At 43.3% G+C, this 133,074-nt stretch overlaps 2 protein-coding genes across 2 annotated transcripts in view; both read left to right on the top strand.

The window, feature by feature from the left end:
* Positions 1 to 13,742: 13,742 nt before the first annotated feature.
* On the top strand, positions 13,743 to 119,953 carry abca2 (ATP-binding cassette, sub-family A (ABC1), member 2). Its single transcript, XM_076890546.1, has 48 exons — positions 13,743 to 14,111; positions 29,693 to 29,786; positions 35,425 to 35,536; positions 35,997 to 36,160; positions 36,949 to 37,070; positions 38,543 to 38,656; positions 43,584 to 43,802; positions 61,070 to 61,440; positions 64,153 to 64,312; positions 65,463 to 65,591; positions 65,745 to 65,912; positions 67,952 to 68,048; positions 68,833 to 69,006; positions 70,396 to 70,498; positions 70,743 to 70,857; positions 73,474 to 73,664; positions 76,054 to 76,204; positions 76,334 to 76,538; positions 76,628 to 76,792; positions 77,276 to 77,456; positions 77,776 to 77,988; positions 78,276 to 78,472; positions 78,717 to 78,890; positions 79,576 to 79,769; positions 81,883 to 82,003; positions 82,107 to 82,397; positions 86,813 to 87,034; positions 88,359 to 88,461; positions 89,385 to 89,710; positions 91,565 to 91,778; positions 93,953 to 94,058; positions 94,139 to 94,250; positions 94,346 to 94,406; positions 96,101 to 96,275; positions 96,370 to 96,485; positions 97,037 to 97,184; positions 97,406 to 97,529; positions 97,822 to 97,954; positions 101,924 to 102,044; positions 102,187 to 102,365; positions 102,546 to 102,687; positions 111,367 to 111,501; positions 112,150 to 112,253; positions 112,356 to 112,448; positions 115,290 to 115,392; positions 117,360 to 117,497; positions 117,581 to 117,790; positions 118,549 to 119,953. The coding sequence occupies exons 1-48, from the start codon at positions 14,046 to 14,048 to the stop codon at positions 118,582 to 118,584; spliced, it is 7,392 nt and encodes a 2,463-aa protein (XP_076746661.1). The 5' UTR covers positions 13,743 to 14,045; the 3' UTR covers positions 118,585 to 119,953.
* A 7,592-nt stretch (positions 119,954 to 127,545) lies between these two features.
* Positions 127,546 to 133,074, top strand: part of hmgcra (3-hydroxy-3-methylglutaryl-CoA reductase a) — a 16,402-nt gene continuing 10,873 nt past the window's right edge. Inside the window, exons 1-12 of the mRNA XM_024800596.2 lie at positions 127,546 to 127,698; positions 127,997 to 128,170; positions 128,249 to 128,360; positions 128,440 to 128,527; positions 128,611 to 128,695; positions 128,777 to 128,882; positions 129,408 to 129,514; positions 129,600 to 129,716; positions 129,796 to 129,956; positions 130,229 to 130,482; positions 130,557 to 130,717; positions 132,054 to 132,248. Coding sequence (XP_024656364.2) covers positions 128,009 to 128,170; positions 128,249 to 128,360; positions 128,440 to 128,527; positions 128,611 to 128,695; positions 128,777 to 128,882; positions 129,408 to 129,514; positions 129,600 to 129,716; positions 129,796 to 129,956; positions 130,229 to 130,482; positions 130,557 to 130,717; positions 132,054 to 132,248 — 1,548 coding nt within the window. The 5' untranslated portion in view covers positions 127,546 to 127,698; positions 127,997 to 128,008. The remainder of the gene's footprint in view (positions 127,699 to 127,996; positions 128,171 to 128,248; positions 128,361 to 128,439; positions 128,528 to 128,610; positions 128,696 to 128,776; positions 128,883 to 129,407; positions 129,515 to 129,599; positions 129,717 to 129,795; positions 129,957 to 130,228; positions 130,483 to 130,556; positions 130,718 to 132,053; positions 132,249 to 133,074) is intronic.

The following is a 133,074-nucleotide window of genomic DNA, read 5'->3' as shown; positions in this document are numbered from 1 at the left end:
TCACCTGACTCTCAGTGTGGTGTGTTTACGCTCGCACTCAGCTGGTTTTAGAGTTACCACAGACATCTGCCACCAATACCACCCAGTTTTACACTCATTTAGTTATTTCTTAAATCACTCATGCATTCTGTTTTGCAGAACTAGCACAGCCACCAGTGGAGTCAAAAACATTTCCATTGCTGATTTTCGATTCGTAAACCACAAGCTGGTCTTCCTGTTCCTGTTCCCGTATCTCTGCAGAGAAAAGGGGCATTGGGTTACACCGCTCAATGAATGTGCCAACCACAATGTAACCGTTTCAGCCTTTTAGTGTGGCCTCCCATCAGTGCCTCTGCAGCCTCAGCTTTGACTTACACATTTAAAATTGTTTATGAAGTTGTAGTTATCAGAACCTGGTAGACTGTGCAAAAACTTCTCACAGAAGCCCAGTATTCCTGTTCAGTGATACTTTTGATCAGCTTAATTCTCTAACCCTTGCCTTGAAATGCTCGTTTTCTCTTGCTGTCACCCAAGATTCACCTTAATGCTCATATCTGCTCATGCTAAGTGATGCACAGTGTTGGGAGGTGTACATACCAAGCTCTAAATGTATTGTGTACTTTGAGTGCTGATGTGAGGCACTGTATAGGAGGCAAACAACAGGGTCCCACTGATATCATAAAGGTGTCTGAAAGCTGTATGAAACAATAACTGTTTGGATTAATTTTAGAGCTGTGCTAATAGTATAGAAGTTGTAATTCTACATTCATATTTTATTTCAAATACACTAAGGCACCAGTTGAAAAATAAACCAGTTGAAAAAAAAAAGTCAACCAGACACCATTTTTGCGACCCATTTTTCAAATCACCTTGGGAGAGGGTGAGGCATGTTTCTCATGCACATGGTAAAGACCAGAGAGTCATTAGTGAATTAGTGTGGCGGAGTGAATCAAGGGTATTGGGATGGTTTTTGAAGTTTCTTTTCAAGTTTTCTTGCTAAATTAAACAACAATGCAGACTGGTTTTGTTCTTTAGAGGAAAAATAACGGTTGCACAGGCATTCAAACGAGTCTCGCCTTGTTGTCTAATATATATATATATATATGTCTAAAATATATATGTCAAGGCCACTGAGGAAAGCAAAACTCAAAGACAAGGCTCCTAACTAAAAGTTTAACAGGAAAAACGCATGGTGCAAAGAGGAATAGTGATCCAGAGGTCCAGATAGGAAGGGAATCCACACATCTGGAATCCAAACAACACTCTCAAACTCAGGGCAACATCTCTGCACACCCAAGGAAGGAATCCAGAGGAATCTGTGCAGAGAAAAACACAGTAAGTTGTACTGTGAGTGCTCAGGTAGTATAGAAAAGCACTGTCTCGCTACAAGCAATTAAAGCACAAGAACTACAAACAGAGTATGTTGATATATTTTCTCTTTAACACATGTTAGAGTTAATTGGCTGAATGAGATGTGTTAAAAGTTTCACAGTCCTTTATTCACACATTGCCTTTTTCAGGCTGACACTGCCCACTAGCTCACAATGTTCCGCTCTGGGCTCCTTTCCTCTGCAGGTCCCACCATGTGACTCAAATAGGGGAGCCATGACCTGCAGATGATCCCCTCACACTTGCCCCTGAACCCACTACACCTTGCAGTTGAGCCATAAACCACACCCACCACACCTCTTATTTTGGAATTCATTTGAGAAAGAAACCAAAAGCAAATAGTAACTCACACACACACACACACACACACACACACACACACACACACACACACACACACACACACACACATATCAATATATAACCCCAACCCAAGAAAAAAGAAAAAGAACAATAAGCACATAAATAATCTAAACTTTTTAAAGAAAGAAAGGGTCAATGAACACAGGATTAACAAAAAAATGCGAGGGCAAGGAATAGGCTTACTTTATGAGATTATGTGGAGTTATAATAAACTAAAATACATCACTTGGACTAGAACTTGGAGCCACTGTGTTAAAGGGAGCACCGCTGGACTTCCAGAAGAAGATCAGGTGTCATCTTGCCAAACTTTATGAAAATGCTAAGACCTGCAGCTGATTAATAGAGAATCAGTCGTGTTCTACTGTGAGACCAAAGACAGCAAAGTGGGATGACTGTGTCAGGTGTTGAGAAAATATTTTGGAAATTGTGTCATGATAATGTTCCCAAAACTTGTAAGCAAGGAAATAGTGGTAAAGCATATGAGTGGTTGGAATGTAAAATCTGACATTTATTGCAGTGGTCAATGACACTGGTAAACCTTTTTTGATAGGTGAATGCTACTGAAAACCTTGACTTGTGCAAGAGTGAACTGAGTGCATATGAAGGCATTGAAAGACAAGAGCTGCCTTGTACCAGTCATGGCTGAGTCATGCAGATTTAACCTTAGATGTTGAGGAATAAATAACAGGAAGGAGTCTGCCGTGCACATTAGAAGCAAATGACTTTTGATGCACATCAGAGCAAAGGAGTTTTCTCCACATCTGCTTAGGGGCTATAGCAGGTAACATGGGAAACAGGGATCTTGCACCGTCTGTAATCTGAAAGTAACAGAAGAGGTAGGTGGGCAGTGGGGAGAACTTGAAGGATAAAACAGTGAAGTTGCAAAACACACCATCTTCATAAAGATCCTTAAAAGATTTCACACCAAACAGTAAAGGATGAGCCTAATTCCTAATGTTCATCTTCACAACATTGATTCTGCTTATTAGTGAGAGCGGGAGACTTGCCCATCTTTGGAAGTCCTGCTTCATTTTGGAAATAGCAGCCAAATAATTTGGAGAAAAGTGAGGGTAGCGTCATGGTAACGAATCCCCTAAATCTGACTGTTGTAACCTCAAGGCCTTAAACTGAATTTTTGGAGAGTTGATAGGATTGCTGGGGTTTAGTTGTTTGGATCAGGGACATATAGGAGTAGATAATCTGCACAAAGAGATTTAAATTTGGTGCCAGAAGGGAAATCCCAGCAAAAGAGAGGGATTTTTGCCAGTGGTACCACAGCAAAGCAAAAACTAATGGGGATAACCTTGTTTAGTGCCCCAGGAGTTTAAAAGATTAGTGTGTAGTTTGTAGACATGCAGGCCAGTGGGGGTGTGTATAGAAGACATACCTCATTGCCAGACCTGGCCCACATCTGGTTGACATACACTCTGTCATGACACCAGTCAGTCAGAAGTGCCAGCTTGATGCCGGATCCGGGCCAGACCTGTTTTCTATGAGCCTGGGCCACATAAACCAAACCATAATTGAGTCAAATATGGCATGCCAGCACATAGACAGTGGCATCAGTGCCAGCCCTGGCCCATATCTGGATGACATATGTCTTATCATGCCAGAAGTCAACCAGCAGTGACGGCTTGATACCAGATCCAGGCCAGACCTGCTTGCTATGTGGGAGTTGTGCATTGGTCGAGTAAATTAGATGAAGGACAGCTAACAATCCGCCGATCTAATGTGGCAATGTGAGTAAATAATCTTTTAAATTAAGCTTTTATTCAGATGGGCAAAGAAGGAAATGATCACCTCACAGAGATGGGCCTTTAATCATTCCCAGCACGGAGTATGAAAATGGCTTTTTCTCTGTTTGATTCATTGTGACAAAGGCATTTTGAAAATACAAGTTTGGTGAAGTTGTCATTGAGCAACAGCAGTGGATTGCAGCTCCATGGGGAGGGAACGAGGTTGTGGATGGGATGAGACTTGTGTGTGATATTCAGGAGCGCCAGGTCTGTCCAGCATCCTCCCCCCGCAATCTGATCCACCATCAGGTGGTGATCAGTTGCTCAACCCGCAGATTGAGACACAGGCATTTGAGCCTCTTAATGCGTGTTTTGTTTGGGTTTCCACCAGCGTGGAATTACCAAAAATAGAGAGAGCATAGCCTAATATATGAAACAGGAAAAGACCGCCGTGCAATCCATGTATTTCAACAAAGTAACTGTATTCTGAATGCCACCCTTTTAAACGCTAACTGTAACAGAATACAGTTACTCATATTTTGTATTTTTTTTCTTTTTGTGTGTCCTGTCTGGCACTGTAGCAATCAGAATTTTTGTCTGAAGGCCAAGAAAAATGCCCAACAGATTTGCTTTCCCAAGTGGGCCTTTTGCTATACTGGTCCACTTATTGTCATAGTTTATTTGATCTTTATTTGTTATTTTTATTCTAAGTTATTGTAATCAGGCCAGACTGGACTCGGGGACGGGAAAGAAAAACAAGAAGAAAAGTTCAGAAGAAAGTTAACAGAAGGAGAGGGGAAGAAAAAGGAGGAAAGAGATGGAGAGAAAAGACAATGAAAATCTGCTTTTTTTCCCTCTTTTTCTTTTCCTGGATCACCTGTTGAGAAAGAAAGAAAACAACCAGAAGAAGACTAGAGTAATAGAATAAACAGCATCACAATGATATATGTGAATATGACAGTAAATACTAAATATTAAACATTATTGTGCAGCACATAAGATCAACAGCACACAGTGTGCTTTGAGGTAGGAGCCAAAAAGGGTGTAGTTTGTGGGTGTGATCACCCGTGTGTACACCTGTGAGCATGGACGCGCTTGTTTTTAAGAGGTTCCTTCATGTAATGATCTGCTAGAGGGTGTGGGGGGGCCACAGCCCCGTCCTCCAGGGCATGAAGCAGGTATGGAGGAGATCAAAACTCCAGACATCCAGAGGCCCCCAGAACACAAGAGACCAAGGAAGACCAACAGAGGGGCAGCCGCGCCACTGTCCCAGAAAGAGCTGAGGAGAGTCCCAGATGAGGGCTCACTCAGCAGCCGCGGAGCAGAAGCCAGGGGGAGTTGCAGTGACGCCCCCGTGAGCTCCACCGGCAGCCAGCCGTGCCTGAGTGACCGAGCCCCAGGCCGAGAGGCCGGGGGCACCCCACCTCCGAAGTGGGTCCAGGCCACGATTTTTCTAAAACCTATAAACAATAAAAACAAAGACAGATTTAGCCACAGTATTACACCAAGGCCTACCAGAAGATCATATGTCCAGTGCAGATGTCACACAACCTATTGCCACTCGTGTGAGCGTAAGTCTCTAGTTTACAGTTAGCATGTCCTCCAGAACCTAATCCCGAGTTCAAACACAGGGCCAGGAGCCAGTAAGGGAGACAGTCATCCAGAGAGCATAGACTCAGACCTGGTCCAAGACCATTGCAGGACTGCAGCAACCACAAGAAACAACAAGAATTTCCCCGTTACAGCAACAAAGCAATCCATCTGTCACAGGCAGGAACAGTCTTTCATTCAAATGCAGCATTCAAGGTTTTTGTAAGAATGCCATCTTCAGCTGTAACAAATCCAGATCTTGGAAGCAGAAGAATTAGTGTAACCCAAATGTGACAGAGCCAAGAGATGATGGAAAATTGCTAATAGTGCTTGTGGCCTCTTTCAGCAGTCTTCAGTCTTCAGCTGTGAAACTGCAATAAACCAATAGAACTGTAGCAAAGCTGCAACTTCAAGTTCATTTTGCTGGCTGGTGCAAGAACATGTAGGTGTCGGCAGGGAACAGGTGAGAATGGAGGAAGATGAAACCCCAACCTGATGTCACCTACATTGCAGACTTTGTTTTTCACTCCAACATGTCCATGGGTGGTGAAAGACGGTTTGACTTTCAGTGACAGGATATAAAAAGAAGGGAATCTGCTTTGTGCAGATAAAGTGTTTCTCTGTTCTTTAAACTGTGAATGGAAAGTAGAAATAAACAGATACTGACTTGCAAACCAAGGTTATGCATTTTGCTGCCTGACAAACTCCCCTGCTGGCCTCTACCACTCATCCCTCCCCAGATTTCTGGAAACTCAAAGGTCAGCTTGCCATCCTGCTTTTTGCAACTGCTCAAAGTCAGACCTCTTGTTTCCTCCACTCTGACTCTCTCTGACACTCACCCAGAAACATCCTCCCATCTGGGACCTTGGATCTTAGCCGTGTCTAAGTAAGCAACCACTTCTGTCAGTTAATAGACTCACCTTGACTCTCTGTTGCAGTGGGCTCCACTCCTGTCTCGTCTGTCCAATAAAGCTTTGCACTTGTTGCCTATTGTGTCTGCTTTTGAGTCCCAACTTTGTGCTGGTCGTTCCAGCCTTGACAATTTTCACTTTTGTATAGCACTGAAACAGCTACTTCCCTGTCTGAAGTCACGACTGTACAGTGTCAAAGCTTTTACTTTGTTTTTAGAAGAAATTGTGGAACCTTGAGGTAACTGTTGTTATGATATGGTGCTGTATAAATAAAGCTGAATTGAGTCAGATAACTCCTATTTCAAACAGGGGTTTAATATCTGCACATACAAATGAGCTTATTTATTTTAAAGTCATGTTTTTACACTTTGAAGGACAGCATGTGGCAGTATGCACCGAGATCTGTAGCAACAGGGAGCCATTTCTGGGCTGTGTCTACTGTGCTATGAATCTCAGTGTTTAACACAAACTCATTCAGTGGCAATGCCCAGCATATAGGATTTTATTTCTCTATTTACACAATATCAACATTAATAACGATTCTGGAAACTCATGCTGACAAACTTAGTTGTGCTTAGCTTATAGCTAACTAGCTGTAACCCAAAGGTTGGCGGTCTAAGCTAGCATTACAGTCAGTGAAAATGTGTAACGAAGAAAAAATGAGCTTCACGTCACCAAATATAGTCCCTGTGTCATTTTACCTCATTTTAGTAAATTTAGTTTGAAGTGTAAACATACTTACCTCTGTTTTCCTTCTCTGTAGAAACTGCAGAAATAGTTTCCAGTCCATTTTTACTAAGAAATATGTTAATTACTCAATCTGGGCAGCCTTCCTGTACTCATTTGTTGCCCCTGGATGCCAAACACCTGGTGACTTTTTTCATTTAGAAATACTATATTTTTTTCTCTCCTCAGTACCAAGATGCACAGGTATACGAGTATCATGCAGCAAACCTATAAAGGCTTGGAGGTAAGCACCTAAATGACACCAATATATCAGGTATTGTTGTACCCCAGTTGCTTTGCACGCAACAAACACTTCACCTTGAAATAGAAAACCCAGACTTGAATATTAAAGTAGTAACACTTTTCATGATTTACAGGAACCCCAAATAACGTTTTCAGGGGGAGAAACGTTTCGTCACGGGCGGATCTAGAGGGGCGGCATGTGCAACCCCAAAATGAACTCTTGCCACCACTGGGGCCTTCCTAGGTTTGCATGTGAGAGTGTTGTTTATTAGGTATTAATAGTATTTACACTTTGAGGCCAGATACAGCTATCAGTGAATATATTGCATATTTATCCCCCCCAAGCACATTTTGGGGGGATATTCACCATGGGGATTTCAGATTACACACAGGTGGTCGGTTGTTACACTCTGGAAATGGAATGAAGGTGAGTGTTATTAACCCTCACGCTGCACCTCCAAATCACATGACTGATTTAAGCTAACACAGCAACAAGCTGCAGCCACTATTTCAGTGTGTTGAAAGCATACATCAGTTTTTACATTTTAATACCAGGCCACTAAATCTAGAGTTATGATTAAAGTATATATATAAGCCATCCTTTTTTCTGAACACTATTATCACGTTTAGTGTGAAATGGTTAGAAAAAAAAGGACTGCCATCTCTTTCCTATTGGTGGAAAAATGTACCGTATCGACCAATAACAAATAAAGGCAACACGTGGGATTTGGTTGTGTAGGAAGGTCGCCGGTTCGATCCCCCAGCTCTCTGTCCTGGTCGTTGTGTCCTTGGGCAAGACACTTTACCCTAGACAGAAGTGAGGCTGCCATATCGCACCATTGGCGCCTCTGGGGTACTGGTGGCCACTGGTGTTGGTCCTCTGGTGGCCACTGGTGTTGGCCAGAGGGGCCGATAGCACGATATGGCAGCCTCGCCTCTGTCAGTCTGCCCCAGGGCAGCTGTGGTTTGCCTCCACCAGTGTGTGAATGTGAGAGTGAATGAATAGTGGAATTGTAAAGCACTTTGGGTGCCTAGAAGAGTGCCATATAAATGCAATCCATTATTATTATCTTATTGTGACACCTGATTGTTCTCTCATTTTAGTTATAGTGTTATTTTTAAATAATAAATATAATAAATTCTCTGCTTAGGCTGCTGCCCCCACGACCCGGCCCCGGATAAAGTGGAAGAAGATGGATGGATGTTATTTTTAAGTGGTCGTACAAAAACACCCGCCAGATGCATTGGCTCCATTTTTAGACAAATAGTTGTTCATAACTTTATTGTTTACAAAACTGGTGTCAAATTTGTGTCACACATAGTTTTCAAAATGTACAATTTATATTTGCATTTCAAGTTATAAAAAATCACGCACGAAACATGTCTGTGGTTTTTACAGTAAGACAAATATAACTCCTGGTAGGATTTTATGTTTTTGTGTGATTTCAGATCTGTTGTGTTACTACAGTACGGCAGTGAAAAACTATCTGTAAATTCAGACACGTGAGGTTGTGCTGAAAAGAATGATACCAAGCAAGGCAAGGAAGAAAAATGAAATGAAACAATTTGAAGGTGAAATACAAATGTAAACTCAAATGGACGGTTATATTTCACTATACTTTGGACCTCAGAGGGTCCATCCATTCGCTTCTGCTTATCCTTTTCAGGGTCGCGGGGGGCGCTGGAGCCTATCCCAGCTGTCATAGGGCGAGAGGCAGGGTACACCCTGGACAGGTCGCCAGTCTGTCGCAGGGCTAACACACAGGGACAGACAACCATTCACACTCACATTCACTCGCACATTCACACCTAGTGACAATTTAGATTAATCAATTAACCTATCCCCACAAGCTGCATGTCTTTGGACGGTGACGGTCACCTCAGAGGGTGAAGACAACAAATCAGATTCAGTAAAAAAACTCGATGTTACAGTCCCTGGTAAAGCATTGCTTTAGATGGAGAGACTCTTGAGGGACGGCTGTTATGAGGAAACTTTACCAGCAGCACACATCGTTGTGTGCCTCATCTTTCGGTCTTTTACCCAGGCTGATCTGCCATTCTTTCTTCCTTGGTTAGGTTTAGGGATTAGAGATCTGATCTAGATTATGTTATTATGATTTGGACACATTGTCAGTTGTGGACCTTGGATTCATCGGGTGTTTCGGCCATTATCACTAGACACCCTCATCCAAGGAGGCCCTGCCAGCAGCAGTGGGGAGGAAAGACCTGCGAAATCTCTCCGTCCCACACCGTGGGTGCCGCAGTCTCCCACTGGAGGAGCTGCTCAGTGCTGTCACAGTCTGCTGCATGGGGTGGGAGATGTTGTCCATCAGGGATGACAGCTTAGCTGCCGTTCTCCTGTCACTCACCACCTCCACTGGGTCCAGAGGGCATCCTAGAACAGAGCTGGCCCTTCGGATCACCCTGTTCAGTCTCTTCCTGTCCCCAGCAGAGATGCTGCCGCCCCAGCAGACCACGCCATAAAAGATAGCAGAAGCCACAACAGAGTCATAGAATTTCTCCACTCCAAAGCCTTTGTAATAATGTTGTGATGCTGCACTGGGCTCACGGCCATGACAACATACACATATAGAGATTTTGACTTCTGAACAGTTTTCCAGCCCCTTGAAATAAGAAGTTTTTAACTTTTTAAAAACCTTTTCAGTCAATAAAAATGCAGATGTGTTTGAAGTCTTTTCAGTGCTACAAACACACAGATTTGGACAAACAGTGAGAAAGAAGTGTGCAGAAACTGAGCAACAGTTTCCCTCTGATTAAGTCTTCTTCTGGCCGAGCAAGCTGTCATGTCTGCGATTTGTTTCTATGACTTTGTCCTGAAGGGATTTTTTAAAAGACGCAGGATTTTTACTGGCTCGTTCCTTTTAATGGAGTCAAACTGTAAAAGGACTATTTTAATTGCAGTTAGTAAATAATTTCAAATTTAATGATTTTGGATATTAGTTTAATTGTGTTAATGTGGAAAGTGGACTAATACGTGTGTGTGTGTGTGTGTGTGTGTGTGTGTGTGTGTGTGTGTGTGTGTGTGTGTGTGTGTGTGTGTGTGTGTGTGTGTGTGTGTGAGAAACATCACTTTATAAAATTGACTTCAGTTTTCATTTTCATTTAAATAAATTCCATAAATCTGATTTTGGAATAAAAATGTAAAATAATGACAAAAACCAGTTACATGTTCCACATTTAAAGAACTACCTAAAGCGTAACTGCTGCATCTTCTTCTTCTTGTTCTTGTTCTTATTATTATTATTAGTATTATTATTATTGTTGCCTAAGAAGAAAGTAAAATTTTTTGTTTGGTTTTTTTTTGGTCCTGTTTGTGTGTGTTTGCGTCATCATTATGTCAGCGCACAATAGCTCAAAGCGTTTTGAGCAGAGGCGGAGCCAGACGTTTTTTAATTAAGCAGCAAGGCAGAACAAAATCAGGGCTGTATCAAGACACAGGGACTAAACCCCAATTCAACCAGACCCAGAACTGATCCGGAATTAAAACAGGACTACAACAGTTCAAAATCAGGACTACTTGGGACTTAACCAAGACAGAACCAGAATCAGAACTAGATGATAGCAGCACTAAAAATCATCATAGACCTGCACTACACTTATTTTTTAATTCTACCAAAGTCCAATATTTAGATTGAGAAAAGTTTATATAATTATTTAGTCTTGTTGTGCAAACAAGCTGCAGAACTTAATAAATATAGAGTTTGAAAAGTAACAAACCTAAAAAGAAACACTAGGTACGAGATACATGAGGACCTGTGATACGGTGATACTTCTGGTAAACAACCATGTGACTAACATGTGTGTCTCACCTGCTCTTGTTTCACCTCTCTCTGTGTGTTCCTCTCTCCCTCTTTGTGCTGACAATCATCAAATATACAGTTGAAACCGCATATTTATGTACTCTTCAGATAAAAACACTTTTTTAATTGTAACATCAAATTAGACTAAATGTTTATTTTTTTTAGGTTGATAAATATAAAAACACATTTGTTAACTTTAAGAGTAAAGAGAGAAACTATCTGTATTTCTTAATTGTAAATGGCACCAAATTGTATTCAAACTGAGCCACACTTATGGAGCTCCACAGTTCTCTTCCTGGTGTTTTGTTGACATCTCTTGATGTTCCCGTGTCACAGAAACAGGCTCTGTGTTTTGCCTTATATGCATCCACAGCTGTGCCACCAGTTTACTCACATGGACTCTACGAACCAATCAGAAGCTTCTTCAGCTCAGAATGGAATCGTCTGCAGTTTTCTTATTAATTAACATTAAACTTAGTGTACATGTACTCCTAAATTTGATGAAAGTGATAAAAAATAGAAGCTCTGTCTCTCTTTATTCTGACATTTAACTAATTCAAAAGATATTTCAATATTTATTTATTTTATACTGAACAACATACAAAGCATAATATATAAAATAACATCTACCTGAGTTTTTCTTTGAAAGAAGCTCCTTATGTCCATTGTTGTGTTCATCAGTACATAACTGAAACGCTTTGTTTAGCCGTGGAGGGAAACAACTGAAAATATGAAATAAACACATGTAAGCTGAGACTCTCTAAAGAAACAGCTTTGTTGTTGTTCGGCTTTTCATTTCGCCATTTGTTGATTCACTTGAAGAGCGAGTAACATAATATGGGTCAAGTGATCAGTTTGATATCAATCTTTCGTGATTCACCGTCATATTTACATTATTTGTACAGTAGGAATGATTTGCTTTGGTACCTGGTCAAACTTAAGCTCTCCTTAGTATGGCTGGTTCCGTTTCTCTAACAGCGCACTCGCAGGCAGCAGCTGCCCCGCCCCCTCGCTCAGTGCCTGAGCTCGGATCATACCAATATCAGGGGGGATTCACGCACAGTCGTAAATTCCCACAGTGTGCACTATGTGCTTCGAATATTGTGTGTAGTTTTTGCTTTATACAGTTGTCAGCCAGGCATCTAACTATGAAAAAATTACACTCCAAAAGACCCCGGGCTTCTGACAAAACAACCCGGGCTTAAGCCCAGTAAGCCACACCCCCCCCCCCACCCCCCCGCTCCGCCCCTGGTTTTGAGTTATTTTTGATAAAACTTTGAGGACATATAGAGATGGGTGATGTCAACCATCCACTAACATCTGGCTTATGTCCACAGAGGCCTTTAGGGTCTTTTACTTAGAAACAGATATGTTAGAAGTGTGTATGGATGTAGAAAGAACCGTGTCCTGTGTCAGGCTACTTAAAACTACATGTGTCATTGTTTGTATTGCCAACATACAGGAATATGTAGGGAATGATAAATTGGGATTTGAAATAGCACATAACTTTATTATAACTTTGTTATGTACGTTACAGTAACAGGTTATAATTGTTGAAATACATAACTATTTCACATGTTTACTTAATATTTAATAATAAACAATGAAATGAATGCTACACATGTTCTACAGGGTGGGCCATTTATATGGATACAGCGTAATAACATGGGAATGGTTGGTGATATTAAAGTCCTGTTTGTGGCACATTAGTATATGTGAGGGGGCAAACTCCTCAAGATGGGTGGTGACCATGGTGGCCATTTAGAAGTCGGCCATCTTGGATACTTTATTGTCATCTCTGCTACATACAGTCCAGGATATAGAGAGACGAGACGACGAGGCTCCAGTTACAGCAGTGCAAGTAACCAAACAATAAATATAAGAGTAAGAAAATAAATATAAACTTTAGGACTCGGGGTAAAGGATCAATAACAATTTAACATTTATAATTTACAGTTTGCTGATTTAAAGTCTCACACAAGCCGTCGAAAGGGGAGGGGCCGGCTGCTTCCAAATAGAGCACATTTCATTCATAATGATGTAAATCCAAGCCCATTATCTATTCATGATTTGAGTCCTGGGTTGTGGGAAATCCCAGAAATGCACCCTACACAAAGTGATTCTGTGAACTAAGGTGTCGGTCTGTTAGGTTAAGTTGTGGTGATCCTCGGGTTGGGGGATTTGTGTTCATACTGGAGTGCAAAATTAAAACCAATGGAAGACGGACAAGAAACGTTCAAAGCCATCAGCTGCTCAGTTTAGAAAAAAGAGAAAAGAAGAGGAGGAGAAACGAGCAAAAGATACAGGTAAGCAGATGTGTGATTGGATAATGGCAGGTCATCCTGAACCAATCAGAATCAGAACACTTTATTAATCCCTAAGAAAATAATGTGGGTAGAGTTGCTCCAAGAAGAAATGGTAAAAATAGCAACAGTAACAGACTAAACTCCAAGCAACACATTATGTTACAGGTTTTAATATCAATTAGTCATTGTCAGTTGTTGATTTCTCTCTCGAATTATGATGGCTGTTTGGTAGCTGTTTGCATACTATGCATACTCTCTCTCTCTTCATGTGTGTGTGTGTTTCTCTGGTGAAATTCAGTGTGGTTCCGACAACAGTTTTATGTTAATGTACAATCCTTAATGTGTTTTGTGTGTGTGTGTGTGTGTGTGTGTGTGTGGGTGGGTGGGTGGGGGGGGGGGGGGGGGGGGCGCCAGAGGGAGTGTTCGCCCGGGGCGCCAAACAGGCTAGGACCGCCACTGGTCAGAGGACAGATAAAAGGTTCGTCCAGTAAAGAGGATCTATTCACAACTTCTGTAGAGGGAAACAAGTGTAATCCTCACATTTTGACTTTTTAATCCAAATAGATTTTACTACTTTCTTTTCGTAATGTGGCTCTAATGCTCCACCGTCCAAATCTGAGTCAAGAGGCTTTTGTTTTGAAAGGTCTATCGGAAGTCTGTGGTTTGGAGCTTGCCAGGCTGCTCCCAAACTGCTTTCCTGTTCCAACTCCAGCAGTTGCATGATAAAGCAAGACTGTGAAGTGTTTACAGAGGATGACACTCAGTCCCGTCACGCATTTTGCCGCCGCTCTCGGATAAATGCTCATTTTTCCTTCCGCCTGCGCTAAAATAATAATAATAATATTGTTATTGGCTGAATCGGATCCAGGATGCCCAGAAACGGGATAGAAATCCCCTTGTTTTCTAAATCCAGCGTGACGTCACCGCCGTTATGCTGATTTGTTACATTTAGGACACCGTGAAGTAAAAGTGAGAAGGAAAATGGGATTCCTGCACCAACTCCATCTTCTGCTGTGGAAGAACATATCTCTGAAGAGGAGGGGGCCGGTAAGTGTGGCTGTGTTCTGCCCCGCTGCTGCATTGCCCACAGATGATATTTGGACTAATTCTACCTCCGCCCGCTTCGGTCTGCATATGTTCCCATCAGGCATTAGGATAATACCGCAGCGTGAGAGTGGCTGGGTGTTGCTGAGCAGGAACGTGTACTGTGCGTGTGTCCGTGCTGGCGAACAGGTTGCTTCGACATAAACAACTGTATGAATTGTGAGCAGGCCTATGCAGCGTCTGTGAGCCATGTTGGCGTGGCCTGATCACGATTATGATTGTGATCATATTCAACAGCTGTTGTAGTATTTTAGAAATATTACAACATGTTTGATGTCAGCCTGAGAACGTAGGCTGTAACATGTTGTCATTGCGGAGCTACTTCAGCACCACCCAATGAAACATAGATTTGATATGAACTTTTCTCACATTAAGATTTATGGCAACAGGAATATTGTGAAGCTTAATTTTGACTGCAGTGTTCAGGTAATTCATATATGCTGTGTGTGACATAATGGTGATGAAATCATTCTGCTCGAGCAGGGACAGGTATTTCAGCTTCTTGTTCGTGGAGTCAAACTCTGGAGTTGCTTTTGCAGTATGCTTTGGGTCGTTGATCATCACCAAATCACAACAGCAGTTCCCTGAAGTGCACTTGCACTCAGACAATCCCTTCTGAGTAAGTACTTGGCAATGAAAGACAAACTGGGACAGAACCAGGGTTAGGGAGGGCCCAGGACCGTACTCTACTCTTTATCAGTTATATCATGTATACACACCTGTAACCCAGTTCCACTGGCGGCCATACCTGTCCCTGTCATAATAACGCATCCATCGTGTTTGACAGATAATGGGGTTTGCTTTGGATAATAAGCTGTTCCATTATTTCTGGCCTTTTTGTCATCATTCAGGTACAAACTAATCTTGGCTCCATCGGTCCGAAGCTTTCCTGTGATAAATGTGCTGGTTATTACAAAGCTTTTCAACTTGAGCACTCAAACCACTTGGAGTACAACACTGTGTTATGAAACCTTCTGTATTTACATTTTTACACTTGATAATGATACTCCCACCTCCTTCAGAGTGTTCTTGACTAGGACAGTGTGTTTTGAAGGGGTTTACCATGGAAACATTTTTGCAGTTGTCCACTATATTTGTCTCACATGGTCTTTTTGGTGTTGCTGGAAGACACCAACAAAATGTAGCCGTGTCACTGATAGGTCTGAAGGGAAGCGGGCCTCGCCTGGCCACAGAACTGCTTGATCAGTCGGTAGTTTTCTTTTTCTTTCTCTTTAAACGTAGCCGAGGCACCACGCGGCAAAAACTCACAATCTTACGATTATATTTGGCTTATTTCTAGTCAAAATAATCTCATGACACTTAAAATTAAAATTCCAAACAGCACAAATTCTATTCAAAGCAAAAAATAAAGAACTACCAGGAAATGTTCAGAGTATGTTTTTTTTGAAAGAAGGAAGTTATAATTTAAGGGGTTTTTGTAACTTCAAAACAGGGAAGGTTTGTACTACAAGAAAAAGCTTTTGTGTTTCTGTGCATGGAGTGAAACTATGGAACAGTCTGAATATGGAATTAAAGCAACGTCCAAACATAAAACTGTTCAAAAATAGTTATAAAAATATGATCTTCTCGAACTATAAAGAAAAGGAAAATATTGAAATTAATTGAATGTCTCTATTTAAAAAACAAACAAACTCATGTGATATTATAGTATATAGTAAATCAGAAATCTGTTCACTATTTTTATTACAAATTATAAGTAAGGAAGCTGACTAAATATTAACTGATAATTTATGGTAAAGGGGTGGGATTAAATAAAGTGTTTACTTCCTCCCTTTCAACATGTAAATTAATCAGAATGGTTTTTTTTGTATGTATTTTTTTCTCTCTTATTTTCTTTTCTAAATGTACCTGTATATTGTTCACATGTTGAAATAAATTACCAATCAATCAATCAAAATAAGACACAATCAGCTACAGAGAAATTTCAGTAAGATATAGGAACTTGTTTTTATCTTGTATTAAGCGAAAAAAATCAGCCAATGGAATAAGTGAAAACTGTCCAGTTTCGAGATGCAGCTTTGTGTAGATGCACAATATAGAAGACATACATACATGTGACAGTAACGAAACCCAGGGCTCTGCTGTAATGTGGTGTCAGTCTGTGGTACCAGCAGCTAGCAGTGTGTCTGACCTAGATCTAGTAAACAGAAGTGGGCTGGCATGGTATCTATGAAGACCACGAATAGCTGAGGACTCGTAGAAAAAGATTTTAAATGAAGAGATAACACAAAAACGGAAACACAACAGGAAAGGGATAAACCATCTGCACAGGAGAAAGGAGAGGATACGAGAGAGAAAGACTTTAGAGATGGAGGGATGAAGAATGAAGCTCCTGACTGATAATAGAGCGAATCTGTAGAGGAGCGTTTTAAGGACCACCGAGGGCTTGCACCGGAGACGTGACATGACCTCGAAATCCTTGGGTTTCAAAGTTCGACTCGACTTCAGGGCATTTAGATGCAGTTTGAGCTTCTGATTGTTCTGCTCCACACATGGATGAAGTTACTGACGAGGTTCGGATCTCCTTCACCAACTGTGTGTAATTTACATGCTTACAGACGAGGCTGTGTTCCTTACACAGACACATCCACAAGGCCTGACCGTGTGGTATAGGAATATTAACAGATCTGCAGCGTGTGCTATGTAATACATGTTAAATACTCATACCTGATCAAAACTAAATATAAACCTGTCCTTAAATACTGAAAACCTGGTTTCACAGAGAGAGTGCAGCACTGAACTTTCCTGCATCCAGCTGTTTGTTGGTCTGATCAGATCAGATCTGATATCTAAATATCAATGGTCAATAACGGTGACGTGAGAACACATTCGGGTTCTGGTTGGACTAAAATGTGAGGAATTAATGGTGAATTTCTGTTTCAAGTTTTGTGCACAATGAAAGAAGTGTGTGATTTTTCAGTTTGTTTGCTGTTTTTTGGAGTTATCACAGTTAATTGTTAAAAGGACAGTTAACCTAAAAAATATCTAAATATCTCTTTTCTGACAAATATCGAGCTTGTTCCAAATGGGTTAAATGAAGACTTGGTTATTTTTAAATATTCACAGCAGGCTGTCCACGAGGTGTTTATGCTAAGACTATTAAAGCAGTTCTGATGCAAAATACTGGAGACAATGAAAGGCAGCTCAGAGCTTTGTCCACAGAGTGCCTGTTGTGAATGGACGCTGAGTTTCAGGAGCTTGATATGATCCGTTATGAAACGTACTGCAATCTGTTGGTGAAGAAGTGATGACAACAATTTGGTAGTTCTGGACCATCATCATCTTTTGCCTTTTGTGATGGTTTGTTTTTCCACAGAAATGCTAAGATGTTTCAGTCAGGTGACTTAAACCAAGAACTGGAGGATTTATTAGGGGTCAGTGAGAGTTGATTTTAGGCTGAAGGTAAAGACTTCAGTTTTAACTGTTCAAATATCAGAAATTCAAAGTCAAGCAAGGAAAAAATGCATGGAACCACATTTTGGGGGGGGGGGGTTTCTACAGTATGGAAGAAGTATACGTGGCAGTTATGTTTGTGGAGTGCATGGATGAAATAAAACTGTCAGCACTGAACCACCTGACTGCCTTTCCAAGTATGCCAGCCCTGTTTCACAGCCTGTTGAGGAAAACTGCCTGATCAGTTGTGTCAAACACTGAAGTCAAGTCATGTTACTTAAGTATTGATTAAAATCCTATTCATAATCCTAAGCTTCTTGTGAACTGTTTTTAATTGTCAGACTGAAATGAATCAGTACGTTTCTGTGTTCCATTAGCTCTATAAGCTGCCTGCTAATTATGTTTTAGGGGTAATTTGCAGATTGGGAGGTAGTTATGATAGAATATACAATCGATTTCCAATTAAATATTACAGAGGTGGCACTGACATTCACTGGAACATGGTTAACTAGATTTTTAATGTTGTTGAAGACAAGTTACAGGTTACGTTTCATAGTGGGAACCATTTGATGTTAGTTAGTCATTAAAAAAAAAACACAACTGTCTCATATAAAAGGAGGTAGAGCAGGTCATCTGCTGATCAGAAGAACATGTCTATGTAGGTTCTCAGTCATCCACATCATCGTAGTCTAAGGACCTTGGACATGAAAGCAACTGGACTTCTTTAAGGTTCTTGAAGACATTTCAGCTCTCCTCGGAGAAACATCTTCAGTTCTAAAACCAAACGGTGCAGAGTCCCAGGCATGTAAAGCCTAGTGGGAGTTTTACCTATTGATCATGTACCTCATCACATGAGCCAAGGTGTGAAAAAAGGGTGTGGGTTATTATGGGCCGAGGTTTCGGGTGCAACCACTGTGAGACCTTCCCTCACTCTATCATGTGATCACCTGATGATGTAGATGTGAGTGGATATTAAAGTGTGTGGGTAGTGATCTCAAAACTGCATTGTTGGTAGCAGACAGTTGTTGTTGGTTTAGAGTAGGGCTGCCACGATTAGCCGACTACTCACGATTACGTCGACTATCAAAATCGTCGACGACTAATTTAATAGTCGTCGCGTCGTTTGAAGCTTTGTAAGATCCCAAAAGACGCAGGAATAAGTAGTTTGGTTGAGATTAAAGTTATAGTTTTCACACAGCTGAATAAACGTCAAGCAGACAGCTGATCATCAGAAGTGTGAGATGCTCGAGAATATACTCCGGTGTCCTGTTATATTTTAGATAGCAAGGAGTTTATTAAACTTCACCGAAACAATCTGCAAATTTCATTAAAATTTAATAAACTATCATCTTGTCTTTATTTTTAGTTAGCACATACCTTAAACACTTCAAGCTGTAAGCTAATGATAGTTATATAAGAGCAGATGCTGCTGGTGCAATAAGCTGTACGTTTTACTCCAATGGATGATGATCTGATTAGTCAACTAATCGTAAAAATAATCGGTGACTAGTCGACTATCAAAATAATCGTTTATGGCAGCCCTAGTTTAGATGCAGATGAACAGCTGAGTCTTGTCCTGTCACGGGGCTCTTCTATGTTGTGCCATGAGTTCATGCAGTGGCTGTTTGGTTTCTCTGAGGTCTGAGTACTACTTGTTGCACTGCACAGCATACACTGTCTATATTAGGTTTGGGAGATTTGTTCTTGGGATAAACCAGTGTTTGTCTGAGGGTGTGGCTGGGTGACCAGGATGTCATGTATGAGCTTCTCTGATAAACCTGTTACATAAGGGATGACAGTGTTGTTCCTTTGCATGGTCCTAAATTACTCCCAGTTTGTTTTCCAGAGGGTGGTGGGAGTGAAAGAGGAGGTACTGGTCTGTGTGTGTGGGCTTCCGGTAAACTTCAGTGTTGAAGTTTCCAATGTTTACAGCACAGTCCACAAACAGGAAACTGTTATCTTTATGTCTTCCTGGTGAACTTTATGTTTCTATCCACTGAGTTGATATGAGCAGTGAAGAATTCCACTTTTTGAGTTTTTATTTTGACACAGGTGCCATCCATGTATCTGTACCAGTGGCTATATACTGTCCCTTTAGAAGAGCCAGGAGCCTTTCTTTCCTTTTTATTTATTTATTTATTTGCCTGTCCCGTTTGGCTCTTTTGCCATCAGAATTATTGTTTAAAGGCGAAGAAAGATGCCCAACGGATTTACTTTACCAAATGGACCATCCCAGCCTTGCTGTAATGGTCCATTTGATTCACCTTTTATTGTTTATTTTATTTTATTTTCACTTGCTAAATACAGGACAGATTTGACTGGGGAAAAGAAAAGGGAGAAAGAAAGAGGGAAAGAAAAACAGCGGGGAAGAGGGACGGGGATAAAGGGCAAAAAACAAAAACCAACAAAACAAACAGACAAAAAATCCATCTCACCTGGATCACCTGTTGAGAAAGAAAAAAGAGAAAACAAGCAGAAGAAAAAAAAGAGCAACATAATAAACAACATCACGATGATATATGGGAATATGACAGTAAATACTAAATATTAAACATTATTGTGCAGCACATAAGATCAACAGAACACAGTGTGCTTATGGTAGGAGCCAAAAAGGGTGTAGTTTGTGGGTGTGATCACCCGTGTGTACACCTGTGAGCATGGACGCGCTTGTTTTTAAGAGGTTCCTTCATGTAATGATCTGCTAGAGGGTGTGGGGGGGGGGGGCCACAGCCCCGTCCTCCAGGGCGTGAAGCAGGTATGGAGGAGATCAAGACTCCAGACATCCAGAGGCCCCCAGAACACAAGAGACCAAGGAAGACCCACAGAGGGGCAGCCGCGCCACTGTCCCAGAAAGAGCTGAGGAGAGTCCCAGATGAGGGCTCACTCAGCAGCCGCGGAGCAGAAGCCAGGGGGAGTTGCAGTGATGCGCCCGTGAGCTCCGCCGGCAGCCAGCCGTGCCTGAGTGACCGAGCCCCAGGCCGAGAGGCCGGGGGCACCCCGCCTCCGAAGTGGCCCGAGCGAGCCCCAGGCTCCAGGCCCCGATAAGCGGCCGCCAAGGAGTGAGCCGGTGTGTACCTGGACGCCCATCCCCGGACACAAAGAACCACCAACGCACCGATGTCTGAGGGAGTCCGCCACTGGCAGGGGAAGTGGTGGTAGGGGGAGATAGGCCTCCAAACCTTGGAGGGCCTGAGGTGTCCCCAGAGAGGTGGCGTCTGACACCCAACCTGACATATAGACACAGACATACAGGCACACACAGATACAAACATCCATTCCCACCCTCATGCTCTCATATGCACTCACTCCACACTCAACCAACGTGGAGACAGACATAAAGAGACGCTGTACACACAATCACACTCCCCAAGCGTACTCTAAGCCCCAGGTCTAGGTACCCTTGCCCCTGGAGGGGGAAACTGCACCCAGACCCAGGTAGTGTTACCCTGGGGTGGAGAGAAGCAGACCGCCCCGACTCGGCAGCAGCAGGGAGGCCCCACACTCCAGACCCCAGTCGGACGGCCAACTCCTCCTAGCCCCCCTGCTCCAGCAGGCCGCAGAGAAGACTCCAAACCTCCCTCCACCCGCTCATATGTAGTGTTGATGCATGTGTGTTCTAAGGTGCATTTATAATGGATTGCATTTATATAGCGCTTTTCAGGACCCCTCAAAGCGCTTTTACAATACCACTATTCATTCACTCTCACATTCACACACTGGTGGAGGCAGCTACAGTTGTAGCCACAGCTGCCCTGGGACAGACTGACAGAAGCAAGGCTGCCATATCGCGCCATCGGCCCCTCTGGCCAACACCAGTAGGCGGTAGGTGAAGTGTCTTGCCCAAGGACACAACGACCGAGACTGTCCGAGCCGGGGCTCGAACCGGCGACCTTCCGATTAAAGACGAACACACAACTCTTGAGCCACGATATTTAGAACCCAGTAGGGCATGGAGCTACCTGCCAGAGAGCAGCAGGTAAGCACATAGCCCCTCCTGCTAGCCCTCAATGTCTACGTGTATTTAAAATTGAGAGGTGGGCAACGACGCCAGGGGTGAGGTGTACACCCTGATGGTCTTTTGGATTCCGTCTAGCGTGCCCACCCCCAAGATCCTATATGTATGTGTAATGAGAGTGTGAGTAATGTGAATGTCTAAGTTGTGGGATAAAATTGAGGCAGAGGCAGCCAGAAGGGGACAGAGGGGGGGGGGTGCCTCCCCTGCACCCTGGTGACATACCTTTACCCCAAGGCCCTGCATGTGTGGGTGGTTGTGGTGGAGCGGGAAGAGGGAGGCAGCTGGAGATGGGGAGGGAAGGAAGGGAGGGGCAAGTGACCCCTCCCTGGGGCCAGCTTCCCCCGCTGACCCCAGTAGGCACCCCCATACTCTGCAACCCGCCAGGGAAAGGGGGTCCAGGCCCATCCGGACCGGGGCCCAGTACAGCAGCGCCCGCCAGGCCCCACAGAGCCCGGGACAGCCCAGCCGACCCCACCTCAGAGAAAACTGCACCCACCCCACCATCCACTCATCTTCCAGACTACATAATGGTAAATGGTAAATGGCCTGTATTTATATAGCGCTTTACTAGTCCCTAAGGACCCCAAAGCGCTTTACATATCCAGTCATCCACCCATTCACACACACAATCACACACTGATGATAAAGATAAGATAAGATAAGATAAGATAAGATAACCTTTATTAGTCCCACACGTGGGAAATTTGTTTTGTCACAGCTGGAAGTGGACAGTGCAAAAGTTATGACGCAAAAATTAGAATACAATAAGAATAAATACAGTACACAGCTGTACAGAATAGAATAAAATAATATACTATATACAGTAGAATAAAATAGAATAAAAATATACAATAAGATAAAAATAGAATACGAATGCTATATACAACTGAGTAAAAATACAGCTACATTGTAGCCACAGCCACCCTGGGGCGCACTGACAGAGGCTGCCGGACACTGGCGCCACCGGGCCCTCTGACCACCACCAGTAGGCAACGGGTGAAGTGTCTTGCCCAAGGACACAACGACCGAGACTGTCCGAGCCGGGGCTCGAATCGGCAACCTTCTGATTACAAGGCGAACGCCCAACTCTTGAGCCACGATCGCCCCACATAAGACAATAGACGCCCAGGCTGAGATCTTCCTCCACCTCTCCTGTAACTCCCCCTCCTGCAGAGTGAGTTCCTGAAGAGAGGAGAGCTCCTGCAAGATGTAACAACCTCCCCCACCAGTTGAAGAGCCCCCCAGGTGGCTCGATGCACCGGCGGCACCCTGTGCCAGGGCTGGGCCCCCATACACCCACCCGCCCATAACCCCGGCAACACACCAAACAGGACCCAAGCCCCCGAGGCCCGGCCAGGGCCCCAGCCCAGAGACGGAGCGCCCCCAGAACCTCACGCCTGTCCCGGACCCACCCAGGGGCAGCCAGGCTACCAGGTCAGTAACCCACGTCCGTCAGCACAGACCCTCCCCTAGCCCCGCTGCACGCAGCCGCAAGGAAACCGTCACCTAAGAGCCAACAGAGCCCTTAATAGTCCATGACTGCTACCCCGGGTTGACCCCTCCAAGGAAGAACCCCCCAACACCCTAAGCCTGTCCCTACCCCCACACCAATCACAACAGCGAAGGTGGGACTAAACTATGACCCCCCACCCCCACTAGGTGATGGAGCTGATCTCATCTTGAACATCTGATGACCTGTATAGTGCACTCTATGTAATATTTTGTATTGAATTAATTGAAGACTGGGATTTCTAATTAGATGAAAGGTTTTTAAGCAAATCTGAGACCAGAAGTTTAGGTCTAAGTTAACTGATAAATCCGCTTCCCATTTTGCAATAGGAAGTGATATTGATTCATCTGTTTTAGAAAGCATTCTGTATATTTTGGATAGTAATTTGGGGGTTTTAAGAGTAAGAAATTGAACCACACTTGGTGGTGTTTGTAGTTCAACTTGACCCGGTTTAAATTTCTTTTTTACTATGGATTTAATTTGTTGATATTCTAAAAATCTTTTCTTGTTGATCCCATATTGTGTAACTAGTCTGTCAAATGAAATAAATTCTGTTCCTTCTAATATATGTTCTAAATATTTGATTCCTTTATCACTCCAATCTGAAAAGTTTATCATATTATTGTTTTGTAATATGTCAGGGTTGTTCCAGATAGGTGTACGTTTGCATGGGATTAATGAAGACTCCGTCAAATTTAGAAACTCCCACCATGCTGTCAGAGAAGAGCTGATGTTGATGCTTTTAAAGCATTCATGTCGTTGGATGTTTGAGCTGATAAATGGTAGGTCTGAGATCTCTAGATTATTGCAAAGTGCTTGTTCTACATCTAGCCAAGGTTCATCTAAGAGGGTGTGTTTTAGCCATCGTGAGATAAACTGAAGCCTGTTGGCTAAGAAGTAGTGCTGAAAGTTAGGCAGTTCTAGTCCTCCTTTATCCTTGGTCTTTTGTAGTGTTTTTAAGCTTATACGTGGGGGTTTATTTTTCCAAAGGAATTTGGACATACATGAATCTAGAGATCTGAACCAATCTTGTGGCGGTTTAGTTGGGATCATTGAGAATAAATAATTTATTTTTGGTAAGACCATCATTTTTATAGCGGCAACCCTTCCCATGAGTGATATGGGTAGACATTTCCATCGAGCCAGATCGCCTTCTACTGTCTTTAAAAGTGGGATATGGTTTAATTTAGTCAGATCTGCAAGCTTGGGAGAAACATTAATACCTAAATATTTTATATTTCCCGATTGCAGTGGTGTAGAAGAGGAATTATGGAAGGAGCAATTAATCGGAAGGACTGTAGATTTTGACCAGTAATCTGATATTCTTGCAAAAGAGTTTATCAATTCAATCACCCCAGAGATATTGGTTTGTGAGTTTTGGAGAAAGAGTAACACATCATCCGCATAAAGGCTGATTTTATGTTCCACATTCTTGCATTTTATGCCCTTAATTACTGAATTCTGTCTAATTGCTGCTGCTAGTGGTTCAATAAAAATTGCAAACAGTGAAGGGGAGAGTGGGCATCCCTGCCTGGTGCCCCTCAGGAGACAGAAGCTGGAGGATGTCTGGTCATTTGTTCTGACACAAGCTGTTGGGGAATTATATAATATTTTTAACCAGTTAATGAAAGAGGATCCAAAACCAAATTTGTGTAAAGTTGCAAATAGAAATTTCCAGTTAACTCTGTCAAATGCTTTTTCTGCATCTAAAGAAAATATTGTAGTTTCTAGGTTTTTACTGTATGAGTAGTCCATCAAATTAAGTAATCTCCGTGTATTTGTTGATGAGTGCCTACCTTTTATGAAACCTGGGCCGCGAGAGTTGAGGCTCGGGTGTGAAATGTATGGTTTTCAGGGTTTGTAGCGTTATTTTGTTATCGTTTTTATCATTAACTCTGTTTTCCTGGGTCTTTTCACGTGTTTTATGAATAAATCTTCTTTTTTTCGATACCGGTACTAGTTTTATTTTGTTGTATTTATCCGCAACACTTTAAAGGCCGGTCCGTGAAAATATTGTCGGGCATAAACCGGTCCATGGTGCAAAAACGGTTGAGGACCGCTGCTCTAGGGCAAGATACTAACCCCAAGTTGCTCACTGATGCATCCATCAGAGTATGAATGTGTTTGAATGTTAGATAGAAAGCACTTAAGTATACAAAAAAGTGCCTTTGTGAATGAGGCATGTTGTCTAAAGTGCTTTGAGTGCTCTGGGAGAGTCGAAAAGTGCTGATTAATTGATGATGTTGACTATAAAAATTCATCGACGCATCATATACTTATACCAAAAATGTTGTTTTGTAACTGCAGTACACTACAGGTAATATTACAGTAAACCTTTTACACCTAACTTGTTAATCTGTGGGTTGGACTTTATCAATATTCAATTAAATAGTTTAAATGGCACTGAACACTACTCCACCTGAGAAACTATAATATACAGACATTAGTATAATTAGTTTTTGTCTAACTCTGTTTGTTCTGTTATATTAGTAGTAAGCACAGGCATTTATATGAGACTGTCCTGTATAAGCTCATGCACCTCTAAAAGTGCTGAAGTCGTGACAGAGAGCATCTTCAGCATGTTATCAGCAGCTGGGAACATCACCTCAAAGATAAGAGCACGCCTCACTCCAGGGCATGTCCACTGCAATCGTGAAGTCATGAACTGAATCATCTGTAAGCTTCGGAAAATTGTTTCTTAGGACTGGAAAATAAAATCTTTTTGATTCCATTTAAAGCTTTATTTGAACTTATGGACAGAACCCATTTTAGTTTCCTATTATGTTTTTGTTTGAATACTACTAGCACTTTAATTTGTATTATCTGATATTTTTATTTATTTCATTCTTAGTGTGGCGGTCCTATTGAGATGTTAAAAGTACATTTGATTATTTTTAAATTCATGTGTTTCCTGTTTTAATTTGCTGTGGGATGAGACAACAGGGTAATATTCACAGGTGGGCAGACGTGAGCAGATGATTCTTATTTTAGAATCAATCCTTTTACACTTCCCTTTTGAACAAGCATGTGGCAACAGTCGGAAAGGCAAACTTCCTTTTAACAGGACGAAACCTCCGGGTAGAACCAGGCTCAGGGAGGGGCAGCCATCTGCCACCACTGGTTGGAAACATAGTTGGTAAAAACGAAGTAATGCATCATGGGATGTGCCCAGCAACGTCTTGCGCTAAATAACTAAGAGAGAATTTAGGATCACCCGATCCAGCCCTAACTATATGCTTTAGCAAAAAGTAAAGTTTTAACTCTAATCAGAAAGCAGAGATAGTGTCTGTCTCCTGAATCCAAACTCGGAGATGGTTCCATAGAAGAGGGGCCTGTAGAGTGTGGGGTTAAATGCTTTGGTTTATCCTGCCTCTTGCTCAAACAGGATTAAAAGTGCAACCTTTATGACAACATCTTTTTTTGTAGGATGAATCGAACACTGCTCTGTTTCCTGTGCAGCCAAAAGTGCCGTAAAAGCACCGCATTGATTCTGATAGTACAGGGTGGGCCATTTATATGGGTACACTGTAATAACATGGGAATGGTTGGTGATACTAAAGTCCTGTTTGTGGCACATTAGTATATGTGAGGGGGCAAACTCCTCCAGATGGGCGGTGACCATGGTGGCCATTTAGAAGTCGGCCATCTTGGATACAACTTTTGTTTTTTCAATAGGAAGAGGGTCATGTGACACATCAAACTTATTGGTAATGTCACAAGAAAAACAATGGTGTGCTTGGTTTCAACGTAACTTTATTCTTTCATGAGTTATTTACAAGTTTCTGACCACTTATAAAATGTGTTCAATGTGCTGCCCATTGTGTTGGATTGTCAATGCAACCCTCTTCTCCCACTCTTCACACACTGATAGCAACACCGCAGGAGAAATGCCAGCACAGCCATCCAGTATCCGTAGTTTCAGGTGCTGCACATCTCGTATCTTCACACCATAGACAATTGCCTTCAGATGACCCCAAAGATAAAAGTCTAAGGGGGTCAGATCGGGAGACCTTGGGGGCCATTCAACTGGCCCACGATGACCAATCCACTTTCCAGGAAACTGTTCATCTAGGAATGCTCGGACCTGCACCCATAATGTGGTGGTGCACCATCTTGCTGGAAACACTCAGGGAACGTGCCAGCTTCAGTGCACAAAGAGGGAAACACATCAGCATGTAACAATTTCAAATATCCAGTGGCCTTGAGGTTTCCATTGATGAAGAATGGACCCACTATCGTTGTTCCCCATATACCACACCAAACCATCACTTTTGTTGTTCCAACAGTCTTGGAGGGATCCATCCAATGTGGGTTAGTGTCAGACCAATAGCGGTGGTTTTGTTTGTTAACACCATTCACATAAAAGTTTGTCTCACTGAACAAAATCTTCTGTGTGAACTGAGGGTCCTGTTCCAGTTTTTGTTTTGCCCATTCTGCAAATTCTGTGCGCTGATCTGGGTCATCCTCGTTGAGATGCTGCAGCAGCTGGAGTTTGTAAGGATGCCATTTGTGAGTAGCTAATATCCGCCGAAGGGATGTTCGACTAATGCCACTCTCCAGTGACATGCGGCGAGTGCTACGCTGTGGGCTCTTGCTGAACGAAGCTAGGACAGCCACTGATGTTTCTTCAATAGTCACAGTTTTCTTGCGTCCACATTTTGGCAAATCCAACACTGAACCAGTTTCATGAAACTTAGCAAGCAGTTTGCTAACTGTAGCATGGGAGATGGGTGGTCTCGTAGGGTGTCTTGCACTGAAATCTGCTGCAATGACCCGGTTACTGCGTTCACCAGATATCAGCACAATTTAGATCCGCTCCTCACGTGTTAACCTCTTCGACATGTCAATGGCTGTGAACAAAGAGAAACTTGTAAATAACTCATGAAAGAATAAAGTTACGTTGAAACCAAGCACACCATTGTTTTTCTTGTGACATTACCAATAAGTCTGATGTGTCACATGACCCTCTTCCTATTGAAAAAACAAAAGTTGTATCCAAGATGGCCGACTTCTAAATGGCCACCATGGTCACCGCCCATCTTGAGGAGTTTGCCCCCTCACATATACTAATGTGCCACAAACAGGACTTTAATATCACCAACCATTCCCATGTTATTACGGTGTATCCATATAAATGGCCCACACTGTACTATACTTGTTAGAACCAACAGTCACTTGTGAGGACACACAACCTGGTCCTCACAAATAAGATTTGAAGGCATTTTTAAAGCTCAAAATGTGGTTTCAGTGTCAGGGTTACAATTAGGTTATGGTTAGGTTTAGGGTAAGGGGTAGCCATTCATATTTAATGGTTAAGGTTGGGTTAAGGGGCAAGGGAAAGCATTATGTCAATGAAGGTCCTCACTAAGATAGCTGAACGGGGTTTCCTGTGTTTGTGTGTGTGTGTAGACTCAGACACTCTGAGAAAAAAACCTGTTGTTTTGTTCCCCAAGAAATGAAAAGTAATACAGTTTTAAAATCACATTAAAATCTCCTTATTTCTAGCTTTTTTTTTTCAAGTGTACCAAAGTTGAGATGTATGAGAGTGCTGCCAGATTAAATGGATTATCTATAACAGAACTTGATATGTGAGAAGAGACATTTTTGTTTATTGTAACCTGTGTCAGTGGACTCTTGTCTCTGTCTAAAGAGCCTCTTTGTCTGCACTAACCTTCACAAACAGAACGCACACGCAGCAGCTGGGTGTGTATCTGTGGGCATCCAAGACAGAAGCACAAAGACATCATGGTTCCAGTAGTTCTGTGTGGACAGTGTTACGAAAGAGGAGGCTGTCAGATTCAAGATGATTCATGATTCCTGGAAAGAATCGAGGCCTTCATTTGGCTTTGTTAGCACACACCTTTGTTTTAGATTTCATTAAATGAAATGCACTGCAGCTGCAAGGGGTCCATGTCCAGGTTAAATTCAGGAGTGTTGAAAGAGAAGATGACAAGAAGTTGCCCTAGATGCCAAAGAGCTTGATGAAATTGCCTTGAAAATTTCTGGAGTAATTTCTGAGAATTATTCTGGTGGTCAGAATGCACCCTGATCATCTCACATTTGTAAAGAAATGTGAGGTGATAAGCACGCAATCTACTGTGAACCTTTGTTTTAAACTATGGTACTTTTGTCAGCATCTTTTCATCTCATCTCCTCCTCTGATTGTGAGGCACATATCTTGCAATGGACTGTACAGCAGACGTGGCCTATCAGCCTGTCTCTGATGGTGTCTTTAATCTGTAACGTGCCCACAGAGCAAACTAAACTGCACTGCACAGCCTGCTTTAGAGTAACGGCCACATAAAAAGGGTTTGGCATTGCAATGAAGAGGAGCTGTGCAGGCTGGACATCTTTCTCATTCCCTCACCGATGTAAAAGATTGATATCTTAAAGTAAGCAAACTCTGTAAAGTCTATTGTGAAACATGATCTATGAACTGTGTGATGGGAACTGACAAGGAGAGTGTAATGGTAAAGACCCATGACTCAAGATCAGTGACCTGAAACTGGACTAGGTTTAGCCCAGATTTCATTGAAATGGAGTGAAAAAATAATCCTGTAAATTATCTTTCTTGTTCCGATTCAGTGGGTGCTGGCTTTTGAGATTTTCATCCCGCTCGTCCTTTTCTTCATCCTCCTGGGTCTGAGGCAGAAGAAGCCAGCAATTCCTGTCAAGGAAGGTAAGCAGAGTGTTTGAGAACCTAAAGACAGCAGTGGGAAAATTGTATTACCAGTAGACATGGGGGGTGGAAGCAATACATTTGACTGAAGTTGCTAATACCCAGGATTAAACGTCTACTGTATCTATCCTCAGAATCAACAACATTTCAGCACTCGTACTGCATCCTGCTGTTTACAGCAGTGATTGCAGCACAGGTATTCTTAGTGTCTCCATGATTTAGGTTAATCTAGTTTGTCAAAGCTACATAAACATTTCATATTCAAGTTCAGCATGTTTAGAGAATATTTTTATATATATTATCAATTATAATAATCAAAAAATGTTAACCTAAAGATACATAAAAATGACTAGACCAGCATAATAACTGTGTGAACAAAAAGTGCAGGTGTCTACCAGACAAAGCAAATCTCTGAAGCGTCCTGTCGGTTATTTCATTGGTTAATCGAGTAATTGGATAAGAAATGTTTTTGTTTTATTAATGAACATAAAATAAATATTTAAAAGAGAAAAAAACAGCTATTTCAAAATGAACTGCTTATTGGTTTCCAAATTAGAAACTGGTCATAAAGGACTGATTTTACAATTCACTCCGTATATATATATATATATATATACATATATATTAGGGATGCAACGATACCAATTTTTTCAAACCGATACTTGGATCTGAGTACTTGCCGATACAGAGTACAAAAACCGATACTTCTACCACACACACAGACAAATGCAATGAATTGGAAGAGAGGTTTTATTTTATTCTCTGCCGATAATAAATAATATCTTAATAAAAAAGACCACAAAAAAATTTCAAGTGAAAAATAAGCACTTCTGTTAAATTATTGCAGAGTCTCCACATTGTAATTTAACAAAATATCACTGAACTATTGGCACTGTCTCGAGCTTTCGGAATAATAAATAAACACTTCTGTTTGGAATAAAATAAATACAAATTAGGTTTGAGAATAAAATAAACTTTTAAATTATTGCAGAGTGTCCATATTGTAAACAAACAAACAAAATAACGAAAGTATTTGGCATTGACGAACGAACTCCCCATCTGCCCGTGGATCATCAGTCCACTGTGCCGTTAAATCAAGGACTGACATCGCGCACACGCTGCTTGTCTTTACCTCTTTAGAGAGTTTTGGCACCACTATCTCCCTGATGTGTGGGCAGCTGGGAATTTCATATCGCAGCTCGAGTGTGCTGAGAAGAATCCTATGTTTTCCACGGCCGGCATTGGCTGGTCATCCAGAGCGATAAAATGAGTCAGAGCCTCTGTTGTTTTAACTGCCCGTGGATTTTCTCTTGACATTTTTCATCGCTTTTCCAAAACCTGAGTTAAAGTTGGCTGTTCCGGTCCACACTGCTGACATTTTGTTTAGCCTAGCTACAGCAGCCTCCAGTTTCTCTTTTTTTATCTGGAGCTGCCAGTCTGACTCGTCTAACCCTGTGCCTGTTTAGCGCGGGATGTCCCCCTAGTGGCCAATCTAAAAAACTACAACAAAAATGACATGCCACCCTCTGATTAATGAAATAAGTTAGTATCGGTTCATGGTATCGGTTAACTTTTACAAGTATGAGTGCACACACATTTTACAGTATCGGCCCCGATACCAGTATCGGTGCATCCCTAATATATATTATACATATTTTTTTATGTGGGCGAAACTTGTTTTTACACGATGATGACTGAACACGGTCGTGCATGAAACACAGCACTGAGGATTTTGTATAATTGAGTTACTCTAATTACTCGATGAATCATTGCAGCCTTAGAATAAAGTATGCCAGTGCGGTGAATGCAGAGGGTTGCCAGTGAAGTGGCCAATACTGACTAGAATAAATGTGTTTCTATTTATGGCTTAAGTTTACCATAAAGGGGGTGGAGTTATGTGCACTGCCTTAATACTCCTCATTTTTGGTCAGTACTATTACCAGGAGGAACTTAAGTAAACTTGATATCATTATTCAGCTCCTGCTTCGTGGTGAGGCAGCAGCTGCTGCTCCTCACTGCCTTCAAAGGTAAAACATGCAACATCAAACTGCTTTTACTAAATAAAAAACGTTGGAAAGGAAGCTGCAGACCAGCCGACAGTAATACCTGCAGCATCATACCAGCAGCTAATTTAGTCTTATATGGACCCTTTATACTGTCCTCCCACTCGATCCACCAAAAGTATGAGATCAGCTTTTGCAACATTTCCTGTTTTTGTGTTCGTAGTTCATCTGCTAGTGATGTGTCTGCTCAGCTGTTAGCTGGTTTTTCATGTGTAACTGTTCCCTGTAGCCATCAGAGCACCCAGTTTATTTGATTTCTTTGTCTTTTATTCTTTTATTTTACATTTCTTTCTTTCTTTTTTCTGTCTTCCTTTCTTTCTTCTGCATGATGCATGTTCTCAACATTTTGGATGGACCAGTGTGTAAGTGTCATTGTGCATTTGTTTTATGCTAACAGATTATATAACATACACTCTGTATATTGGAAGGCCGAGCTCTTCCCGGGACCCGGATTGATTCTTTGGCTGTTGGAGATTTCTTTCACTTTGATTTAGATTGCTGTCAGATTTGTTTGAGTGATCATCTTAAACTGTCCCTTCTGTTATCTCTTAAGGTTGATTTTTGATACAAAGTCAAGAAACGAATTCATGGTTTAACTATAAATGGAGCATTTTAAATGCACCACAGAGAAAAAGACTGAACAGGCAGCCAAGTTTGATGCATCTTAAATGTAGTGATGTATAATCATGTCTCATAAAGGAAACAAATGATCAGGTGTACACACACACTGGTGTATATAGTTGTGGTTGCAGTTGGGCACACTACTCACAAAACCAAAGGATGTAGATTGAAAAAGCCAGTTTCATATTCCCTCTGAATCTGTACATTGGACACATTTACAGGCTACTCAAGACATTAGATGGTAAACAGTATTGTTGCCCAGTCAGGAGTCATCTTACTTTTTATCTCATGAGCTCCTGAATTATCTGGGTTGTAATTCAGTGCGTGCACTCAGGTAAAAAAGCTCCTCTGGCTCCTGTGAGTGTGCTCCGCTCAGGTCACCTCAGAACCAGCACTGTGATGCACACTGCTGGTTGGCGGACACAGAGAAGCACATCTGTATTGTTATCCAATGGAATTACGAGAAGTAATCTAATCCACGACAGCGCTAACAAATATTTCTGTAATTACTGTTGAATCTTTTCACCATGTTCAGTGTTTCTGACCAGGCTATGAAAACTTAATGAGCTGCTGTTTAGTGCATGCTAATTCTGTTTCCTACACCATGCTGTGCACCTAACACTCCCTCAGTAAATCTACCAGCCTGTGACCTGATCAGAGAGGACAGATGTCAGTGAGCTGAAGAATGAACTGAACTACTCTGTAGGGCACATTTTACTTATATTTTCACACTTCCATTATAGAAATGCACGATGGCATTATTCACTGTGGACTCGTCACTGAATAAATGATTCTATATATACTTGGTGACCTGTGACATGTAAAGACAATCTTTGCTGTTGCCTGGATCTCGTATTGACCCTGTGATCTCCACACAACCTGTGGACTGGCAGTTAAATGCAGTCATGAGTTTAAGGGGGACTCCATAGTTTCTCCACCTTTTGTTTCATTGATTTTTCATTTGAAAAGTGAACATCTGTAAAAGTCAGCTTTTTGTGTAGTTAAAATGTTCCCACTGCGTCAAAGGGACATCTTTTATGTCATTTTGGACATACGATTTTAGTGACGAGGTTGTTTTGTAGCTCCAGGTGACGTCGTTTTTTATACATCTATTACACTTCTAGTGTTGATGTCAGTAGGACCTCTGTGGACGGGCTTTTTATAGTCCAAATCTGGTGGCTGTGGACATTGTTTCAATGTCAAACTTAGACTTAAATTAGATGGAGTTTTTATAAAGCTTCCACCTGTATAGGCTCTGTAGTCCCATGTTTCCACAGGTAGAGGGCACTGTCCTGAAACAGTAAGCAAATGTACTGTTTATGAGAAACCTGCAGTCAGCTGAGCCTGAAGAAGTCACCTGGATGATGATGAAACATTTCTCCCTCTGAAGACGTCCAGATGAACAGAATCAACCTTTTCGGATGGATTTCAATGTTTTTAATATTTCACATTTTTTAAATAAATGGTCGTTTTAACCTAATTACAAACAAATAAGTTGAATAATTAAAATAAATAAACCAGTTAAGGAAAAACTGGAAAACTTAAAATAACAAACAAAACAAAAACCCCACATGTTGTGAATAATTTGAGTAACACAGAATAAATCGTGTTTGTTTATCTATCTTACGTCCGATGTTTAGTGGGTCAGGTTAATAAAACTATTCTGGAAAAACTATTTTTAGCCAAAACAATCATAATATGATGATGATAGTTTTTACTATAATCAGTCCGGTAGTTTATTTTAATGCTGCAGAGTGTATTTGGGCACACACAAGGAAAAGGATAAAGGGGTGGAGCAAGACATTGAACGATGCTTGTTCTTGGTCAGACTCAGTTTGTTACAAATGAAACCATATTTCACTGTGGGTTTGTCTTCAACCCACCATGATATTCTGTGAAGTGACTTAGTTTACATTTTTCTTTTTGACTTTTTGTGGCTATAAAGCATAGTGTTTCAGGGGATTTCCCTAAACGTAAACTTTTAAATACAATACAAATGAAACATTCAGCTTTAGACCTGCAGTGACACCAGGGTAAAACAACGAAGGCTAGAAGCTGGCAATAGACACCTTTCTTTATGAGGGCAGCAGGTGTAAGAGTATGCAATCCAGAGACTACGACAGCCGAAGGCAACCGTTAAAGAGAGAAGTTCAATTCAATATAATTCACTGTTATTTATATAGCACCAAATTGCAACAACAGTCACCTCAAGGTGCTTTATATTTCCAGGTAAAGACCTTCCGATAATAGAGAGAAACCCCAACAACCAGAAGAATCCCCACCCCTATGAGCTAGCACATTTTGGGGAAGGAAAAAAGAGGAAAAACTCCCTTTTAACAGGAAGAAACCTCAGACAGAACCAGGCTCAGGGAGGGGCGGCCGACCGCGACCGGTTGGGGTGAGAACAGGATAAAAGACATGCAGAGTGGTTATAAACATGTGGTAAGAAAGAGAAAGTGTAAGAATGGCATAGCTGGACAATACAGATATGAGAGTGAGCAGGAGGACAGTGGGAAGTGTTTCTGTGGGTAGGATGAATCCACACCCACAGGCAAGCTTCAGGAGCAGAGTAACCATGGAAACCTGGAGCAATTAGCAGGAACCAAATTTTCTTTTATCACCGGCTGTGAGATGGTCCAGCTAGCATTTATGGACAGAAGTGGGAAAATATCACAGACCATGACAACATGATGAAAGGCTTCATATTCAGCATTGACATGTGGGAGCCTCTTTGGCCATTAACTGCTGTGCTGCCTGACAGCTTTCCTCCTTTCTGACTCTAACACAATCTCTCCTTCTCCTTTTTCATACTCATTGTCCTGTTTGGTGTCTGATTTCCTTTACCAACCCTTCATATTTACTTCCTCTGTTTCCCTCGTCCCTCTCACTCTGTCTGTGGCTGTGTCTTTTTCTCCTTCTGTGGCACCTGTCCCATTTCCCCCCCTCATGTCCAGCCTTTTACAGCGCTGCACCACTCACCTCGGCTGGCATCATTCCCATCATGCAGTCGCTCTGCCCAGATGGACAGAGAGATGAATTTGGTTTCCTGCAATATAAGAACTCCACGTGAGTAGGGCTCTTCCGCAGTCTCTTGTTCATTTGTGTTTTGGCTGACTTGTGAGAAATACGTTCACTGCTTCTCGAGCGCACTCTAAGGTCAGTTCTTCTACATATGATGGTTCCAGTGCAAAGGCCTCTGACCCCCCCAAGCCCCTCACGTTTCCCAGCACTGAAACTAGGCCTTGCTGCAGCTGAAGAGGCTTGAATTGAACGCTCACTTTTGTGATCAATGTTGCTAGAATGTTACAACATTATAAATTTTTATTTATGTTAATAGTTATTTTAGATTTGAAAGATCATAAACGTAGCATATTTTCTGCTGAGGCAACATGTACAACACTGTTTTTATGTGCAGGCACTAAAAAGTCAACATATTACAGAACCCGTCATTAGCTGCAGCCTGTAGAGAGACTGTGTTCTTCTTCTTTTGAGGTGTGAGAATGTTTCATGTCTGAATCTGTTTCAGTGTGACCCAGCTGCTGGAGCGGATAAGTGAAGTGGTTGAACAGAATCAGCTCTTCACATCTGATAGACCTGGTTTAGGTCAAGAGCTGGAGACCCTGCAGCAGCACCTGGAGAGCCTCAGCTCCACCCCATTACCACATGACCACAACTTTAACAACAGCCAAGGTGTGACTTTTACACTTTAGACTTTAGAGCTGTTGTTGTCATTGTGCGCATTCTTGTACAGCGAAATTGGATAGCTGGACCGCAAAGGTGCAAAGTAAAGAAACCAATATACAACGAGGAATATATGTATACATATATGTGAGTAAACTATATAGAAACATTGAAACAGACACATTGTGGGGCTGTACACAAGCAGTTATATGATATAAATAAATAAGGGTGGAGGGGCTATGGTCATTTAGGGTGGGGATGGTAATTCCACTGAGACCAAAAATATAAATAAAAGGAAAGACTGAGATATTGATCATGGGATGGCAGCAACATAGTTGATCAATAGCAGCGTCACAGTGACTTCCAGCTGTACTAAATCCAGTTTGACTGTTGCTTTGTGGAAGTCTGTGCTTCACCATTTTGGAACAGTTCTTGTGTTTTGAATTTCCTTTTGAGAAAGAGGACAAAGTGTTAGCGAGTCGGTGCAAGATCCTGCATTGGGACAAGCCGCAGTGTGTTTTCTTCTTCCAGTGATGACCCTCAAAATGAAGATGAACTCAGTTTAGCTCCACAGTGAAATTTCAAACCAACATACGCACAGTTGGGAATCTAATCTTATGTAGCAGGAGAGCCATGAGCAGAATGATGGCGCTCGAGAAGAAGAAACTCGTTTCCTCTGAGTGCAGTAGTAGAACGTCTCGATCATACATCATACATATATACATGTTACTTTCAAAACTCTTGTTTTACTGAATGACATGAAAGCGTTGACATGATTTCATGTGTTTTGGGTGCAGGCTTCACTCTGGCCAGCGTGTTGAAGAATGAATCCGTTTTCCAACAGTTCCTGATCAAGAACCTTTCCTTGTCTGACTCCATAGCCAACCTTCTGCTCAACACTCCAGTGAGCCTCGCAGAGGTGATTTACCATTACTAACAGAAAGTCTTCACTCTGTTTGGTTTATTCAATTCATCTCAGCTCAGGAAAATTGCTGTTATTTTATAATATGTCACGCGACTCTTTTGGGTTTGTTTTTTCCGAGGTGCTATGGTCATTTTTCCCATCCCATTACAAAATCAATTTAAAAAGCAGCCAACGTGCAAAGGACAAAACCTTCATAATGCCCAGAAGGCAGTTACAAAATAATTACAGTAGGTAAAAGTCTGGGAAGGTAAACATGAATCTTCAAGACTTTTTGAAGTTTAAAGAAATGAAAAGGATAAATCCAAATATAAAGTTGTAAACTAAATGATAGGTGATGCTCAAAATTCATCAAAAAGTTTTTGTGATGCTTTTGAATAATCATACAATATAATCCTGAATTAAGTGAAGGGTTGGATGGCATTGGTGCAGTAAACGCATGAACAGCTGTTGCTTAATGTTTGTTGTAATCATTGTGTTCTGCTTTGATGAGAAACTGCAGTTTCTGTATCCACCAGATAACTCATCCATATCACCTGAAACACCTTCTCAGTTATTTCAACTACTATTCAGACAGTATGTTGTGCTGGTGTGTTCATGAGTACATTGTTGCATTGTTAGCTTTAGTACTTTAAAGAACTCTGTTAGTGTCCTGAGAGGGAGTCAGAGGATGGACAGCTTCCTTCAGTCAGGCATTAGCATGTGGCTACAGAGGGGAACTGGATTCCAGTAATACACTGGTCTCTAACTCTTAAGAAGGATCTGCACTGCAGGGAATCCAGTTAGCTCACACAATACTCCTGCAAATGTGTGTGCAATTAATAAGCTAGTTTAGAGCAAATGTCTTTAAGCCAACCCAGCTTCAAGTGCTGGATTGAAGCTGGAAAGAGCAAAGAAATATCCCGAGATCAAACGTCCATTACAAAGTTGTTCAGTAAAGATGGATCGCTGGTCGTGTCCACGATCTGTGCAAATTACACCTGTGAAGACTTGGCTGTGAAGCCCCTCCTCTCAGTCCCTCCCAAACATGCCAGAGGAGTTCCACGGAGCATAAAAAGAAACTGTTTTGCACAAAAGTAAAAATAAATAAATGTATAAATGTATTTTAAAAACAACATTTTTGTATTATTAACGTTTGCTTTTTAAGTTGTATCTTATCCTTCTATACCAGTTTGTTTTCCAATGCCAAAATCAAGTCACACAATTCTGGCCATCAGTTTGTTTCCTGACGTTCAAGCACACAAAGGCTCTGCAGCACGAGAGTGATTGGAAACACACCAACAACTCCACGGCTGAGTGGTTAAAAAACAAAAGGTTTTTGAGTGGCTTAGTCAAAGTCCGTACTTAAATTTGGCTTGACGTTTAACGGGCCTTTCATACTCAAAAACCCTCCGGTGTGGCTGAATAGAAAGCACAGTGATCCAGAAACTCCGCAGTGACTCGCTGACAGTTTTGTGTGTGATCTGTAGGTTTACAGCCTTATCGTCGGTACACATTTCGGAGATGGCGGAGGAGCCCACAGCTGGATTCAACAGGCCAAGGGCACCACACAAAAACCTAGAGACAGAGTCCTTCAGTTAGAAGTAAGTGCTTCAAGACTTCAAGGCTCATGTGGGCAACGACAGTGAGACCTGGAGGGGTGTAACTGGGAGGAATGGTCTGCCTTATCTGCACCCAAGCGGTGTTGTATTATCTGACTTCTGTGCAAACAGTTTGTCCATAACGAACACCATCTTCCATCATTACGGTGTCCATACGTGCACATGGCCCCAGGACATCCTAGGCTGCAGCTCAATGATCAATTTTGTAATCGCATCATCAGGTCTGAGGCCGTATGTTCTGGAGCAGTCATTCTCAAACTGTGGTACGCATACCACTGGTGGTACGTGAGCTCCCTCTAGTGGTATGAGGGACGTTTCCCCCCAAAAATTAAGATGAAATAAAATACCATGTTCTGATTTTCGAAAAATTTAGTCGTACAGCTCTGCTATCACTTCCAACATGAATTAAGACTAAACAGCAGTGGCTGTTTAGTCAGTAGGGTTACTGAGGTTGGGCTAGCTGGGCTAGCTGCTTCACTGAGTGAATGGGTTAAATGCAGAGAATAATTTCCCTACAGGGGATTAATAAAGTATACAAAAAAATGTGTTACATGGTGGTTAGCTACAGAGCTGCTGCCCCAGCATGTAACAGCATAGAGGATGGCAAAGATGGTCACAAAGATGATGTTTTAAACACTTCAGCTGCCTCAGAAAATAGACACGACTCCGGCCCGTCCTGTAAAGTGCAGTGGTGTTCTAAACCCCGTCCAGTTTATTATCTATGTGCACTCCAATGTATTTATAGTCCTCCACAATCTCCACATCAACTCCCTGGATTGTAACAGGGTTCAAGGTTTCCTGGTCTTCCTAAAGTCCACAGTCAATTCTTTAGTCTTTCTACTCGCACCACGTGACAAAGGAGTCAACCACAGCCCGGGACTCCATCTTATCAACCTCAGTGATGCATCCAGCCATCCCAGAGTCATCAGAAAACTTCTAAAGATGGCAGGTCTCTGTGCAGTCTCCAGAAGTTCTCTGAAGGATGCTTGACAGACCTGGCGCAACTGAACGTATAGTGACGGTGCTCTGGAAACACCAAGCAGAGGCCTCGGTCCACAAGATCTTCAACTTGCACCTCCGGAACAGCAACAACAGCGTTCTGAGAGAGACAGGGGACACTGAGTCCGAATGGACCATATTCAGCACCTCCATTGCTGAGGCTGCTGCACTGAGCTGCAGCTGCAAGGTATCTGGTGCCTGTCATTATGGTAACTCCCGAGCTAGATGGTAGACACTGGAGGTGAAAGGAGCCACCAGGCTGAAGAAAGAGTCCTATCGGGCTTGGTTAACCTGTGGGGCTGGAGGCAGCCAGGAGGTACCGGCAGGCCAAGTGGAACGTGGCTCTGGCAGTGGCTGAAGAAAAAGCTCGGGGGTGGGAGGAGTTTGACGAGACTTTCAGACTGCCTCAAGGCAATTTTGGCAAATTGTCAGGTATCTCAGGAGGGGGAAGCAGTGCTTTATCAACACTGTGTTTGGTGCTTTTAACATATTGTCACACTGTGGAAGGAAAACTTTGAGGACCTCCCTAATCCCTCTGGCACGTCCTTCATAGAGGAAGCAGACTGCGGCAGTTAAACAACAACTTGGAGGCAGAGCCCCTGGGGTCGATGAGGTGTATCCTGAGTTCCTGAAGGCTCTGGGTGTTGAAGGGCTGTGCGGGTTGACACGCCTCTACAATATTACTTGGTAATCCAGAGGCAGTACCTCTAGATTGGCAAACCAGGGTGGTGGTTCCTATCATTAAACAGGGAGACTGGAGGGTGTTCTCCCACTATAGCACCTCAGCCTCCCAGGGTTCTTGAAAGGATAATCCATCAGTTTGTCAAACTTCAGATACAGGAGGAACAATGCGGTTTTCGTCCGGTCGTGGAACACCGGACCAGCTCTTTACCCTCGCGGGGATATTTGAGGGTGCATGGGGGTCTATCCAACCAGACGACGTATTTTGTGGACTTGGAGAAGGTATCAGACTGTAAAAACGAAAAAGTAGTCAGTCTGACCTGTGTCCTGGAGAAAACTCCGACCTAGATGAATTCCCTAGCATGAGTAGTGGTCACATGTAAGCAAAAAAGTGTATTTGAATTGGCTCGGGACAAACCAATTGCTACCATCTCATATCACTTCTCCAGCTTATGATTCTTCTGTTCCCCCAAATTTATCAGCTGTATTAGCATCTACCCCAGTCCCCCACCAACCAAGGCGGACACACAGACACCCTAAAACAGCAGCTGCAGCTCTCCAGGCCCCAGGAAGCCGCCACAGACAGTCCCAGAGACCACCTTCATCCACCGGCAAGGCGACAGGGAGACAGAACCTTAGCCGACCACGTGTACTAATGGAATTGCTCAGTGGTCCAGATAAACATCATCCAGTTGGTATTTTGAGGAGGCAGATATTCTCTGCAAACTTATGTGATCTAGGAGGAGATTTTTGTACTTCTTCAGAATAGTTTTCTATTCTGAGAGAGAGACCGGTGCATGATCACTGATAGTTCCAGGATAAATCTGAGTGCCTATAATAGCCTCATCATGGAGCTGCTAACTAAAAAGTAGTAAAGTAAAAGTGTGAGTGGTGTACTGGATGACCCTGAGAGAGGTCAAGGTCAAATTTATTTGTATAGCACATTTCCAGACAAACAATGCTGCACAAAGTGCTTAATAATATAAAATGCCATTAAAAGAGACAATGTAAAACAATAATAACAATATCATACAATGATAGGACAATAAAATAATTAAAACAATAACTAAGAATATTAAAATAAGACCAGAATGCTTGGGTCATAGTGTGTTAAAAGCCAGGGCATACAAATGTGTCTTTACTAGTGATTTAAATTTGGTCAAGTGTTTGTGCAGATCTAATATTTATGGGGAGACTATTCCAAAGTCTGGGACCTGCCACAGAGAAGGCTCCATCACCACGAGATTGAGACTAGTCCGTGGCATGGAACGCATTAATCTTGAGCTAGACATGATGGTTTTTCCTGGAGCATAAACAGAGAGGAGCTCAGACACGTAAAAACAAACAAGTGAAAGTTTAAATTGGATCCTGTAGGAGACAGGAAGCCAGTGTAGAGAAGCTAAAACTGGAGTTATATGCTCTCTCCGTTTGGTACCAGTTAGCAGGCGAGCAGCTGGATCTGAAGACGATGGATGGAGGCCTGGTCTAGACCAAAATACAATGAATTGCAATAGTCCAACCTGCAAGTAAGGAAAATGTGAATAACACATTGAAAGACGTTAGCCGGGAGGTCTGGCTTTACCTTGGCCAGCTGTCTTAACTGAAAGAAGCAGGACTGAACTGCTGCAGTCACCTGCTTATTCAATTTAAAAGAACCATCAAGGTAGACGCCGAGGTTTTTTACATGTGTTTTACAGTAGGAGGAAAAGGGGCCCAGAGAGCTATCAAAAATGACAACTTCAGTTTTATTTTCATTTAGCTTTAGAAATTTAATGAAATGAAATGCTGTACCGTGAGAAGATGGAGCCCAATGGCAACAAATAGAGGGCGAACAGGGCAGGGCCCAAAATAGAGCCTTGAGGTACACCATATTTAAGAGGGGCTATTTTGGATTTATGGGGGCCCATATTGACATAAAAAGACCTTCCTGACAAGTGGAACCGAAACCACTTTAGGGCAGATCCCTTTAAATCTCTTAAAGCATGATGGGACACAGCCTGTAGCAAGGGACGTATTAATTAATCTCAGGATAAAAGGCCCGACAGTATTAAAAGTGCTTTTAAGCAAGCTTGGGGGGAGACAGTCATAGGGGCAGTGTGATGATCTTAGGTTACTAACTGCCGCAGTCAAGTCATTAAGGGAGACGGGATCAAAGACAGCTGAGGACACAGGAGAAAGACTCGGATCTGAGGCAGCAGACGACGAGACAACAGCCCTGATGGATAGAACCTTGTTGTTAAAAAATGCTAAAAAATCTTCACAAATACTTGGTGAAGAAATGACTCCAGCATTATCACGTGAACTAAGAAAACGATTAAGGACATTAGAAAGTACCTGAGGCCTGTGACTGTTTACTGACACCAAGTTTGAGACAAACTGTGTCTTTGCAGTTTTTACAGCTTCTTGGTGAGCAGAAAGACGAGAAAATCTATAGAGAAACGTGCAATCTGTCCTTTTTCCATCTTTCGGCACGTCTATAGTCACGTCTAAGGGAGCGCGTATGTTCATTCAACCACGGCTCTGATAATTGCTTAGTGCACACAGTCCTAAACGGAGCAATCGAGTCCAAAATATCAGTGCAGGTAGAATGAAGAATGTCCGAAAGGTCCTCAACACTTTTACAGGTGGAGTTCATTATTCCAGAGTCCCTAAAGGCAGCAGAAAAAGCGGCGCTGTTAGAGCATTAAGCGCTCGCTTTTTGTGCGCTGGGGCGCACGGCTTATCTACCGAGCAGCGCAGCGTTAGAGTGAACAACACAGGAAGACGATCAGAGATGCACAACTCAGATATTTCCGTGATGCACACATCCAGCCCGCGGGAAAGCACCAAGTCCAGTGTGTGACCTTTTTCTTGCCTCTGAGAGGGATGTGAACGCCACATCGCAAAGACCAAAATCACATGTGTGTTGTTTGAGTGTAGACTGTCAGTTCCTCTGACTCTTGCTGTCAGAGTGAAGGTGAAAGTGAAGAGAAGAAGGTATGAAAAAAGGAGGGGTCATCAACATTTGGCCCACATATACTAACAATAAACAGATCCATATTTTCAGTATATAAATATTAATACTTGCCTTCTGTGTGTGTGTGTGTGTGTGTGTGTGTGTGTGTGTGTGTGTGTGTGTGTGTGTGTGTGTGTGTGTGTGTGTCACACAGAGCCTGAAAGTCCTTATGAAGACTTTACTGACTAACGTATCAGGACCTTTGGTCATGTAAAGTGTTTCTGTTGTTCACAGGACAGCCTCTTAACTGCATCCACACTTGAGGACCTCACCTGTGGGGACAGGTCCTCTGAGCTGAGCAAGATTCTGCTGGTACCTGAGAAGCAGCGACCCGTGATTCAGGCGTATCGCAATTCTGTGTGTAGCGAAGGGGCGGAGCAAAAGTCAGCACGCTTCAGGCAGCTGAGCCTGGAGCTGAGAAAGCAGATCAACACGCAGAGTGTCACCGAAAAGGTAACATGGAGGACATTGTCCATCAGGCCATTTTTAAACATTGGTATAGTTACAGTTATCATTGAGAAATAATATTGTTAACTATATGCATGTTTTTCATTTCCAAGACCTACTCTACTTACTGTTTTGAGACCTCCAGCCCTGGAGTTTAGGGATAGGAATTGATAGGAATTTAGCGCTTCCGAATCCATTATCGATATCACTTATCGATTTGATTCCTTATTGATTCTCATTGGCTCCGTTTTCAGAGTACAATGATTGCTAAGCAGTAATAAAGAAATTACATTGATGCAAATTAATTGCATGAGAGTCTTTCTGCTTTAGAAACATGAACAGGTAGAACGGGAGTTCGCAGCCTAACTGCTCATCAGCTTGTTACCTGTTGAAGTTCAGGGTCTGGCTGCTGGGGTCGGCATTCACTTAGCTTTCACTCTGGGCTCTTGGCTAGCTTAGCATTAGCATGCTGTCTGTGCAGAAGCTTGCAAAGAACCGAAGTTGTGTTAGCAACATAATGCGGTTGTTTATGTCCTGGATGCAGTTTTCCACTTTACCATCATGCTGTCGTCCTTTGGTGCAATAAAACTATATTTCTATATGCACTCTGTAGACTGCGCCTCTGTTTTCCTCGTCTGACACACGAACTGATATTAGCTGATTGTAGAAGGAGTGCACGAACTGATAAGGGGAATCATTGATAAGGCAGACTAACAATTCCAAGGAACTGGACTTCTAGGGACCGGTTTCCTACAAGAATTTGCTCTCGACTCCCATCCCTACCTGTGGTAGTCTAATAGTTGGTGCCCGAGCACTGAAATTGCAAGAGCCCTATTGTATCCTATTGTATCTGATCCATTTATTGCGAAACCCCTATTCTGTCTGCTTCATTCAGTTTTAGGTCTTCAGCACAAAGTGCAGAGGCGTTATTGTGTCTGCTCCGTGGATTATTATTATTTTATGGAATGAATCAACGTTCTAAAGTCATGACCGTGTGTGCACATGCTTCAGTAACAGAGAAAATGTTCATATTTTACAGGTTTCACGTACTGAGACTACAGGATGCTTTTTTTTGAACTTTTTGAACTATATTTGCTCAGTTTCACATACATCATCCATCTGGACCAAACCTGTCATATGGGTCCATCCCTGAACCCAGTACTATGTTAGCTTTTAACAATAGTCACAGCACCACATAGTGGTGACAGAAACTGGTTTCTCAATTGTCAAGTCTGTTAAAAACTGGGCATGCTTGAGTCCAAACTGTCAGACGTCTAATACTGGTCACTATTGTGGCGCCACCTAGTGGCAACAGAAAATATGCAGTAGATTATAATCATCATCCCATCCATCCATCCATCCATCTGTCCATTTTCTTCCGCTTATCCGAGGCAGGGTCGCGGGGGCAGCAGCCCAAGCGGAGAAGCCCAGACCTCCCTCTCCCCAGCCACCTCCTCCAGCTTATCTGGGGGAACACCAAGGCGTTCCCAGGCCAGCCGAGAGATATAATCTCTCCAGCGTGTCCTGGGTCTGCCCCGGGGCCTCCTCCCGGTGGAACACCTCGCTCAGGAGGCGCCCAGGGGGCGTCCTTGTCAGAGGCCCGAACCACCTCAGCTGGCTCCTTTCGATGTGGAGGAGCAGCGGCTCTACTCTGAGCCCCTCCCGGATGGCCGAACTGGATGCGTGCCTCATCTGATTCCCACTGCTTCACACTCGGCTGCAAACCATTCCACTGCGAGCTGGAGGCCATCACTCAATGAAGCCAACAGAACCACATCATCCGTGAAAAGCAGAGATGAGATTCTGAGACCAATCAAGTGAAGCCTTCCACCACTTGGCTGCACCTAGAAATTCTGTCCACAAAAATTATGAACAGAATCGGTGACAAAGGGCAGCCCTGGCGGAGCCCATCACCCACTAGGAACAAGTCCGACTTATTGTCCGACTTATGTTGGACCAAGCTCTCGCAACGGTTGTATAAGGATCGAATGGCCCGTAGCAATGGGCCAGACTCCCCATATTCTCAGAGCACCTCCAACAGGACAGTCTGAGGGACACGGTCGAATGCCTTCTCCAAGTCCATGAAACACATGTAGACTGGTTGGGCAAACTCCCATGCACCCTCAAGTATCCTTGAGAGGGTAAAGAGCTGGTCCAGTGTTCCACGACCAGGACGAAAACCGCATTGTTCCTCCTGTATCCGAGGTTCGACTAACGGACAGACTCTCCTTTCCAGCACCCTGGCATAGACTTTCCCAGGGAGGCTGAGGAGTGTGATTCCCCAGTAGTGGGAACACACCGTTCGATCCCCTTCTTTGAAGATGGAAACCACAACCACCACCAGGTCTGCCGATCCAGAGCTACCACCCCTGATCTCCATGGAACATTGTAGAGGCGTGTCGACCAAGACAGCCCTACTATAACTAACAGTACTTTGTAATTTGATCTGTATCTTCTAGGTTATACACTACAGGTAAAAAGTTTGGACACACCTACTCATTTAATGCTTTTTCTTTATTTTTACTACCCTTCCTACATTGTAGATGCAAACTGAAGACATCAAATAGGGAGGGGCCAGCCACCCTTCGGAGGAAGCTCATTTCTGCCGCTTGTATCCGCGATCTCATTCTTTCAGTCACTACCCACAGCTCGTGACCATAGGTGAGGGTAGGGACGTAGATCGACTGGTAAATTGAGAGCTTTGCTTTTACACTCAGCTCCCTCTTCACCACGACGGACCGGTGCTGTCACTGCAGCCGCTGCACCAATCCGTCTGTCGATCTCCCGCTCCCCCTCCGCGAATCGCTACCTTATCGTGGTGGAGGGGTTTGTGTGTCCCAGGGATCCCAGGAGCTATGTTGTCTGGGGGCTTTTGCCCCCTGGTAGGGTCTCCCATGGATGAGGGACCAGACAAAGAGTAATTCAGAAGACCCCTATGAAAAGACCATCGAGGGAACAGTTCACCCTGCCCGGAATAGGGTTACCGGGGCACAGCCCTGGAGCCAGGCCCGGAGAGGGTGCCCGAGGGCAAGCGTCTGGTGGGCTGTGCCCGAAAAAGGGACATAGGCCCATCTTCCTGCAGACCCACCACCTGCAGGAGGCACCGAAGGGGTCGGGTGCAATGTGAGTCAGGCGGACCGATTCCCGGCTACCAATACTGGCAATTGGGTAATCATCATCCCATGTAGGTGAAATTTTAGTTGGTGCTTCAACACGATATAGATCAGCAAGACATGCAATAGTGAGTATTCTCCATTGCACCTAAAAGTGCAAGCACCTCATTGTATCCGGCCGGTTTAATATTAGTCAGGGAAATGTTTGACCTTTGTGAGGACCTAAACATGTCCGCTATGGGGAAAAATAGTAACATAACAGGAAGTCCAACATTTTGATTTTAGTCATTTTATCATTAGGACCTGATAGAGTCAGCCAATCAAGTACCCAAAAGCAAAGGAAGTAACTGTATGGCAGGAACTGGAGACAACCTAAACCACATTCTGCACTCACTACGTCTAAAGATTTTAGAAACCAGTACTGTGATCACCCAAAGGGGGATTTGGCTAGAACCTGGGAGGAGCAGTGCAGAGCTCTTAAATGGATGTAACGTCTGAAGATAATTAAAGTCTCCGATCGTATATAACTGGTTCCACATATAAGTGTGCATGTGTGACCCCCATAACTAGCACCTTTGCTCATGTATCTTGGGCTGGCCTCTGCCTCCTCCTTTTAATTGATGTGTTTTAAGGTTTTATTCTGGTACCTGTGATTTCATGTAATCTGAATAAAAACCTGCTGAAAGTGTATTTTTTTTTATACAAATTATATATTTATATATATTCAATATTAAGGTACTAAGCTCAATGCCATATTTAAATGCCATACGTATAAAATAATAGATGTCTGTTAATTAATTTCTATTTTATCATGTGTGACAAGTATTTTGGGCTTCAGTCTCAGTTTATGCAAATTGGAATTATTTCAATCAAATTCAATTCAATTCTCAATTCTTTATTTATTTGTCACATGTAGTTATAGCTGGTACAACATACAGTGAAATGTTTTTTCTGGCTAAAAAAGTACTCCCCCCGACTGTGCAAACATGCTAAAAAGGATTTTACATAAGCTAAGAAAAAAAGGAAAAGAAACAAAAGTTAAAAGTAAAAAAATATATAAAAAAACAATGTAAAAGTCCATATGTTTGTGCTTATAAATATATATCCATGACGTGCAAGATATTGCACTGTAATGAGTTGAATGAGAAGACTATAAAAATATACATATTTACATAGTACAGATGTATATAATAAGGTACGGATAAGGTTCAGAGAAGAAAGATAAAGTGCAAATTATGTACTGTGTGTGAGATTGTCCATCATGTTGTCCGGTTTGTGTTTTGGTTGAGGAGTCTCACAGTTTGTGGGTAAAAACTCCTCCTGAACCTTTCTGTTCTTGTTTTCAGGCTACAGAGGCGCTTCCCTGACCTCAGTGGCCTGAACAGTTTGTGGGCGGGATGGCTAGAATCCCTAATGATCCTGATGGCCCTGGATCTGCACCTTTCAGCATAGATGTCCTGCAGTGCTGGTAGAGATGTTCCCATAGTGCGTTCAGCTGTGCGCACAACCCTCTGCAGGGCTTTCTGTTGCTGTACTGTGCAGTTCCCGTACCACACCATGATGTTGTTGCACAGGATGCTCTCAATGACACCAGTGTAGAATCTCCTCTGTATATTCTTGGAGATCTTAAACCTCTTTAGACGCCTCAGGTGATAGAGGCGCTGTCTGCCTTTACTAATGAGGAAGTCCGTGTGTGTGCTCCAAGTGAGGTCCTCGTTGATGTGGACACCGAGGTATTTGAAGTTGGAGACTCTCTCCACAGGGGTTCCATAGATCTGAATTGGGGTGTGAGTTTTCTCACCTCTCTGTTTTCTAAAGTCAATCACCATCTCCTTTGTTTTACTGATGTTCATGGAGAGGTGATTTGCCTCACACCACTTTGCTAGTCCATCCACCTCACTCTGGTAGGCCGTCTCGTCGTTCCCAGAGATGAGTCCCACCACCACTGTGTCGTCAGCAAACTTCACAATGGAATTAGTGGGGTGTCTGGCCGTGCAGTCCGCGGTGTAGAGGGAGTAGAGAAGGGGGCTCAGTACACATCCCTGGGGGGCCCCTATGTTCAATGAGAGTGTATGGGAGTACACATCCCCTATTCTCACTGACTGTGGTCTCGTGGTCAGGAAGCTATAAATCCACCTGCACAAAGATGTACTGAATCCCAGATCTTGGAGCTTACCCGAGAGGGTGTGGGGAACTATGGTGTTGAATGCTGAGCTGTAATCTATAAACAGCATTCTCACATAGTTCCCACATCCCTCATCTAGATGGCTCAGTGTGGTATGCAGGACCTGTGCTACAGCATCTCCGGTAGATCTGTTTGTCCGGTATGCAAACTGCAGTGAGTCGAAGTCGGGAGGAAGGAGGGAACTGATGAAGGGTTTCATGAGCCTCTCAAAACACTTCATCACTACAGATGTTAGGGCTACTGGGCGATAATCATTTAGGCTGGCTGGGCGGGTGTTCTTCGGGATCGGAACAATCACTGATGTTTTAAAGCAGGTGGGGACTACCTGCTGAGCCAGAGAGGCATTGAAGAGGCTAGTGAAAACTGTGGTCAGCTGATCTGCACATACTCTTAGCACACGTCCCGGTATGCTATCTGGTCCCGCTGCCTTCCTGCAGTTTGTTGCCCTCAGAGCTCTCCTCACATCATGCTCAGAGAGTATCAATGGTGCTGGTTCAGCAGCGGGGGCAGGTGCGGAGCTCTGAATTGCTGCCACAGCAGGCACCTCGAAACGCGCAAAAAAGGCATTGAGGTCGTCAGCTAATTCTGGTTTCATACATCTCACAGTGCTGGGTTGGAGGATGCTTTAATTAATGCTTTAATTAATTTTGCTTTATCCTGAGGCTAGGGAGAATTAAACCTTATTTAAATATTTACATTTTGGATGATTAAATCTCTATAACTTGCTATTGTGGATTGGTAGTACTACTTGTATTTAGACTGTGATCTGAACGGCACGTTTAACTGGCAGATATAAGTTTTTTGTTAGTCATACTAAGCGTGGGTGTGGACTCTTCCATCTGTACGGTTTGATTTGATTTTTGTCTGGATCCTTTTCTTTAGTTTGTAATTCTCTGGGAACCATGAAGACCCAAGCTGCTGCTACAAGTTTTTTTCACTGTCCAGGAGTGTGAATGTGGACTAGCAGCTCTGTCATTGAGGTCAGCGTGAGGTTGTGTGGGTCCAGTTTGCAGAAAGACCAGTTGATGCCTGAATGTGAGTCAAAGAGGCACACGACTACAGAACAGACTTTGTTACTTACACAAAGAGTTTCTGAAAGTCGGCCTTGCGAAAGACAGTTGTAACAGTACTGTGTGGTTCTCTGCCCCGAGACACCCACAGTGCTGTCAGATGGTAAGCATGTCTATTATAGTCTACGCTTCATAATTGTCTAGCAGCCTTTGGACATGCATTTGAAATGCAATAAGTCTCCTAATCAGCTAGAAATATTAACAAATTTACCATCTAGTCAAAGGAAAGAAAAAGCAACTAAAAGCTATTAAACAATGACGATGTTCAAAAATTTAAATAAACATGCATTGAAGTCAAAGTTAGTGTTGAATCATTCCTTAATTTGTAGAAGCACGAAGACTTTACATTTGTCTTTGGTTGAATATAAACTAGGGCTGAACGATATATCGCATTTGCGATAATATCGCGACATGATCAAGTGCAATTTTCTAACCGCAAAGGCTGCGATTATACTCTGGACATGTCCAAATTCATGGGCTGCATCCTCCTGAGGCCGCATTTGTAGACCGATTACGTCACAGCGACGCGCCGAAGGCTGTCCAAATTCGTAGACTCCTCCGAATGTAGCCGACAAATGCGTCCTCCTTTTCCCCGAATTTGAAGGATGGGTCGGGTGTGTCCTTCGTGGCCTACCATATCCCAGAAGTCATAGCGCGGCCCAGCCAAACTCCAGTTTCCAGCAATGGCGGCCGCTACTAAGTTTTAAAATTACTCTTACTAATCTTTCTGGGTCACAAAATAAACTTTTAACATATTTTCAGGCGAGAAAGTAGCTGTGTAAACATCAAATATCTGCTCGGTTTATCAAGATATCCCATATTTGCAAAAGTGCTTCGACGTTTTCAGAGGCGTCTGCTACCCACCAGCTCGACAGCTAGCCGGGAGCTCGAGGGTTACTGATGCGGCCGAGAACGGCACAACTCCCGGCACATCATTTTCAGATCACCGCGGAGTTTCGCTGCTCGGGTTAAACGTGATATATAAGTCACTTAGACGACCTAAAAATGTTATTGTTGGGCTTTTTTCAGTGTTTTGTTTGTTCGTGAGTAAATCGGTTTGGCTGAGATTAAAGTTATTAGATTAGATAAAATAAAACTTTATTAATCCCCCGGGTGGGTTCCTCCTTGGTTTTCACACAGCTGACTAAACGTCAAACAGAAAACTTATTAAACAGAAGTATGAGACAGTCGAGAATTTACGCCAGTGTCTGGTTATATTTTAGATAGCAAGAAGCAGACGGCCGAGTTTATTAAACTCCACCGAGACAGCGGTGACGCTAATCAGAACTAGACCGTCCAATTTCACGCCTTTAAACTTTAAAGGCGTGTTTGTGTTTATACAATTGCTATTATGTTTGCACTTTATGTGTAATGTTACTGACTGCAAAGATCAGTAAGATGTGTGTATTTTTTATTTATTAGTTTTATTTATTTAATATTATTTTTTAATTGAATGACTGTCTAGTAGTTCACAGATGTCGAAAAACTGAGTGTGGTAAAGCCACTGATTTTTTTTATGTATATTTCTGCAATCTGCACATTGTACTGACTTTCATTTTAATGTTTACACCAGGGTTCCTTGTCAGCACTTTATGCTCAGATGTTTGTAAGCTAAAAATAAACTATTGTGTATGTTCAAATATACTGTTGTGATTGAAGAAGTTAAATAAAAATGTCAGTCATCAATTCATGCATCACCTCATGTCATCATAACAGAGGTCTGTCTTCCAGGAAAGAACAGTTTAAAATTAATGTAATATAGTATTGGCCATACTATATGATGTATTGCTTGTCTTTGTTTAATAATACAGAAGACAAAGACCTTAAAAAATAATCGCATATCGCATCGCAATCGCAATATTGGGGCAAAAAATCGCAATTAGATTATTTTCCATAATCGTTCAGCCCTAATATAAACCTGCTGTAATGATCGTTGTTGAGTCATTTTTGTTATCTGCTTGTGCTACTTTTTGAAGGAACAATCAGATTGGTTATTATTGCCAACATTTTGGGCTGCTTCTTCTTCCAACTGTTGTTTCAGTTGGTCAGTTTCTCTGTTTAACTACTAAAAGCTTCTGGACCTGGTTCAGTGTAGTTTCTTCATCTTCTCTCTATGGTTGAGGTGAGTTCATTAATCATTTGACAGATTGTTATCATTGTCACCAGAAGATCTCTCGTTATCCATATGAGCAACAGGCAACTTAAACAGGCTCGTTATAAGGAAAAAAATTAACCCAGAATAATGCAGCTCACGTGACCCCAAGTGTTCGCAAACCCACTGGTTAATACCAGGAGGTCCATGCCTTATCTTACCCATCCGGCATTGAAGACAGCGGGGAGACTGCGCACAATGCTTTTAGTGAGAGGTAATCGAGAATATATGCTGACTGCACCTGTGCTGCTAAATAGTGAAGTCAGTGGTCACCCTTCCCTTTTGTTTGACTCTTTGGCCTTGAGACATCCATCCACATGTGTGTGGAATATCTGGATGCCTGTGTGCAAGCCCACATCCATGTCTACAGTCAAAGTCGTCCCCTTCCTGGCCTCATTATGTCAAGATTGGTAATCTTGGTAACAGGTAATCTGCCACTATATTACACTTGCTGATGGTGAACCTAAAAGGCTGACGTGAGAGTTACCATTGTAACAGGCAGCTGTTGTAATTCTGTTCGAATTGATCCAAGTGGCTGCTTGGTGGTCAGTTTCCAGATCAAATTCCTATCTACACAAATAATATTGGAGTTTCTCCAGTGCCCACTTAATGGCCAAGGCTTCGTTCTTCACAGTGGAATACATTGTGTCATGTGGGTTCCGGCCAAGATATAGGACTGGATGTTCTTTTCCATGGTCTCCTCGGGCCAGGACTGCTCTAGAGTGATCTGTGGAAGCATCAACAATCTTCAGCTTAAGTCAGGACTCCTGCAGAGAGGTCTGAATCTGAATCTGAATCAGAATCAGAATACTTTATTGATCCCTGGGGGAAATTATTTTTTGTTACAGTGCTCCATTTTAAACCAACATTAAGACAAGACAGACAATACGCTAACTAAGAATAGTACAATATATACATATATATACATACATACATACATACATACATAAGTCACTCATAAATAAATAGTTGGAAAAGAAACATGTGTAGTTGTAGCAGCAAACAGTGTGTTAAGTGGATGCGTTGTACAGGGAGCCACAGGCAGGAATGATTTCCTGTGTCGTTCAGTGGTGCTTTTCGGTAATCTCAGTCTCTCACTGAACGAGCTCCTGTGACTGACCAGCATGTCATGGAGTGGGTGGGAGGTGTTATCCAACATTGTCTTTATCTTGGACAGCATCCGCCTCTCCGACACCACCTTGAGGGAGTCCAGCTCCATCCCCACAACATTGCTGGCCTTACGGATTAGTTTATTAAGTCTGTTGGCATCTGCGACCCTCAGCCTGCTCCCCCAGCATGCAACAGCATAGAGGATCGCACTGGCCACAACAGACTCATAGAAAATCCTCAGCATTTTCTGGCAGATGTTGAAGGACCTCAGTCGCCTCAAAAAATAGAGACGACTCTGGCCCTTCCTGTAAAGTGCTGTGGTGTTTTTAGCCCAGTCCAGTTTATTGTCAATGTGTACTCCAAGGTATTTATAGTCCTCCACAATGTCAACACTGACCCCCTGGATTGAAACAGGGGTCAAGTGTTTCCTGGTCTTCCTGAAGTCCACGATCAGTTCCTTGGTCTTTGCCACGTTGAGCTGCAGATGATTCTGCTCACACCACGTGACAAAGGAGTCGACCACAGCCCGGTACTCTGTCTCATCATCCCTGCTGATGCATCCAACCACCGCAGAGTCATCAGAAAACTTCTGAAGATGGCAGGTCTCTGTGCAGTGGCTGAAGTCTGTGGTGTAGAGGGTGAAGAGGAAGGGGGAGAGGACAGTCCCCTGTGGTGCCCCTGTGTTGCTAATCACCTTGTCAGACACACACTGTGGGAGACGTACATATTGTGGTCTTCCTGTCAGGTAATCAACAATCCAGGACACCAGAGAAGCATCCACCTGCATCGCTGCTAACTTATCACCCAGGAGGGTCGGCCTGATGGTGTTGAAAGCACTGGAAAAGTCAAAAAACATGACCCTCACAGTGCTCGCCGGCTGGTCCAGATGGGTGTACACGATTGAGCAGGTAGATGATGGCGTCCTCTGTTCCGAGACGAGGCTGATAAGCGAACTGAAGGGGATCCAGGTGTGGTCTTACTATGGGTCGCAGCTGGTCCAGGATGAGCCTTTCCAGGGTCTTCATGATGTGGGAGGTCAGTGCCACGGGCCTGTAATCCTGGGGGCCACTGGGACGAGGCGTCTTTGGTACAGGGACGAGGCATGATGTCTTCCACATCACCGGGACCCTCTGCAGACTCAGACTCAGCATAAACAGTTTATGAAAGACTCCACACAGCTGGGGGGCACAGGCCTTGAGGACGAGGGGACTCACTCCGTCTGGTCCAGCAGACTTGCCTGAGTGAAGTCTCCTCATTTGCATCTCAACCTGGTATTGAGTGAAGGTGATGGGTGGGGGAGGGGTGTCAGGAATCTCACAGGAGGCAACATGTGAAGAGAGAGGCTGGCACAGTGGTGTGGCTCTGGATTCCAGGCTGACTGCAGGTGAGGTTGTGGGGGTGGGAGCAGACACTGTGGTGTCGAATCTATTGAAAAACAGATTCAACTCATTGGCTCTGTTCTCACCTCCCTCAGCTCCCCTGCTGTTGGTTGGCCTGAATCCAGTGATGGTCTTCATGCCCCTCCACACCTCTCTCATGCTGTTCTGCTGGAGTTTCCACTCCAGCTTCCTCCTGTAATTGTCCTTAGCCTCTCTGATCTTGTCCTTTAGTAACACCTGGATCTTCCTCACCTCCTCTTTGTTGCCCCCTCTGAAAGCCCTCTTCTTGTTGTTGAGGAGGGCTTTGATGTCCTTAGTCACCCACGGCTTGTTATTTGGGTAACAAATGTCTGTTAACACATAGTGAGTGAAAAAGGTGACTGAAAAGGAAAAACTCAGTTTGAAGCCTAATCTTGAAAGTAGAGATAGTGTCTGTCTCCTGAATCCAAACTGGAAGCTGGTTCCACAGAAGAGGGGCCTGAAAACTGAAGGCTCTGCCTCCCATTCTACTTTTAAATACTCTAGGAACAACAAGTAGGCCTGCAGAGCGAGAGCGAAGCGCTCTAATAGGGTGATATGGTACTACAAGGTCATTAAGATAAGATGGGGCCTGATTATTTAAGACCTTGTATGTGAGGAGCAGGATTTTGAATTCTGGATTTAACAGGAAGCCAAAACAGGAGAAATCTGCTCTCTCTTTCTAGTCCCTGTCAGGACTCTTGCTGCAGCATTTTGGATCAGCTGAAGGCTTTTCAGGGAGTTTTTAGGACTTCCTGATAATAATGAATTACAGTCGTCCAGCCTGGAAGTAATAAATGCATGAACTAGTTTTTCAGCGTCACTCTGAGACAGGATATTTCTAACTTTAGAGATGTTGCACAAATGGAAGAAAGCAGTCTTACATATTTGTTTAATATGTGCGTTGAAGGACATGTCCTGGTCAAAATGACTCCAAGGTTCCTCACAGCGTTACTGGAGGCCAAGGTAATGCCATCCAGAGGAAGAATCTGGTTAGATACCATATTTCTAAGATTTATAGTAACTTCAGTTTCGTGTAAATTTGAGAAAATTAGAGGTCATCCTGGTCTTTATGTCTTCTAGATTAACTAATTGGTGTGTGTTAATTGACTTTGTGGATAGATAAATTTGGGTATCATCTGCACAGCAGTGAAATGTGTGCTATGCCTTCTAATGATACTGCCAAGGGGAAGCATCTATACATTTTTGGAGTACACATAGATAATAAACACCAATGCACTCTACAGGAAGGGCAAGCGTCGTCTTTATTTTCTTAGGCAGCTGAGGTCTTTTAAACATCTGTTGGAAAATGCTCAGGATTTTCTATGAGTCTATTGTGGCCATGCTATCCTTCGTGAGGTTGCATGATGGAGCTTCAGGTTGAGGGTCGCAGATGCCAACGGACTCAAACTGGTCCGCAAGGCCAGTAATGTTGTGGGGATGGAGCTGGACTGCCTTAAGGTGGCGTGGGAGAGGCAAATGTTGTCCAAGATAAGGACAATGCTGGAAAATACCTCCCACCTACTCAATGACGTGCTGGCCAGTCGCAGGAGCACGCTCAGTAAGAGGCTGGGATTACCCAAATGCAGATTTAACAACACAGGAAATCATTCCTGCCTGCAGTAGCACTGCATTGGTACAAGATGATAACAGTGGAGAATTATACCCTTTAGTTAGTTACAGCACTTTCAGAAAGACGTCTACTGTGAGAATATCTGTTCTCAATGTTGTGTAATCTCTTATTGTAAATTTATTAAGAAGTGATCAGAGAAAAAAAGGACATTAGGGAATGTTGTTAAATATTCAGTTTCTATGTCAGAACAAGATCTCTATTGTGATTAAAGTGGTGGGTGGGTTCTTTTACATTTTCAGAGAAGCCAATAGAATCTAAGAACATATTAAATGCCATGTTGAAGCTGTCATTACATTGGAGATTATGTATCGGAATTTCAGGAGCGGGACCACGCCTCCAAACATGCTCCTTCCGGTTGTCATCTATATAGGTTCCCCCCAGTTCTGCAAACTGTTCATTCTCGTTTACGTGCAAACAGGGTCCATTCTCGGCAAATACCTTTAAACACAGCTCATCTCTCAGGAGTAACGTAGTTTTACAATCACCATCTCGACCGTCAGCGTGTCAGACGGCACCAGGTTGCCAGGTACCTTTCTCCTTCATTCGCAAAAGCAGCAGCAAGCTTTTCGACCATCGGGTTGCCAGTTTGCATAGTTAAGGAAAAAAATAAAAGGGCACAGAGTTGCCAGTACTCCTTCCCTCCATAGCAAATGCAGCATACTTCGGCACTGAGTTGCCAGGTTCCCAGCCTCTTCCATCCTTGGCTAAACTCCGTAGCAAACGTCGGCACCGGCCAGGTTCCTTGATCCCTCATTCCTGAAAGCAGCAGCAGCTTCGGCAGTTGGCAGTTGTCTGCATAGACAAATAAATAAAAAGGCACCGGGATGCCAGGTTTTCCTTCATCCCCCATTTGCATGCAGCATCTAGCGTCCCTACTACCGAATTGCCAGTTTCTCCACTTCTATCATTGCAAGCAGCAGCAAACCCTTCTAGCACAGTGGTGTCAGGGTCTTGCTATATCTGCCATGTGCAAACCGCAGTGACAAGCTTCTTACCCCTGAGTTGCCAGTTCCTGTCCATCCATCAGGGCTAAAGCAGCAGAGAATCCTTCTAGGTGGTTCCTTCTATATCCATCATTCGTAATCGCAGCACCAATCTTCTTCCACCACGTTGCTAGTTTCTCAGCATCCGTTATTCCAAAGCAGCAGTAAAACCCCTCTGGCACTAAGATGACAGGTTCTCTCTTTATCCCTCATTCGCAAATGCAACAGCATGCCTCCGGCACCGAGATACCAGTTTCGCTGCCATCTTTCCTGCCTTTGCAAAACAAAGGTGAACCTTTGTGGCACCGAGATGGCAGGTTCTGTCCTCTATCGCTCCTTCTAAGACATCCAAACTGCGTCATGCGCATAATTCTTCATAGCGTGCCTTCACTTCTCATGTGCTTTCACCAGCATCATCAGGCATCCACCCTCGACACAATCATTTGAGACCGCTCTCTAAGTCGACTCACGGTTCTGACTGCGTCTGAACGACTTATCATCTCCCATGAAGTCCAGTGGACTCGCACTCTGCTCTCGGACGATTTTGACGTTATTATAGCAGAGATTATTTTCCTCTAATCAGTCTTTCAATTCATCAACTCTCCCCAAGCTGGTGCTGTCACTTCTGTTAATTCAGAAATCAGCTGAGGCGTTATTGCTACCTTATCTGAAGTAATTAACCAGCTAAGCACACCCTCTCCATCTTCTACTCAAAGACAAGCTTTTTGAGGCGCCGAGCCCTACCTCAAATCTCAAATCCAGCATTCTTCTCTGTCAGAGCTTCAGCTCAAAGTTGAGCCACGTCGCTACCCGATCGAGGGTTCCCCTCATTCATCCATTAAGATTTCCGTTGTTTGCAACTTCCTTTGATCTCTTCTCCTGCCATTCCTTCCGAATTGTCTGAGCTCATCCTCTCCACACCACGGAGCGACGTTCACTCTCCATGCGATCGTCTTTGTCCTCTTCTCCTTCTCTCTCCCCACCTTTACCTACTAAAATGCTGTCAATCCGAAAATGAGGACGTGGGTCCAGCTAGTGAATTGGAGATTATGTATTGGAATTTCAGGAGTGGGACCACGCCTCCAAACACGCTCCTTCCAGATGTCATCTATATATAGGGGGCGATCGTGGCTCAAGAGTTCAACAGTGTATGAATGTGTGTGTGAATGGGTGGATGACTGAACGTGTAAAGCGCTTTGAGGTCCTTAGGGACTAGAAAAGCGCTATATAAATACAGTAGGACTGGGTATCGTCACTGATTTCTAGAATCGATTCAATTCCGATTCACAAGGTCCCGAATCGATTCGATCCACGATTCAATTTAAATCTGGGAAATTTTGACAGTCAGAAATATTATAATTCAGATCTGTACATTTACATATTTTTGTATCAATAAAAAGGAAGCTGACAGTTTCGAGACTTTATCACAGGTGTGAGCGTCACAGCAGAGGCCTTTGTGTCAAAGTAGCGGAAGATAAAACACAGAAAAACATGAAGGTGATTTTCCTGTTCTGGGATTTTATAAAAATATTCTGCAGTAGATCAAAAACGAAAGAAAACCATTAATCAACATATGAACATCACCTCTGAAGTTACAGCGGTTTTATTAGAGACACAGTTAAGCGTTTTGCATTTTGAATAATTTTAAAAAGTTTTAATTTGTTCAGTATTGAACAGCAGAAATGAGGTTTTCTTTTCGGAAGTATGTAAAAGGAAAAAAAAACAGCGGCTGACAGCCTGTAAACAACAGTAGACTGGTGCGTAACAAGCAAGCGAATAATGAAGAAAGGGAAACTGTTCTTGAAGTACAGAGAGAGAGAGAGAGCTGTGCATCGCGGTGGAAGCAAAACAGTGAAAGTCAGAGTGAATTCATGACGATGTTTATGTGAAGCGTTTGGATCTTCTTTTGCTGCTGGTTCGGTCAATATTGTTTGGAGAGACATCAAACTAACAGCTTTAGAATCGGCGCAAAAAGGGCGTGAACACAAAGCGCGGACCCGCCGACAGATCAGAATCAGCGAGCTGTCGGCTTTCAGCCCCGACCGTGAGAAAGGCGACATCTAACTGATTCTGATCCGCGGGTCGCGCTGTGTGTTTAAGTCTATGTGCAGAGTCCGTGTTCCTGCTCTCATTTACTGTCTTAGCTGTTTGGTGGTTCTTGAAATTTTGTGAGATGTCACCAGAGATTCTGGCATTTTGGGCAAAATAAATTTATATTAAAAAAATCGACTCAGGATTTTAATGAATCGATTTTACGTTATCCAAGCCAGAATCGATCTTAATCGATGAATCGATTATAAAAACCCACCCCTAAAATACAGGCCATTTACCATATAGGTTCCCTCAGTTCTGCAAGCTGTTCATTCTCGTTTACGTGACCCACCCTTCCTCCCTCCTTGTTCTTAATTCTTTAACTTCTTCACTCCTATTTATAACACGGGGATCTGCCAGGCCCGGGAGCCGTCGCCAGTCCCCTTCGAGGCCTTCCCCAAACCGCAGCTCAATTAATGTCCAAGCATCACCTTTACCTACTAAAACGCTGCCAATCCTAAAATGAGGATGTGGGCCCAGCTAGTGAATGGATGTTAAAATCACCCACAATAATTATTTTATCTGAGCTGAGCACTAAGTCAGATAAAAAGTCCCAGAAATCAGACAGAAACTCAGTGTAAGGCCCAGGTGGACAATAGATGATAATAAATAAGACTGCTTTCTGAGTTTTACAGCTGGGGTGGACAAGACTAACCATCAGGCTTTCCAATGAATTAAAAGTCTGTCTGGGTCTTTGGTTAATAAGCTTGAGTGGACGATTGATGCCAAACCCTCTTTTGGCCTGTACTTCGAGGATTCTGATGATTACTATGACTGAGGGACATTCATTCATCTAAATTAACATTATGTTGAAACCAGGTTTCTGTGAGGCAGACTAAATCAGTTTATTGATCAATTGTTAATTTATGTACTAACAGGGATTCAACGGGAGACCAAATATTAATCCAGATTTGACTGTTTTACTCTTTGGTGCAGTCGTGGATACTGTATTGTTCTTTCTTTGTGATTTCTTTATGCTTAAATCATTTTTTCATGATTTTTGGTGATTTGGGAGTAGACATAGTCTTTAAGGGGATTTTGGAGGGATAAGGGAAGGAGAGAAGCTGCAGACAGCTCTGTAAGACTCTGTCACTCTTTCTGGTAAAGATGTTGGACAGGTCATCTGTTTGAAGCACCTCTTGCACCTCTAGTTCTTCGGCATCTCTGGCTCCACACTCATAATCCAAACATTGATTGGTCACATAACAGCATTTCTGGTTAGATCACATGGCATCAACCCAACTGCATAAAATCTGCATCGCCACCCTTTCACCTCCTGCCGAACCACCAACTGATGTGAAACTTTCAAAATGTTTTCAGTTCAGGTATAGTGACAGCACAGGGAGGATTAAATTCATGAATTCAGTTATTCATCTACATCAGCAGGGGGTCTGGAGCAGATTGCAGTTGTGTTTTCAGGCAGCTTCAGTCTTTAGTTTGAGTAAAAATGTGCACTGACATTTGAAAACAGGGTCCTTTTTCATATGTCTGCTGTAGCCATCATGTAATTTGCCCATTTCCTCCTTTCTTCCCATCCAGCTTCACCTGCAGCCCAGCTCTTCGGCTCTTCTGTCTCAGTCTAACGTTGGGGCTCTGTTGAAGGAACTGGCTGATGTAGAGAGGCTTCTGAAGGATGTGGACCTGCTTTCTAGTCTGGCTCGCCTGCTGCCCAAAGGGGCCTGTGCTGGTCGAACTCCAGCATCGCCAGCAAACACAACATGGCCTCTCAATGCCACCACATGGGGCCCCAACACAACTGACATTCCCGTAGAGGGTGATGAAGGAGGAGAGGAAGGTGGAGGAGCAGGAAGTGGGAAAGGGAAGAAGGAAACGGAGAATCCTCATTCTCAGTTTTCAGCATTTGTACAGTTATGGGCTGGACTGCAGCCCATTCTGTGTGGGAATAACAGGTGGGTATGACAAAAACTGTCTTTAATTGTATGAGGAATGCTTTTGTCATGTTGTTTTAAATAATATGAACATACATTTAAAGAAGTGCCCACGTGTTTAGACTACTCCTTTTTACAAAAAAGCTACCCAACCGAAGAGAAACAGAAGCAGCCACAGGTTTTATCTTTATATGAACAATGGTCAGAGTACAAAGCATATGCAATGAGAAAGCTCCTCCTCAGCTTCTCAACATAATAAAGTTCTAGCACATAAATTAAATACCAATCACATCAAGAATACGAGAACAGAGAGATTGTTAACAGCTTAAATGGGAAGAAATTAAAATACCAAAATACCTGGATATCAACATCAGCAAGAATGTCAATTAACTGTTTGTGAAATTGAAATAAGAGGATTACTTCTAGGACTTGTAGACAGTCAACTGTGTGGAATTAAATGAACTACAACTGAGCTCTAAAAGGATAAATGGACTGGTTCTTATATAGCGCTTTTCGACTTTATCTGAGCGCTCAAAGTCTTTATACATTCTCACATTCATACAAGCACTTTTTTCAGTTTTTTTCTGGTTAAACACTTTCTAACATTCACACACACTCATACTCTGTTGGATGCATGGGAGAGCACCTTGCCCAAAGATATTTAACATGCAGACTGGAGAAGCCAGGGCTCAAACCACCAACCTTCCCATTAGTAGATGACCTGCTGGATCTCCTGAGCTACAGCTGCCCCACCTCTAACTGATATAATTGTTGTAAATCAAAGTAATTATTGCTAAAACCACAAAATACTATGATAATAAATTTTTTAAAATTATTTTCAAACTACTCTGCTGTCCATGCACTTTATCGGCATACCGTTCTAGTAAACAAAAAAAGTGTGAAATATCTCAAAACATGCTTTATATTTTAGATTCTTCTAAATAGCCAACCTTTGCTTGATTACTGCTTTGCACTGTGGCATTTATCTGGGCTGAAAGTATCCTCAGCAGCAGAGGGACTCTTGGTCTTCCTTTCCTGCAGCAGTCCTCATGTGAGCCAGTTTCATCGTAGCGCTTGATGATTTTTGCGACTCCACTTGGGGACACATTCAAATTTTTAGCAACTTTTTGACTGACTGACTTTCAGTCCTTAAAGTAATGATGGGCTGTTGTTTCTCTTTACTCAGCTGATTGGTTCTTGCCATAATGTGAATTCTAACAGTTGTCAAATAGGGCTGTCAGCTGTGTCCGAACCTGACTTCTGCACAAAACAACTGATGGTCCCAGTGGCATTAAGAAGGCAAGAAATGAACAAATGGACCCTGACAGGCACACCTGTGAGGTGACTACATCATGAAGCTCACTGAGAGAAGGCCGAGGGTTTGCAGCGCTGTCAACAAGACAAATGGTGGAATCTAAAATATAAACATATTTAGAGTTATTTATCATTTTTTCTTTGCTTCCATATATCTGGCTTCATCTATTTGATGTCTTCAGTTTGTATCTACAATGTAGGAAGGGTAGTAAAAATAAAGAAAAAGCATTAAATGAGTAGGTGTGTCCAAACTTTTTACCTGTAGTGTATAACCTAGAAGATACAGATCAAATTACAAAGTACTGTTAGTTATAGTAGGGCTGTCTTGGTCGACACGCCTCTACAATGTTCCATGGAGATCAGGGGTGGTAGCTCTGGATCGGCAGACCTGGTGGTGGTTTCCATCTTCAAAGAAGGGGATCGAACGGTGTGTTCCCACTACTGGGGAATCACACTCCTCAGCCTCCCTGGGAAAGTCTATGCCAGGGTGCTGGAAAGGAGAGTCTGTCCGTTAGTCGAACCTCGGATACAGGAGGAACAATGCGGTTTTCGTCCTGGTCGTGGAACACTGGACCAGCTCTTTACCCTCTCAAGGATACTTGAGGGTGCATGGGAGTTTGCCCAACCAGTCTATGTGTGTTTCATGGACTTGGAGAAGGCATTCGACCGTGTCCCTTGGACTGTCCTGTTGGAGGTGCTCTGAGAATATGGGGTGTCTGGCCCATTGCTACGGGCCATTCGATCCTTATACAACCGTTGCGAGAGCTTGGTCCAACATAAGTCGGACAATAAGTCGGACTCGTTCCTAGTGGGTGATGGGCTCCGCCAGGGCTGCCCTTTGTCACCGATTCTGTTCATAATTTTTGTGGACAGAATTTCTAGGTGCAGCCAAGTGGTGGAAGGCTTCACTTGATTGGTCTCAGAATCTCATCTCTGCTTTTCACGGATGATGTGGTTCTGTTGGCTTCATTGAGTGATGGCCTCCAGCTCACAGTGGAATGGTTTGCAGCCGAGTGTGAAGCAGTGGGAATCAGATGAGGCACGCATCCAGTTCAGCCATCCGGGAGGGACTCAGAGTAGAGCAGCTCCTCTGCATCGACAGGAGTCAGTTGAGGTGGTTCGGGCATCTTACAAGGACGCTGCCTGGATGCCTCCTGGGTGAGGTGTTCCGGGCATGTCCCATTGGGATGATGCCCTGGGGCAGACCCAGGACGTGCTGGAGAGATTATATCTCTCAGCTAGCTGGGAATGCCTTGGTGTTCCCCCAGACAAGCGGGAGGAGGTGGTGGAGGAGAGGGAGGTCTTGGCTTCTCTGCATAGGCTGCTGTCCCCGCGACCCGGCCCCAGATAAGCGGAAGAAAATGGATGGATGTTACTTAGCAGTACAGTCTGTGCTCTTAACCATAGATCTTGTTGCAGGATAATTGAACCGGAGGCTTTGAAGCAGGGAAACATGAGCTCTCTGGGATTCACCAGCAAAGAACAAAGGAATTTGGGCCTACTGGTTCACTTGATGACTACAAATCCCAAGATCCTCTACTCTCCTATTGGCTCCCAGGTGGACAAAGTGATTCAGAAGGCATGTAAACACCACTCTCTTTCGTGTATATGTACAAAAAGATTTGCATTATCAATCAAGTATGAACAAAGCTTTTGTCATAACCAGCAAAAATACACTGTCCAAGCTATTAGTGTGTTTTCTTCCAAAACACTGGGAGGCAGAACGGACTGAATGAGTATGATGTAGATCACCACCATCTAATTTTTAACCCTAACCTGATACAATGTTCATTCAGAACATTTTCAATGTGTTGGTGCAACATGATCTATGCAACACTCCATAATGACAAAGCAAAAGATGTTTCCATTCACTTGTTTTAGAATTGTTGAAAAAAAGGCTGATATTTTGCATTCATACTATTAATCACGCACTTGGATATGACTGTGCTCTGTTGTCTGTGAAATGCTTTTAGAATTTGATTGGAGTCCACCTGTCATAGAACATATGTCTGTGAGGGTTCTCAGTCATCCAGGTCGTCGTAGTCAAAGGAGCTTGCAAAGAAAAGCGTCTGGACTTCTTTAAGTTGCTTGAAGACGTTTCACCTCTCATCCGAGAAGCTTCTTCAGTTCTAAGGTCAAATGGTGGAGAGTCCCAGATTTAAACCTAGTGGGAGTTTCCCCCCACAGAGGGACAATCACATGATAAGATGGGGCCAGGTTTCACAATGAGCTCACCCGAAACCCTGGCTGATTGGGACCCACACCCAGTTTCACACCTTGGCTCATGTGATTAGAGGATCATCAGGGGGTCCTTTTGTCCCTCTGTGGGGGGAAACTCCCACGGGGTTTAAATCTGGGACTCCCCACCATTTGACCTTAGAACTGAAGAAGCTTCTCTGTTCTCTGATGAGAGGTGAAACGTCTTCAAGTAACTTAAAGAAGTCCAGACGCTTTTCTTTGCAAGCTCCTTTGACGTCATAGAACATAATTGAAAAGGCCAGTGAGACAGGGCTGTGTCCAAGCACAGATCTGGGAGTAAATATATTTAGGATGTTTAAGACCACGGTGCCCTCCACTACTGTAAGAACTGTGTTACTGTATTGGAAGAAGAAGAAATAATAAGAAGAAAATAATAGAAGACATTTTATTTATAGATATACATATATTTGTTTATACAGATTCATACAGATTGTAATGAAAAACTAATGTGTTCACTTTTTTCTTTAAAGGCCAATGAGACATTTGCATTTGTTGGGAATGTGACACATTACACCCGGGTGTGGCTCAATATCTCCTCCCAGCTCAGGAGTTTCCTGGAGGAGGGCCAGTTCCACAAGCACCTGGTGTGGCTGCAGCAGGTACATTTACAAAAGAGCCCACGGACATGACGCTGCAGTGCTGTCTGTGCTGGAACATTTACATCCATCTTTTCCTAGAATTAGATTTTGAGTCAGGAGCCTTTTAATTGTGCTCTGCTTCTGCTTCATTCATCTTGTTTTTCTTTGCTCAAGTTGTTCTCAGATCTTCAGCAGCACCCTGAGTTGATAAATGGCACAGACACTGAGCTAATGCAAAGTCTGATGGAAGGAAACTACAGTCTTCCCAACACCTCCACCTTGCTAGAACAGCTGGACACCATTGACAATGCTGCCTGTGGCTGGACACACTTTATGTCTAAGGTCAGCACAGTTTTTATCTTAAATTTTACAAAGATAAAACAATGCATCACTCCAAAAACTTAGTTTTGACCTTATAAAAAAGCAGTTCTATAAATTCAGCCACATGACCACATGAAAGCAGCGGCCCAGGTTTGAGTCTGATCCATGTATGTCTTCCCTCCCCCTCTTGCTCCGCTTTTCTGTCTATCTCTACTATTGCTATCCAATAAAGGCAAAAAAATAAAAACACTTATGCATCCTGGATAGCTATGCATAGTGTGGATATCGAGTTCAGAAGAGAAAAAGAGTTCTCATTAAGAAGGAAAATACAATAGATGATTTAAGAAGGGGCCACCCGGGGAATGAATATGGAGCTGGGACAGGTTTGGACCATAATACCAGAACCAACTGGTGGACATGGGAGGTGATCAGGTTGAAGAAAGTCTTACCTGGCTTCGTTAGCCAATGGGACTGCTGATGCAAAAACTTGGGTGTGGGAGGAGTTTGGGGACATAAAACAAGACTTTTGGTCAGCATCAAGGTGATTCTGGCACATGACTCAGGAGGGGGATGCAGTGTTCCACTCACAATATATAAAGTGGTCGCAGAACACAGAACAAGCTCTTTATCCTCCTGAGGTTATTTGAGGGTGTGTGGGAGTTGTACAGTTGTCATATCGTCCCATGGGGTCAGCCCTGGGGTGTCTGGCCTGTTGCTGTGGGCCATTTGCTCCCTCTACCACTGCAGCGCGAGCTTGAACCATATTGTTGGCAATAAGTAGGACTGAGTGAGTGTTGAACCGTGCCAGTTCTGCCCTTGGTCACCAGTTTTGTTCATAGTTTTATGGACACATTATCTAGCCCTAGCAGGTGATGGAGGCTCTTGGGGTCTTGTTCATGAGGTCACAGATACAAGTGGTGGAAATTAGTTTCTTTCAAAGGGTGGCTGGGTTCTTCCCTTAGAGATAAGGTTACTCCAAGTCCCCCTCGGATGTTTGTTCATCCGAGGGGGACTTGGAGTAAAGCCTCTGCTCCTCAACATCAGGAGTCCTACTTGATGCCTCCTAGTCGAGGTGTTTCAGGCATATCGTACTGGGATGAGGCACCAGGTCATACCCAGGATATGCTGGAGAGATTATATGTCAGTTGACCAATGCAGTGTCCCCCTGGCTAAGCTGGAAGAGGTGGTCAGGGTGAGGGAAGTCTGGGCTTCTCTGCAAAGACTGCTGCTCCTGCGAGCCAAACCTGAATGCAGGGCTGCAATAATAATGACAACAATATTCATTCATTTTTATCTGCTTCACAACAACAACAACAACAACAACAAAGAAATAATCTTTCTTTATTAATGTTACTTACAGAGTGGGGTCATTATAAGACAAGTGACTGCTATCAGCTTTTAGCTACGTCTTTCTTTTTCTGTTTAATCACGTACCAGTATTTCAAATGTTTGGATTACACATGAAAACACGACTGGTACGCTGGTGTGATATTCACGTGAATTAACTTTTTTTTGCTTTCTTGATTCTGGTGTCAGTCACAACAGTCATGGATGACTCTTTGTGTTTATATTTTATTAAAATTGTTATTAGGAATCCACAGATAAATGCAAAGTCATTGCATTAAATCACACTGAGAAGTTTTTACATTCTATTTAATGTCTTTGGACTTTGTAGAGAAAACAGAGACAACAGCACACGATCCTACTGCGTGCTGTAAATATGTAAAGACTTTAATAAGCTCATATGATGGTTTCATCTTGGTGCTAAAACACCAACAGCCTTCTGCAGTGAAACATGATTAGAGTAGAGTAGAATAGAATAGAATAGAATAATTACTTTAATTGTCCCACAAGGGGAAATGTGGTTGTAACAGCAGCAAAAAACAAAACAAAAAAACCCCCACATATACAAACAGAACAGGACACAGAACAGAAACACACAATCTTCACATATTTACATCATGGACAATAGTTACCAAAACAGAGCACTGTACAGTTATTAAAATTAAAGTGCAGATAAGTGGCAAACCCAGGTGTGTGTCTGTTACTTGTGTTTCCAGGTCAGTGTTGATGTCTTCAAGGGCTTTCCTGATGAAGACAGCATTGTCAACTACACCCTGAATCAGGCTTACCGGGACAACGTTTCTGTGTTTGCCAGTGAGTCGCCTTTGCATGTCCGACTGTAATCATAGTATCTAATGCATTTAAAGTGCAGGAGTGAGGTGGACATGCTCTAGATTTTCACAATGTCCCGTTTGTGCTTTGCTTGCAAAAAGGTCACTTGCGTACCCACAGGCCTCAGACTGCTTCCAGCTAGAGGTCAGCTGACTCCTGTCAGCTGACTTCCCTTTGGGCATATCTCATTCCACTGAAGCTTCTTCAGTTCTAAAACCAATCGCTCCCAGATTATTTGCCGTAGTGAGAGTTGTCCATTATGAGGGTCGCTGACACCCTAATGATTCTCTACCTAATCACATGAGCCAAGGTGTGAAAACGAGTGTAGGTCACAATCACCATTGTGGACCCACTGCGAAGCCTGGCCCCACCCAATCGTGTGATTTCTGAGGTCAAAAGGCCCAGGATGTGAGTGGGCATTAAGGCATCTGGGAAGGATCTCAAAACGTACATGAGTGTGCCCCACACTGCTCCCCCTGGTGGATACACATGACATTACCACTTGATTTCCTAATTGCCGTTTAGGGGCGTTACTACTCATGGTTGCATCATTCACATCACAGGCGGGGATGTCACTGCGCTCTCCCATCAACCAGCAATCAGTCAGGATTCCTCACAGTCCTGTCAGGGATGAGCAGCTGTTTCTGTTTCTGTTTCTATATTATTCAGAGTCGTTCATAATCACATGGAGCATATTAAATGCCCACATCAGAGTTTTGATGCAAAATTAGATTTTCTTTACTATTCTAATGTTTTCTTTCCCCAGGTGTGATTTTCCAGACTAATAAAGATGGCTCCCTTCCACCACATGTTATGTACAAAATCAGACAAAATTCCAGCTTAACAGAGAAGACCAATGAAATCAGGAGGGCCTACTGGCGCCCTGGCCCCAACACTGGGGGGAAATTCTATTTCCTGTATGGCTTTGTTTGGATCCAAGGTAAGGAACTGAAATTCACTTACTTCCCCAGTGCTGACCGTTTGATTGTGGTTGGAATGAGAATTCTCAGTCTTGTGTGGTTTTTGAACAGTATGTAGATCAACGGTTTTATGCACAGGACCCAAGGGGTGACACACTGATATCAGTGCAGTTTCATTTGTTTTTATGAAGTAAAGGTAACGTGCTTACCTGGCCTTGTGTCAGATTGGCACCCTGTCCAGGATGTACCCTGCCTCTTGCCCTGTGGCAGCTGGGATGGGTTTCAAGCCCCCTGCAACCCTGACCTGGATGAGCAGAAGGGGATGGATTGATGGAACGTGCTTACAACGCTGCAGCAGTAGCCTTTTCTAACTACAAATCATATTTTATTTAGTTGCTGAAAGCAGGGAAGCCACTCAACTGACACAGAATATTGAATGATGAAATCAGAGTGATAGACGTGTCTGAAGACAACGCAGTGTAAGGCTGTTTAGCCAGGAGAGGTCACAGGCTCTGACAGGGTTGGATCATTACAAAAAGACTACAAATCAAACTTTCACGGTCACGTGTGTGGGAATGGAAGGAGAGGACCCAAATGCAGGACTCACGGGTTTATTAGTCAGACGACTTCCACCTCAGCTCTTCCTCCAGAAAGGAGAGCGGTGCCTGCTCCCGCTCGTAGAAGTCTGAGGGGTCCATTTCGTGTCTTCATGGGTCTCATCAGGCTATAGCATAGAATGAAATTACAATAGACTTTTATTGGATGTCATTCCTATGAAAACTGGTCACACTACAAGTGTGGTAGCTCTTTAAGGGTCTGTGGTCTTTATCACTGCAGTTTATGTTAAAAGGAAACAGTTGTTTTAAGTTATTAGAATATTTCTACTTCAGTTCATCATCAGCCTGTTTAAAGAATGAGCTTTCAGCTGCTCTCTGTTTATTACCCTCATTCATAACTGAGTACAAGTCACGTGCTGATGTGTAAGCCTGCAGAAGACAGCAAATATATATATATATTTTTATATATATATATATATATATATATATATATATATATATATATATATATATATATATATATATATATATATATATATATATAATTGAGTCCCTTGTATTTTATAATGTTCTAGCTCACTCTTTCTCCATATTTATGTCGAATATTGTCACTGAGTTTCCCATGAAAAATGTTTAAGCATAAATATAAAATAAAGGTTATATAATTCTACTGTACTGTATATTTCATCATGTGAATTAAAAAAATCGTAATTTTTTTAAAGTGATTAATTTGTAAATCAGTCTGACTCACAACATCCTTTATTACCCAAACCGTCACCATCAGCTGATATACAAATATGTAACACGCACGCTGGAGAGAAATACGAACCCTGTCTCGATTCTCTTTTCCAGACATGATAGAGAGAGCGATCATCAACACATTTGTGGGGCATGACGTGGTGGAGCCTGGCAACTACGTTCAGATGTTCCCCTATCCATGCTACACCAGAGACGAGTAAGGGACGGACTAACACGTAGCCCTGTACTTTATTTACTGGGATTCTGTTTGTGTGATAATAATAAACAAAATAATGACACGTTACCATTAGAACGTCATGTAAACAGAATGTCTTAAGCAGTTTGAAAAGTTCCTTTAAACGTGACCAACGATCGGTTTGGATGAATATATTCCTCCATCAGCACATCTGTCTGTTACTGTGATCATCAGCTCATACCCTGTGTTACTCTTGTCTTTGCAGTTTTCTCTTTGTGATTGAGCACATGATGCCTCTGTGTATGGTGATCTCTTGGGTTTACTCAGTGGCCATGATGATTCAGCATATTGTAGCTGAGAAAGAGCACAGGCTTAAAGAGGTGAGTGTTTGTTAGCGTGATTGGTCCACACGACAGCGTGCTCAAAGATTGTTGGGGATGGGAGCAAACAATTAGTTTTAAACCAAAGCAAATATTGAAACTTTAAACAAACATTTGAAATATAGGGCTTGTATTTACAAAAACATGCAGTACGTACGGCTCAGTGATAGAATCGCTCGCAGCATTTCGTGCATGTCAACACCCCCCAAGCAAGTCCAGCTTATTGCTGGTAATGTGGAGCAGTGTCTCACAACAGTTGGACAGTGATGGACAGTGATTTCAGTGATGGGCCCAAGCACTCATGTACCTGAGGGACATGATCGCATGTCTCCATGTCCACACCCACTGGTCCAGAGCTGGTCCAGTGTTCTGCAACCAGGACAATAACTGCATGGTTCCTCCGGGATCTGAAGTCTGATAAGTAGACGAACTTTCCTGACCAGGTCCAAGATGAAGCGACTCTCTCCTCCTCTGGTAGAAACCCGTCATACAAGCAGCAAGCTGAGGGAATGCAAGGATGCTCACCCTGCCTGTTACCTCTCACCGAGACCAGTGGAATAAATGTGCACGAGCAAGCAGCTGCGAAGAGTCACCAGTGAACTGCTCCCAGTATGTGTGCAGCTGTGTGGCTCCTTTATGTTTCCTTTAGTGTTGAAAAGCAGGGTTGCTCCACAATCCATGGCAACATTGTTCCACGCTGTACATCAGCGCGCAGCCTTAGTGCTGCTCTTTGCTGCCTCCTCTCAGGCCACTTTGATACTGCGACCACGCCAGCCTTAAAAACACAAACATGGGTCCATGTTCTGCTTAGTAAACTTATTTCTTGATTTTGTGCCACTTTTTACATTTTCACAGTTTTAATGATAAGATTATAATGGTTTTTTTTAACATTGATTAATACCTTACACCAAATACATATTATATGTTAACTTGTTGAATGGAATTAAATTTTATAAAACAGTGTAAAAGTACTTTTACTGCTTAAGTACTTTTGAAACATGAGAAGTTTTATTCAATCTTACGCTGATAGGTTAATAAAAAAAAAGACGAGCTGCTGTTTCTCCCGGCAGTCAGGGACTCGTCATCACTTTCCTCCTGCTTACGGCGTCCCTGTCTGATCTTTGACTTCTGTTTATCGTACACTCGCTCACAGCTCTCAGTGTGCGACAAATCCTCTCTGGGCACCAGTATAACTCAGTGGGCGACCATATGACACAAGGCAGCAGCCTGGGCTCTCTCTGCTCACCTGTCTGTCGTCACTACTGGTGTCAAATAAAGACAAAATACCGAAAAAACAGGGGGCGATCGTGGCTCAAGAGCTGGGAGTTCGTCTTGTAACCGGAAGGTTGCCGGTTCGAGCCCCGGCTCCTTGGGCGAGACACTTCACCTACTGGTGGTGGTCAGAGGGCCCAGTGGCGCCAGTGTCCGGCAGCCTCGCCTCTGTCAGTGCGCCCCAGGGTTGTGGCTACAATGTAGCTGCCATCACCAGTGTGTGGATGTGTGTGTGGATGGGTGGATGACTGAACGTGTAAAGCGCTTTGGGGTCCTTAGGGACTAAGTAAAGTGCTATACAAATACAGGCCATTTACCAAAAAACAACATTAAAAAACCAAAAACGCTCTGTGCAGACTGAGCATGATGATGAAAGACAGAAGACTTTATGTCTTTATTTGCTTTGTTGTGAAGCAAACAATCCTGCAGCATAAGTCGGGGCCCAAAACCAAAAGCCACCAGTGGGAATATGTAGAGAATGACCCAGAATTTACTTCAGCTTAGTGACACTTGGACATTATCCTGAACTGTGTGTGTTACATTAAAAGACCTCAAAGTGCTGCAGGTGTGTGTGAGTGGGTAAACGTGGGTTATAGTGGTCACTAGAAAAATAACACCACTCCCATTACTTCACAAAATTCACTTTCCCAAATTTCCCAAATTTATCATTAAAAATAAGGATGTGTGTGAAACAATGAGTGACGGAACAAAGTGTCTCAGTGTGGAAAAGGTCAGAAAGCTGTTTCTAAAGTTGTGGGACTCCAGCGAACCACAAATGCCAGAAACACAGAATAGTGGTGACCCCTCCCAGGAGGAGCCGACCAACCAGAGTTAACCCTGTTTTTCTGTCTCAGGACCTGAAGACTCGCTGTGGTAAACGGAAACAGGATTTCTGCCGTCTGCCAAAACATCCAATAAGGAAAATGTTTGTCCATCTGTTTGTGACCTCAAGCTGAAGCGTGCTTCAGCTGGACAATGATCCAAAACACAGCAGCAAGTCCAAGAAACACAACTCTGACCTGCTCAAAGTCCTGACCTGAGTCAGACTGAGATGCTCAAAAACCCTCCAGTGTGGCTGAGTTACAACAATTCTGCAAAGACGAGCCAAATTTCCTCCACAGAGTGTAAAACGCTCACTGCCAGTTATCACAAACACCTGAGTGCAGCTGTTGCTGCTGAGGCCCACCCAGGTTTAGGGGCCGTGTAGCTTTGGGGTTTTGTCCACTTATTCATAAATACTTTTATTTAGCAGCTGCATTTTGTGTTTAGTGTGTTGTATAAGGGTCAAAGACTTTTTCACACTACTGTGCATACTTGCAAATAACCATAGTGTCTCTGTCTCAGGTGATGAAGATGATGGGTCTGAACAATGCAGTCCACTGGGTGGCGTGGTTCATCACGGGCTTTGTCCAGCTGTCCATCTCTGTCACTGCTCTCACGGCCATTTTAAAGTACGGCCGGGTGTTGCTCCACAGCGATCCCTTCATCATCTGGCTGTTCCTTACCATCTATGCCGTGGCTACTATCATGTTCTGGTAAGACTTCTGGCTCAATGCACAATGTGCACAGCTTCACGGATAATGTTTAGTACAGAACAGGAAGGGGATACTCTCACCACAGGGTCAAAGGTCAGTTTTGCCCAGACCTCCAATATATCTACTGGTGTGCATGAGATAAACTATGAATTGAAATGCTATGTGAATAGAGCATGGTGCATTTAAGCCTAGAAAGATAAAACTCATTGAAAAAAATTAGGAAATTGTCAGTTAGCATTTATCGGTACAGTGGAGAACGCATAATTAAATTTTTACCTCTGACAGCAGTTTGATAAGATTAAGCACTTCCTTCCTACAATCTGCAATCAAATCTTATTCGATACTCGCTGGTCATTCTCACTTAAACAAGAGGGTGAATGAACTTTAACATGTGTAAGTCTGGCAGTGTTTTCAGTAGTTACAAGAAGCACTCTGAGCACAAACCTCCACCAAGGCAGCTCACTCTTTAGGTTTCAGGGAATAAGATTATAATATGCATTTATTATTTTTACTTTATTCTTTTAAAGAATACTTTAAGACGTTTGCAGTGCATGAATGTGCAGGCTTTTGTTATTTGTCCTGTTGAAACCCACTTATACTATTTTATTATTTATTTATGTGGCAAGTACACGTGTAGCATTCATTACACATTTAAATGTTTCGTTGACCTTGAAGAAGAGGTCAGACATCAAATGACATTTAAATATTAATTAGATATTTTCTATTTGTTGACAATACACACGACTGTGAATATAAACTCTCCACCCATTTAACGTTTCATTTTAATCAATTCAGGACTTATCGAGGCATCATGTTTACAGACATAATGACAGGATGAGATGCATGCAAACTCTACCAGGGAGGTACTTCATTACCTGAAGTAACTTTATTACCATATGCCAAATAAAATGTCCATCCTTCCTGCGAGCAGTCTTTATCCTCGGGTCCTCTGCCAGAGGCCTGGGAGCTTGAGGGTCCTGTGCAGTACTTTGCTGTTCCTGCGCTCTGCTGAGGCCACGCTCCCTGTTGGGGATCACTGCTCTGAGCGCTCCGATTAGGACTGGAGACCTTCACCCTCCAAATCTTCTATTCAGTTTTATTTATACGGCAACAACAGTCACCTCAAAGTGCTTTATATTGTAAGGCAGACCCTACAATAATACAAAGAACACAGAAAATCCCAACAGTTAGATGGCCCCTGTGAGTAAGTGCTTTGGCGACAGTGGGAAGGAAAAACTCCCTATTAACAGGAAGAAACCTCCAGCAGAACCAGGCTCAGGGAGGAACTCACATCTGCTGCTATTCGATGGGGATGAGGGGAGGAAGACAGGATGAAGACATGATATAGAAGCGAGACAGAGATTAATAATAACTAAATGCAGAGAGGAATGAGAAAGGTGACTTAAGAAGAAACACCCAGTGCATCATGGGAATCCCCCAGCAGTCTACGTCTATTGCAGCATAACTAAGGGAGGATTCAGGGTCACCTGGTCCAGCCCTAACTATATGCTTTAGCAAAAAGGAAAGTTTGAAGCCTAATCTTAAAAGTAGAGATAGTGTCTGTCTCCTGAATCCAAACTGGAAGCTGGTTCCACAGAAGAGGGGCCTGAAAACTGAAGGCTCTGCCTCCCATTCTGCTTTTAAATACTCTAGGAACAACAAGTAGGCCTGCAGAGCGAGAGCGAAGTGCTCTAATAGGGTGATATGGTACTACAAGGTCATTAAGATAAGATGGGGCCTGATTATTTAAGACCTTGTATGTAGGGTCTACCTTACAAGGCGCCTTGAGGTGACTGTTGTTGTGTTTTGGCACTACATGTAGACTGACTGGGCTCCCAGTTAGATTTTTGCAAAAAGGTGGCGTTCCCACCAGGGAAGAGTTGCTGTCCCAAGTGGAGGAATTGAAGTATCTTGGCGTCTGTGATGGAAAACAAAAGATTGACAGATAGATTGGGGCCATTTTTGCATGTAGTCCTACCTGGAGGAGGCTCAGGGCACGCCGGAGAAATGTCCCTCCAAAGGCCTGATAATCCCCTCAGTGTTTCCTGAGATTCCTGAGGTCTGGGTTTCTCTTGTTAGGCTGCTGTCCTTAAGACATGGTTATTCATGGACGGATGGATGGATACTAAGCTGTCAGTATGTCAGTGTAAGAGGAGTTTGTAGTCAGCCTCCTGTGGTCAGGACTTTTTTGATCAGTGCTGGAGGTTTCTGCCAGACATGGAAAACCTGGTGTCTTGAGTTTTAATGTTAGTGAGCATTGAGTGATGATTATTTTTGTAAAATTGTGAACCTTGTCTTTATATGTAGTGATTTTGCTGCACATCTCATTGTATTTTTAAAAACTTGTGGAATATGTCCTGAAACAAATGAAGCGTAACTTTTTTCCCAGTTTCCTGGTGTCAGTAATCTACTCCAAAGCTAAGCTGGCTTCTGCCTGCGGAGGAATCATCTATTTCCTCAGCTATGTGCCCTATATGTATGTGGCCATTAGGGAGGAGGTGGCTCACGACAAGATCACTGCCTTCGAGAAATGCATTGCTGTAAGGCATTTTACATTTCTTTCCTTTTTCACCAATCAAAACTCTTTGAATTTGTGGTGCGTTGGTAAAATGTTCTTTATCTGTTGTTCTGTGAAATCAGATAATCCACATTGTTTCCTTCTCTTTTAGTCTCTGATGTCTACCACAGCTTTTGGCCTTGGCTCCAAGTATTTTGCTCTATACGAGGTAGCAGGTGTTGGCATTCAGTGGCAGACCATAAGCCAGTCACCTGTAGAAGGCGATGACTTTAACCTCGGTCTCTCCATGATGATGCTCATCATTGATGCTGGCGTGTACGGTGTGCTGACCTGGTACATAGAGGCTGTGCATCCAGGTGTGAAATCCTTGCTCTCTCAGGTTTTCTCCCAACAAACGTTATTTAGGAATCTTCTGCTGATTCAATTTTCCCTAATTTTCCATTAGGAATGTATGGGCTGCCGCGCCCATGGTACTTCCCACTGCAGAGGTCCTACTGGTCTGGCAGTGGCCGTGTGGAGACCTGGGATTGGCCTTGGTGCGGAGGTGGAGCTGCCAGGCTCAGTGTGATGGAGGAGGATCAGGCTTGTGCGATGGACCACCGGAGGAATGGTAAAAACCAACAATATGGTGCTCGAGGACAAGATTCCCATATTCTGTCAATCAGCTTAAAAACACTGTAATACACACCGTCCTAAACTTCAGTAAAAGGATAAATATTATTTTTCCATCCATAATATCATAATAATATTAAATATTATTATTTCCTTACACAGGAACCTTTCCAAGTTTGCATGTTTGAGCAGGATTATGAATTTCCAGATTCCAATGTGACACACGAGACAGTTCAGTTCAAAATGACATGAAGCCACGCCCCTTATATTTCCTTATTTGTCCGGAGTAAATAATAGTGCTGAGTTCAAATCTCCATGCAGAAACCACAGGGCCTCTCCCTGTTTCAGGCATGTGGTTATTTGCCTCTCCTCTTAGTGCTTTTAACAAAAGAAGTGGAATTAACGACGGAGAAAAACACTTTTTAAATCAATATTTTTATACATGATTCCGATTTTGTTCTCACTGTCATTCCAACTCCAGAGGAGATCCGCGGGATAGAGGAGGAGCCCAACCACCTTCCCCTGGTGGTGTGTATAGACAAACTGACCAAGGTGTACAAGACAGGCAGTAAACTGGCCCTGAACAAACTGAGCCTCAACCTCCATGAAAACCAGGTGGTTTCCTTCTTGGGACACAATGGAGCTGGGAAGACGACTACAATGTGAGAGGCAGTGTGCAGCATGTAGTAATGGTTTTTATTGTGCAGCTCCGGCACTGGAGAGCTCAATGATTTACTCTTGCATGGTTTTGTAGATCACACTGAGACATGCAGGTTTTATAAGACTCATATATAATGAAATATAAACATCCATGATCTGTTGTTAAATGTTCAGCCTGCTGCAGCTACACACAAACAAACAAAAAAAGAAGAAAATAAAAATATGATATTTTTTAAAGATATATTGGACCAAACAACATTTAAGCAACAAATCCTGTTTAATGTATCACTGTGACCTGTAATCTAAACTGTATGTTCATAGGTCCATCCTGACAGGGTTGTTCCCGCCCACGTCTGGCTCTGCCACCATCTATGGCCACGATATCCGCACTGAGATGGAGCGTATTCGACAGAACCTCGGGATGTGTCCGCAGCACAACGTCCTGTTTGACAAGCTGAGTGTGGAGGAGCATCTGTGGTTCTACTCCAGGCTCAAAGGCATGGCTGAAGAAGACATCTGCAAGGAGATGGACAAGTCAGCTGCTTTTATTCAATTCAGTTTTATTTATGTAGCGCCAAATTACAGCAGCAGTTGCCCAGAGGCACCTTGTATTGTAAGATAAAGAGCCTATCCTGAACCTTTATGGAAATTCAAACTGTGCATATGTAAAGGCACTGAGGTCACAGCACAGGCTTAATGCTGTTTAGTTGTTTGGGACTCATTAGGGTTTAACTTGCCTCACAACGTTTCACTCAACCAGTGTCAGTGCTCCCTGACAACCGATCAACAGAACACAACTCTCTGTGTGTGTGTGTGTCCAGGATGATTGTTGACCTGGAGTTGTCCAACAAGCGTCACAGCTTGGTGCAGACATTGTCTGGTGGGATGAAGAGAAAGTTGTCTGTCGCCATTGCCTTTGTTGGTGGTTCCAGGGCCGTCATCCTAGACGAACCAACCGCAGGGGTGGACCCCTACGCCCGCCGAGCCATCTGGGATCTCATTCTCAAGTACAAACAAGGTGAGTGACTCCTAGGCATCGTGCAGAGTGACATGACATCGATCCAGGGATTCAATCCTCACCAAAGATATTTAAGTGTTGTTCAGTCCGTGCATATTTCTTGTATGCACGTGGGAAAAATGTCCTCTGCGTTCAGTTTTCAGAATATTGTTGCAGAGGCACGCTCTATCCTTTTTTTGATGTCCTGCTTGGTAAATGTAACCCAAACCACCTCCTACATATGTGTGTGGCTCCTCTGCCTTAGGCCGCACAATTCTGCTGTCTACCCACCACATGGATGAAGCAGACCTTCTGGGAGATCGCATTGCCATCATCTCACACGGGAAACTCAAATGCTGTGGCTCCCCACTCTTTCTCAAGAGCACTTATGGAGATGGATACAAGCTGACACTGGTCAAAAAGCAGAGCGAAGGCCGAGGTGTGTGTGTGTGTGTGTGTGTGTGTGTGTGTGTGTGTGTGTGTGTGTGTGTGTGTGTGTGTGTGTGTGTGTGTGTGTGTGTGGTAGTGTTTTTATTTCCTGCAGAGCATTTGCAGATTTACACTAAGAAGTCTAGCAGAGCCCTTAATGATACATATGGCCATGATTTATGAATGCATGTGTGCATTGGTATACACAGAAGTGCAATCATATACACTGCATACATTGTTTGTCTACTATATGATTTGTACATTTGGGATTTTATTGGTTTTATCTGACATATGTACAACCTTTGTCTATACTTTGGTGAATTACAGTAGAAAATACTTACTGGTGTTCTGGTATCATCACAAACATACATCCAGCATTCACTTCAATAATCTGATTATAATATAATCATTTATGAGGTGAGAGTTCAGTTAAAGGAGCACCTCATAAATGATGTTCATTTTATTCAGTGTGTGCGTGGAGTTGAACTACACACAGCAGAAAGATGTTAGAAGCAGAGCAGTAACACGATTATTAAACCTTCAACCAAAACTGCTTTTGATAGAAAGGCAAAACAAAAGCACACAAGCAGAAGAGCCCTGCACTATGCAAACATGTGCCCACCACCCCCACCTACCCACCACCATGCAGAAAACCAAAAGTCTTCATGCTTTGTGTTTTTTCTTTCAATGCTAAGGCCAGGCCAGCCAGTTCCAGCCTCCATCTCTGTCTCCGTCCTCCTCTCTGTCGCCTTGCTCAGAAGTTCAGGTCACTCAGTTTATTCGTCAGTTTGTGGCTTCCTGCCTGCTGGTGTCCGACTCCAACACTGAGCTGTCCTACGTGCTGCCTTCTGAGGCTGTCAAGAAGGGCTGTTTTGAGAGGCTGTTTCAGGTACATTTACACAAGCAAAGAAAACTCTTCTGTTACAGAATAAACTCACAGCTATTGATCGCAAGGTTGGTAGTTTGATCCCTGGTTGCTCCCAGTCTGTATGCCAAATATCCTTGGCCAAGATACTAACCTCAAGTTGCTCATCAATGCATCCATCAGAGTGTGAATGTTTGATAAAAAACACGTGTGTAGAAAAAGAGTAGAAAAAAGTGCTGGTGTGAATGATGAGTAGAAAAGCAGGTCATTTACATCTTTTCTGATGCTGCTGCTGATTCTATATATGGTCTGGCTAATTGCATAAAAGACAATGTGTTTTAAATTTAATCTAATTCAATTCAGTTTTATTTATATAGCACCAAATTACAACCACAGTTACTTCAAGGTGCTTTTGTAAACTAACAACTCTACAATAATACAGAAAACAACTGCCTTGGTGGCTGTGGGAAGGAGAACTCCCTTTTAACAGGAAGTAGCTTCCTGCAGAACCAGGTTCAGCAAGGAGCAGTGATACTCTGTGATAGGTCGGCCGTGCAGGGAGGAAGACAGTAGGACTGTGGAAGAGGGCCGTGGATTCATAATCGATGGATGGATGAATGGGTGGATTTGGCCTGCACCAAGCAGACCCCCCACCGGGCACCAAAGAGGCCCAAGCCAGGGGAAGCAACTACAAATGAGTAGCAGTAGGGAGGGGAAACCCCCAACCTCCATGACCATGGCCTGCAGTGGGCAGGGCTCAGAAAGGCCCAGGCTCAGGCCTAGCCAAATATACATGTTCCCAAAAGGAGACGAGCAAAACTGAGAATGAAAAAACTAAATGGGATATAATAAAAACTTAAAATGACATAAATAAAGGACAAAGATGTGGAAACCACACAAGTAGTAGTAAAATGTTGAACTCAAAATGCTAGTACAAAGACCCAGCACTGTAAGTGTGACATAAAAAACAACTTTTTAACAGTGTTGTAGTACCCCAAACCTTGGCAGATCTTAGCATGGTGTGCAGTGTCCTCAAAGAAGTGGACAAAAGAAGACCCATAAAGGCCGACAAACTTCAGTTCAGTTTTATTTATATAGAACCAAACAACAGTCGCCTCAAGGTGCTTTATACTGTAAGGTAAACCCAACAATCATATGACCCCCTATGAGCAGCACTTTGGCGACAGTGGGAAGGAAAAACTCCCTTTTAACAGGAAGAAACTTCCGTCAGAACCAGGCTCAGGGAGGGGCGGGGCCATCTGCTGTGATTGGTTGGGGTGAGAGAAGGAAGACAGGATAAAGACATGCTGTGGAAGAGAGATTAACAACAAGTGTGAAAACCTCCCGGAGCAGATAACCAGTATCTAAAAGCCACGTCCTTTAGAAACGGGGGAAAAATACAGCACCTGACACAGGACCACGTGCACCCGGCCCTTCATTTGACCTACTGTTTGCTGAAGTCTCATCAGAAATGATCTAACTGTAAGAGTGGCTGTCAAGAAGCCATTCTTAAGGAAGTATGCCAAGTTGTGCAAGAACTAGACTGAAACAGGCCTTAAGAATGAAGCCAAGCGTTTCATTTTTGTATCCAATCCTCAGTTTATAGCAATCAAAAGAAAGCTGAGCATATTTATCGACCTTTAAAACATCTTGACATAAATTTGTTATGATGTTTTACAGGTCGATCTCATAGTTTAATGTGACAATTAAGCCAGCAGTGTTGCTGACAGTACTGACAGGTTGTGATCTATCATGGAGTACCGTCTGGTAAGCATTGGCTTCATTTTTTAGTGATCCCAAACACACTGCAGTGCAGTAAAAGCATATCTGGGTAGACAAATTCCCAGTGAAACACTATCAGCCATTCACTGACCTGCCCAGGACCTCAATGTTATTGTAGCGGTGTGTAATCATCTTGACAGAGAATGAAGCAAAAGGCAGCAAACAGCCACAGATAAGCTTTGGAATATCCTTCAAAAAGCCTGAATAAGTATACATGAAGACTACTTCCAAATAAAGTTCATTCTTCATTCTGTGCTGAAGAATAAAGGCGGTCATACATAAAGACAGACTTTGTACACAACAATCTTCAAACTCTCATTTTGCCTTATTTACTAATTTGCCATTGTGCCTCCAGGCTTTAGAGAAGAGCTTGGACTCCCTGGCACTGACTAGTTTTGGGGTAATGGACACCACCTTAGAGGAGGTCTTTCTCAAAGTGTCTGAAGAGGACCAGTCTCTTGAAAACAGCGATGCTGGTGAGCACATGTTTCTTATATGTTCATATGTGTGTTTTGACTTCATCGGTTGGCACATGGCTGACATGATTACCTTCTTCCCACCCCTGTTATCTCTGAGCAGACGTAAAGGGTTCGCCAGGGGGGAGCTCTGTAGGGAAATCATCAATCGGTTCAGAAGGTTTGGGGGGACCACAGGGTGAGACAGGATCCCAAGTGGAGCCTGAAAAGCCAACGGTGGAACTAAACAATCTGGTGAAGTGCTCCACACTAAGCCAGAGCCAGTCTTCTCTAATGTCCTCCTCATCTGTCGGCTCAGTAAGAGGCGATGAAGGAGGGCTGTATACCGACTTCTATGGAGATTACTGTCCGCTCTTTGACAACAGACAGGGGGCTGACTCTGCTAGCCTCCAGGGTAAGACAACAACAACAGCAGATGTACTCTTGTTTGATCGTTCTTTGCCACATCTTTCATGAATTTATACACAAATGAAAAACATTTTTGTTTGTTTGTTTGTTTTTTGCTAGTTTATTAAAAACATCTTTACATTCTCTTACTCTGCTGAGGCAAATGATGGTGTGGTGCACTCTATTGGTTTGAGCATCTTTAAAATGTGTCAAGAAATGATGGTTGGAGACCAGATGATGCAGAGTGACAGTGAATCCAAAATTTGGGAAAAAATGACCTTAATAAAAGAACAAGTCAATCATCCGTCCATCCTTCCCTCCCTTGTTATGGGCAGAGGTGGGACCAAGTCATTGTTTTGCAAGTCTCAAGTCAAGTCTCAAGTAATGTCAGGCAAGTCAGAGTCGAGTCTCAAGTCACTGGTGTAAAAGTCCGAGTCAAGTCACAAGTCTGAAATTTTGAATTTCAAGTCCTTTCGAGTCTTTAAAAAAAACAAAACGAAAAAATAATGTTGCAGTTATGCTAAATGTAAATATTAGACCATGTAATTTTAAAATCTGTGTTTTTCTCAACACATGACAAAATAGTGAACTTAGAAAATATACACAAATTGTGAAATTGCACCTCTTTAAAATGCAGCTCAATTAAACCTAGCTCCAAGAATAATTTTCACCGACAGTTCTGAGATAAGCTGCATGTTATTCTTGGATGCGGTTGTAGGACCGGTGTCGTGCCAAAGTAGGTATCCCCGACAGAATTTGTTTCCCCTGTGCTGGGAGCACGCAGGAAGTACTGATGTTTTCATTTTGTGAAAAATTAGTATCGTTACATTACCATTCAGTTTGAGGGTTACAACAGAAAATTATATATTTATTGCTCACGGGGTATCAGATGGGATTATTTTAATAAACCATAAACATTTTGGCTAATAACTATTTTTATTCTCCTGTAACTTTATTATATAAAGAGCTAAATCCTCCAAAGTTTCAGGAGAAATGCGTCATAATAAGAAGTGTTTGTGAACGAAAAATCAGCAATGTGGGATACTGTTTGTCTGTGATTTACACAGGGGGAACAAATTCTGTCGGGGATACCTAGTTTGGCACGATAGTAACTTCAGGTCACTGCAACAAGCCCAGGTACAGTTTACCGACGGATGGGTACAGGACCTTGAAATGCACCGTGTAGAACGAAAGACCATCGTACGTATCATAAGTTTACCAGTCTCACAAATCGTCGTCATAAATACACATTCCTTAACCGTTTATTAATAGGACCTTTGAGCTCAACGGTAATTAATTAGCAGTGGAAATAATTTCTGGTAGCATCACAGAAATGTAGCAGTGACAATAATACTGTATGCTGTAATCGTACTGGACAATTAGTGATACAAAAAACCTGTTTTATCCTGTGAATAAAAGTACATGTTTTTGTCAATGTACCATAATAACAGAAGCGAAACGCAGTATTGTGTCAGGATAATTTACTATTTATGCACAATAAATAAAGGAGCATAGCGCGACAATTTCTGTTCAGCGCCAGACTTGCTTGTAACCTATATCACCAATTATGTTATGAAAATGACGCATTAACTACAACAGCAGACTGACCTTTGTGTAAATGCTTGGAGCAGACTAACCTGTGAGCTGGAGGGTTCTGGGACGTTATATTTGGTCTTTGAATGGCTGCAATCCAGTCGCCTCTTTGTTACTTCGGAAACATGGCTCGAACAATTTCTCTTCAACGACGTAATCCGATAACAACCGATCTCTTTACCCGTCGGCTTCCCGTGGCTGTCATGCGACCGGCTATTGCAGTTAATAATACAACAGCTTCTTGACATTTTTGTGTTTCTTTTTATCGCTGTGTGACTGATTTTAATTGAAAGCCTGCGTGCGCTAGTACCTCTTGCCACGAGTTCCCAGAATCCTTTGCGGTTTTACCCCTGAATGACGTCACATTTTCAATCTCTATATAATATGCATGTTAAATTTTATATTTGGGGTGAAATATCAAGTCTTTTCAAGTAAACCGGTTCAAGTCCAATTCAAGTCCCAGGTCATTGGTGTAAAAGTCCAAGTCAAGTCACAAGTCTTAGAACATTTTTTCAAGTCAAGTCTAAAGTCATAAAATTAATGACTCGAGTCTGACTCGAGTCCAAGTCATGTGACTCGAGTCCACACCTCTGGTTATGGGGGCAACAGCCTAAGCAGAAAAGCCCTGATCTCCCTCTCCCCAGCCACCTCACCCCACCAGTGTGTTATGGACTTGCTCCAAAGCCTCCTGCAGATGGGTCATGCTGCCAATATCTAACCTAGGAGGCAGCCAGGCAGCGTCTTGCTCTTGTTCCATCCTGCATCTGAGGTTTGACTAATGGACGAGCTGTCCCTGAGAAGAGACCTTTCTAGGGAAGCTGAGAAGTGTGACCCCCATGTCTTTATCCACAGCATGTCTTTATCCTGTCTTCCTTCTCTCACCCCACCCAGTCGCAGCAGATGGCCCCGCCCCTCCCTGAGCCTGGTTCTGCTGGACGTTTCTTCCTGTTAAAAGGGAGTTTTTCCTTCCCACTGTCGCCAAAGTGCTGCTCATAGGGGGTCATATGATTGTTGGGTTTTTCTCTGTAGGTATTATTATACCTTACAGTATAAAGTGCCCTGAGGCGACTGTTGTTGTGATTGGGCGCTGTATAAATAAAATTGAATTGAAAGAAACCCTCTGATCCCCCCCTTCTTAAAGATGGGACTCACCACCCCAGATCTCCATGCAGTGCTGCAGAGGAGTATCAATCAAAACAGCCCCACAAGATTTGGAGCCTTTACGAGCTCAGGGCAAACCTCCTCAACCCCAAGGGCATGGCTACGCTCTTGGTCCTCTACAGAAGATGTGTCAGTGGATTAACATGCTTAAAGTATTCCTTGCAATGCCTGACTACATCATGAGTTCAAGTCAGCAGCACCCACACCCACTACACACTGTAAGTAGTGCTCTGCTTTCCCCTCCTGTACCACTCGTTTGCCAGAATTGCTTCAAAACAAACTGAAAGTCTCTTCCCATGAAGTTTTTGCTCCAGTTACTGCACGAGCCGCCTTCTCTTGGTCTGCCGGTAACCGTCCGCTGCCCACAGTGTAGTAAGCCCAATAAAAATTCTTCTTCAGCTTGAGGTTTACCCTTACCTCCTCTGTTCACCATTTGGTTCAGGGATTACCACCACAACAGGCAATAACATCTTTGCCGCAGCCTCAGCAATGGAGATGGAGAATATGGTCGATATAGACTCAATATCAGCCTCCTTCAGACTGCTGTCAACATTCTAGTTGAGGAATTCCCAGAGCGGAGCCTCTGCCAGGCACATTTAGGCGTGCCAGGTTCAATATCCTCCCCCACCACCTGATCCTACTCATTACCAGGCGGTGGTCAGTTGACGGCTCTAGCCCTCTCTTCATGCGAATGTTCTGGATAGATCAGAAATCTGATAATACAATAATACAACTGACCATCAACCTACGGTGTCCTGGTACCATGTGTATGGGCACCCTTATGTTCAAAAATAGTGTTCGGTATGAACAAACTGTGATTTGCACAGAAGCCAAAAACAGAACCCTGATCTGGTTCGGATCAGGCCATTCCTCCCAGTCACCCCCTTCAGGTGTCACTGTCCACGTGAGTGTCGAAGTCTCCCAGTAAGAAGACAGAGTCACTAGATGGAGCAGTGACTTGAACAGTCCAGGACCTCTCCAGGAGACATGTGTTGAGCCTGCTATAGCCAATATCTCTCAACCTCACACACTAACTCAGACTCCTTCCCCACCAGAGAGGTGGCATTTCATGTCCCAGCAGCCAGCCTCGATATCTAGGGATCAGACTGCCACAGCCTCCATCCCTGACCACTGCCTGACACATGCGATGTTTGAATGGATAAAATGTCAGCCAAGGCACGGACAGAATATCTGTGGAGGGATATAAAGATGGGATTCACAGGCACTTCCACGCATGTCAAACAGAATTTAATATAACTGAACAAACAGGTGGTAAATATTTATCTAAGATGACTTAAAGTTGAACACGTTTTTAAAGGAAAGAACAGACTTTTTGTTTTATAAAAACACACAGTCTCATCATGAGTTTAGATGCTCGAACCCATGAATCTCATGGCTCGTTTCAGGGTTTAGTGACTTATATTGTCAAAATTTAGATGAATATTTTCATCAGTTTATTAGTTAATAAATGCAAGTGACAATGCTACAACATTAAATGTTTTTTTCTTAGTTTTTGTTTTTCTTTAGATCTTTTTTCTTTTCATGCTTCTGGAATAAAAATGCTCATATAGTGTGAGCACTAAAGAATCATACAGACCGGTTGTGATTACTGTTCTCATCCATAATTTGTCAGTTTGTCTATTTCATGTTTTAACTTTTTCACTTTAGGAGATGCAGAGAACCCCTCGTCACCAGAGCCGGAGGTGCTGGAAGGGCAGGGCACCTTCAAGCTGGAGGGTTGGTGGTTGAAACTGAGCCAGTTTCATGGACTTATTATCAAGAGGTTTCACTGTGCCAAGAGGAACACCAAGGGTCTCTTCTCTCAGATCCTCCTGCCTGCCTTCTTTGTCTGTGTGGCCATGACCGTGGCCTTATCTGTGCCCGAGATCGGTGAGATTTTACTCGTCCTTTGCTGGTTTTAATATTGCTGCTGTCCCGCCTTACCAAGAAGATAAACAGGATTGCAGAAGTTGTCTGTATACTGTTAAACAGTTCAGTATTTAGATTATGGTGAATACAGTTTTGTACAGAGCTCCTAATACTTTAACAGTCTATTACAAATAAACTGCTGAGTGGGCTCTCAGCAGTTTAGACGATATAAGTTGTTGTGATTTGGCCACATGTAAATAAAACTGTATTGAATTTCACATTCATCGAACAGTCTTTGCTCATAAACATCTTCCTAAAATAGAAAAACTTAAAATACGTGGATCAAACTTTACAAGATAAATGTTTGAACCAAAGTATTCAAATGAATCATGAAGGTGGTACACTAAGATTAGCAGCAAAGAAACCGAGTAATAGAATAGAATAGAATAGAATAGAATAGAATAGAATAGGATAGAATAGAATAGCCCTTTACTCCTGCACGATTGACAATGACAATAAAGTATCGATGGTAAGACAGCAGGAACAAATCTATACAAACAAGAGAAAGGCACATATTGGAGAACAGGTTGCAAAGCGCTTAGAAGTAGTGATAAGGACCCTGAGTCCACGAGTGATGACTGATGAGGGTTACTCAGACCAGATTGTTGAGCTGGGTTGGCAGGGTGGGGTGGAACCCGACTGACCTGAGACGTGAACCAGAACCAGCGGTGGGTCAAACGGGTAATGCTGCACATTTAGTCAGCAGGCGTGACTGTGATCGCTGCCGCCATGATCGTTGATTTTTTGGAAAGCGTAAATGGCGAGGAGGAGTTTTACACACAGTGCCAGAGATTCATGTCCGTGTCCTGCAGCAATCACCTGAAATATTCAGAAAAAAGCCCCCATATTTGTAGCAGAAACACGCACATATGTGAGTGTGTTTCATGTTTAGATTTCACATTTTATATAAGAACAGAGCAGCGTAGTTAAATAATCATTTTATGCTTTCATGCTTAGAAACGGAGAGCATCAATAATCATGGACTGAAAGCGTCACTTTGTTGTCTTGTTGTTAAGTTTGGCTCATTGTGACTCGTGTTGCTATGAAGAATGTGTGATATACCAGGGTGGAGGGTAGCAGTAGCTGGTGAGCACGCTCACTTCAGTCGATATTTAAATTATTTGTTTATTTTATTCACTCAACAGTTAAAACAGGGGAGCTACTAAACTAATGAAATACATGGGTTTCTAGGGCTCAGTGCACTTTATTTTTACAATTAGCTGTAAAATCTACGTAAAAAGATCCCTGATTAATGGATGGATGTTGTGTGTGAATTATTTTACAGGAGATTTGCCACCCTTGATCTTGTCCCCATCTCAGTATCATAACTACACCCAACCAAGAGGCAACTTCATCCCTTATGCCAATGAAGACAGACCCCAGTACAGGTAGGATGATGTTTAATTTACTGATATAACTCATGCAGATTTTTATCATTAAAACTAAATATTGCAGATGTTTCTTTGACAGTGAAGTCACATTTCTCAGCTGAACATTTACCAAACAAACTGTTTGTGTTTGACTTCTTTTATATTACTCGATATTAGAAAAGTAACTGCTCGTGCTCACTCTAGTGCACGCTAGCCTGAAGTAAAGCCAGTACAGCAACTTGACTGACAAATAACAATGTCTGATATCTCTGTGAATTAAACTGGAACATCGCGTCATGTTTTCAGCAAATAAAAATTCAGCATGCTTGATATTATTTATACTAAACTGTCTGTCAGGTTTAATTAGCGTAGACGCCCTGATTGTAACTGTCCTACGTAAGTCCCCACACTGCTGTAGCAACTTGTCTTTTGCTTAGTAAACAGCTGCATATAAGAAAGCTCTACCAAGACATGGAAAGGGTTTCTGGTGGTGAATCATCTCCACATCAGTAATGAAAGGATTAGTTTCAGTATATGTGGCTAAATTGTCAAGTTGTGTGATGATGTGTGCTGATTGTTTATGCCTGCTACTGTCACCCTTACACACAACAGCCAAAGTGACCTGTGTTAAAAACGATATAGCCTTGTGTTAGCAGGACTGTCAGTGATGAGCGTGCCAAGCATAACTGTGGTTCAGGGTCATGGACTAACTCGATCACCTCATATATTATTCCATGGAGTCCTGTCACCTCGACCTGTAGCAGAGCTTAGCAAGGTTGACCAAAAGAGATCTTATGAGTCCAAATACTGGAGCCTTTAGACGCTGAAATAAGCTGTTACTTTAAACAGAATCCTGGTGCACAGCAGCATTTTGCTCAAGTCAACACTGACACAGTGGAATAGAAAGAAATGTGACTGACACATCTTTGGTCCACTCTCAGGAACAAGCTGTCACCAGACGCCAGCCCACAGAAGATCATCAACACCTTCCGCCTGCCCTCGGGTATCGGTGCTACTTGTATCCTCAAAACCCCCTTCAACAGCACCCTGGACCAGCTGGCACAAACCCTCAACCCCAATGCCAATAACTCCAAAACCCTAGCTGCCAAATACTTTGATTCTATGTGTCTGGACTCCTTCACTCAGGGCGTCCCCCTCTCCAACTTTGTGCCCCCACCACCTTCGCCAGCACCTTCAGATGACCCAGACTCTAATTTTGAGGACGGTCTGTGGAACCTAACAGTCACTCCTCCAATTACAGTTCATAGTAAGTGCTTCCATAATATGCGTGCGACCCATTTAACGTATGTAGCTCTAGATCTGAAAATCAAGACTTGACTTAAACAAAAAATAATTAAAGGAACTGTCACGGTGGGGCGCGCCGGCGTGAGGAATGAGGTAGACCCAAGAGCAGACACGGTGGAGACAGAACTAGGTTTCCAAAATAAGGCAAGCCTTTATTGTGGCTGCAGGCATAACAAAAACACTAGGGGACACTGAAACTGGGAAAACTAAGAAGACAGAGAACACTGTGTAAACTAAGAAGGCTAAGGCACTCTGTGAAGGAACTATGGAAAAAAGTATAAACACAGAGTAACTAAGCAGGCTATGAACACAGTGTCACAATAAGGGAAAATACGAGGTGAGGATAACAGACGATCTGACACTGACACAAAGACACACTGGGCTTAAATACACTGAGGCAGTCATCAAGAAATTAGAGACAGAAGGGGAACACAGCTGGGAGGAATAAGACCTGAACATGAGCCTTCAGAGTAAAACAGGAAACAAGACACCACTAAACAAACACGCAGACACGACACAGAGAGATAGACTAGACACTGAATTAAACCTGCAATAAACATGAGAACACAAAAACCTACGAACTAATCCCTAAACAAGAATAACCGAAACATAGAGTCATAATCATCATTATCATCATAATAAGAAAAGAATCCAAAATGCAAAACACACCAAAAGCATAACTCAAAATACTGGGTCAAACTGACCCAGAACCGTGACAGGAACACTTTGGAAACACATCATCATGCTGCATGTCTGAGGTGATGTGGTCCAGGTAATATATTAGGAGTGAAGGATGACACATCATTTGATGAAAATGATCAATCTACAGAGGGCTGAAGTCAGAGTGAAAAAATGATGCAGCATGCGAGTCTGTTTGGTGGAAAATTAATTGCAGCAAATGCATGCATGTACTTTCTCTATGGCTTCTCCGGACCCGTTCACGTCTGTCTCACAGTAACACTAACAGGGCACCACTGCTGGACCTGCCAGTTCTGGTATGGTTAAAGGCCAGTCAGGCTCCACAGTGCTGGGCAGTGACCACAGGGCCCCACTAAAGGACCTCGGGCTCTCAGGCCCTGCTTATGATTGTTGGGTTAGAGACATTGACAGCAGTGGGCTGCTGGCTGTCACTTGTAGGTCTCTGGCAGCACTCGTCCTGTTCCACCTGCAGAAAGGAGCAGATACTGGTACAGCTGATGGGTTAAGGACTTTGTGCGGTCCTGTCCAGCTATCCTAGCCTGTGTCTCACGGCATGCTGAGACACAGATAACCTCTGATAATGAAATGTATTGATGTGCCTCGCTGTAGGAGTTGGCCTGCCTGTGCAGCCTCTGTAGGGTGCAGGGAGTACTTCATGCCACCAGTAATGACGCTGCAGTCAGAAAAGATAAGGAGACGAACACTGTCGGTGGTCTTAATCTGAAAACCATTTCTGTTTGGGGGTTGTCTCATTGTTGCCCATCTAGTCCACCTAGTGTTAATATTATTAACACCAGAGCAGCTGAAACTGATCAATAACCCCTCTGCTCCTTACCTGACCAGATCACCAAGTTTAATTTATGTGATGCCATACTGTGATTGCAAAGTGTTCCTTTCATGTTTTTAAGCAGAATATTGTTATTGTCTTATTATATTTTGCTAATGTGGACCAATAGACACGTACAGTGATGCCTACTTGTGTCTTGGCTCGTTGGGAGAGCTAATAAATCATTTCTAACGCAGTTTATTCCCCCTGTGTTTTTTCTGTTTTGAGAAGTCCACGTGGACTAAGGAAAAGATCCGCTGAATGAATGATGACTCTTTCACTTTTGCTTAGAGCCTGTTACATCTCCACCTACCTTTCCCTTGTCCATCCATGAGCCGGTGCGCTGCGTCTGCTCTATGCAGGGGACAGGCTTCTCCTGTCCCAGTGGGGTAGGAGGACAACCCCCTCTCATGAAGGTGGTGACCGGTGACATTATGGTGGACATCACAGGCCGGAACGTCTCTGAATATCTGCTTTTCACATCAGACAGAGTGCGGCTGCACAGGTAGGACAGCTGCTGGAGCAACTCTAAGGAAACAGCCACACAACAGAAATACTGACAACATACTGCAAACTGATGCTTTGACTTTTCAGTGTAGAATCTAATTGCACAAAATACTAGTTGGATCACCTTAGTTTAAACAGAATTATAACTTATATGTTATATGTCATGGGCTGCTACTGGGACCTCCTGAGCCTGAGTAGCTGCGAGCTCCCCTCAGAGTACACAGCAGGCATCATTGTTGAAACATGTGAACACAGAGACACAGCATATAAGGCAAAAACAGAGTTTGTACAGTTCTTTATTCTTCCACACAGCCTAAGCTCTCTTAGGTAATCTTCAGGAACAGTTCTCCAGGCTTCTTGAAGGATATACCAAAGCTCTTCTTTAGGTTTGCTTAGTGCTCTGGCAGTGTTTGGGATCATTGTGATGTCTGTGAAGGTTCTCAGTTCAGGTCATTATAGTCTAAGGAGGTCAGAAAGAAAAACATCTGGACTTTTTTAACTTGCTTGAAGACGTTTTATCTCCCATCCGAGAAGCTTCTTTAGTTCTAAGAGCAACTGGTGGAGAGTCCCAGATTTTTAAGCCCTATGGGAGTGTCTCTGAGGGAGTCATGGACCCGGTATTGATCCTCTGCCTAATCACGCGAGCCAAGGCGTGAAAACGGATGTGGATGAACCAGTTTGTGTCTGAGTGTGTGGCTGGGTCTGAAGTACACTGGGATGTCGTGCTTGGAGAAGACTCCTGAATTTCTCTAATAAACGCGCTACATGAGGGCTGACAGTGCTGCTCTGTTTGTCCTTCTGATTTTCTCTAGCTGGTGTCTGATCTTCTTTTCTGTGCATCTTTGCTGACTTGATGAGCTTCCTTTACATGTGTGTGCTCCTTCTTTTTCCCTTCAGGCTTAGGCTTAGGGCTGTGGTGGCTGTGGCTCAGGTGGTAGAGCAGATCAGCTACTGGTTGGAAGGTTGGTGCCTTCCCCAGTCTGCATGTCAAATATCCTTGGGCAAGATACTAACCGCAAATTGCCCTCTGATGTGTTCATCAGAGTGTGAATGTGTGTGAATGTAGATTAGTTTGCACTTGTGTTTAGTGCTTGTGTGAATGGGTGAATGAGGCATGTTGTATACAGGACTTTGAGTACTCTGGGAGAGTAGAAAAGCACTCTGTAAGAATCAGTCCATTTACCATCAGGCTTAGAGGGAACATGTTCTGCCCGGTGGTGTAGGGTCCTGATTACTCCAAGTTTGTGTTGCAGAGGGTGATGGGAGTCAAAGAGGAGGTACTGGTCCGTGTGTGAAGGATTCCACTTCTTGTGTCTTGATGTTGACCCAGGTGTCGTCCACATATCTGTACCAGTGGCTGGGTACTCTTCCTTTGAAAGAGCCAAGAGCCTTCCTTTCCACTTCCTCCATGTAAAGGTTGGCTACAATAGGTGACACGGGGGAGCCCATGGCACAGCCATGTGTTTGTCTGTAAAAGCCTTCGTTGTATTTGAAGTATGTGGTGGTGAGGCAGAGGTCTAACAGTGTGCAGGTCTGATTGGGTGTGAAGTTGGTCCTGTCCTCCAATGAGCTGTCTTCTTGTAGTCATTTTCTGACAGTCTCCACGGCCTCCGTGGTGGGTATGCAGGTGAAGAGAAAGACTACATCAAAGGACACCATGGTTTCATCTGGATCCAGGGGAAGTTTCTGGACCTTGTCGGTGAAGTCGTGGAGTTCTTGATGTGATGGTCCCTACAAGGGGCGCTAGGATGGTGGTGAGGTGTTTGCAGTGTTGTATGTGGCTGAGGTAATGCTGCTATCAATGGGTCTGAGTGGGACTCCTTTGTGGATCTTTGGAGGTCTACAGGGTATTACATCCCCTTCGTTATGTATGATGAAGAAGCTTCTCGGATGAAACGTCTTCAAGAAGCTTAAAGATGTCCAGATGCTTTTCTGTCCGAGCTCCTGAGATCATTGTCATGCTGAAAAGTAAATCATCAATCAGACACTTTCCAGATGTTATTAATGGTGGATCAGTATTTGCTGGTACTTTTCTGAATTCCTAAGTCCATTAATTTTTCAAGTCATACTTATTGTAATTGTGCATTGCTCTTTGGCTACACTTCGTCTTAATTTCACATGGATACAGTAACATGCACATACTGGTTTTCTGTCAAATTAATTTTGTTACAGATATGGTGGTTTAACAGTGGGCAACATTCAGAAATCAATCCCAACATCTTTTGGGAGAAATCTTCCACCTATGGTTCGTAAAATAGCGGTGCGCAGATCAGCTCAGGTAAAGACAAAGACGCAATGACTCTAAACTGGACAGGTACAGTATACAATACTGCTAACAGTGCAACTTACTGTGTCTAGGTTCTCTACAACAATAAAGGCTACCACAGCATGCCAACGTATCTGAATGTCCTCAACAATGCCATCCTGCGTGCCAACATGCCTCCCTCCAAGGGCAATCCTGCTGCCTATGGTAGACACGCCAGATATAGCTGCTGAATAAAGTTGTGCCAGTTTGGTTGGTTATTTTTAACTACACAACAGATTGTTTGTTCTGTTTGTTTGCAGGAATCACAGTAACAAACCACCCGATGAATCGCACCAGTGCCAGCCTTTCTTTAGACTATTTGTAAGTGTCTGTGGCTTTACCTCATATATTTATGTGATAGATTCACATTTCTGTTCACGTAAACGATGAGTCTTCATTGTTGCTAGCTCTGGAAGAAAGCAGACCATCTACTAATCAGAAAGTTGGTGGTTCGATTCCTGGCTCCTCTGGTCTGCATGCCAAGAATCCTTGGGCAAGATACTAAGTTGTTCTCCCATGCATCCAACAGAGTATGACTGTGTCAGTGGTATATAGAAAGCACTTCAATAGATGAAGCACAGAAAAAGTGTTTGTGTGAATGCGGCAGGTTGTATAAAGTGCTTTGAGTGTTCAGATCGAATAGAAAACCCCGATGTCAGAACCCATCCATTCAGCATTCATCAAACAGAAAAGTTAGTCATAGACTTCCTTAACCCTCAGCTGTAAAACACTGGGGGTCGTCACCCTTCATGGACACGCTACTTTGTGAACACGATAACTCAAGAACAAGGCGACATATGATTTTCAAATTGATACCATCGGTGCATCTCCTAAAAGTCTCAGATGAGTTTGGATCCTGTTGACCTTGACCTCAAGTTCTGCTAGGAGGCGTAGGAGTAGCGCTGGCAGCTGCTGGTATTTTGTCTCTTCTCTTCATTGGAGTTAAAGTATCTGAATTTTAGGAGCAGGACCGGCCTCCAAACAAGCTCCTTTAGCTTCTTATCTATACATGCTCCCCCAGCTCTACAAGCTGTTCATTCTTGTTTTCGTGCCCCACCCTCCCTCCCCTTTTTCAATTCTTTCACTTCTCATTGGTTCATGGGGGATCTGCCAGGCCCGGGAGCCGCCACCTGTCCCCTCTGAAGCCTTCCCCAAACTGCAGCTCAGTTCATGTTTAAGCCATTCACCTTTATCTACTACAAACACTGTCAAACCTAAAATGAGGACGTGGGTCCAGTGAGTGAATCCAGCCATATGGCTGATGGCTGCTACGCCCTGAGCCTGGTTCTGCCAGGCCTCTCTTCCTGTTGAAAGGAAGTTCTCCTAAAAGGGAATGCTTCTCCTGGGCTAGTGTCTATTAAACCCCTTTTCCATTCGTATCTACTCAAATCGACTCGGTGCGGTTTTCAGGGTTTTCGGTTAGGTTGTAGTACCTGGTACCAGGTACGTTTTTAGTATCTGCTCACCCGGGATCCAAGCAATCCGAGCAGGTACTAAAATGTGACATCATCAGACTGAATGCCACCGACTGGCTGGTCAGTAGCATCACTTGATGAGTCATGAGAGCGCCGGTTTCTATCACATTTAACTGAGCCTACTCACAGACGAAATGCTGGTTTGGCAGCACGTAGTGAGGCTCCAGATGCTTTGAGTGTGAAGTAACTCCAGACGTCTCACACACCACAGCTGCTCTGTCACGTGACGCATACTGCTCCGACGTGCTGAGGTCACTACCATGTGGCGAGTTATGTGAGGTACTGATATCAGATCATCCATCGCAGTTATAACTGTGCTTCGGAAAAACAAATAGCAGAGGAGCCACAAAGAGGCCTGAGAAGAGGACAGAGACAGAGAGAGCGATTCCTCCTTTACTGTAAAGATTGATGTATAGCTTTAACTTCAGAGAGTTTTGCTTTATGAATGTTTCTATCAAAAGTGCTTTGAAATGACTGTTGAGGACCAAATACTGTAAACTGAAACTGAACTAGCTCTTCTCCTTGTTTTTGTACCTGCAGGCTCCAGGGCACAGATGTAGTGATTGCCATCTTCATTATTGTCGCCATGTCCTTTGTCCCAGCCAGCTTTGTGGTTTTCCTAGTAGCAGAAAAATCCACAAAGGCCAAACACCTGCAGTTTGTCAGTGGCTGTGACCCAGTCATCTACTGGCTAGCCAACTATATTTGGGATATGGTGAGGATGTGATGTTGCAGATGTGAATGTCTTACTAAATGCTTTAACGTGTGTGCAGCTCCTGAACATGGTTTCTCCTTTTATCTGTCCTCAGCTGAACTACCTGGTACCTGCTACATGCTGCGTTATTATTCTGTTTGTGTTTGACCTGCCAGCCTACACCTCTCCAACAAACTTCCCTGCTGTCCTCTCCCTCTTTCTTCTCTACGGGTGAGACATCTGTCTGCACACACGATTTTTCACCTTGGTTCTGAGTCTCTGCTCACATTGTTATGTAGTTTAGTTGTATACTGACTTCCATTAAATAGACATAATATACAGAAGTCAGTCCACTTCCACCACCTGCACTTTTGCTTGTAATTGTTTTAGCGCACAGTTCAGACGATTGGTGCTAATGCATTATATAAAGTATCATAGGGATGCTTTAAATTATTGCTAACATATTATCATCACTTTGCCTTTCTCTGATATCAGCTGCACACTTGTATTTTTAACAGCTGTAATTTTATAGTATCAGCAAACTATTTTCACAAACAGGGAAAAATATTAAAAACCACATGTCGTGGTGGTTCCGGTACAGTGGATGTCTCCAGGAGCACATTTTGTCATATTGACATGCAAACTCAACTCTAGTATCATGCTAGGTCCTGTTTAGGTGCAGTTTTCACAAAACTCTACTACTTGTCTAAATGTAAATGAAATACTAAGATCTGTTTATAAACATGGAAACATATAGCAAGTTTCTTTCTTCCCCTTTCCAGTTGGTCGATCACTCCCATAATGTATCCTGCATCCTTCTGGTTTAAGGTTCCCAGTACAGCCTATGTCTTTCTCATAGTCATCAACCTCTTCATAGGCATCACTGCAACTGTTGCAACCTTCCTTCTACAGCTCTTTGAACACGACAAGGTCTGTTGGATTCTTTTATCTTACCTCAGACACACAGCCAAACGCATCACTCGTTTCCCCTTCAACAGCAAAAGTACAGATTTGGAAGAGATGGTGATCTTTGAGTTAGATCACCTGCTCTTCCACATACTGGAATGAATACTACAAAATGGAAAAGTATCTGACATGACCTTTGCTTTTTACTGTATTTCTTTCTTTTACTTCTTTTTTTCTTTTTGCAGGATTTGAAAAAAGTGAACAGTTACCTAAAGTCCTGTTTCCTCATCTTCCCCAACTACAACCTGGGTCATGGCCTGATGCAGATGGCCTACAACGAGTACATCAATGAATACTACGCTAAAATAGGTACACTAAGCACCGAGCTGGCTAATTACAATAAAGTTAAGAGAAATATCTTAAACTACTATGATTTATTTAACAGAGATGAACCAACACTTCTTGCAAGAACCTAAAAGTTGTGCTATACATACTTAAAGATTTATACGGGTATTCAGAGCACATTCTTAGTTTGGTGCTACAGAAGATTTGTTGAGAACAAAGATTTACAGTCTTGCAGGCTTTTCTGTTTTATTCATAATGATTTTAGGAGATTGAAGAGCAAAGCTGCACATTAAGTTGTTGTAATTATGTGTTTTAGGGCAGTTTGACAAGATGAAATCACCATTTGAGTGGGATATTGTGACTCGAGGACTTGTTGCAATGACAGTCGAAGGCTTTGTTGGCTTCCTCATCACCATCCTCTGTCAGTACAACTTTCTGAGGAACCCGCCGTGAGTTTTCTATATATAGTTTTGAACTGGATGCCTACCACTTAGTTACACAGAGGGTCGTATGCTGAGAGATCTACAGTTAGAGTTGGCTGAGGACTGTACTAAAAATGTACTTACAATATAAACAAAGGGTACGTTAAAAACACAACTACCGGTAAGCATGAATGACTTAACAACAGGAAAAAGGGGAAAAACCCCAGAACTTATGTACTGTACCAAGCCGGCACCAAAGCAGCTTTCAGATTGATGCTTCGTATATAAGACAAATAATGTAGTAGGGTTTCCTGCTGTTACACAGCTTTCAAATATCAGTGTGGCAGGGCGTGGTCTGAGGCGCAGCTACAAAATAAAACAAAATAATTCCCCACTCGCCCCAGCCTTCATGCTCGGGTCGTCTACCAGAGGCCTGGGAGCTTGAGGGTCCAATACAATTTTATTTATAAAGCAATTTAAAATACCCAGCACAGGACCAAAGTGCTGTACAGAAAACAAGTTAAAAACAGTAGAATAACAGAAAACAGCAAAAATACGTAAATATAACACAGGGTCCTGCGCAGTATTTTAGCTGTTCCCAGGATTGACTCTGGACAGACAGGATCTTAGCTCGCACCCTAGGGGGCGTCTCCCATTTTGACCTCGGGACTTCCAGGTTATACTCGGCACAGATGTTCCTGTACACTATGCCGGCCACTTGGTTATGGCGTTCCATGTATGCCTTGCCTGCTAGCATCTTGCACCCTGCTGTTATGTGCTGGATTGTCTCATCTTTACACAGCCTGCACCTGGGGTCTTGCCTGGTGTGATAGACCCCAGCCTCTATGGATCTTGTACTCAGAGCTTGTTCTTGTGCTGCCATGATTATTGCCTCTGTGCTGTCTTTCAGTCCAGCTTTGTCCAGCCACTGGTAGGATTTCTGGATGTCACCTGCCTCTGCTTTCTACCAGTGGTACATAACGTGCACCCTTTGCAGAGAGCTCATTTCCGCCACTTGTATCTGCAATCTCGTTCTTTCGTTCACTACCCAAAGCTTGTGACCATAGTTGAAGGTAGGGACACAGAGAGCTGAAGGCAGGACATAATTAAGAGCTTCACTTTAATGCTCAGCTCTCTCTTCACCACAATGAACTGGTACAGCATCCGCATCACTGCAGGCACAGCACGGATTGGTGCTGTGCCTGCAGCACTCCCCTCGCTTGTGGATAATTATTATTAAACCTTTATTTAACCTGGAAAATAGCACTATACCCTAAACAAGACCTCAAACAGCTGCAAACAGCTGAGCTGGAGGCCACCACCTGATGAAGCTAACAGAACCACATCGTCTGCGAAAAGCAGAGATGAGATTCTGAGACCACAAAAAGTGAAAGCCTTCTGCCACTTGGCTGCACCTAGAAATTCTGTCCATAACAACTATGAAAAGAATCGGTGACAAAGGGCAGCCAAGTCCATCACCCGCCGGAAACAAGTAAAACCTATTGCCGGCAATGCAGACCAAGCTCTTGCAACAGTTGTATAATGATCGAATGGCCCGTAGCAATGGGCCAGACACCCCATATTCTCAGAGCACCTCCAACAGGACAGTCCGAGGGACACGGTCGAATGCCTTCTCCAAGTCCATGAAACACACATAGACTGGTTGGGCAAACTCCCATGCACCCTCAAGTATCCTTGAGAGGGTAAAGAGCTGGTCCAGTGTTCCACGACCAGGACAAAAATTGCATTGTTCCTCCTGTATCCGAGGTTGGACTAACGGACAGACTCTCCTTTCCAGCACCCTGGCATAGACTTTCCCAGGGAGGCTGAGGAGTGTGATCCCCCTATAATTGAAGCAAACCCTCCAGTCCCCTTTCTTGAAGATGGGAACCACCATCCCAGTTTGCCAGTCTAGAGCTACCGCCCCTGATCTCCACACAACATTGTATAGGCGTGTCGACAAAGACAGCCCTACAACAACATCCAGAGTCTTCAGGAACTCAGGCCGAAGCTCATTTACCCCAGGGGCCACCAAGGAATTGTTTAACTGCCTCAGTGACCTCGCCCACGGTGATAGACGACTCATCCCCCTGGTCCCCAGACTCTGCTTCCTCTATGGAAGGAAGAGGTGGGATTAAAGAGGTCATTGAAGTTTTCCTTCCACCGTCCGACAGTCCAAATCAGCAGTGCTCCACCCACACTATGCAGAGTGTGGGTGGAGCACTGCTTTCCCCTCCTGAGTCACCTGACAGTTTGCCAGAATGAGGCAATCTGAAAGTCTTTTTCCATGGCCTCTCCAAACTCCTCCTACAGTTTAAGGTTTTGCTTCAGCCGCTGTTAGGTTTAAATTGTTAAATGTTATCATTGTGTTACTTAAATTTGTAAAACTGTATGATCAAAGACATTCCTTTGTTTCTATTGCCGTCCGCAGCCTGTTGACTGGTGGGGGAGGCTGTAGTGTTTATTGTAGGCACATCCTATGTGAGGGTTCTGTTTTCTTGTTTAGTAAGCTTCCTGCTTTTATGATCCTTTTGTGGGCAGGAGGTCACACAAACGCACCCCCAAACACACACACACACATGCAAACACACACATTCTCACACAGGCACACACACACACACGTGCTTACACACATATGGTACCTTATCTTTTATAACCATAGGGGGGTTTACAATGGGTGGTGCTGTGTGTACTGTAACTGTTTTCAATGAAAGGCAGCAAGCGGAGGCCGGGGTGGAAGTGGTCTGAACGAGGGCAGAAGGGCTGCTCTGAGATCCTCCCTTGCGCAAGTAAAATCGCTGTTCGTCTTGCTTCCTTAATGGGAATAAGTCTCTAAACCAGCGGCCTGTGGAAGTGCAGACCCAACAGCCGCTGCCCGAGCCAAGTTCTGCTTGGCCTTAATCCGTGTAATTTGAGAAGCCAAAATCAAAATCTCAATGAAATTTATTTTCACTATTCTTTGCTTGTATATGGCTAACGTGAACAGAGATGGCATGATACCACTTTTTTATGTCCGATACCGATATCATAAATTTGGATATCTCCCAATAGTGATATAAATCCGATAGAGCATATTTTATAATCAATGAAACGTTTGTTTTTTTTCAATATCTTGCTGCATTTTGCACAAGTTCATACTTAAGTTTAAAAAACTAAACTAAACTAAAGCTATTCTGTTATACCTGTATGCAAAAAATACACTGCAGCCAAAATCTTTCATAGTTCAGCAACACTCATCAATCTAATTTACTTAAACCTGCACCTCCTCCTCATTCTGGTATTTTAAAGAGTACTTAGTGGAAATATTAAACAACCTAACTAACATGGTTGCCAACTCCCAGCAAAAAAAAAAAAAAAAAAAAGGGAACCACCCCCCACCCTCTGCCTTATAATGCCTAATTGACGTAATCAAATTTAATTTAATGCACATGTAAACGAAAATGCACAGAAATCAATTATTTTTCTACAATAATTAAATAGATTCAACATCTTTCTTTCACAGATGGTTCCCAAAGGAAAAAGTACTATAGCTTACTAGGGTATATTAGACTTAATAGTTCCTACACAATAATAATATTATAATGGTCTCGCACGCCACAGCCGCTCTATCACGTGACCACACTGCTCCGACGTGCTACGGTTCTGAGCTGAGTTACGCCATGTGGCAAGTTTTGTGAGGTGCTTTTGGGATATTTAATGGATCGATTACATTTTTTATTTCTCTCCGATATCCGATCCAGTAATTTAGGTCAGTATCAGACCGACACCGATACGTAATATCGGATCAGTCCATCTAAATACACATACTTTTAAAATACAAATACATTTAAAAAATGTTGTTGTAAAAGTCTTCAATACAGTTCTGTAACTGCAGACCAAGGAGAAACTATGCTCATATCCCCCTTCTTGTAGTTGATAAAAGATATGTAAAGACAAGTGGAATTACTTACTGACAGAGTGAATACGCTAAAAGATGACTGGAGTATATGTGCTTAGGAGGGTGCCGGTCAGCTCCAAGCCTATCGATGACGATGATGTAGACGTGGCCTGTGAGAGACAAAGAGTGCTGCGTGGAGACGCTGACAATGACATGCTGAAGATCAAGAACCTAACCAAGGTTAAACTTTAATATGTACTTTGCTAACTTTTACACAACTGCATATTTTAAACTATTCGTTCAGTTATGCCATTACTTTAAAATGATCCTACTCTGTTAAAGTGGTCATTACTATCAAAAAGTTACTTTGCTTGATCCTCAGGTATACAAATCCAGAAAGATGGGACGTATCCTTGCAGTGGACCGCCTGTGTCTGGGTGTCCGGCCCGGAGAGTGCTTTGGATTGCTCGGAGTAAATGGAGCTGGGAAAACCAGCACCTTTAAGATGCTGACAGGAGACGAGTGTACTACTGGAGGAGAGGCTTTCATTAACAGAAACAGGTTAGTGGCTGAACTAACAGAGTGCACTGTAAATGTGACTGTAACATTCTTAGCAGATACTTTAGCAGCAAAGGACATCAGACATCAAATACATGGGCACTGACTATAGTCTGGGTTTGTACTGCAGGACCACTGCTGAAGTGATGCCAACTGTGCTTGTGTGTGTGTGCATGTGTGCAGTATCCTGAAGGACCTGTTACGTGTGCAACAAGGTATCGGCTACTGTCCACAGTTTGATGCTCTGTTTGATGACCTGACAGCCAGGGAGCATCTGCAGCTTTACACTCGCCTGCGTGGCATTCCTTGGAAAGACCAAGAAAGGGTTAGTCTCTCTCTCTCTCACACACACTCACACACACACACACACACACACACACACACACACACACACACACACACACACACACACACAGCTTTAGGTTTACTAACAGAAACTGTGATCAAAATCGTAATAATAGAAAGACAAGTATCAGAAGTGAGGATACGCCAGCATGTTGATCATGAAGATTTTGGCCAGTCCTCACTTTCTCAGTGAAGAGGATAATGCCTCATATTCATGACCAAACTCATTCTGGGTCCGGCATTTCATAACCTTCCTACAGTCAAAGTGTCACTGGCTAACTTGGAAACATGGATATATTTCCTCAGACAGTCGCTGACCCACTGCTAAAGCCATGGTGAATGGACTGGTTCTGATATATATTCTACCTGAGCACCCAAAGCAGTTTCAGCAACTTGCCCCGTTTACCCATTTATACAAGCACTGTGTGTGCAGGCTGTGTAACATTCACACACATACAGTTGTGTTCAAAATAATAGCAGTGTGTTTTAAAACATGAGTAAAGCTCAAAATATAATAACGTTTTTACAACATTACAACGCTGTAATGTTGTAACACTGCACATTATATTTTAGCATTCCTGTGAATCACTAAACTAATATTTAGTTGTATAACCACTGTTTCTGAGAACTGCTTCACATCTGTCCTGCATGGAGTCGCCCAGCTTCTTGCAGCCCAGGATGATTGGACAACCTTCCACAATTCCTCTGCATTTCTTGGTTTTGCCTAAGAGGCAGCATTTTTGAATGTTTTGAATGTGTTTGGGGTCGTTGTCTTGTTGAAACACTCATTTCAAGGGCATTTCCTCTTCAGCATAAGGCAGCATGACCTCTTCAAGTGTTTTGATATAAGCAAATTGATCCATGATCCCTGGTACGTGATAAATAGGCCCGACACCTTAATAAAACAGCCCTATATGGTGATGCTTGCACCACCAGGCTTCACGGTCTTCAGAGTGTTCTGTGGCTTGATTTCAGTGTTTGGGGGTCGTGTGACAAACTGTCTGTGGCCCTTGGACCCAAAAGGAACAATCTTACTTTCATCAGTCCAGAAAATGTTTCTACATTTCTCTTTAGGCCAGTCCATATGTTCTTTGGCAAATTGTAGATTTGTTTCTTCACATAGTGAACGACCTCACTGATTGGACTCTGCTATTACTTTGAACACGCCCCTTTCACTTCATTATTCAGTTGCACAGACTCAGGTGCATTCATGTGATGATTGTTGGGTCTGTTGGTTTCTCTGACTCTGCTGCACCTACTGATAAATTATTTGCCATGTAATAATATGATTTATATCAAAAACACTGACTGATCTGGTTAATCATGTTGGACTGCTATTACTTTGAACACAACTGTACATATTCCAGTGGTTGCATCGATTTCAAGTTGAGGTGAGTGTCTTGCTCAATAATACGGCACAGAAACCAAACCAGTCTGCATGGAGGGATAAGAAAAGATGATCTGTGCCACTGCTTGAAAAAGCATTCTCGTTTCTTGTTTCCTCTCCCATGAACCTGCTGCCCTCCATCTTTGAACCAAGGCAGGTGTTCGTAATGGTTTATATTTTTGTATCTGGACAGACTGACATCCATCTGTTTATCATTCATTTTCTGCTGTGGCAGCAGCAGAGATGCCCAGACCTCCAACTACACAGTCACCTCTGAGGGGACATCAAGATGTTTCCAAGCCAGCAGAGACATCATCTCTGTAGTGTGGGTTTACCCCGGGACCTCTGCCCAGCAGGACATTAGGGCTGTTCGATATAACGATATATATCGGATGACGATATAAAAACGTCTGTCGTTTGTTTTGTGGTGTCGTAAAATAAACTGTTTACAGCAATATTTTTCATGGTTCTGATGGTCACTGTAGTATTAATTTCTTAAAGTTCTCTCTTTCTCTTATATTTAATATAACCACACTACAGACAGACAAGCACCTGTTTTTACGTGTTGTCGTTAGCAACAATGACGGTAAAACCATCGCGTGGCTCCGCTGTCCGCTTGTTTGTTTTCCACGTAAACCTTTCACAATAAAGCTCAAGATCCTGTTGAGATTTTTCAAAATAAACTGAATCAGGTGAAAGAGTATGCAGAGTGTTTACGGATGAGAAGCAAAAAAGAGCCGTCAGGTGCTAAAAAATAAACCTTTGAAAGAAAATGGTGGAAAGAAAACACTCGACTCCAGCTACACGACGCCCAGCTGGAAACACTTCACACAAGTCGAGCTGCCCGAGATTCACAGAATTTATAGAAAATGTTACATTGTTGTGATTTATATCGTTGTCAGGACGATAAATGTCTTATATCGGGATATGAGATTTTGGTCATATCGCACAGCCCTATAGGACATACCCTAAACCCTTTACTAAGGGGGCATCCAACCAGCTCATCTGGCTTATTTTGATGTGTAGGAGTAGCAGCTTTGGTGGAACCGTACCCACAGCTTGTGACCGTGGTTGAGGGTAGAAATGTAGATGAAACAGGTGATCACTTTTATCCTCAGCTCTCTCTCCACTACAGTGTCCGTCTGCTCATAACCATCTCATGACCACCAATATGCAAACCGCTCTGCCACTTTCCTGCGCCTTGAAATGCTGCCTGTAAAAGTTATGGCAAAGAGCAGCCCTGGCGGAGTCTGACTTCAGTGTCCCACAAACAGGATGAACACCACATTGTGTCCTCCTAGTTCCAAGATTTGACTAACTGGTAGTCTCTTCCTTCCAGCACACTAGCATAGATATTACTGGGAAGGTTGAGAGATAAGTTGCCTCTGAAAGCTCAACCTCTGGTACAGTTTTTTTGAAAAGGGAACCACCAGAGCAGAATGGTTCACTTGGACTTGATCAGAATCAGAATCAGAAAGGGGTTTATTGCCAAATGTTGAGCAGGTTTACAACATTAGGAAATTGCTGCGGTGCTTCAGTGCAAACATAGTATCATAAATAGCACTTAAATAGACATGAAAAAATAAAAGTAGGGATAAGAATTAAAAGTGCTACGTAGAAAGATATGTGCATGAGCTATACATGAGATATATACATGAGTGCAGGTGATGATCAGTGCAAACATGGAATGATGCAGTGACACAGCGTAGGGTCATGTGTTAGTGGCGGGTACAGTCATATGGTTATTGTTCATGTGTCCAACAGCAGAGGGGAAGAAACTGTTCTTATGGCGAGAGGTTCTGGTGCGAATGGACCGGAGCCTCCTGCCTGAGGGGAGCAGGTCAAACAGACTGTGTCCAGGGTGAGAAGGGTCAGCTGAGATCCGAGCTGCACGCCGCAATGTCCTGGAGGTGTACAGGTCCTGCAGAGATGGGAGTCTGCAGCCAATCACCTTCTCAGCAGAGCGCACAACACGCTGCAGTCTCTGTTTGTCCCTGATAGTGGCTCCAGCGTACCACACGGTGATGGAGGAGGTGAGGATGGACTCGATGATTGCAGTGTAGAATTGCATCATCGTCCGTGTTGGCAGGTTGAATTTCTTCAGCTGCCTCAGGAAGTACATCCTCTGCTGGGCTTTCTTGATGACGGAGGTGATGGTGGGCTCCCACTTCAGGTCCTGGGTGATGGTGGTACCCAGGAAGCGGAATGAGTCCACAGAGGTGATGGAGGTGTCAGTCAGGATGATGGGGGGGAGTGGGGCTGTGTGCTTCCTGAAGTCCACAATAATCTCCACTGTCTTCTGGGCATTCAGCACCAGGTTGTTGTGGCTGCACCAGGACACCAGACGTTCAACCTCCCTCCTGTAGGCAGACTCATCCCCGTCAGAGATGAGTCCAATAACGGTGGTGTCATCTGCAAACTTGATTAGCTTGACAGACTGGTGGGTGGAGGTGCAGCAGTTGGTGTACAGGGAGAAGAGCAGAGGAGAAAGAACACAGCCCTGAGCCGGTGCTGATGGTCCGAGAGTCCGAGACATTCTTTCCCAGCCTCACATGCTGCTTCCTGTCCGTCAGGAAGTCAGTGATCCACCGGCAGATGGGATCAGGCACATTCATCTGGGAAAGCTTGTCTCGGAGATGGTCTGGAAGGATGGTGTTGAAGGCAGAGCTGAAGTCCACAAACAGGATCCTGGCGTAGGTTCCTGGGGAGTCCAGATGCTGCAGGATGAAGTGTAGGGCCATGTTGATGGCGTCGTCTACAGACCTGTTGGCTCTATATGCAAACTGCAGGGGGTCCAGGAGGGGGGCCGTGAGGGTCCTGAGATGGGAGAGAACTAGGCGCTCAAAAGACTTCATGACCACAGATGTCAGAGCCACGGGTCTGTAGTCATTTAGTCCAGTGATCCTAGGTTTCTTGGGGACAGGGATTATGGTGGAGGACTTGAAGCAGGCAGGCACATGACATGCCTGCAGTGAGGAGTTGAAGATGCCAGAAAACACTGGGGCCAGCTCGTTTGCACAGTGTCTGAGGGTGGCAGGAGACACACCGTCTGGGCCGGGAGCTTTCCGAGCATTCAGACTCTTAAACTGCTTCCTCACATCTGCTTCATGAATATGAAGAGTTGTGGTGGGAGGAGGTGGTGTGAAATCCTCTTTTGTGTGGGGTGAGGGGGCGGGTGTTGCAGGTGAACAGTTTGAAGGTGGTGATGGCTCTATGGAGGGGGGAGAGGTGGGGGAATGAGTGTCCAAAGTGCCTCTATTGTTGGGGCCGTTGGAGGTGTGAAGGCTGCCTGATGGCTCGTCAAAACGGCAGTAGAAGTCGTTAAGGGTGTTGGCCAAGAGCAAGTCATCAGTGGAGTGGGGGGTTTTAGGCTTGTAGTTTGTAATATTCCTAAAACCTTTCCACACAGAGGCCGAGTCATTCTCTGAGATCTGCTGCTGCATCTTCTCAGAGTGCTGATGTTTGGCAATGTCCACTTCTTTAGTGAACCTGTACTTGGCCTCTCTGTAGCAGTCCCTGTCTCCGCTTCTGAACGCCTTTCTCTTTTCCAGCCACAGCTTTTTGAGTTTAGGAGTAAACCAGGGTTTGTCATTGTTATAACTCACCCTGGTGCGTGATGGCACAATGCTGTCCTCACAGAAGTGGATATAGGAGGTGACAGTGTCCGTAAACTCGTCCAAGCTGTTAGAAGCAGCCTTCATTGTGTCCCAGTCTGTGGTCTCCAAACACGTGCGAAGCTCCTCCACAGCCTCGTTGCTCCACAGTTTTTTAGTCCTCACGACAGGTTTGGAGAGCTTCAGCCTCTGTCTGTACGCGGGGATTAGGTGGATCATGACGTGGTCAGAAAGTCCGAGTGAAGCGCGGGGCACCGCGCGATAGGCCCCGCTGATCGTGCTGTAACAGTGGTCCAATGTCCTCTCCTCTCTGGTTGGGCATTTAATATACTGCTTATATTTCGGAAGCTCATGGCTCAGATTGGCTTTGTTAAAGTCCCCAAGAGCAATGATGAGAGAGTCCGGGAATGTCCGCTCCGTGTGGAGAATCTGCTCCGCGAGTGCGCACTGAGCTGCCTGCGCATCTGCGTCTGGCGGGATGTAAACAGCGGCCAGGATGAATGAAGCAAACTCCCGCGGAGAATAAAACGGTTTGCAGTGGATAAAAAGATATTCCAGAGAGGAAGAGCAGTGCTGAGCAATCACTGTCACATCTGTGCACCAGCCACTATTGATGTAGAAGCAGAGACCTCCACCTTTGGACTTACCGGAGAGAGCGGCCTGCCTCCAGCCTCCCTCGAAATGCTGTCAGATCTCTGCCGATGGTCTGAATTGAAGCTCTCATACAGCAGGGCCACTGTCATACTCTCCCAGCTTACCCACACTATGCCACACCATGCTTTTGGGATCACTGTGCCATGTTCAGCATCCTCTCCTGCCCCCTGATTCACAACCAGGTGGTACAGCGGGGCTAGGCATTGGCATTGAGCCCTGGCACCACCTGTCACCTCTCGGCCACCACCCAGTCACAACTAGTCGCAGGGAGATGTGGCGGCCCCACTTTAGAAATCCAATATATTAAGCCTGAAGGGTTCTAATGTTACTTTGAGCAAGATAAGTGAGGCGTGCAACAGCAACAACAGCTGATATTATGCTTCCTGTTTCCATTGAGATTAATAAACAGGTTCTTTTGATGTTACAGAACTTATCGCTTCGTTTGTTTGTACTTGAGCAGAGACAGAAATCAGAGCTAGTTACATACCTGCTATCTGGTTGTGTATCATTGTACAACTTAAGGTTGAAATTAAGGTTTGTACTAATCCAGTTCTCTTTCACATATGTTACATATATGTTACATATTACATGTACAGCGTATGACTCTCCTTTTAGAAAGGCGTTGACGTTGGTGGGTCAGGTGAGTCAGAGTTTCTCTCTAGCTTATAAAGAGAGCCCGGTGGGTTGCTCATGGAGTCACACGTTTGCAGCCTTAGAGTCTTCTGTAACCTGTGGTCCTTACTGGCGTGTTGCTAAGTTTACATGCTGGGTGGGACCTTGATTTGGTTCAGTAATCTGGTGGTCAGTGAGGGTTCCTCTCCAGCCTGCAAAAAGAGCCCAGTGTGTAACTCGGGGAGAAGTTTGCTCCGCACCTCCTAAAATTTAATATAGGTTGGTTGTGGCCCCTTACCAGCGTGTTGCTCGTAGGTTGCACGCTAACACACTCAGTGTGGTGCTCGAGTTCTGGATTTGGACCCAGATATATTCTTTTGTATGTTTGAGAAGCTTGTAGATTCACGTGGTTGGTCGGATGGTGAGCAGACTTTGTTTCTACAGCGTCTCAGCATCTCTTTGTGCTGTTTAAATGTTAATGTGCGGTGATACAGGGATGTTTGGTAAAGCCTTACCTTCAGCACCAAGACGCCTCTTTCACAAGACTGCGGCCTCTACCTCATCTTCGGTGGTGCTTGAGAGGAAGGAGGAGTATTGGAAGATAGGATGCTGCAACATCATCTTAAAAAAATTGGTGGGAAGCTCTGGGCAACTTGTACATTTGGATGAAGATAAACCCGAACAACTGATTGACAACAGACAGTTACATGCACTGGAAACGCTGCATCCAGATGAACAGAATAAACTTTTTGGGAACATTATAGAGTCTTATCTGTCTCTGTTCTCAGGTACACCATCTTGTGGTCATTTAGTGGACCATGATATTGATGATACTCAGCCTATTAAACAGCATTTTTACCGGTCATCTCCTGATAAGCGACAGATATTAGAATCTGAGGTAAATGGTAAAATGGTGTTGCCTTCTTCCTCTGCTTGTTCATCTCTGTGTTTGCTGATGTAGAAGTCAGATTTCAAATTTAGGTCTTGCACTGACTTTTGCTAAATTAATGGCGTCACACAGCCAGGTGCATATCCTCTTCCCAGAATGAAAGATTGTATTGACCAGGTAGCCACGACAAACTTTGTGAGCAAGTTTGACCTTTAGAAAGGGCGTCGACAGGTTCCTCCGTCTCAGAGAGCCAAATACATTTGTTCTGTCCTTCAGGTCTGTATTTATATGCTGTCATGCCATTTGGTCTTTGAAATGCAGCAGCTTCTTTTCAAACATTAATGAATACAGTTGTGTCAGGATTATAAAGCAGTGCAGTTTATTTAGACGACGTAGGTGTTTACAGTGAAACCTGGGAGGAGCATGTAGAGCAAATGAAGACACCTGAACTGGTTTGACCATCAGTCTGGCTAAATGTAAATCTGCTAGAGCCACTATTACATGTTGTTTTTGTTTCCTGCCCATGGAGAAAACAAAAACCAAGAACATGAAGGCTCAGTAAGCTGAACTATAATCACAGACACCAGTCAGGATGCAATCCCTGACATGAAGGGGAAATATCTCTTTCCTCCACTAGGTTGAACCCCAATTCTCTACTGAATCATTCAGAGACCCTCGACCTCAGGCTCTTGTCCTGCCAAAGAGGTGATGTTAAACGGTCATGTTTGCTAACTGGCCAGCCTACCGTCAGAGCCTCAGCTCCTGACAGCCACCGAATTCACAAAGCCCCGACCCCCTCCTGTAGTCGTGTGTCTGCAGCAGGTGAGGTCCATCTAAACTGATAAAACTTAATTGCAACTTTTTGTGATGACTGAGTTTCCGGTTCATTTTTCGAGCAGGTGAAACCTGAGTTGACTCATTGAGCTAAAAACGACTTCACATTGTGACGGCAGTTGTTGGACTTTGTGCAGTAAGATAATGAAGAGAATATCCTGTGCATGATAAACTTGCTCACTCTGTGAAGCGTGTTTTATCACCGTTTTTTGTGAAGTAATTACAAAGAAAAAGAGCTGAAGTTTAGTCTTATGCAGTAATCTTCTTCCTCTGACCTTTATTTCCCAATAACCTTTATAACTGCTGTTTTATACAACAGTTAGTTATTTTAATTGTGTTATTTTTTTTATCAGACTCCACAGGACTCTGTGTAGCTTGTAACTTTGTGGTGTCTTGTAATTATCCACTTAACACAGCCAGCAAAACATGCAGACATGTTAACCTACAAGAACTTTTGCTGATTGCGCAGTTATTTAGTAAAAGACCCATACTTACGGTCAGAGTCAGACCCAACATGTAGGACAGAGAATACAAACTGAGGATCAAATATTGGAACAATTCAGCAAATGTTATGCAGTTCCACATTAAGGGGGGATATCCTACCGTTGTCTCCTTCATCGCCTGAACAGCAGAATTTCAACAGCTCACATTACTCTTTACCCCCTGCAGGTGGTGCAGTGGGCATTGGAAAAGCTGGAGCTGTCCAAGTATGCAGACAAACCAGCGGGCACTTACAGTGGAGGAAACAAACGCAAGCTCTCCACTGCCATTGCTCTCATCGGGTACCCATCACTCATCTTCCTGGTAAGAAGAATAGATGCTCTCTGTGCTCGGGGCAGCGTAACAAAGATCAGAGGGTCAATCCGCCGGTTTCTTCACATTCTGTTTGAAGCTTTAGTTCATTTTTGGAAGCATGTTTAACATTGAAATGGAGCCGATAGAAGTGCTTAAAAGCATAAAATGAAGGACGATGTGAATGTGTGACTATGGGGCTAATCAGTAATCTGAGTGATCATTCATAAATATTTTTATTAAAACTTGATAGTATTGCATACATGTATACAAAGTATTACAAAAGTAGTGATAGTATTATATAAGTTAGTTACTCTGCGAGTTCTACTCATACCTTGGATTATATTTTAATGTCTGTGTGCAACACAGTAATCTTTTGATATAAACATCGTAATATGTGATCATTTTTAATGATTAAGTGTAACATGGATACAGAAAATATGCAACCAGTTTTACTTAAAGACTGCAGTGAGTGTCCCTGAACAGCCTGTGGAGACAGCATCAACCCAACATCCAGTTGGTCAAATAGTAAAAAAGTCCAAAGTTGTCCAACATTTCTACATCACACATGCCAGCCTATCAACGTCCCAGGCAGTAAGGTTCAGAGTCCATCCAGAGTCTGTCGCTGTTTTAAACATTGTTGTGTTTGCTTGTGTTTAGGATGAGCCCACCACTGGGATGGACCCGAAAGCCCGCAGGTTCCTCTGGAATTTAATCCTGGACATAATCAAGACCGGACGCTCTGTAGTGCTGACGTCACACAGGTTATAAAGCTTAGTAATGACATGCATGTTCCTCTGGAACACCTCCTGTTATACCATCTGTGTTACAAATGTTTCACCAAAGTGTTTTCACTACATCTGCAGCATGGAGGAGTGTGAGGCCTTGTGTACCAGACTGGGCATTATGGTGAATGGCAGGTTTAAATGCCTGGGGAGCATCCAGCACTTAAAGAACAGGTCAGGACCTTCTTTAATCATAGTTACTCATAGTTATATAGTCCAGGTTTCTGAAGACACGGTTACTCAGGACCTGCAGCACTGAGATTTGGCACATCCAGAGGTTTGATGTGTGACATCTCGAGGGTGCAGCAACACATCCAAGAGTCGTCGTCGTTAAAGATTCAGCTCTGCAGGAGAAACCAGAGGACACCTGAAGAGCTGGATTTAGGGCAAACTGGGAGTCATGGATTTGTCCCACTGTTTATGTCTGGTTTCAGTGTAAGAGTCTCTTTTTTAAGGTGCAGTTTACTCTTTCCACAGCACTGCTCCGAGGATGTGTTCATTTGTCCATGTTTGGGACTCTGTCTGCAAGAGTGAGGAGACAAACTGGGTTTCATGACTTCCAGGAGGACAATGGATCAGATAGGGGCCACTGTGTCAGAGCTTCTGATGTTACTTTCTTAAAGAGAATCATCCTACTTACCTGGAGTGGTGTCAACAAAGACACTTTGGTTGATCTTCTTGGGGGATGGACCCATCACATACATCCCTAGCAGCCTTTGGACCATCGTTTGTTGGTGTTTGCCTGCTGGTTGCTGGTTTTGAAGTTTGTACAATAGAACACATTACAGTTTTGCACATTCTCCTGAACATCCCAGCTCGGTTTTAGCCAGCAGACCATTTCTGCAATCGTCAGTAGGTTTGGTGTCTTCCCAGATGTCCAGGGGAAGGATTGTGGCTGGCACATGGTCTTGTAGGGAAGCTTGAGATAGATAGATAAAGCCCTGTTTTGATGACATGGTGGGATTGATGTTATATCTCCTGTATCAGTGATTTTCTGATTCAGGGTGTGACTTTCTGGTTTTCTGCTCTGCCTTCCACCTCTATTGTAAGCTTCTGTGAGGGGCCCTGTAGAGCACAGATGATGGTGGCACATTCTGACGTGGAGACACGAGGAGTGTCTGCTGAAAGAAAGCAGTACTCTGGTCACCCACCCCACCACACCCCCCACTCCTGAAGTGTCTTATCTTATCATCATCATCAAACCAATACTTTCCTTCTGAAACATCCTGCTGCATACCAGTGAATAATATGAAATCTAAACGCAGTAGAGCAGGAAATGCCGTTGTCTTTGAAACAAGCACCACCACAGGCACATGCCAGCTTTTACTCTAAAGAGTCATTTCTGTCTCCATCCAGCCCAGCAGCTAGCTCGGTGGTCTGTTAGACAAGTACATGAGGTGAGTTTGTCAGCTGGGGAGTATATGTCGAACCAGTACCCACAACAGCATTTCCAGTCTAATGTTTCACAGTTATGGAGACTTTCAACTGCCACAAGAGGACAGTAATTTCTCCTGGGCTGTGGAACAGCTGATCTTGGACAGTAGAAGGAGATGTAACGCTGGATGTGAGGGAGGAGTATTTTCACCTGATGTTTGTGGTGGTTTGGGATGAGGTGGAGTAAATCTGAGGTGAGACACTGTTCTCCTGTGATCTCATCTTTTTCCAGCTGTTTTTAAAACCTGACCATGCTCATCCACAGCTCTGACTTATCATTTTAAAATCAGCTTGAGTACTGTGAGGTCATCAATATCAGGTTTCTACCTTTGGTATAATGAACAGTACATATAAGCTTTCCTCCTCATCCTGCACTCATGCCCTGTCTCCACTAGTTCATCCTCACAGTCCATGGAAAAACAGGCAGTCCTTAAAATCAGACGAGGTTTATGTGGCAGCTGCACCAGATCCTGCAGTCTGTTCTGTCCAGGACATTGCACACAGCTGCCATCATTTCTTTAGCTATCAGAGGATGCAAGGACAGAAAATCTTTACATTTGTCCACATTTAGAAGCAGCTCTGCTTCATCATGCATACTCCCATAGAAACTGAAGCTTAATTGGGTATTTTCCAGGGGATCCCACAGGCAACCGCAAAAGACCACCCTTAACCTCAGGTCATCGTAGTCAAAGGAGCTTGCAAAGAAAAGCGTCTGGACTTCTTTAAGTTGCTTGAAGACGTTTCACCTCTCATCCGAGAAGCTTCTTCAGTTCTAAGGTCAAATGGTGGAGAGTCCCAGATATAAACCTAGTGGGAGTTTCCCCCCACAGAGGGACAAAAGGACCCCTGATGATCCTCTAATCGCCTGAGCCAAGGTGGGAAACTGGGCGTGGGTCCCAATCAGCCAGAGTTTCGGGTGTGTTCATTGTGAAACCTGGCCCCACCTTATCATGCGAATTCCTGAGGTCAGATGGCCCAGGATGTGAGTGGGCGTTAAGGCGTCTGGGAAGGGATCTCAAAACTGGATTATAGATGGCAGAGAGTTGGTGTCGTAAACCCCGCCTCTGTTCAAAGATGGTCGCTCCTTTGACTACGATGACCTGGATGACTGAGAACCTTCACAGACTCAGGTCTCATAGTTGACTACAGATGTGCCAGCTGTCAAAGGGTGAGAGCCAGGGTGCACCCCAGACAGGTCGCCAGTCTGTCTGACAGACCACCATTCACACGCATGAGCAATTTGGGATTCCCCATTAAGCTGGTCCCCACTAACTGCATGTGTTTGGACTGTGGGAGGAAGCCAGAGTACCCAGTACCCAGCAAACACTGGGAGAACAGTTCTTGCTGTGAGGCAACAGCGCTAATCACCACAGCACAGTGCTGCCCACGTTCATGAGGTTAAAAAAGACAAAGGTATATTAAAAAAATCCGAATTAGAAAAAAGTTTACAGTTCTGGCTCGCTCAGTACTCATATAACATATGTTGGGGTGCTTTTTTTAAAGGGGCAGAGTTGGAGAACTTTATGATTGTACCATTATGTCCTGACTTGGCACAGTCATGCTTCTCTTAACATGTTATAGGTTTGGAGATGGCTACATGATCACAGTGAGGACAAAGAGCAGCTCCAGCGTCAAAGAGGTGGTTCGGTTTTTCAACAGAAACTTCCCCGAGGCTCTGCTGAAGGTACGTTACAGCAACTCTCCAGTGTCGTCATTTTACCCACAGAGCACCAACCTGACAGACGTAGCACCAGACTAAACCTCACTATCAGTTCAGTTGTGTTTTCATGATATAGTGTAAATTCACCCCAACAGCTGCTTTATATTGTAGATCTAAAGATCCTCATCAGAGAGAAAATAATACCACGGTTTAATAAATATAATAAAGAGCAAATATTACCTGAAGAGTGTGGTTATATACCAAAACTGGTGGTAGATCTTTAGCATCGCCATAGAATCGATTCAAGAATGTAAAGTTTTGTGTGGTTTAATTAGAAGATCTGTATTGTTTCATTAAGCTACTTTGCCTGTGCTATATCACTGTAATAAAACCTCTGCACATAAAGTCTGACGATGTGGACATTCAGTACTTACCTGTCCATTCAACAAGTGCAAGGAGCCTCCTACAACTGGTACAGCTGTTGACTGTCCCTAACTTTAGGTTCTAGTGGGGTGCATCTTTGGCTGGCTGTAGCTCAGGGTGTACATGATCAGAAGGTTGGTGGTTCAGTCCCTGGCTGCCCCAGTCTGCATGCCTTCAGCAAGATACTAACCCTAAGTTGCTCACCGATGCATCCATCCGAGTATGAATGTGTGTGAATGTTAGATAGTAAGCACTTAAAGCATAGAAGAAAGTGCTTGTGTGGATGTGGCATGTTGTATAGAGCGCTGTGAGTACTCTGTACTCTTTATATAAGAATCAGTCCATGTAGCATTCAGGTAGGGCTGCCACGATTAGTCGACTAGTCACGATTACGTCGACTATCAAAATCGTCGACGACTGATTTAATAGTCGACGCGTTGTTTGAAGCTTTGTAAGATCACAAAAGACGCAGGAATAAGTAGCAGGATTTAAGAGTGTAATAACGGACTGAAACAGAAGATGGCAGCACTGCATGTACAAGGATGCCAGCTGCCGTTAAACCCCGAAGAAGAAGAAGCAGCGTCCCAGAATTCATAGCGCGGCCCTGCTCAGTTTCCAACAATGGCGGCAGCTAGTTAGTTTTAATGTTACTCTTATTATTCTTTCTGGGTCACAAAATAAACGTTTAACATATTTTCAGGCGAGAATGTAGCTGTGTAAACCTCAAATATCTGCTCAGTTTATCAGGACACCACATATTTTCAAAAGCGCTCCGACGTTTTCGGAGACGTCTGTTACCCACTAGCTCGATAGCTAGCCGGGGGCAAGGCTAACTAGAGCTGTGAGAACACCGGACTCCCGGCAAATCGCGTCTTTCACTACTCAGGTTAAACATGATATATGAGTCACTTAGATAACTTCAAAATGTTGTTGTTTGGCTTTTTTAGTATTTTATTTGTTCCTGAGTAAATCGGTTTGGCTGAGATTAAAGTTATAGTTTTTACACAGCTGAATAAACGTCAAGCAGACAGCTGATTATCAGAAGTGTGAGATGCTCGAGAATTTACTCCGGTGTCCTGTTATATTTTAGATAGCAAGGAGTTTATTAAACTTCACCGAAACAATCTGCAAATTTCATTAAAATTTAATAAACTATCATCTTGTCTTTATTTTTAGTTAGCACAGACCTTAAACACTTAAAGCTGTAAGCTAATGATAGTTATATGAGAGCAGATGCTGCTGGTGCAATAAGCTGTACGTTTTACGTCCAATGGATTTGATTAGTCGACTAATCGCAAAAATAATCAGTGACTAGTCGACTATCAAAATAATCGTTTGTGGCAGCCCTACATTCAGGTGAAACAGGGCAGGCATCCGGTCGTAGGCAGTTAAAGCTAGGCCAGTATCCTCAACACCAGCTTGAGTTAGCTACTAATTACTAACCTAATAGGTGATACCCACAGGATCAAGAGCTGGTCCATATCCCTATAATTGGAGTCACTGGCCACAGTTACAATACCACAGCTGAAAAATGTGGTAAACTGTAAACCGTGTTATCATATTTGCAGGAGCGTCACCACACCAAGGTGCAGTACCAGCTGAAGTCTGAGCGCATGTCCCTGGCTCAGGTCTTTAGTAAGATGGAGCAGGTGGTGGAGGTGCTGGGTATTGAGGACTACTCTGTCAGTCAGACTACTCTGGATAATGTGAGTGACTCAGTTTCATCCAAGACTTCAAAAAGGAATATCTTAAATAAAAAATAAAGTACAGGATCTCTTTTTCCATCCAGGTGTTTGTTAACTTTGCCAAGAAACAAAGCGATAACCTTGAGCAGCAGGATGTGTCGCCACTGGGCAGTGGAAAGTCCCCCCTGCAGCGCATCTTCAGCCTTCTAAAGTCTCGAACGGCCAACACAGAACTCAACGCTCTGATCAGTGAGGCGCCAGAAGAGCTGGAGAGCGATGATGATGAAGGTCTCATTAGCTTCGAAGAGGAACGGGTGAGCAGATCCTGCCTAGAGTTTTCTGTTTCTCTGTTCATTGAAGTTCAGAGGGAGGGGTACACAGGTGAAGGTGCAGCAGGCCCCACATCTGTGTCTGGAAGGTCAGTAACATGAGACAAACAGAGCTATAGTGTGTGGAAGAGACATCACCCAGAACTTGGGCTAGGACATACTGTAGTGTTACCACGAGATGTTGTAGCATCAGTGTAGCTTGCAGCAAGCAATGGAAACACTGCTACTACTGTAGAAGGACAGGTACTCAATGACCCTCATCACCACAGCACAAACCTCAGGAGACAACAGTGAAGAGTTAACACTGGAGTAGCTTTTCACCAGCAGAGTAAACAAATGTGCTTAACCAGCATGGTTTCCTCTACACATGTAAAAGCTAATGATTTAAACACATTCAGCCTGTTTTCAATGCAGCAGTGGCCTCTAAAGGAGCGAACCATCTAACGCTGACAGTGTTACATAAATGTAAGTGTTCACACAGGGTCTCAGCCCATCTATCATCAGGTAACAGAACAGGATTGCACCCTGAACAGGTGGTTAGTCTGTCAGACTTCAGACTGTGGAACAACAGGTAGCATGTGCAGACTCTGCAGATGAGCTGCAGGTCTGAACCAAGAACTTTCTCACACTGTTCTCAAACAAACACTGGATTTTCTTATGCACGCTCCCTGACAAAGACATCACCACTACGTGTTAGCACGTGTAGTGATTTTCTGGTGTGTATATTTGTGTGTGTTTGGCAGGTGCAGCTCTCTTTCAATACAGACACCCTCTGTTAAAATGAGCTACTTTCACATCAGAGAGCAGAGGGGAGGGCAGAGGGGGGACCCCTGATCCCACTGGTCTGAGCTATGCGTTCCTGAGAGTATGGCACCGCGACCCTGAAGAGGACCAAAACTCTCTGAACACAGCACCTGAGGTTCAGTATTTCAGGCTTCAGATGGACTCTGCACTAGGACGGCAACATTATACTTTGAGTGTGTGAATTTGAACCCTTTATGAAATGTTAAAAACCAAGTCTTTGATTCCACTGGTGTCTCTGAGCTGACTGGAATCACCCCCTAATCACAAAGGGTCCTTGTTACTCTGTAGACCTGCCTTGAGAGCATGCTGTGATGATGATAATACACCCTGTTTTTCTGTGGTAAGATTTATTTTGAAGGCAGCTACAAACTGCTGTGTTGGTTCGTTTGTTTAAATCTTTTTCTTTCTTTTTTCTGCGTGGGGGGGGGTGCACCCTGTAAGGGGGCGTGCGTGGACCTGTGGGGGAGCAGGAGGCCTTCTTGCCTTCTTTGATGTTACCAGGTGAATGTACACGGGTGTTGTCATGGTGATGCCTCCTCCTCTCGGTTTGTTCTGACACTGTACACGTGGTCGCTTTCTTTTCTGTTTTACATATTAGTATTTTTATTTATATTCTTATTATTTTTATGAATATTATTGTAACATGTTATTATGTTGTGCATTCTGGTGAGAAGATCCTCTGTAAATGGGGCACTGTGTATAATAAGAACAATAACTCCACCTGCAGTGAACATGAGCAGCATTGTAACAGCCTGAACGGTGGATTTGAATTCCTGACAACAACTGCACTCCTATCACTGTGACACTAACAGGGACCTTCAGATCACATTTGCAGTAATACGTGGGTACGCTCCATGTTTTATGATTTGCAGATGAACTTGTAATTTTTTCATGGCTTCTGGAATCAGCACATTACAAAAATATGGCTCTCTCACTGACCGTGTTGATATGTTCTTTAAACTGATCTCATGTTTCGTGATAACTGAGTTGTCCTGTCATCAACAACTCCTGTGTTGCTTCTTCTTTCACAGCTAGCTGCAGTCCTGGTTTGGTTATTACTCTGGTACTGGTGGGCTTTTTTCCCTGTTGCAGATGTTATCATTAAAAAAGAGTAACTGTCATCTTTCATGTCTGAGATTGTGAGCTTGACGGATAAAAGCAAGTCTGTCATGGACTTTAACAACTGTATGTCACCTACAGCCACTGGAGTTTTGAGCATTCATAGTTTAAAATAAATCTAAACTGTATGTTTTGGGATGTAAACATCAGATTCATATGTGAACTTAACCTTTAATAACGCCGTTGAAGCGTGTGTCTGATTAAACGACTGTTTCTGAACTGTAACTTACACTGAACAGAGGCTCTTCTTATGCTTTGTGTTTGTTGCAACAGTGAGCTTCGTCCCACACATCTGCAGCTCTGCTGCTGTGGACCTCTCGCTCCGATTATAAAAACGAGTCACGTGCCCAATGGAGTCAAATATTTTGAGCTTCTTCAAGACACAAGTCATCTTTTCTTGGACTTTTCTAAAGTCTTCACTCTGGGACTGTGTGAAAGCTACACCGCGTTTGCATGTTCCTTGTCATGCATCCATATTTTGATGAAATATGATGTCATCAAACATCCTTTTAGTCGTTTGATGACATCATATTTCATTCTAGTTCATCGAACGCGGTGCAGGCCAGTCGCATTCTTCTAGTTTTGGCCTTTTGCACATTATTGGACTTATTTATTCTTTTATTTAATTCACTTTTTCTTTCTTACTCTTGTGCTGCCTGTAACAAAGCATCCTCACACATCTGGGGTTATACCTTTTTTTGGTTGAACATTTTGAATATTGATATAAATATGATGAGCTGGGCTCCACTGGGAGAAGACAGCAGAGAGAGAAGAGAACAATATGTTTTTATTAACTCTGTACTATGAAATGTAAATTTGCTATTATTGTTTTAATAGTGAGAATTAATTAGGCGATTACACGGACTGAGACGGAGGCTACCACGTGGGTAATCTGTTGGTGTCTGTCTCCCTCACTCTGTCCTTTACAGTGTCAGCATTCAGCTGTGGCGCAGCTTTCACACCGTCCAGGAGTGAATAATGCAATAAATGAATGGCAGCATTCAGTTATTGCATTATTCACTGCTCTCCGTTTTTAGGTCTTTGCTTTTTTTAATGAAAAGCAACAAAAGTGGTATCCTGATTAGTAACTTGAAAAGAACTAATACTTTAAACATGACACCTTATAATATGTTTAAATAGCACAACAAAACACAACAAAATGTGGGGTTCCTATTTTGGCATGAGACTAAGGCCCTAAGTACGCTTTAATTATTTGTAATTCCAGCATAACTATATTTACCTACTAATACTAAGGTATTTACCTTCAAATAAGGGAATCGAGTCGTTTAACCTTATCTAACGTCCAGATGTTTTACTGCCTCCTTTAGTTCACCCCTTTGTGTTGTGAGTCCTGCGTTTGCGTCCTATTCCTGTCTCCTGCACAGCACATCATGAGGTGTGGTGCTTGCATGTGGAAGATTTTACTGTGAACAGACAACACGCAGTCAAGGGAGCAGGTGGAACAAGCCATCCGTAAACTGCCAAAACAGAGGAAATGCATCCAAGAAACTGCTGCAATATTAGAGTAGCGAACTCTACAGGTTGGTACATCCTGAGAAAGAAAGAAAGACGTTTGACCTTTAACAAACACATTTATTCATATCACAATTCAATAATACAAACAAAACGCTCACAAAGTCAAAGGAAGCATCACAAAAACACCACCCAAAAACCACACACACTTAGATCCACGTGTAGTTATCAAAACAAATACACTGAATAATAATATCACTCTAAAAATGCAAAACAAGTGCACCATCCTCCCTCAATGAACATAAAACATCTCTAATACACCACAAATCTGTAAACATCTGTAGATTACAACACGATACAACACAACTAAGCCCTTAAAACTAAGTGCTGCATCAGTCCAACCCTGTCCAAGCATTTCATGTTTCCTCGTTTTCCAAATTGCGAACTTTGCCATACCAAGAAGGAAACTGATTAAGACATGAGTCTTCTTTTTCAAAGCTCTGTACTTAAGACTAAAAACAAAAACTGCCATAGAAAAACGCTCACCCAGGGCTTCCACCCATTCCTGCAATAAACTAAACAGGCTTTTTAACCTCACACAGGACAAAAACAAGTGACAGCGACTCCTGTTGTTCACAAAATAGACATCCACCCCTAGTAGTCGGGTCTAGCTGTGTGTCTGTTCGTAGCTATAAATCCATATATAATCCTCCACTGGAGGTCACCAACCTGTTTCTCAACAGGTGGCTTATACAGGACCCTCCATCTGCCCTTCGGGGCAAGGTCTGAACCAAAAACCTGTGTCCACCTCGACTCCCTGACCCCCCGAGCACAAGTTCAGCACCTTGGCACAACTCTGATACAGGTGCTTCTTCCCACATGAACTGAGAACACCCGACACCAGTCCATTCTCCTCATGCCATCCATCAAAAGCTGGCGCAGCTGAAAGTACTGGAAATACGTACTCGTACCCATTATGCCACTGGTCAGCTAGATTGCAATTTTCAGCAAATAGTTTCAGTGACACAGGTAAGGACTCCCAAACGTCTTCCAGGATCCTCTTTAAGATTCTGGTGGACTTGATGTTAGTAAGGTTGCACATCCTTTCTATCGATAGTTTTGCGAGGTGACCCAGTTTCACAATCCCAGCTTGAATGAACTTGGTCCTTATTGTAGGTGATGACAGCAAACAAAAAGTCATTGTGAAACAATGGTTCTTCAAAAATCCCCAGCCAGGTCTAGGGTCAGGATCACGGAAAATCTTCAGCGTTTTCCAAGCATCCAACACTGAATGATAAAAAGGTGTTAAACCCATCATATCAAGCTCTGCTGTTTTAAGCAAAAACAGATGCTTATCCAGTCCAGGATATCCAGCTTTCTGGGGAAGCAGCCGAGCCAAGGGCAGCCAACAGTAACTACTTCCATAAAGCAGCTTCTGAGCAGTTTGTAATCTGAACGCAGTGGTCTTGGCCATGATATCCACAAGTCCTTGACCTCCCTCTGACATGGCAAGAAACAGTACAGATGCCTTAAGCCAATGCTGCCCGGACCAGAAAAAATCCACAATGAGACGCTGAACAGCCCAGCAGGTGGAGCCAACCCCACAAGCTTGTGCCACAGGGACGAGGCAACCAGATTATTGGCAATCAGAGCCCTACCCCTATATGACAGCTGGGGTAGCAACCATGTCCATTTACACAACTTGGACTCAACTTTTTCCTGTACGCCCCTCAGTTCTTTTTCTGAAATTGTTCGTTACCTATAAAAAGTATAAAAAGTGTCTTAATACCATTCCTTCCCCAGCACATATTTCCTGGCAGGGTTGGACTGTTCTCTACGCACCAGTTACCCACCAATAAGTCCGGGACAATCGCCTGGACGCCGAAACTCCTGGTAGCCAGGAGGATGTGATCCGCCTCTTCCGCAAGGGAGCGGTAATCCTTCGTGGCCAATAGCGGGGAGTTGGTAAGGCCAGCGCGCACTGGAGCCGGCAGCTGTCGGAGAAAGAGGTAGGTGAAGAGGAATCCTCCGTCATCCGTGGCCAGTAAGGACAGCATGCTCTCCATGAGCTCGAGAGCGGTGCCGTCGCCCAGGCCCGCGAGGGAAAGGAGTTTCTCGGCCCGCTCAGCATCAGAGAGGGAGTAACGCCGCAGCAGCGCCTTGAGGGCCGTGTACTTGCCTGGGCTGGGGGGTCCCGGAGGAGAGTCATCACGCAGCGGGTTGACAGCGGGTCAAGTGAGGCCACCACATGGTGGTATTTAGCAGAGGTGTAGATTCAAGTCACATGACTTGGACTCGAGTCAGACTCGAGTCATTAATTTTATGACTTTAGATGTTCTAAGACTTGTGACTTGACTTGGACTTTTACACCAATGACCTGGGACTTGAATTGGACTTGAACCGGTTTACTTGAAGAGACTTGATATTTCACCCAAATATAAAAGTTAACACGCATATTATATAGAAAGTGTGCACCATTAATTCAATTCATTCATTCATTTATTCAAACCACACTCCGTACATATGTGTGCGTGAGCTGTAGCACAGCCAATCAAATTAACCAGATGTTTTTATTAAAAGAAAAAAAAAACGCTCAAAAATGCTGCAAAGAGTTATTTTTTTCAGGTACATAAATTATTAAGTAGTCAACAAAAAACCGAAATGCAACATGCAAAACATGTAAGAAGAGAATCACAGAAAGATATGGAACAACTTCCAACTTTGTCCGACAGTTGAAGTTGCATAAAGAACAGTAGGCGGGGCTTCTCTTTTGCTACGATGAGATAGCTGACTTCATCTAACTAGCAAATGTTGTCCAGGCTCCATTGGAGATACAGTTTTTTTTTAATGTGTATGATATTTTTGTCATGCGATTTTAAAGCCGGTCCTACAAGCGCATCCAAGAATAACATGCAGCTTATCTCAGAACTGTCGGTGAAAATTATTCTTGGAGCTAGGTTTAATTGAGCGGCATTTTAAAGAGGTGCAATTTTACAATTTGTGTATATTTTCTAAGTTCACTATTTTGTCATGTGTTGAGAAAAACACAGATTTAAAAATTACATGGTCTAACACAGCGGTCTCCAACCTTTTTTGCGCCACGACCGGTTTATGCCCGACAATATTTTCACGGACCGGCCTTTAAGGTGTCGCGGATAAATACAACAAAATAAAACTAGTACCGGTACCGAAAAAAAGAAGATTTATTCATAACACACGTGAAAGACCCAGGAAACCAGAGTAAACGATAAAAACGATAACAAAATAACGCTGAAAACCGATAAAAACCCTGAAAACCAGACATTTCACACCTGAGCCTCAACTCTCGCGGCCCGGCACCAAACGACTCACGGACCGGTACCGGTCCGAGGCCCGGGGGTTGGGGACCGCTGGTCTAACATTTACATTTAGCATAACTGCAACATGCTTTTTTTTTTTTTTTTTAAAGACTTGAAAGGACTTGAAATTCAAAGTTTCAGACTTGTGACTTTACTCGGACTGTTACACCAGTGACTTGAGACTTGACTTGTGACTTGAGGATAAATACTTGAGACTTGCAAAACAATGACTTGGTCCCACCTCTGGTATTTAGTATCGTCGGCTGAAACTCCACGAAGAGCAAACTGAGCTTCTACGTGCACGAACCATAAAGGAGGGTCGTGAAGCCAAAAATCCGGCAATTTAAGCGCTACAGCAAACGCAGCCATCGGCGGAGGTGGAAGTCCGGCAGCAGCCGATGCTTCCAGGCCACCAATGTGGGGGTCACCAATGTGGAGGTATGTAATAACGACAGGAGAGGTCTCAATGTCTCACTCCAACTTTATTAACTGACTCTGTCTGTAGAACTTCACATACAGTAAGCGCCAAAATCTCCACCCCAGCACTTCCCTTCAACTTGGGTGTGAGTGGAGCCACCTGGTGGTCCGCCACAGTCTAACATACATGTAAATGCTGTAATTTGATTATTTTAATAAACCATGTGACTTGGATGGATTCGATGCTGGCGTGACCACAGTCCAAGGGGCCACTCAATGAGTTTGTGTGTTCGCTCAGACACATGAAACATTAGAGGGAACATTGGTGTCATCGTGAAACTAGTGTTTATTGATGATGTGACACAGGACAGAAGCAGCCGAGTGCTCAGAGACAGACTGTCTGCTCACATCCAGCTAAATGCAGTCAGACTGCAGAGTTTCATAATGCAGATGGACAATGACTGAAAACACACAGCCAAAGAAACCCAGGACTTTATTAAAGCAGAGAAGTGGAAAATTCTTGTGTGGGCAGCTCAGTCACCTGATCTTAACTCAGCTGAGCATTGAGACTGACCTTTGGAAGAAAGGCCCACAAACAAACAGCAGCTGAAGGCCGCTGCAGTAAAGGCCCAGCAGAGCATTAAAAAGGAGGAAACCAGCATCTGGTGATGTCCATGAGCTCAACACTTCACGCTGTCACTGCCAGCAAAGGCTTTTCAACCAAGGATTGGAAATGAACATTTTATCTTCATTTATTTAATTTGTCCAATTACCTTTGAGCCCGGAAATGAAGGGCTCACTGACAATTAAAATAAATCAACAAAATTACTTACAGTATAATCTGTGTGTCCTTCCCAGTACTTAAAATGACTTACACAGTAATTAAGATTACTGCATTTACAGTTACTCTAGAAAAAGGATTGTTTTGTTTGGCACTGTGTAGTTAAAGCTCGTTTTCCGGTTAAGAAGTGTTTCATGTTCTTTGTTTTTCATTAAAGGTGAATAAAAACAGGCTCAGATATAATAATGAGAACTATCAATGTATCATTTTTATATTTCATATAAAAAGACAATTGAATAAGATAAGATAAGATAAAACTTTATTAATCCCTCGGGTGGGTTCCTCTGGGAAATTTGGTTTCCAAAAAGCACAGCACCGACAGAAGTTACAGAGTTACATAATATTATATATATATACACACACATATAAATACAGAGACATATATAAATAAAATATACAAAGGGGATAAATAGGAATAAAAATAAAAATACAAGTGAATTGCACATTTCAAGTATTGAGGTCTATTGCACCGTTGACTGTTAACAAAAGTATTGCACAGTGAGGTGAAGAGGCACTACAGCTTAGTTGTTCCCCCCTCCTTTGTCCTCCTGTTTCCCCTCCCTCTCCCCTCCAGAGAGGAGTTAAACAGTCTGATGGCCTGTGGGACAAAGGAGAATATGCACAAACCTAAGCAGTACTTACTCAGTAACTCCTTACAATTTGTGTCTCCTTTCCTGTTAAACACCTGGATGTTAGATAAGGTAAAATAACTCTATTCCCTTCTTTTAATGTAAATACCTTAGTATTAGTAGGTAAATATAGTTATACTGTAATTTCAGATAAAATAGGGACCCCACATTTTATGTTCTGTTGTGCTATTCAAACATACACACAAGATTATATATATGAAATACATTACATTTAGAGCACTACAGTGCAGTGACAAAAACTGTAAACAGGACAGTGATTAATGAAATACTGCAAAATGAAATACCAAACCTAAATCAGCTGAAGTGGAAGTGACTGTGAAGACTGATGTCATGAAGTGGAAACTGAAGCAATCGGATTAACACAACGCTGTAGCTGCCAGTTCATATTGACTTTACTATTTAGCTCTTGTGGCAAGAAAGAGTGAATTTGCTCTTTTGTAATCTGACACACACACACACACACACACACACACACACACACACACACACACATATATATATATATATATATATATATATATATATATATATATATATATATATATATATATATATATATATATATATATGAACGTCAAAAGCTTTAGAGCTTCGTCAACTTTTTTTGCTTAAAATAAGAAACAAAGACTTCAGACTTCAGGTAGGACTTTAGGGTCGCTCCATAACCCCGGTCCGTTGGATTCAAATGGTGCCGCTATATTGGTACTACATCGCGGTTAGAATGTGTTATTTAACCTCCTAAGACCTGAACTCTTCCACAGCAGCATTTTTAATTTCTCTTTGATATTTGGTCATATTGGGGCCCGATGAATGTAAAAACAAAGAATTACCAGATTTTTTTAACCTTATTTTTGTTTTTAAGAAAAATAAGAGCCAAAAATGAGGATATTCGTTTAAAATTTTGACAGGTTTTGTTTTAATTTATTTAAAAGAAATAAAAGGGGGACTCTAAAGCCTGACAGCTAACTAACATGCCGTGATCTTTACATACAGCCTGGTGTGTGTGGCGAGATTAGTCGTTTTAGCTTTGGCCATGCCCTAGTACTACTGTCGCCTAGGAAACGGGGCGGGGCAACGACGCTAGCGAAGCGTCAGACGGAGCTGATAGGTGGAAGTGCTGCATGACACCATAGCGTGCCATGGTTCCATCGGTGTGGTGACACTGGGAGGTGAAGCGCAGTGTAATCTGCAGCTTCACATCTCCTGCACGTCGCGCTGTTAATCGGACCTCCATAATCATCTTCTTACCAGGTAAGTCAGTCACTCACACAACGACATTTTACTAGTAAAATAACAATAACCTGCAGGTTTATATGAGTAATTGACTTATTGAAATCGTATAAATAAAGTTTCTTATTTAGCACTTTAAAATAGCTGTGGTGTAAAACCGAACCCTGTCAGTAACCATTTCTACGGGCTGTTATCTTAACGTATTAAGCGCTTTTGACCAGACGCTGTAGAAATCAAACCAATCGATCCCGTTTCAAACTGTCAGATTATCATCGGGCATCCTCGGGAAGCTCTTCAGTTTACATGTGTTATGTTGTAGCCCCGCTGCAGCATGCTGACCCGCGTGTTCCGTGCCCACGGGCTCGTGGTGGCCTCTCACCCCTGGGAGGTGATTGTGGGGACAGTCACCCTCACTGTCTGCATGATGTCCATGAACATGTTCACTGGGAATGACCAGATATGTGGCTGGAACTTCGACTGCCCCAAAACAGAGGTGAGCAAAGGATCAGTGTCAATAATAACAAGTGGTGCGATTTTATTCTATTAATTCTATTGTTTTTTATTATTGCAGGAGATTCTGAGCAGTGACGTCATCATCCTCACCATTACGCGTTGTATCGCCATCGTCTATATTTACTTCCAGTTCCAGAACCTGAGACAGCTGGGGTCCAAATATATTTTAGGTATCAGTGCTCGTGTGTTTGTAGGACATGCCGGTGATGTTTCTCCCTTTTGACCTGACTCCGTCTGCGTTTCCTGTAGGCATCGCTGGCCTTTTCACCATCTTCTCCAGCTTTGTATTCAGCACAGTTGTCATTCACTTTCTTGATAAGGAGCTCACTGGCCTCAAGTAAGGACACACTCGATAAAAAGGTCCTTTTTTCAGGAGCTCTTTCAGAAACGTGCGATAAAGAGTTTGATCCTGTCTTTCAGTGAGGCTTTGCCCTTCTTTCTGCTTCTCATCGACCTCTCCAAAGCATGCGCTCTCGCCAAGTTTGCCTTGAGCTCCAGTTCTCAGGTATGCACTATTATATTTTGGTTTTTATTGCCACATCCTAACAGCAGCGGAGAAACTGATATGTCACTCATATGTTTTCAGGATGAAGTGAGGGATAACATTGCTCATGGGATGGCGGTACTTGGACCTGCCTTTACTTTGGATGCTCTGGTGGAATGCTTAGTGATCGGAGTGGGAACCATGTCAGGTATGTGCTCCTGTTGGGTGTTCGCATTAGGAGAGACTAGCTTGTGGGTTCCTGAGCTTGTTTTCCACAGTTTCCATGAACCGATGTCAGACACAAACATACTGTTTTACATGTAACCTGAAGCCACTTTTACGTTGCTGTGAAGTAAGCACTGTTTGAATCATCTGTTTTCACAGTTTGCTGGAAGCTGTCGTGTATTTATGTCTGGTCACTTTAGCACCAGTTGAGTTTCCCACATGTTTGACTATTAATCACAAGTTTTCTTCTATATGTGAAATCATTTGGACATAACTGCATTAGTAATCAGATCAAAGGTTGTCTGACTGCACATTAGTGCCAGGTGTGGTTTCTTCCCCCACAGGTCACCAAGCTGGACACTACGCTGAATTTATCATTGCTGTTGTAATAGTGGACAGACTTTAGAAACTGAGTGTTGCTGTAGAAAGTGAATAACGCCTTTCTGTGATTATGATGCTATAGAGGTGTGACTTGTTGTCGAGCGGATATCTGTGTGGTGTCTTGCAGGTGTAAGGCAGTTGGAAATCATGTGCTGCTTTGGATGCATGTCTGTCTTGGCCAACTACTTTGTGTTCATGACTTTCTTCCCAGCATGTGTTTCCCTGTTGCTGGAGGTAAGGGCACAGCTTTCCTGCATGTGTCTGACATGTTGATGTTTGTGCGGGTTTCTTTGATTGTTCCTGTTATTTGTTCGTTCAGCTGTCCCGCGAGAGTCAGGGGGGCCATCCTATCTGGCAGCTCAACGATTTGTCCAGAGCAATGGAGGAGGAGGACAACAAACCCAATCCTGTAACACAGAGGGTCAAAATGATCATGGTAAGCTTCTAACGGGTTACTTAGTGTCTTTGTCTTTATTTGAAGAATTGTGTAATGTTTGTCTCTGCTCCACGTTCAGTCTCTCGGCCTGGTCATGGTTCATGCTCACAGCCGCTGGATTGCTGAACCATTGTCCATAAACTCTGCAGTGGACATGCTCGGGGTCGGCATGGAGCTGGACCACTTCTCACCCAGGAGAATTGAGCCGGATAAACCTCTTTGGCAGTTCTACCTCACGAGGTGATGCAGTAGTTTAGGTTGTTTTAATTTAACGTTCGCACAGTTGTGATAACTGCCCCATGGAGCATTGCACATGCTGTTGAGCTGCTGAACGTATGAGACTTTCTGTGTGAGACATAAAGGGCAAAAACTCTGTTCTGTGAAGAGATGGGTGGTCAGGGTCACCTGTGCTTTGTGTTTGTGTTCATAATGGAATTGCAGAGTTTTCCTGGACATTCCTGTTGTCGTGCTTTTGTGAAGTGAAACATGTTCCTCTTCATCTTACCTTACAGGATGATAACTATGGACATAGAGCAAATGATCTGTCTGCTCTTGGCCCTGCTGCTGGCTATCAAGTACATCTTCTTTGAACAGGCTGAGATGGAATCCACGCTGTCACTGAAGAACCCCATCTCCCTTTCCACACACACCCTAAATCCTCCATCCCCATCCGAGCCCTGCTGCAGGGAGGATCTAGTTACGTCACGATGCCACGCCCCCGCTCACACCATGGCTGTTCCAGGACCCGCCCATAAGGAGGAGAGAGGTGTGTCTACTGATAGTGGTAAAACAGACGGACTTGTTAGCGCTTTGTTATCAAATTCAACCTTGTTATCCTAGACGAGGTTATCCGGCCCCTGTCTGCTGCCGACAACGATCATCATCCAAGGAGCTTCTTTGTAACGAGGGAAGAAGAATCCAAGTCTGAGAGCACGGAGAACATGCTCCCCCAAAAGCCCAGAGACCTGAACCACTGTGTGACCATCCTCAACGACCCTAAGGTCAGCCATTAGACGCAAATCGCTGAAGCCCGTCTTCGAAAAACTCGTTCCACAAACGTTTAGTCATTTTCTTTGTTTCGAATCATGCGATATTAAAACTGTTGCCATCAGTTGTGATCTTTTAAAGAATGTTAATAATTTCCCACACATATCTGCTCAGGCATCAGTTGTATATGTGCTGGACTTCAGGGTCGTTATGTTGCTTTGAACGCACTTATGCTGACATAACATGTTATGTTGTTGGTAATGAAAGGAGCTCGTTTCAATCAGAGTATAGAATCAAGTTACTGACCTCATCAGGTAGGTAGTCGAGGGTGTCGGCCTCAGCGGCTTTGGTGTGAATGTGGAGAAGAGGGAAAAACAATGGCCCCCAAACAGGAAGTGTTTCCAGGTGGAGGCCATTGACATGTTTGTCCTTCCTCATCTTTTCTGACTCATGTCGTTTCCCTTTCAGTTGAAACGGTTCAGCTTTATCACAGGAAGACTGACAAGCCCACAAAAAGTTTCAACTTTTGATTTAGTAAGAGCAGCTAACTGCAGCTACAAGATGGGACTGCCTTCACTTTAAAGCAGACCTGACCCCGCCTACCTCCACCTCATTCAGTTGCAGTTTGATAAGTTAAACAGATCACCTCTACTTAAAGAGAAAATACCTGCACAAAGGTGTGATCTGCAGTGATTGTAGAGCTGCAGTTTACACACACTCGTCACGGACGCCACGGTAACCTCAGACGCATTGATGTCTTTGAACTGTTCTTTTTCCAACTGGAAAGATTTTCAAAAACAAGAATTTGGTTCACAAGTTTGAATTTTCTGTCATTTGTGTGGTAAAAGTACAAACACGGGGTCAAAAGTACTCATACACACAGCAGCTACTTTAAATAAACTCTGCCAATGATGCAGGAATCATGTGGCCGACGTGCAGCTTACAAAGTAACATTAAACCAAATTACCATGAAATTCAATGAATTAGTGAATGTTTGACCACAGCGTGCATGTAGTCCACAGCATTTACTGCTGAGTTAGGACTGTGTAGATATTTATATAAGCAGCATGTATGGTGTCAATGCCAACAGTCATCATCATTTAATGAACTGGCTATGACCTGTTTTCCATAATGTTTATTTGTTGTGGGGGGAAAATGACATGTTTATGAAGACGTTTCAGAATTATTTCAGTCTTTTAGTTATTTTATCTTACTGTATATTATTTTATTATCTTACTGTATATTATTTTATTATCTTACTGTATATTATTTTATTATCATGTATTTAAAGTAAATCCCCAGTGTCTGGTCTGCGCAGACTATAACTGACCGTGAGTCTGGTTGTTGCAGCTGGGCCCTCGTTTCCTGAGTGATGCTGAGGTGATGCTCCTGGTCAGCTCTAAACACATCCCTGCCTACAAACTGGAAGCCATCATGGAGACCGCAGAGCGAGGCGTGGCCATTAGAAGAAAAATGTTATCAACCAAGCTTCCCTGTTCCTCTGCGCTCTCCTCTTTACCGTACACAAACTATGACTACTCGAAGGTGAGACACAACTACGTTCTCCTCTGTTGTCGTCTAATTTCTGCCTGAACTGCTCCAAACTTACCTCAACATTTCAAGCAAAGGGCCTTACCACGGGGCAAGGACAGGAGGAAGACTTTAGTAGTGTGTTGTACCTGTTACACATTCTTTGTTATAAGCTATCACCACACAACTGTAATGACTGTTCACACACATCATAGCAAAGTCTTGTTTATAAAGTAAAGTTTGTTTTGATAAACAGGAAGTGACAAAGCGCTGGGTAAAACAAAGAAAACAGGCACCAAACAGATCAAACAAAAGGTCAAAGGTCATTTAAGGTTAAAAAACTCAACAGAAGCTTTATTAAAACAAACACTTGTAACTGCAACATCTGACCATGTGAGCCTAGTTATACTGATCATTACCATTTATAATTATTAATATAACTGTAACATTAATGAACACAGAGCATTGCAGCCTGACCCACAGAGCAGTGGGAGGAAAGCTCAGGTGTATTTACAGTCGCACAGGTGACAACATGATGGAGCATCACGTCGTACAGGAGGAGCACACGTACACACAAGAACTGTACACACTGAAAAGTACACAGTCAGTATAATGAGCGGGCCGTCTCAGCGTGACCCACTGTATATGTTAGCTGTGTGTAATGTGTTGGGACATTTATGATTACAGCTGCTCTGCTGTATCTGTGTTACTTATTTTAGTTGCTGTTCTTACTGTCCTGAAGCACCTGTGACCAAATGATTTCCTCTGAGATTAATAAAGTTCTCACGTTCTTTTCTCTCACCTTATTTACTGGGATGTGGTGGTGATTCCCAGTACAGTA

This window comes from Maylandia zebra, linkage group LG12, assembly GCF_041146795.1.
Source record: "Maylandia zebra isolate NMK-2024a linkage group LG12, Mzebra_GT3a, whole genome shotgun sequence".
Taxonomy (NCBI): domain Eukaryota; kingdom Metazoa; phylum Chordata; class Actinopteri; order Cichliformes; family Cichlidae; genus Maylandia; species Maylandia zebra.
The sequence above is the reverse complement of the archived record's forward strand: the minus strand, read 5'-3'. Positions and strand labels throughout refer to the sequence as shown.

Coding starts and splice junctions, on each gene's coding strand:
- abca2 (XM_076890546.1), top strand. CDS start 14,046: ATGGGATTCCTGCACCAACTCCATCTTCTGCTGTGGAAGAACATATCT. Junction 94,407..96,100: donor AGCCTTTCTTTAGACTATTT/GTAAGTGTCTGT, acceptor TTGTACCTGCAG/GCTCCAGGGCACAGATGTAG. Junction 112,254..112,355: donor GTAGTGCTGACGTCACACAG/GTTATAAAGCTT, acceptor CTACATCTGCAG/CATGGAGGAGTGTGAGGCCT.